The sequence below is a fragment of the Silurus meridionalis genome, chromosome 20, assembly GCF_014805685.1.
Source record: "Silurus meridionalis isolate SWU-2019-XX chromosome 20, ASM1480568v1, whole genome shotgun sequence".
In the NCBI taxonomy this organism is placed as follows: Eukaryota; Metazoa; Chordata; class Actinopteri; order Siluriformes; family Siluridae; genus Silurus; species Silurus meridionalis.
The window spans coordinates 1538933-1677778 of record NC_060903.1 but is presented as its reverse complement, the minus strand read 5'-3'; the positions used below and the strand labels follow the sequence as shown (position 1 = coordinate 1677778).

At 40.8% G+C, this 138846-nt stretch overlaps 13 protein-coding genes and 1 long non-coding RNA gene across 25 annotated transcripts in view; 7 read left to right on the top strand and 7 right to left on the bottom strand.

The window, feature by feature from the left end:
- The window catches only part of LOC124402665, a 1736-nt gene extending 860 nt beyond the window's left edge, over window positions 1-876 (bottom strand). For all 3 annotated transcript variants that reach the window (XR_006928766.1, XR_006928768.1, XR_006928767.1), the window contains exons 1-2: window positions 591-876; window positions 1-143 (exon numbers count right to left, since the gene is read on the bottom strand). The exon at window positions 1-143 is cut by the window's left edge. This is a non-coding gene — a long non-coding RNA (uncharacterized LOC124402665). The remainder of the gene's footprint in view (window positions 144-590) is intronic.
- A 21247-nt stretch (window positions 877-22123) lies between these two features.
- On the bottom strand, window positions 22124-25084 carry tyw3 (tRNA-yW synthesizing protein 3 homolog (S. cerevisiae)). 2 transcript variants are annotated; one of them, XM_046876432.1, is made up of 6 exons: window positions 24962-25084; window positions 24261-24341; window positions 23680-23778; window positions 23518-23589; window positions 23069-23202; window positions 22124-22503 (listed from the first exon to the last, which is right to left on the bottom strand). In XM_046876432.1, the coding sequence occupies exons 1-6, from the start codon at window positions 25004-25006 to the stop codon at window positions 22296-22298; spliced, it is 639 nt and encodes a 212-aa protein (XP_046732388.1). In that variant the 5' UTR covers window positions 25007-25084; the 3' UTR covers window positions 22124-22295. The 2 variants fall into 2 exon arrangements, with proteins under 2 accessions (XP_046732388.1, XP_046732387.1); XM_046876431.1 differs by lacking the exon at window positions 24962-25084 and adding an exon at window positions 24458-24955.
- On the top strand, window positions 25082-29600 carry cryz (crystallin, zeta (quinone reductase)). The gene is made up of 9 exons (XM_046876430.1): window positions 25082-25193; window positions 25597-25710; window positions 26266-26418; window positions 27144-27307; window positions 27384-27435; window positions 28070-28219; window positions 28315-28416; window positions 28509-28604; window positions 29415-29600. The coding sequence occupies exons 2-9, from the start codon at window positions 25606-25608 to the stop codon at window positions 29574-29576; spliced, it is 984 nt and encodes a 327-aa protein (XP_046732386.1). The 5' UTR covers window positions 25082-25193; window positions 25597-25605; the 3' UTR covers window positions 29577-29600.
- An 8-nt stretch (window positions 29601-29608) lies between these two features.
- Window positions 29609-34425, top strand: lrrc53 (leucine rich repeat containing 53). 2 transcript variants are annotated; one of them, XM_046876427.1, is made up of 6 exons: window positions 29609-29904; window positions 30933-31010; window positions 31193-31318; window positions 31648-32466; window positions 32633-33025; window positions 33103-34425. In XM_046876427.1, the coding sequence occupies exons 2-6, from the start codon at window positions 31004-31006 to the stop codon at window positions 34419-34421; spliced, it is 2664 nt and encodes an 887-aa protein (XP_046732383.1). In that variant the 5' UTR covers window positions 29609-29904; window positions 30933-31003; the 3' UTR covers window positions 34422-34425. The 2 variants fall into 2 exon arrangements, with proteins under 2 accessions (XP_046732383.1, XP_046732384.1); XM_046876428.1 differs by having other exon boundaries at window positions 29609-29957.
- A 207-nt stretch (window positions 34426-34632) lies between these two features.
- fam151a (family with sequence similarity 151 member A) lies at window positions 34633-39256 on the top strand. Its single transcript, XM_046876429.1, has 8 exons — window positions 34633-34847; window positions 36369-36518; window positions 36648-36797; window positions 36883-37042; window positions 37204-37428; window positions 37744-37880; window positions 37962-38096; window positions 38202-39256. Exons 1-8 carry the CDS (start codon window positions 34655-34657, stop codon window positions 38825-38827), a joined length of 1776 nt encoding a protein of 591 aa, XP_046732385.1. The 5' UTR covers window positions 34633-34654; the 3' UTR covers window positions 38828-39256.
- Window positions 39257-39593: 337 nt separating this feature from the next.
- On the bottom strand, window positions 39594-52569 carry acot11a (acyl-CoA thioesterase 11a). Of its 4 annotated transcripts, none has more exons than XM_046876423.1 (16): window positions 52466-52569; window positions 50991-51168; window positions 49536-49605; window positions 48431-48491; window positions 47821-47922; window positions 46461-46617; window positions 45272-45428; window positions 42701-42820; window positions 42486-42624; window positions 42337-42392; window positions 41478-41544; window positions 41244-41327; window positions 41024-41157; window positions 40559-40690; window positions 40041-40167; window positions 39594-39941 (listed from the first exon to the last, which is right to left on the bottom strand). In XM_046876423.1, exons 2-16 carry the CDS (start codon window positions 51157-51159, stop codon window positions 39780-39782), a joined length of 1737 nt encoding a protein of 578 aa, XP_046732379.1. In that variant the 5' UTR covers window positions 51160-51168; window positions 52466-52569; the 3' UTR covers window positions 39594-39779. The 4 variants fall into 4 exon arrangements, with proteins under 4 accessions (XP_046732379.1, XP_046732378.1, XP_046732382.1 ...); XM_046876422.1 differs by lacking the exon at window positions 52466-52569 and adding an exon at window positions 51656-51797; XM_046876426.1 differs by lacking the exon at window positions 52466-52569 and adding an exon at window positions 51635-51656.
- Window positions 52570-53693: 1124 nt separating this feature from the next.
- ssbp3a (single stranded DNA binding protein 3a) lies at window positions 53694-81865 on the top strand. 2 transcript variants are annotated; one of them, XM_046876589.1, is made up of 18 exons: window positions 53695-53856; window positions 55110-55182; window positions 55546-55607; window positions 55730-55814; window positions 72963-73052; window positions 74916-74990; window positions 75159-75218; window positions 75332-75386; window positions 76319-76392; window positions 76537-76622; window positions 77130-77178; window positions 77261-77296; window positions 78365-78428; window positions 78650-78720; window positions 78800-78863; window positions 78967-78995; window positions 79124-79225; window positions 80781-81865. In XM_046876589.1, the coding sequence occupies exons 1-18, from the start codon at window positions 53801-53803 to the stop codon at window positions 80808-80810; spliced, it is 1161 nt and encodes a 386-aa protein (XP_046732545.1). In that variant the 5' UTR covers window positions 53695-53800; the 3' UTR covers window positions 80811-81865. The 2 variants fall into 2 exon arrangements, with proteins under 2 accessions (XP_046732546.1, XP_046732545.1); XM_046876590.1 differs by lacking the exon at window positions 74916-74990 and having other exon boundaries at window positions 53694-53856.
- A 2582-nt stretch (window positions 81866-84447) lies between these two features.
- On the bottom strand, window positions 84448-89302 carry mrpl37 (mitochondrial ribosomal protein L37). Its single transcript, XM_046876695.1, has 7 exons — window positions 88802-89302; window positions 88484-88667; window positions 86556-86671; window positions 86151-86336; window positions 85200-85351; window positions 84806-85009; window positions 84448-84617 (listed from the first exon to the last, which is right to left on the bottom strand). The coding sequence occupies exons 1-7, from the start codon at window positions 89139-89141 to the stop codon at window positions 84537-84539; spliced, it is 1263 nt and encodes a 420-aa protein (XP_046732651.1). The 5' UTR covers window positions 89142-89302; the 3' UTR covers window positions 84448-84536.
- Window positions 89303-90609: 1307 nt separating this feature from the next.
- cdcp2 (CUB domain containing protein 2) lies at window positions 90610-94618 on the top strand. The gene is given in 7 exon segments (XM_046877232.1): window positions 90610-90708; window positions 90835-91185; window positions 91260-91427; window positions 91430-91600; window positions 92395-92748; window positions 93863-94041; window positions 94307-94618. Coding segments are annotated over 7 exon segments (1602 nt in total). The 5' UTR covers window positions 90610-90641.
- A 649-nt stretch (window positions 94619-95267) lies between these two features.
- tceanc2 (transcription elongation factor A (SII) N-terminal and central domain containing 2) lies at window positions 95268-97346 on the bottom strand. Of its 2 annotated transcripts, XM_046877237.1 has the most exons (5): window positions 96978-97346; window positions 96643-96813; window positions 96408-96549; window positions 95826-96022; window positions 95268-95664 (listed from the first exon to the last, which is right to left on the bottom strand). In XM_046877237.1, exons 2-5 carry the CDS (start codon window positions 96682-96684, stop codon window positions 95470-95472), a joined length of 576 nt encoding a protein of 191 aa, XP_046733193.1. In that variant the 5' UTR covers window positions 96685-96813; window positions 96978-97346; the 3' UTR covers window positions 95268-95469. The 2 variants fall into 2 exon arrangements, with proteins under 2 accessions (XP_046733193.1, XP_046733192.1); XM_046877236.1 differs by lacking the exon at window positions 96643-96813 and having other exon boundaries at window positions 96978-97343.
- A 20-nt stretch (window positions 97347-97366) lies between these two features.
- Window positions 97367-102335, top strand: cdc7 (cell division cycle 7 homolog (S. cerevisiae)). 3 transcript variants are annotated; one of them, XM_046877234.1, is made up of 12 exons: window positions 97367-97491; window positions 98018-98113; window positions 98224-98310; window positions 99196-99331; window positions 99415-99508; window positions 99586-99728; window positions 99912-100113; window positions 100483-100578; window positions 100692-100873; window positions 101151-101233; window positions 101634-101783; window positions 101858-102335. In XM_046877234.1, exons 2-12 carry the CDS (start codon window positions 98032-98034, stop codon window positions 102175-102177), a joined length of 1575 nt encoding a protein of 524 aa, XP_046733190.1. In that variant the 5' UTR covers window positions 97367-97491; window positions 98018-98031; the 3' UTR covers window positions 102178-102335. The 3 variants fall into 3 exon arrangements, with proteins under 3 accessions (XP_046733190.1, XP_046733189.1, XP_046733191.1); XM_046877233.1 differs by lacking the exon at window positions 97367-97491 and adding an exon at window positions 97529-97634; XM_046877235.1 differs by lacking the exon at window positions 97367-97491 and adding an exon at window positions 97554-97634 and having other exon boundaries at window positions 99912-99975.
- Window positions 102336-102954: 619 nt separating this feature from the next.
- On the bottom strand, window positions 102955-110331 carry glmna (glomulin, FKBP associated protein a). The gene is made up of 20 exons (XM_046876743.1): window positions 110207-110331; window positions 109141-109221; window positions 108987-109060; window positions 108762-108887; window positions 108556-108669; window positions 107900-108008; window positions 107555-107804; window positions 107110-107209; window positions 106768-106949; window positions 106627-106680; window positions 106494-106524; window positions 105372-105461; window positions 105008-105049; window positions 104833-104906; window positions 104665-104749; window positions 104380-104489; window positions 104128-104191; window positions 103854-103986; window positions 103661-103737; window positions 102955-103447 (listed from the first exon to the last, which is right to left on the bottom strand). The coding sequence occupies exons 3-20, from the start codon at window positions 109023-109025 to the stop codon at window positions 103358-103360; spliced, it is 1770 nt and encodes a 589-aa protein (XP_046732699.1). The 5' UTR covers window positions 109026-109060; window positions 109141-109221; window positions 110207-110331; the 3' UTR covers window positions 102955-103357.
- rpap2 (RNA polymerase II associated protein 2) lies at window positions 110252-122370 on the top strand. Its single transcript, XM_046876744.1, has 13 exons — window positions 110252-110441; window positions 111103-111151; window positions 111768-111882; window positions 111954-112052; window positions 112530-112595; window positions 112687-112775; window positions 113255-113290; window positions 113391-113963; window positions 114578-114824; window positions 115615-115706; window positions 115791-115871; window positions 117339-117407; window positions 122043-122370. Exons 1-13 carry the CDS (start codon window positions 110393-110395, stop codon window positions 122227-122229), a joined length of 1752 nt encoding a protein of 583 aa, XP_046732700.1. The 5' UTR covers window positions 110252-110392; the 3' UTR covers window positions 122230-122370.
- Window positions 122371-122898: 528 nt separating this feature from the next.
- Window positions 122899-131067, bottom strand: gfi1aa (growth factor independent 1A transcription repressor a). Its single transcript, XM_046876753.1, has 7 exons — window positions 130947-131067; window positions 126588-126721; window positions 125673-125867; window positions 124741-125135; window positions 124511-124648; window positions 124051-124216; window positions 122899-123584 (listed from the first exon to the last, which is right to left on the bottom strand). The coding sequence occupies exons 2-7, from the start codon at window positions 126697-126699 to the stop codon at window positions 123406-123408; spliced, it is 1185 nt and encodes a 394-aa protein (XP_046732709.1). The 5' UTR covers window positions 126700-126721; window positions 130947-131067; the 3' UTR covers window positions 122899-123405.
- Window positions 131068-138846: the final 7779 nt, after the last annotated feature.

The window sequence follows — 138846 nt, the reverse complement described above, 5'->3', positions numbered from 1 at the left end:
CTGGATTTCTCAGACCTAAAATAATGGGTCCTCTTGCTTCTTTGGGTTTCTATAACCTGTAATAATGGGTTTCTTAAACATGTAATAATGGATTTTCTGGGTTTCTCAAACTTGCAGCAACTAGTTCTCAGCGTTCCTGGGTTCTGGAATGAAAAACAAAACAAAATATTGCAGAAACGTTGTAAGATTTACACAAATTATCTAAAAAATAAGGAATGAAAATAAATGCTGCATTAAATTCATGTTCTTGTCCAAAAGAGGAGGAACCCAGTGTGATCTCCTGCTGATGAAACTCATGCACCTCAAAGCACTTTGGAATTCTGGCCTTTGGGATTGTAATACGTGTGTGGGATTTGAGGAGGCACGACCAGCTTTTCCTTTAAAGTAGGGTTTATTGCGATGACTCTATGATGACTCCTGTGTCAGAGTACGAATTTGAATCTCACGTGTATGAACAGACACACAGACAGACGTCCTACACGGACACGGCTTTGCCTATACAGGCCGCATCGAGACGTAACAACGGTAAGCTCTTTTCCTCCGGTTCCACAAACACAGCAAGCGTCTATGAACTATGAGGAAATATTTACCTCGTTTATCACCAACCGCCATCTGTCAAAATAGTTTTCGGAGTCGACGACATGCCTCAGCCTGAGTCCCGAGCAGCAGCTTCTGATCCCGCTGCTGCCTTTTTTTTTCATTCGTTCTTTCTTTTTTTTTTGTTTTGGCGTGCCATAAAAGTAATCGTTTCTCTCCAACATTTCAACACTTTCTCCTTCACTCTTCAGACATACCAAGTGCATCGATGAAATTCATTTCAACACACCTATTCATGGAATTATACATTTTCTGATATTTCACACAATCAACACAAAAACAAACACTTGAGGCTCCGCCTCCTCATTTGAATAGTAATGAATATAAATGGATTTTTTCAACAATAAAAAATAACAATATTAAAGGACCCACAAACAGCCACATGAGAGAAGTGTTCTGTACTCTGTGCAGATTTTAGATTAAACACACACACACACACACACACACACACACACACACACACACACACACACACATGGCCCATATTTACAGACGGAGCACAGATAGAGCTGCTGAGTCAGGGATTCATCTTGTGTCTGTACCTGCATGTGCAGCTCGTGCTGACAGACACGCCGATAACGGCCTCGTTTCTTCTCCTGGGGTCCGACGTATTTAAAGTTGCAACATTGTGAGATTAAAATGGCGTCTTTTTACACTCCACTGAGCTCCACACACTGGCTCTTTACTGTCAATAAACATCTCCTATCCTTCTATACGGCACTACGGAACCCACATTTCACTTTTTAGTATCTGCTGGAGAAAAATCTAAACTCCATATATGCAATAAAATAAAATTTACTCAACCCCGTGTCTTTAATAAGTTGCTGTCGCTAACAGGTAGGATTATCTTATAGCTGCACCATGAGGACAAAAGCTTGTGAACACCTGACCCTAATAAGATCCTTCACTCTTCTAGGAAGATTCTGGGAAGGGCCAGAGTTCTACAGCAGGGGATTTTCCATACACTTCTATCTCCTGTAAAGCAGAACTTCATGAGCTGGTTTTGTGCACAGGGGCATTGTCATGCTGGAACATATTTGGGTCTCCTAGTTCAAGTGGAGGGAAAAACAGCATTCAAAGACGTCCTGTACAACTGTGTGCCTCCAACTTTGTGGAACAGTTTGTAAAAGAACCTCACATGGCTGTAAAAGTCAGGTGTCCATTCCTTTAAAAAAAACAACGCCCCTTTACCTGATCATGATGTTGTTAATCAAAAAATGCTGCTGTTCTTGGAAATGAATCAACACCATGTGACCAATCAGAATGCAGGATTTGACAGCATTGTGGTGTAAAGAGTTTGAAATGATGAAAGTTTAGAAATGCCATCCAAAAGAAAGTGTGTGTGTAAGGCATGTCAGACACTGTGTGTGTGTGGTGTGTGTGTGTGTGTGTGTGTGTGTGTGTGTGTGTGTGTGTGTGCACTTAGCTTAAAGGGGCTTAGAGATGAAGCCAAGTGTGCCAGTGAAGACAAGATAAACACACACACACACACACACACACACACACACACACACACGCACACACAGAGGAGATACCAAATACAGTATTTCAATGCTTCATAACACTTTACACACATCAGTAGAGTCAGTCAAGTGTGCTGTACACACACACACACACACACACACACACACACACACACAGAATTTCATGGCAAGCTAAATTAGCATTTAATCAACCAGTGATGATCAACACCACGATCCCAAAGCGTGTTATAGGCAGGCTTATGTAGGACATCTATGGACACAGTAGCATCAAAGTTTGCCTTCGCTTGATCTAGAAGACCCAAATCTGTTCCAGCATGACAATGCCCCTGTGCACAAAGCCAGCTCCATGAAGATCTGCTTTCCATAGGTTGGACGTGTGTGGGAGATCTGCTGCTTTCTTTAAGGAAAGAAGAACGAGGAGCCGTGCTCATGCGTGGGTGGGTTTTATTTGAAACAAAAACGCCACTTTGCTCTGAAATGTGCTGCAGAAATGCCTGTAATCAATTCCACTCCACATCACATTCCTGTAATTTATGCAGGTTAAAAGTGCGCTCGGGGGGTTATTTAGAGCTGAATTACATGCTAACTCACTGTTACGCTACTCCTCAACCAAAGTAGCATTTTATAGGCGTTTAGGGCTAGCATGCTAAATCACCATAACTACAATAGCCTTCCTATAGATTCAGGCTTGTTCTATATCCCGATGGGCAGAGAGAAAGAGAGCTGTATAATAAACCCCTGTCCCGGAGCGAAGGAAAGAGTGAGCACAGAGCAGGTTAACATTCACAGCGTGACCCGAGGGAACAAGATTCACGCGTTAGGCGGCTCTAAATTGGGCCTCGTTGTCATTGCGGGAATTGGGCGAGGGTCCGGCCGCTCCTCGCTCAGCATGGGGTCCGTTAGTCTCCCAGTCGCCCCAATCATACAGACGGCTCTTTCACCGGGGTGGCCCCTGCCATCCGGCCCTTTGATTGTCCTGGAACGAAGAGTCATGTCAGGGGGCCTCATCAAACAAATAATAGCTTTAAATTGACAATCAGCGCACGCTTCTCGCAGGTGATTAGGGAGGGGAGAGTGAGACTCGCCGTTCACATCGATCCTCCGCGACTGCACTCGCATTCTGACACCGATGAGGAAAAACCCTGCACGACTTTCACACCACATCAGAATTCAACTTTTTATTGTTATTTTTTTGTTCATCCTTATCAACTTTAGCAGACTGGAAGAATGATTGTGTTTTCTTTCTGGTCATGTGACTGTATTTTGGGTCTTGTTTTGCCTCTGAGGAAACCTTTATAACCTTCTCAGGCCTGGAAAAATCCAGGAAAGTGAAAAACAACAAGAAGAAGAACAGTAACCACCCATCCTTGTTTTTTCCCTCGTTCATCAAACTCATTTCTCGTTTTGGATTATACACCACTTGCCTCACTTGACTGTTACAGTACAAAGCGGTGGCACTGGAGACCCCTACAATGTGACATAAACATCTCTTCATCCATACCGAAAGCTTCACCACCGATTTTTTTACCGAACGAGCTGTTACTATGGAAACCATAACGTGTCAGAGTGAATATAAACCCACCAGAGCCTTAGTTTTTCCTCATTTTTAAATTCCAGATAAAAATGCACCTTGTCACAAGAGAACCTGTTTACAAATTTTTACACAGCAAAATGGCCGAATGGCAGAATATTTAATTCTGTACACAATAAAATGGATTTAGGATTTCATGAGTAAAGTAACAATATCTTAATAAGGTAATTTTTTTTCTATCTGACCTTTGTTTAAGGAAATTTTTGCCTCTTTTTTTCCCTTCCTGCAGTCTAAATGCCTGAGCGTTATAAAGGCGGCCATCTTGCTCTCCTCTAATACGTCTATGTTCATTTGTTGTTTTATTCGCAATTAAAAAACTGAATGTGAATTACGGCGCCTTTGTTCCTTTTTTAATTGTATTCGAATTGAGCGGGAAAAAAAGAGAAAATGAATCATAATTGTTTTGAAGAGAAAATTATTTATTTATTTCTTTTCTTTTTGTTTAATCAGAAAAAGTCTAGTCCTCATTAATCTCTTACAATAACAACCAAAGCTAAACAACAAGCACCATAGTTCAAATCTAACATCCAATCTAACATCCAATTCAAACCTTGAAGTCGAAGGGAATTTCGTTGACGCTCTTTCGTCAGAATGAAAAGTCCACTGTGGAACCTTTTACACAATTGATAAATACTATGATACAAATTAGAACAACATATTCAGAGATCGCAGACAATCTAGTAGAACATGGTGCAGGAGGGGGCGGGGCAGGATGGGGCATCTGGGAATCTAAAGGTTTCGAAGTTTAAATTCCAGCCACACTAAGCTGCCACTCTTGGGCCCCTGAGCAAGGCCCTTAACCCCATAGCTGCTCAGTTGTATGAATGAATGAGAGAAATGTAAGTTGCTATGGATAAGGGCATCTGCCAAATGTCATAAATGTAAAGGTAGTGATCTATATGAACTTGTCAGAGTGAAGCCAGAATGTTGGATGAAGCCATGATGGATTCTGTTCTGATGGCTTTTTAAGATTTAAGTCAAAGTCACAAAATTAGAGAAAGGAACTATTAACGAGGCACATTTCTTTTACATTTTGAGCCCCAAAAAAGTTTTTAAAAATAGTGAAATTAACATTTATTTCACTTTTTAAACAAAAAACCTACACGGAACCAAACAGAATCACTTTTTCTTTTTCAAGTGCAGAAATATTACAACAGGAAACAAAGTTCATTTTGAGGCATCTAATTTCCTCTTATACCACAAGTGAAAGAGTGAGCTGCACTTTTAGTCCACGTGCTCTAGTTTGCACTTATGCTATAGCAGCTATAGAAAATCTATTCAATTTTATTTGTATAGCGTGTAAAGAATGTACAACTTGTTCCTAATAATTGTACATTTGTCCCTAATAAAAAAGCCAATGGCGATTGTGACAAAGAAAAACTCCCTGAGATTTCCTCACAGACCTCTCTCTCTCTTTTTTCTTATAGACAAACGTAACCGAAAGCGTAAACTCCACCCACTTGAAGATCTCGACAAACGTAGACGAAGGTACCTCTGACTGACACTGGAGACTCCTTCTATTAATGTTTAATAAACATCTGTATGAAAAGAAATGTATCACATTACGCTGATTAAACACTTTTTTTTTTTATTGTAAGTTTAGCGTCCGACTGCTGTTACTATGGAAACCATTGCACGTGAAAAAAAATTATAAAAAGTTTTGGTTTTTTTTTACATAAAAAATATGTGCACTTTTAATCATTTTTGTGATTAGCAAAATAATTAGCAAAAATACTTTTTATTTATTACATTTTTTTATTAAAAATGCGAAACACAACATTTTAATTCCACTTATTTTATTTGATTTATTTTTTATTTGATTTATATTTTATAGAAATGTGCAACTTGAAGCTTCTGTCATCAAATCAAATTCCTTGTAAGTAAAAACATACTTTAACAATAAAGATCTTTCTGATTCTTCTATAAGAACAAGATACAAATATAATCCTGGTAAACTGTTCTTATAGAAAACTAATCAATACTTTCTGACCAATCACCAGTCAGCACTGTGGTATGAATGCAAAAAAAATAAATCTGGAATAAAGAAAGCTGCATTAATTACTGACTCGGCAGCACAAATGCCTGACTACAACCAACACTTCCCAAGCTTTGATATCAAGCCCTCCATCATCCCTCCATCCTTTCATCCCTTTACTACCCCCCTACTAACTAAGCCCTTTGTCTTTTGTGTCCAAGTGAAATGTGTGAGGACCCCGGGAAGCTAGTTCTATTATTTTGGTTTGTTTAGGCCATTTAGCATCCTAAAAATAGGCCGTCACTCAGCGCCCGTTATTGACCCATTTCCGCCAATTGCGTGCCTCGAAGGCGTGACCCAACAGCACAAACCGGCCCGTATGTATAACAGGATAAAAAAAAAAACACACACAAAAACAATTAGTTTTTTTGCAGAAACAACTGACCGACCGAAGAGGCGTTAAAAGTGCAGCTGGAGGTTGTGATCTTCACTTCAAAGGCCTGAGTTCCTCTCCGAGTCTGGAGCTGGAAGGAAAACAGTTACAGTCACGCTACTGTATGAAAAAACAAAACAAAAAAAACCCGACTGAGGTGAAGACAGTGACGAATATCGCAAAGCACTTTTCTTCGCCTTTAATGTGTTTGCCTGTCTTTGTCTGTCCTGTCCTGAAATAACAGAACGCGCTTTGAAATCCCAAAAGCCGTCATCACCCTTCAGCAGGAGCAGCACTGGCGAAAACAGAGCCACGTATCAAAGATGTCAGAGTTTTCTTTTTCTTTTTTAGTTACTTCTTTCTGTCTGTATATTTATTTATTTTTCCTGAAGTAGAAAAAGCTACTTGATGGACACTACTGTTTCACATCTGCAGGATATCCATTAACGTTTATTTGTGGCATTTAGCAGACACTCTTATTCAGAGCGACTTAGGGGCCTTGCTCAAGGGCCCAACAGTGGCGGCTTGGTGGTGCTGGGATTTTAACCCTTTCGATCGCAAATATCGTTTACTTTTAGCTACGAGTTTCAGTATGTTTCACATGCTATTTTGCAAAAATAATGTGCACCATATCACGATCATGAGCACAATTTTTTTCTCTCACTATGACCAATGTCTAATTTATTTATTTGTTTTTTTTATTTTAGATTATTCTATAGATCCCACAGGGAAATTGTTGTCATTTCTTCGCATATCCCAGAGATGTTAAGAAGCTGAGGTCAGGATCAGCCATTTTACAGCACCTCTGGAGGGTTAAGGGACTTGCACAGGGGCCCCAAGAGTAGCAGCTTAGCAATACTAGGGCTTAAACCCCCGACCTTCTGGTCGCTTAAATAATAATAAGTATTTAATAACAATAGCATACAAACAGATGATGAAATTACAGTGCACTACAATGGAAGGCTATTGCACTAAAGGTTGTGGGACAACGATGTTGTTTTGGAGCATTTACAGTATTTAGGGTTTTTATAACAAACCCCTAGAGGTAAAAAAAAAATAAAAATTTAGGCGTTAGAAATATTTTCTGAATCTTTATCCTTGGCAACACCACGTTTCAGAGATTTCTTTGAGAGTTTATGATGTAAAAAATACTGAACATTCTGAGCGGTGAAGTGAAGAACACTGATTATCTTCATCATGGCACCTGTTAGTGGGTGGATTTATTTATCAGGCAGCAGGTGAACATTTTGTCCTCAAAGTTGTTGTTAGAAGCAGTTTGAGCGAGTTTCACAAATTGAGACGTCTAGACGGCTGGATCAGAGCGTCTCCAAAACTGCAGCTCTTGTGGGATGTTCCTGGTCTGCAGTGGTCAGTGTCTATTAAAAGGAACAGTGGTGAACCGACGACAGGGTCATTGATGCACGTGAGGAGCGAAGGCTGGTCCGTGTGGTTCCGATCCAACAGACGAGTTCACGACTGTTTTAGCAGCAAAAGTGGACACAATTTTAAGCAGGTGGTCACAATGTTATGGCTGATCAGTATACTCATCATAATTATAATAATCTACCAGAACTGCACACTCCTGTACTATAAAGTCAAACCGGCAAATCGTTTGAAAGAAACATGTGAACGTTCAGCACACAATCATTATTACCTTATAAGGGAATGTTAGAATAGTCCTACTGTATATTCTGCTATAATAAATACTCTACTGAATCACACTAACTCCATGCATTTTCATCCAAACCCACACACATACACTCACCCACAACTTTTGCACACTGCTGACTACACACACACACACACACACACACACACACACAGCACCGGAGTGGAGCAGGGTGGTGTAATGTGTGAGCTGAGGGCTGTTTTGAAAGGCCTGCAGCGACATGAAGGATTTTTCCACGGCGTTTAGTCTCGCTGCAGTCTAAAAAGAGGCCTAGCGTGCCTAGATCTCGCCGAGGCTCGTTCCACCCAATGAAGATGAATGGCCTTTATCGACAGCCTCATCTGAAAACATGGCACTACGCACCGGGACCTTTGATGCAGCTCCTGTGTTGATGCAGTGCCACCGAAAGGTCCAACAACAAGAGAACTGGCCCTCGGTGCAACAACACAGCCACTGTAGCAATGTTTTCACTCTGTATTTATAGGGGCAGACGTGCGGGTAGAAGGTAGGAGGTAGGAGGTTGGATCAGACCCACAGCAGCTGGAGGAACCATCTAGAAATGCCACTTTAAAACGGGACCGTGTTTGTACATTTCTATTCAAAGTGTGTGCTTTGACATATTCATTATTTAATTATTATAAATATTATTGTACTTTATATAAGCACTCGACCACAAGGTTGGTAAGGGCTTCTTTTTGAACGTCCCATTTCACATTGAGTCTCCATCTGCTGTTATAATAAGATCCACTCTTGGGGGGTGGGTGGGGGGTTGGGGGTTGGGTTCCACTAGATTTTTTGGAGATGTGTGAGATTTCATTCAGCCACAAGGGTGTTAGTAAAGTCAAGTACTGATGTAGGTGAGGTGAGGAGGTCTGGGGTGCAGTCAGCGTTTATATTCATCCCTAAAGGGTTGAGGGTCAGAGCTCTAAAGCAGGAGATCTTCCACATACTCCACATATCCGAACCATGTAAAGCAGATCTTCATGGAGTTTGCTTTGTGCACAGTTTGGGTCTCATAATTCAATTAAAGGGGAAATGCAATCCGCCAGCATCCAAAGACGTCCACAAGAATTGTGTGCCTCCAACTTTGTGGTAATAATTTAATGAAGAAGATCATGCGGCTACAAAAATCAGGTGTCCTAATACTTATGGCCAAACAGTGTATTTTGCCTGATGCTTCAACCCACACTCTAAAATCTCCCCCGAAGGAATCCTACAAAGCATTGGGAGGAAAAAAAGCCTCGAAATTATAAAGTTTATTTCATATTTTTGGGTTTGAACTTGTACCTGTGATATTTTAGAGCTTTCAGTGATTCTGAAACTAATCAGCATTTTTTTTTCCTCCTCAGATTTCTCTTTGATAGACAGATCTGAGCTAATCAGTGTTTTTTTTTCACAATGCACAACGAAATCAGATCGCTTATGATGAATACATTAAAAGTACATTAGCAATTTATGAGCTGTGGAAGGCGGCGGTTGTTTGTGCGTACAGTACGGCTCCCTGGGAAGATCTCGCGCCCTGCTCTAATTACACCTGATTGGTTCATGATGCTTTTGTTTCACTGAACGCTATGAGATCGTATAAAAAAGAAAGTGGGGTTTTTTTTCTCTCAAACAAGTACGTAATGCAGAAATGAAGATTAAATAAATTAAAGCTGAGTGAAGCTGAGAGAAGCTGAGTGAAGCTGAGAGAAGCTGAGAGAAGCTGAGAGAAGCTGAGAGAAGCTAAGTGAAGCTGAGAGAAGCTGAGAGAAGTTGAATAAGGCTGAGTGAAGCTGAGTGAATCTGAGAGAAGCTGAGAGAAACTGAGAGAAGCTGAGTGAATCTGAGAGAAGTTGAGAGAAGCTGAGAGAGGCTAAGGGAAGCTGAGTGAAGCTGAGAGAAGTTGAGAGAAGCTGAATGAAGCTGAGTGAAGCTGAGAGAAGCTGAATGAAGCTGAGTGAAGCTGAGAGAAGCTGAATGAAGCTGAGTGAAGCTGAGAGAAGCTGAGTGAAGCTGAGAGAAGCTGAGAAGCTGAGTGAAGCTGAGTGAAGCTGAGAGAAGCTAAGTGAAGCTGAGAGAAACTGAGAGAAGCTGAGAGAAGCTGAGTGAAGCTGAGAGAAGCTGAGAGAAGCTGAATAAGGCTGAGTGAAGCTGAGAGAAACTGGGAGAAACTGAGAGAAGCTGAGAGAAACTGAGAGAAGCTGAGTGAAGCTGAGTGAAGCTGAGTGAAGCTGAATGAAGCTGAGTGAAGCTGAGAGAAGCTGAATGAAGCTGAGTGAAGCTGAGAAAAGCTGAGAGAAGCTGAGAGAAGCTAAGTGAAGCTGAGAGAAACTGAGAGAAGCTAAGTGAAGCTGAGAGAAACTGAGAGAAGCTGAGAGAAGCTGAGTGAAGCTGAGAGAAGCTGAGAGAAGCTGAATAAGGCTGAGTGAAGCTGAGAGAAACTGGGAGAAACTGAGAGAAGCTGAGAGTAGCTGAGTGAAGCTGAGTGAATCTGAGAGAAGCTGAATGAAGCTGAATGAAGCTGAGTGAAGCTGAGAGAAGCTGAGAGAAGCTAAGAGAGGCTAAGAGAAGCTGAGTGAAGCTGAAAGAAGCTGAATAAGGCTGAGTGAAGCTGAGAGAAACTGAGAGAAGCTGAGAGAAGCTGAGTGAAGCTGAGAGAAGCTCAGAGAAGCTGGATGAAGCTGAGTGAAGCTGAAAGAAGTTGAGAGAAGCTGAGTGAAGCTGAGTGAAGCTGAGAGAAGCTGAGTGAAGCTGAGAGAAGCTGAGTGAAGCTGAGAGAAGCTGAGAGAAGCTGAATGAAGCTGAGAGAAACTGAGAGAAACTGAGAGAATTCACTACATGTATATCTTCACTAACGATCACCAGACACCCAAGATACCCCCTCCTAACCACCCCACCAACACCCGCCTTTGCTCCTGACCTCTTCAGGATGCTTTTCCATAATCCCTTTCTCTCTCGAAAGTCTGTCAGGTCAGGTCAGGAGACGAACCTCTACACTACCCCCTTCAACCCCACCACTTTTTCCCCCGTTTAATTCTGCCCTCTTTACTTCCTATGTAATTATTTCCTTTCGGGGGGCCGGTACATGAAGTCGAGTGAGGGCAAACAGGGAAGGGTCATTCAGCCTCTCGCTCCCTCCTTCCACCCCTCGACCACTTCAGAGGGCAAAAGGAAATTACAGGGGATCGGGGCAAATTAGAGCAGCGTGCCAGCCGTCAGCAGGGCCGAGCCGGGGCGTGACCCCGGGTGACCCCCACAGGTACACAACAACGGAGAAAACAGGATCGGCACGAGGGAGGGGTTTACTACAGACTCGGATATCAATCACATCGAGTTCAACTGGGACGGGCTGAAATTGGACAAGACAAGTCAAGAGCGTGAGGAGGAAATATTCTGATCTACTGAGATCCTTCATGGATGTGTAGGACCAGGATGACCGCAGTTCAGACGTTCCTCGTGTTACCACGGAACGCTCGATGCCATGATCCAGTTTCAGGGTCTTTAACTTTATACAGAATCCATGTACAGGTTAAATACAAGTGGGTCTGATTTTCCTTTGATGTAGATTTTAATGTATGTGCAAAAGTTTGTGCACCCTTAAGACAAAATAATGATAATTTCACCATCACGTTGATTTTACATTAACAGCGTTTAGCAGACGTGCGTTTGGTTGTTTGTTTGGTTGTTTGTTTGATTCTTTGGTTAGTTAGTTGTTGGGTTGTTTGTTGGTTCATATTTTTTTACCAAGACATTTATGCTCCTATGTGACAAATTAATTCCAAACATTAACATAATTTTAGCATTTTGAAAAAAGCATTCGCTTTATTTTGAATAAAATAACCATCCAAAGCAACATAAAAAAACTGCTTTGAGTCTCTATTAATGAATAAATCAACATTGATTCACTAAGTTCACCTCAGCCTAAAACTCATGGGGGAGGAATTTGAACATTTTTTCTTTTACATAAAGGCATAAAACAATAAAAGAACAGAACGATGTGTACCTTCCTCTTCCCCTGAGAGAAGGTGGGGCCAGTCGAGCAGTGCTAGAAGATCTGAGAGTGGGTGGTGCAGTGTGAGGAGTGATGAGAGATTGAGAGGGTCCGATTTGCTCGTTCTGCTTGATCGTATTTGTGAAACCAAACACTGTAAATAAAATTCACTTTTTGCATTGAAGGGTGCACAAACTTTTTTAAATTGAAAAGTCAGATCCTTTTTTTTCCACCTGTGCATGAAGGTCAAATATTATGAATGACCCCAAAATTCCAACATGGCGTCATGTACAGAAAAAAACACCTGTCGTCAAAATGATGGAAAACATGCTGAAACTTGAGACTCCTTTCATAAATGTTAAAGCAGTACGAAATTGCAGCGTATTAACAGTTGCATGTTTCAAACCCGTTCATCCACTGTGAACGAGTTGTTACCATGGAAACTATAACATATTAGAACGAAGGTACGGATATATACCAGAGAAAACGAATCACGGCTTTCTGACCAATCACGATCCAGAATTCAAAACGTGCTAACATGACAGAAAATAAACGTCATGTGATAACTTTCTATCGTGTCGACCTTCTAATCTCACGACGTCAAAGTCTGAACCCTCACGATTTTTGGAAGCTAAAACATCCCCAGAGACGCCTCGTATTTAAACTCCAGGCTCAGCTGGAGTGTAAATGATCTGAGAGCCTAAACTTCGATGAGATGCTTTGTTTAAACAGTAGAAAACCTGCACTCATCCCAGCTCTGGGCCTTCAAGTGTATCTGTCGCTGGACCTAATAAACTGCATCCATCACTAGGCGGATTGATTAACACGCTCCAGATGTTCCAGGCTTCATGTTTCAGGAGCTCTCGCGTTCCGAAACCTTTGTTGTGATAATGACACAGTACCCAGAACGCAACTGTTTATTTTTGCTTCCCGTCCAAAAGTACAGTCACGCGCGCTCGGGGATCCCGTGCAAGCCGAGGTTCCTCCGAATGAGTAATCGAGCGCTACAGAAAGGAAGTCAAATTAATCTTTCTGCTCTTTTCGTTCGACTTCAGCCTCCTCCACAAGCCGCTAATTATAAACTGCTGTGTGCCTGGTGTGTATACTGTACACCCAGACCCAGACCTCGACCCAGACCAGACCACCAGCGACCACTCAGGCAGGGTCTTTCTGAACGTCACAACCGTCAGGTAGGAACGAGGAACATACATCCTGCTGGAGATCAGACACAGTGCTTCCTGTCTAAACATCAAAAAAGCAGAGGTGAAGAATAAAAGCCACCAGCACTGAGATCTACGTCATGTTCTCAATAGATCGGATCAGAGATTTCAGATTTTGGGGATGTAGTTAAAAAAAAAGTAGTGGTAATAATTCGGCTGGGGGCGTAGCCATTCTTGTTTTGTTTTTTGTTTTTTTTATGATTAATACAATTTTTTGTTTTTTTTTTTTAACCTAGAAATTAATATTCTTCTATAAGTTACATTAATTAAACAATAAACATTTTTTTTTACATTTTTATAAAAAAAAAAAACGATTATTTATTTGTTTTGTTTTTTTAAATTGAAAATTAAATTTATATTAAATAAATACATTTTAATAACCGAAAGAAAAACATGAATGATGATTGAAAGGATCCTTAAAATAATGAGGAGGTTTTTTTTGTTTTTGTTTCTCTGTGCAGTTTGTTTGTTCGGTTGTTTGGTTGGTTGGTTGTTTGCTTGTTTTTATTTTGTTGGTTGGTTGTTTGTTGACTTGATTGTTTCTTTGGTTGGCTGGATGTTGAGTTGTTTATTGTTTTGTTGTTTGTATGGTTGGTTAGTTGGTTGCTTCCTGGTTTTTTTTTAATTATACATCACACTTTAGCTTTTTATTTTTTTTTTTTTTTTACAAAGAAATTGTTTCTATTTGATTTTTTTTTTATTTAAATAAAACAGGTGGTAGATCAGTGGTTAAGGCATTTGACTTCAGCTATGAAGGTCGTGAGTTCAAATCCCAGCCACACACAGTTGCCACTTCTGGGCCCCTGAGCACGGCCCTTAACCCCATATCTGCTCACTTGTAAGAATGTGATAATCGTGAGTCGCTGTTTTGGTTTGTTTGTCTGATTAACATAATCAATATCTTCTAGCTTCTATACTCTAAGTGATACACAGAGAATAATCATGGCCTGTTGCTCTTTAATAAAATGATTGTAATATTGATTATGGTGTGGTAATGGCAACCCAACAATGGTGTCCCTGTTGCTGATTGGTTCCCTACACCTGGGCCACACACGCAGTGTTTTATTCTTTACTTCCATCGTTATTGTCGTGTTGTGGGTATTTTCACACTTAGTCTCATTATGAGGAAACGATTTCTGCACCACAGAAACAGAATCAGTTGCCACCCCGTGACTAACAACCCGCACATCTCCTGAATCAGCTGAACCGATTTCAGTTTGACCCCTTTGACCTTTCCGGCTGACCTTTCAGTTAACTGTTATTAGCCGCAGCCGCTGTGGGGCAGCAGCATCGCTACAGCTAGCAATTAAAGCTATTAGCTGAACCGCTTCCCATGCGTGAGTGGGGTCCTTTTATAAAAAAGCAGCATGTGTTTAATTAACATCGCTAAAAATGAAGCATTCAACAGGTCTGAAGAAGATTTTTAAAATAACGTTCCTACAACGTTCTGAAAAAACACACACACAAACACACACACACACCTGCTAGTTTAATGAGATTATGTGTGATTTTCTTATTATTGTGCTTCTTTCATTTGATTTTCGGCATGTGTGTGTGTGTGTGTGTGTGTGTGTGTGTGTGTGTGTGTGTGTGTGTGTGTGCTCGCGTGTGCGTGTCCCCATGTGTGTTTCTTCCCCGAACTGTTAGCACAAAGTCAGAGGCTCACAATTGTGTAGGTCGTCTTCGGATGCTGGAGCAGGAAATTTTCCCTTCACTTGAACTAGGAGACTCAAAACCTGTTCCAGCATGATAATACCCCTGTTCACAAAACCAGGTTCATGAAGATCTGCTATCCATTTGTTGGAGGTGTGTTAGATATCTTCTGCTATAGAGTTCCATCCCTATTGAACATGAATGAATATGAACGCTGACTGCACCCCAGGAACCTCCTCCTCCTACATCACTACCTGACTTTACTAACACTCATGTGGCTGAATAAATCTCCAAAGAATCTAGCGGAACATCTTCTCAGAGAAGTGGAGCTGAGTCTAACAGCAACTGGGCACTTAATGTGGAATGGAATGTTCATAAGCACCAAACAAACGTATAGTCAGGTCAGAGGAGGGGTTAGGGTTAGGGTTAGAGTTAGAGTTAGGGTTAGGGTTAGAGTTAGAGTTAGGGTTAGAGTTAGGGTTAGGGTTGAGGTTAAGTTTAAGGTTAAGATTAAGGTTGAGGTTAAGGTTAGAGTTAGGGTTAAGTTTGGGGTTAAGGTTAGCGGTTAGGGTTAGGATTTAGGGTTGGGGTTAAGGTTAGGGTTAAGGTTAGGGTTAGAGTTAGCGGTTAGGGTTAGAGTTGAGGTTAAGGTTAGGGTTAGAGTTAGGGTTAGGTTAGGGTTAGGGTTAGAGTTAGGGTTAAGGTTAGGGTTGAGGTTAAGGTTAGGGTTAGAGTTAGGGTTAGGGTTAAGTTTAGAGTTAGTGTTAGAGTTAGGGTTAAGTTTGGGGTTAAGGTTAGCGGTTAGGGTTAGGATTAGGGTTAGGGTTAGGGTTAGGTTAGGGTTAGGGTTAAGGTTAGGGTTAGGGTTAGGGTTAGAGTTAGGGTTAGGGTTAAGTTTGGGGTTAAGGTTAGCGGTTAGGGTTAGGGTTAATGTTAGGGTTAGGGTTAGGGCAAAATAACTAATCCTGGTGCATAGAAAATGACATGGTCCTCCTACTTGGGTTAGGGTTAGGATTAGGGTTAGGGTTAGGGTTAGGGTTAGGGTTAGGGCCTCCTACTTGTGTATGTCCTGAACGAGCAAAGTCTCTGTCTCAGATATAAAATGCCTCAGTAAGCACGCATTTGACAAACAAGTCCTAGCATTTAAACAAATGCGATTGAATGAAGAATATTGTTAATGCAAATATAAAAGTTCGACCAGTAAACTCAAGCGAATACTTTCCCACCCCAAACTACCCCTTTGACTCCGCCCATAATTGTTGCATGCTCCATTAATTCAACGTGCATCATCCTATTTCAAGAACTTTCTCACAGAGTTGGTAACTACAACCGGACAAAAACAAAACATCCCTACATTAGTATTGGTGTTTTTTTCCTAAACGCTGACTCATTCATTGCACTTAATATTGCATTAATGGAAATAAAAACGAGAGCTACTCCAAAATCTCATCAGCATTACAACCACAAGGTGACCTTCTTCAGGAGGTTTTTCTTTAACAGCGCTGGGGGGGGGGAGTTTAGTGTTTCTTTCGGAGCAGGGGAGGGGAGGGGACAGAAATCAGCCGGGTTGGAGTGACAGTAAGAGGGCGGCTGATTGCACTGAGCATGGAGGACGAAGAGGCCGCAAAGAAGGAAAAAAAAAAAAGCTTCAGCTTCCAGTGGGGGGAAAAGACTCCTAATCAGAGTGCAGAAATGGCCCACTTGACAATCACATGCACCGCAAAAAAAACCCTCCCAATTCAGTGCTGATTGCAGCCATTCCCCTCCTCCTCCTCCTCCTCCTCCTCCATCTCCTCACTCCTATTAAAGCTCCTTCAGCTCCTTCAACCTGCCAATCAGCAGCCCTTTCTCACCCTCTTCACCTCCTTAATACGCAATAATAATTCCACCACCTTTCTAATCACTCCTCACTCCATCAGGTGGCTAATTGCTGTTGTTTTAAGATGATCATCAGAGCCATGGTTACCCCCCCCCCCCTTTTTTTTTTGTCTCAAATGCTCAGAAAATAAAATAGAAATTGCCCTCAGAGGACCTTGTGTTAACTTTCATCAAAGTCCAATTGGAGTTTTACAACACAATGTTCGACAATAAGAATAAAATAAAATGTAACTGATTTTGACTGTTTTTTGGACAATCGGCTGAGCAGATTTCTCATTTTCATAGATGTGATTCCTACATGATTCACAGTCCATTGTACAGTGCATTCAGAAGGAATTCAGACCCCCGACTGTTTGCTATGTTGTTATGTTGCAGACTGATACTACAATTAATCTTCACTCAGTCCCCCATAATAAAAAAGTGAAAAACAGAATCCTAGAAATGTCAAAAAAAAATTATATATATATATATATACAGTGGGTACAGAAAGTATTCAGACCCCCTTAAATTTTTTTTCACTCTTTATTATATTGCAGTGATATTTCAGTTTTTCTTTTTTAATAAATTGCAAAAATGTCAACAATTCTGTGTTTTTCTGTCAGTATGGGGTGCTGTGTTTACATTAATGAGGAAGAAGAATGAACTTAAATGATTTTAGCAAATGGCTGCAATATAACATGCATAAATATTCAGACCATTAACGACGACAAATTTCATTCAGGTGTCTCCCAATTCTCTTGATCATTTCTGAGATGTTTCTACACCGTGACTGAAGTCTACCTGTGGAAAAATGTAATTGATTAGACATTCTTTGGAAAGGCGCACCACCTCAGCCTACAATGAAAATCAAAGCAAAAAAACAAGCCATGAGGTGAAAGGAACCGCCTGCAGAGCTCAGAGACGGGATTGTTGCAAGGCACAGATCTGGGAAAAGCTACAGAAAAATTGCTGGTACATAAAGATTCTCTAGTACACGGTGTCCTCCATCATTCTCGAAATTCTTAAAGCTGGTCCCCCAGAGCAATCAGGGGAGAAGCGTTTTAGTAAGAGAGGTGACCAAGAAATGGATGGTCACTCTGATTGAGCTCTGGAGATCCTGTGTGGAGATGGGATGAAGTGTCAGAAGGACAACCGTCACTGCCACCTTACACCGATCTGGGCTTTATGGCAGTGTGGCTAGACGGAAGCCTGTGCAAAATCCATAGAAGTCTGGTTGGAGTTTGCAATAAAAGCACCTGAAGGACTCTCAGACTGTTTTGAACATGATTCTCTGGTCTGATGAAACTAAGATTGAACTGTTTGACCTTAATTTTAAATGTTATGTTTGGAGGAAACATCTTAACAGTGAAGCATGATGGTGGAGGCATGATGCCGTTAAGGGGGGCGGGGGTTGGGGGGGTGTTAGATGCTGACATCTCTGGAGAGACCTGAAAGTGGCTCCTCATCCAACCTGACCAAGTTTGAGAGGATTTGCCATGAAGAATGGCAGAAAAACCCCCAATTCAGGTGTGCAGAGTTGCTGAGCACTGAGTCTGTATACTTATGTACTTAACATAGTACTTCAAATAATTCAGTTTTTTTTTTTTATTATTGTAATAAATGTACAGACATTTCTAGAATTCTATAATTTCAAGACATCTAAACTTTGAAAGAACACCTATGGAATTATGTAGTAAACAAAAAAACGTGTGAAATATCCCAGAGTATAAAGCATTTAATTTTTTTTTTCTCATGATGTTGTCACCTAGAATAGTATTCTTTATTATCAGGGGTTCCCGGAGGTGCTGAGTGCTTGTTGGCTGCTTTTCCTTTACTCTCCAATCCAAGTCATCCCAAACCATCAAAACTGAATTTAGATGAAGTGATTGTGGAGCCCAGGTCATCTGATGCAGCACACCATCACTCTCCATCTAGAACAAATCATTTTACCACATATATATATATATATATATATATATATATATATATATATTAGAGTGAGTGGAGGGTGAAACATCAAAACGTTAAATATTTTCAGAATTTTGTCTTTTTGCTATTGTCATCGTAAGCTTGAAAAGTTGCAGCGTCATAACTCCGGGACGATCTGACGATGAATTTTTTCACAGGATTCATTTGCCATTTTTTATGTAAAACTGAACTAATTTGTTAAGAAATAAAACTAAAACTTTCTTCTTGAAATTAAAAAAGGCCTTAACATTAACCAGGTCTCAAATGTAGTATGTAGTTAGTAAGGCTAACGTAGCTAGCTTAAAGGACAAAAGGAAAGCTTATAGCTACCAGTTCAACTTGTGCGAAGACTTGTGTGAATTGTTTGGGGCAATACTGTGCATTATTCACCACTATTATTTTCACAACCGGTTTATAGTTTGTCGATCCCCAGGGGATACTGCCAAGTACAAATGATCAAACGCAGGCAAAACTGAAACTCCAGTGGCGAAAAAAATCCACTGCAGAATGAGGAGGAGAATGATCATCATCATCATCATAATCAACATTTACACACTTTAGGAAATCATCTGCAGCATAGTTCATAAACTTTCTCCTTAAAACCTTCAGGCTTTGGAGTCAGATTAGTGTGCAGTAAAAGTGCATGAACGCCCTCTACTGGTGAACTACTGAACTCAATTCACTACCACTTTCAATTCGAATCAATTTGATGTGATTTATTTGGTGATGAACAGTAATTAAATAAATGTTAATCGTTACTGTACTTGAGTAGCTTTTTCGTGTATTTGTATTTTAATTAATTTCAATTTGGGGAGACTTTTACTTCAACTTTATTACATTTCAAAGTCAAATATTTGACTTTTTACTCAACTACATTTTGTGAATTCAGTCGTTTCTTTTTATTTATGAGGATTAAAAACTTGAAATGTGAAACACGCAGCGAGCGACCAATCAGGATCGAGCGCACGCTCTGTTTCACACGTGTACTGATTGGTGGTTGGTGTATCTACTGATCACCAACATACAGTTCAGCATCAGTTCAACATCAAGCAGAACATTTAGAGATTAATAAATGATGATGAAAGTCCAGATTCGAATTCACCACAACACACGTGACCTCATTTGCATAAATAATTGTTTAAATCGTTAAAAAAGAGAAGGTTTTGTGTTCATGATAATTGTAATGGAAATCAGTGTTTGAGTCTTTAATATGATTTTATTAATAGATCAGTGTAGGTAGGTACGGCTCCTGACCCAGACATGTGGAGAACAATAGTTTATTCCATGTGTTCTGTCCTGATTACAAACAGAACAGAAGCTTCTGGACTAGCCTTGGACCCAGTCTAATATAATATACGCGGTGGTATCAAAAGGTTTGGAGACTAGCTTCGTAACACGCCAACAGGTGGCAGCACAAGGCTGCACGCACAGTCACAGGGAGCACCTTCATAAGGCAGTGTGCCAAATGACATCGTCCAGTGTACACCCACCCTACTCGCCAGATATGGCTTTGCGGGTTTCGTTCTCATCCTGAAGATGAAGATTCAGCTCAAAGGCCCCGTTTTGAGACAGTTGCAGAGATCCAGCGTGAATCGCATAAGATGCTTGACATGCTTCGAAAAGAAGACTTCCAGGATACATTCCTGAAGTGGCAGGAACGCTGGGAACGCTGGATTGCTGTGCAATCTGACTATTTTGAAGGTTTTTCTCACTGGGTTTCTTTATGGATAGTCCAGGTTATGATTAATGCTTTAGACTTCCAGTGAGAAGGTTATGAGTTCGAATCCCAGAACTGCCAAGCTGACGCAAATTCTCCTCAAGTCTCTTTGGATAAATGAATGAGGTATTACAATGTCATTGAACTGTACTTCTGGTCTGTCAAGTATGGTCAGATAATACTGTTCCACCACATCCCACCACACCACAGCACGCATGGATCACCAGCTGCTCCTGATCAAATCCACGAACACACCTGCGTATACTTCTAAAACACAATTCAGCACTAACCTCATGTGGTACTGCGAAGGACTCGCTAATGAGCCGAATCCTCCTAATGAGGCATCTCAGGTCCGAGGCTAGAAGAGTAATGATCTCGAATCTGGAGGAAATGGGTTTCCAGACCGCAGCCCAGCTTCAGGAGCGGACAACATGGCCTGCTCACTTTCCACATCTTCTAAAGCTTCCGTCTTGCATCTTCGCCTTTTAGAGTTGTGTTCACTTCTGAAGAAACATCATGATTTGAAACAGATTTAAACGTGCAGTTTACACACGAGAGAGAAGAAGTGTGTTTAATTATAGGACCTCGTTTTAATCAGTACGGATGAAAGCCTCAGTGTTTATGACACGCAACGAGATAAAAGGAAGACGTTAATGTTGCGTCAATTTTGGTTGATTTTGATGACTGAAAAAAAGCAGATACGGCTCTGGATTAAACACGTCCACGCCGAGCTGCGGTTTCATCACCAAGCTACCACATCTCCAAACAGTAGGCCAGAGATAATCCACACCATATCACGTGGAATTTTTTCAGCAATGACATTTCTGTTGTGCCACAAAATCAGTCATGCTCTGGGTTTTTTTTGTCCATTTTTGGGTGCATTTAAAGTTGAGGAGCAAGCTCTCGCTTACCTTAGGAATCACATAAAAACACATGGTGTGCTCCTGCTTCACCTCTGACTGCTACAAAAAGCCGACACTGGAGACTCCTTTTTGAATACATAATGAGTTGTTGAGAAATGAATCAACAAATTCTGACCAATCAGAATACAGAATGTGATTAGATACCGTTTGTGTTGTTTATGTTTGAAACTCCAATGTTACATGGACTGTATGGTCAAAAGTTTGTGGACACCTGAGCATAAGATTGGTATGTGCTCTATGAACATCACATTTAGTGTCTATTTGCTGTTATAAAGAGCTCCACTCTTCTGGGAAGGTGTTCCACTGGATTTTGTGGAGATTTGTGAGAGATATTCAGCTACAAGGGTGTTAGTAAAGTCATGATTTGATGTAGGTGAGAAGATGAGGAGGCCTGAGATGCAGTCAGCGTTCACATTCATTCCAAAGGTGTTTAGTAAGGTCAAGGACAGTGCTCTATAGCAGTCCACTCATTTGTGACATCTAGCTGATGCCCTTATCAACTGAGAAGTTGAAGGTTAAAAGCCTTGCTGAAGGGCCCAGCAGTGGCCTCCTCAAATCTCCTGTGTGACTCCGCAATTTCATGGATCTCCAGGCTGTAGATGTTAAACCATCGCCAGCTGCACAGAGTGGCCTCCAATCGAAGAGAACCACATCCAGAGGCAGGTCAGGACGGAGGGGGGAGGGGGCAGATCCGAGGAAAGGGCAGGAACAGTGATCACTGGTACCCCAGGAACATGTTTAACTCGACCGAATACCACCAATGCCTTAACCATTCATTTCAGCACCTCAACATCTCAACTCAAGGCCACTTAAGGTCTTCCAAACCTCCAACCTAAAGCAGATCTTCATGGAGCTGGCTTTGTGCACAGGAGCATTGTCATGCTGGAACAGGTTTGGATCTCCTGGTTCAAGTAAAGAAAAAATGTCATGCTCCAGCATCCAAAGACCTCTGTTACAATTGTGTGATGAATTTATGGTAAAGGTTTTGGGGCACTATTAGTTGGAAAAGTCGAGTGTCCCAATACTTTTGGTGAGAGTGTGGATAGATAGAAAGGACAGAAAGTAAAACCACAAGCACAGGTTTTATTCTTCTATATTTTACACACTAAACACCTGCATCGTAACGATTTCGTATAAAATTAGGAAAAATGTACAATAAAATAATAATAATCTTAATAAAACGGCTGCTGAAGTGTTTTTACAGACACGCAGCACCGTGTGACGCCGTAACGCCGCTAAGAGAATACAGTGAGTTCACACTCGAGCTCGTCGCTGTGTTCGCCCTCACTCTGCTGTCTGATGTTACAGTCTGATCCTCCACCGTCCCCGTCCCCGTCCCGCTCTCTCCTCCTTCTCCGTCTGTACACAGCCTTCTCATCTGCGTCCTTCACACGCATCGTATCCTCCTGGGGCTCCAGAGCAGATCTCAGACACCCGTAAAACCTGAGACAGACAGATCTTTATAAGACTGATCCAATCCAATCCAATCTAAACCAAAGAAGTTTAAGGGATTATTCAACTTTATTTACTTCCTGAAACACGAAGCAGGAAAAATACAGACAGCTCACAAACATCAAAGGGCTTAATATCAAGATCAAAGTAAAAAAAAAAAAAGCCTTTGTACAAAAAAATTGCTTTTTTTTTTTTTTTTAAGAAGAATTTTGAGTCTTTTATTTATATTTTTATTCTAATGTGACGTCCACCCGACCCTTTCACCGATTCCTCCATTCTGATTGGTCAGAAAGTGCAATCAGGTAATTGTATCCATTTTAAATGTAACTATTTTTTGAATTCTATTTTTTTATTATTATTATTTTTTTTTTTTTTAAATCATTGTTTTTATCATTATTATTTTTTTTATTTTATTTTATTTTATGTAAGGTGTCCTTGAGTCTCATGTTGTACTTTATAGTTTATACTTTTAATACCTTAGAATTTTTTTTACTTTTTTCTATTCACTCCGTATGAATGTGGACGTGACGAATAAAATTTGATTTGAATATAAAACCTTTTGATCCTCTTGAGATTTTCGTCCATTTTATTATTTGCAACTCCGACGAGGAAATCGATATATTCTTCAGAAACCAGGACTTTCCCCTGACGGCCGAGAGGAACCTCGAGACAGTGGGTACTGCGAACAGCCTGCGTTAAAAAAACAGCACAAAATTTGTATATAAAATAAATATCTTCAGAACCAGAAAGAAGCATTTAATTTTTTTTTTAATACGCTTCACCTCTAAATGGGAACGAAAAAAGTTGATCATTAAAGAGGTGGCCATCTTGGAAAATCATCATCCTAAGCGCTACATTTATATAAACTCCACCCACCAAAGCCCCGCCCCTCACAGTTTAAACATGGAGTTCATTATTTTGATTGAAATGATACTCAACAGGAAATTAAACATGTTTAAATATAATTAATTTATGTATAAAAAAACGTATGACGAAAAAGTTCACCATGATGATTTTGCCTTTCTTTCCGACCGTCACTCCAGAGTTCCTGAACCCGGAGTTTATCGCCACAGAGTGCTTTGGGAAAGAAAAAAAATTAACAAAAATAATAATAAATTAAACCAAAATATAATTTTTTGTAACACTTAAACGTTTTTTGCTCGTTACCAGGAGCTGTGCGTCCTCCAGTCGTTTGCATTGCACATGAAGAACACAAGGTTCGAACTTAAATACTGCGTCTCCTGAGGATTTCTCCAAACCAGCCATCTGATCACGTAAAGACATTTAAATAATTAATTCATAAAAAAAGCTTTGAGAATTTTTTTTTTATAGGAAACCACAATACATACAGATCTTTTAACCAGGTCGAATATAATGTAAAGTATAATGTCTTTTATATGGTATTTTTTGGAAGAAATCTCCAGAATCAGTCAGAGATAAAGATCTAGAACTTGGGGAAAGTGTAACCCAAGGTTTTTAAACACTGAATCTGAAATTCTGCGATCTTCTGATCTAATAACAGACACAAAAACAATATAGTAATCTATTTGGGTGTATTCAATTTCTAAATAGAATAAAGTATCATCTCTATGCTCTGGAAAGAGGACATGTTTAATGAGCATCTCTGGAAGGAGTCTCCAGTACCAGTTCTGTGTATCAGCTCGAGAAAAGAGTTAAAACATGCAAACACCAAAAAAAAAACAATAATAATCGTAAAATCAATCTTCATTAAAAATTAAATGAAATACCACTTCGTCTTTCGTACACTTCTTATGCGTGACAAAGAGCCAGGAACAATTCTGCTTTTGCACTTCAGCACAATCCGACACCTGCCACAAACAACAAACAGTGAATGTCTTAATTGATTAATTGTTTAATGAACTCATTAAAGCTGTGGAAGCCTGAACCCTGATACATCTGCTCCTGCAGTGTAGGAACACTTTACCCCATCTATCAGGATGATTCTTCCAGAACACGAGCTTGTGGTGAAATACTGATCAGAGAGGTTTAGGAAGGAGACCACAGTGTTAATGTCCTCATCTACACTACCCTTCTTACTCAGGTCCAGTTTGTTCAGCCCCTGCTGCTTCCACTGGAGAAACATCTTCTCTCCTTCCATCTCGGCTTATTAACATCTAACACTAATCATTCCAATCCTTCACTTCTCCTTCAATTCTTTATTGGAGCGTTTTTAGATTTCTGATTTCACCGTTTGATACAAATGAGCTGCAAAACACACGTTGTTTTATCCGGCGGCTCCTGCGAACCGACTCAGAGCCGAGACCAAAAATGGAATCGATTCGTCGCCAAGCGAGTATTTAAGAAATAGGAGTCGATTCCCAAAAAAAAAATCCTTTTTTTAATCCTTTTTTCACATCCTTCTGTTTTAAATCAAGGAAATATTTTGCAAATTGTTAGACTCTCATGATGCAGAACAAAAAGGTTTTACCACTTCCTGGGTGTTTCGTGGAAACGAGTAACCAAATCGACTCATAGAGTCGATTCAGTACTCGTTCTAGACTCCTTGTCCAATCAGATTGCGAGCGCTATCCAATCGTCAGAAGGTACGGTACGGTAGCCGCGTGGTATCACGTGACATCACACGCGGAAGAATTTACGACATCGAGAAACCCATGTGTCAAAGTCTGATATAATTGCCCCAGTTTGTGTTTTGCAGCTGGGTGAGTTCCTGGACACACTTCAGACATGTTTCATTTATATTTAAAGTTTTATTTATTAATATTAATATTAATGACATATTATACAGTTGTATTTATATCAAAGTTGCCAAAATATTTAAAACAATGACGTCAAAAAGGTCATTTCAATGTTAAAAACAAATCTGTTGCCAAATCTTGTGCCAAAGAACATTGACAAACTAATATGCATGATCAATGAGAACTGTCTGTCCCACACAACCTCCAAAGAACCTTTCCTTCTCTCATAAGTACCGTTGTGTGATGAGAAATGGACACAAGTGCTTAAACAGGGTACCAGGTTCTGGATTCCCACCAGGATGATGTGTAACAAATAAAACAAATCCCCAAAGTGTGAAAAGTGTGCTGACATGTGATCCTTTAACAGGTTGGTGAGATGGCATCGAAACTAATGAAAGCCATCCGTGTGTCCGAGTTTGGAGCTCCATCGGTTCTGAAGTTCTGCTCGGATTTCCCGGTTCCTGCTCCAGGAGCCAAACAGGTACTGATACTTTACATACACTGATCAGGGAAACATTATGACCACCTGCCTAATATTGTGTTGGCCCCCTTTTCGCTGCCAAAACACTCCAGACCTTCAACAGCATAAACTTCTTCAGAAGTTCGTCTGTTGGATCGGAACCACACGGACCAGCCTTCGCTCCTCACGTGCATCAATGAGCCTCGTCCCCCACGACCCTGCCGCCGGTTCACCACTGTTCCACTTTTAATAGATTCTGACCACTGCAGACCAGGAACATCTCACAAGAGCTGCAGTTTTGGAGACGCTCTGACCCAGACGTCTAGACGTCTCAATTTGTCAAACTCGCTCAAATTCTGACGCTCGTCCTTTTTTCCTGCTTGTAACATAAACTTTGAGGACAAAATGTTCACCTGCTGCCTAATAAATAAATCCACCCACTAACAGGTGCCATGATGAAGATCATCAATGTTCTTCACTTCACCACTCAGAATGTTATAATGGTATAATGTTCTACCTGATCGGTGTCCAGATGTATTAAATATGCTGCAAACTTTAGATACGTTTGTAATGCAGGTGCTGATTCGAGTGCACGCGTGCGGAGTGAACCCTGTGGAGACGTACATCCGAGCCGGTGTCTACGCCCGCAAACCCGACCTCCCCTACACTCCTGGATCTGATGTCGCCGGGGTGGTGGAAGCTGTCGGAGATGGAGTCCGCTTTCTGAAGGTTCCATCACCTCGTTTTTCGAAGATTATATAGATTTTTTGAAAGACTTATCAATACTTGTGTTTTAATTTCATAGGCCAAAAAGTTTGTGCACCCCCTGAATCACACCCATGTGATTCTTCCCCTCAAACCTCAATGAAGACAATTGTATAGAATGTTCTCAATGTCTGAACGTAGTGATGTAAAAAAGATTAAATACAACTAGATGTTTTTTTTCCTGTTGTGTGTGCAGGAAGTTACAGCTCTACCTCTGCCATGTTAATCTGTATTCCATGTGACTCTCAGGACACATCTGAACTTCTCGAGAAACATTTAAGCGACGAGAAATCGATCTAAATATCAAATACTGTTTACAGTTGATTGCATCACATTGTTAACTTTTAAAAGTGCTCCAGTGAATTAAAGTTATAATCCCTCGTTTATCGCGGTGATTCCGTTCCAAAACCGCACGTGATAAATAAAAAAAACGCGAAAAACGGACACCATCCCAAAAAGGTTATTTTATGTATGTAGTACTGTATTAACATTCGACTTCATTTTATAATTAATAATTATATTTGTATTAATAAATTTCATTATTTCAACATAAAACTCCATAAAAACAATTCCCTATAAGTGTTTTGGGACAAACTCATTCGTTATGTGGCAATAAACCGTGGCGTGAGATTCGATCCGCAGTAAAGCGGGGGATTTCTGTCTGAAACTAAACCGTGGTCTCGTTCCAGGCAGGAGATCGAGTTTTCACCACCGGCACGGAGACAGGAGGATACGCCGAATACAGCGTCGCTTCAGAGGAGACTGTTCACAAACTGCCCGATTGTCTACATTATAAACAAGGAGCCGCTGTGGGAATCCCGTATTTCACTGCATACAGGGCGATTTTTCACAAGTAAGAAGGGAAAGAATCTTTTCCTTTTTTCCACTTATATGTGTTTGTTGAAGCGTTTATATTTTGTCTTTAAAAGGGCGCATGCTAAAGCAGGAGAGATCGTCCTGATTCACGGAGCCAGCGGAGGGGTGAGAGCGATACTTTAATATTAAAAATCATTTAATTCATCAAATATGATCGAAATCCAATCAATTTCTAGTGATTAGAGAAACTTGCAGTGGACAACACATTCTCATATTCAATAAATAATAAAGGATAGGAATCACTTTAAGATTTTGTTCTATGAACCATAAGCTAGCTTTAAAAACCAACAATAATAATAATAATAATAGAATTTTTATTATTATTATTATTTTATTTTATTTTTTGTTAAAGCTGAGTGAAGATGAGGTTTTTCATGATCTTTTAGACATTTGGGATAAATAAATATATCGTAAATAATAATAAATAGAATAAATATATAAATAACTGACATTTAGGAATGAATATGGTTTTAATTGTGTTAATAAATAACAATAAATATGGTTTTATGCTTATGGTTTTTTTACGGATTACATAATCAGATTTTTTAACCTTTATTGTTTTATGTTTTAGGATGTTTTGATAATGTTATTAAATATAATAATAATAATAAATTCTAATGATAAAAAATACATAGTAGTATTATTATATAATAGTAAGCACTTAAACAATAAAAAATGTGTGTGTGTGTGTGTGTGTGTGTGTGTGTGTGTGTGTGTGTGTGTGTGTGTGTGGTTTTAGGTTGGAGTTGCAGCATGCCAGCTAGCCCGAGCGTACGGGTTTAGGGTTCTGGGTACAGCTGGTACGGCGGAGGGAATGAAGCTCGTGCTCAGTAACGGAGCCCACATGGTTTTTAATCACAGAGAAAATGACTACATGGATAAAATCCAGGTTTGTTCTGTTTCTGCTGTAAATTTCCTGCGTGGAGGAGAATAGTCAGAACATCAGCATCTGTGTGTGTGTGTGTGTGTGTGTGTGTGTTTTAGGACGCGACTGAAGGCCGTGGTGTAAACGTGATCGTCGAGATGCTCTCCAATGTGAACCTGAGTAACGACCTGAAACTGTTGGCACCCGGCGGCAGGGTGATGGTGAGCGGCTCGTATTTCTCCACACACGTCTTTTATACGTGTCTCTGTTCTGCACCTCCTTCCTTACTGACGTCACTGAGATGTGCTTTCAGATTGTCGGATGTAGAGGTTCTGTCGAGATTAACCCGAGAGACACGATGGCGAAAGAGACAAGTATCATCGGCGTGTCTCTGTTCAGTGCCACAAAGGTCCATTTTTTTCCTATTTCTACTGTTTCTACGTTTACTTTATAAAGACACGCCCCCTTTATTTAGATTGATGAATACATAAGCCACGCCCACTTCACTGAGACTGAGAGCTGCATAAGCCACACCTCATTCACTGAGACTGACAGATACCTAAGCCACACCCCCTTCTTTGAGTGACGGATGCATAAGCCACACCTTTATTTGCAACAGACAGATACATAAGCCCCACACACTTTACAGAGACTGACAGGTGTATATATGCCACGCCTACCAATTTAAGTGGCAGATAAACAGGCCACGCCTCCTTTGATGAAACTGGCATTCACATTAACCAAGCCTACTTCTGTGGGACTGACATACATAAGCCACGCCTCCTTTACTAAGACTGTCAGATGAATAAATTAATTAGACAGACAGATAAATAAACAAGCCACGCCTCCTTCAGCTAGACTGCCATTTACATAAGTCACGCCTACTTCTGTGAGACTGATAGACACATAAGCCATGCCTTCTTCACTGAGACTGAAAGATAAATGACACACCCCCTTAATTGAGGCTGACGGATAAATAATCCACACTTCTTTCACTGATACTGAGATACATAAGCCACGCCTTCTTTGCTTAGACTGACATATACATAAGCCACGCCCACTTCACTGAAACATAAATAAGACATGCCCCATTCACTGACACATAGATACGTAAGCCACGCCCACTTCCAGACTTCAAGGATTGTGGTTGATATGCTCACAGACACTTACAATATTGTTTGCTCTGTGTGTGTGTGTGTGTGTGTGTGTGTGCGTGTAGAAGGAGACAGCAGAGACGGCCGCAGCACTGTTTGCTGGAATGGAGGCCGGGTGGCTCAGACCCATCATCGGTTCTGAGTACTCCCTCGATAATGCTGCTCAAGCCCATGAGGAGATCATCAACAGCTCTGGGGCTTCAGGGAAAATGATCCTGATCATGTAAACCATAATAAAAACCTCCCACTGATCTCAGATGTTTCTTTTCTTTACTGCTATAATAATCATCAGATGTTGTTTTGGTGGCTTTAATTCTATTAGTCAGCCTTTGGAGTGTAGGACAGCTGGAGGATCAGGTGGCACTCAGGTAAAAAGCTGTAACACTACACTGCGAGTTTGTATTCAACACTGGTTAAGTGTTACCTGCTACCTCCTACCTCCTACGTGCTACCTGTACACCTTCAGTCTCACCAGAACACACGGATCATCCACCGAACGCAGACTGGGAACCATCAGGATTATGAGAAGCATGTTGATTCATGGTTTCTTGTCAGGTGAGAAGATTTCGCTGCATGGTGATGAATTGGAAAGAACGACTGCTGTAAAGGTAAAGAAAGAGGAGTTTATGGACGTGTAGGCAGAAGAATAATTCAGCTCATATTGTGGGAATGTGGTTCGGAAGATTTCAATTCAAGTATCTGATCAAATAATCTGAAAATTATATCTGAATAACATCATTTAAAAAATATTGTGATTTCCACCATCAACATACGTTGAAAGAAGGTTTTTAAACCCCCAAACAAACTTTTGATTTTCCAAAATTCTATTAATAACTTTGGTGCGACTTTCTTTGATGACGAGAAAAAATTAGTGACGATCGGACAAAATGTGTAGGACAAAATCCAAGATGGTGGAAAATCAAATTCGGGGGAAATTGATGTTACTGGGTGTTTTGAACTCGGCTATAGACCTATTGATTCAGATGGTCTGACTTTTGTTATCTTGGAAACAATTGAAAATCTTGAAAATTGAAATTTGACCTGTTGGTTGTGCACAAGCATTAAGAAAACATGGTCTAAATTTTATCAGAAGGTTCCTCTGATGCTCCTCAATCAGGGTACCAAATTTCACAGCTTTTTACCAGCTATTGTTGTTATTTGCAGTCATAGACCCCCAAGCCAGAAGGAGAAGAAAGTGTGGAATAACGATGAGATGCCTACGTACCGGTGTTGCTTTGAGAAATTTTGCTTATGTCAGCTTTATTTAGTAATAATACAGCTTAGGCCAATATCATCTAGAAGTATTTACTATACGTTTAATCAGCAACATTCCTATAATCTAGATTCCTTTATTTGAATTTAAAATTTTAATAATAGACTAATGACTCAGTCACACCCTTGTATACATTACTGAGGAGAACAGGTTGAGTATCATGCATGTTTTATCACCACTGCTTTGTAACAGGAGCACAAAAGGAGATGAAGTGCTACAAAACAGCGTGAAACCTAAAAGATCTAATGAACATTTTAAACTGGTGAAGTAGCCAATTAGCTTGATTTCAAATCTTGGTTGGAACTTTCAGAAGAAGGTCCAAGATCTTGGGGATGTGAGAGCTGCAACACTGTGTGACCCAGTCAACCAAATGAGAAAACCATGAGAAGTAAGTACAAATAATTAACACTGTAGGTTCTGAATGATGTTTTCCACATACGTAGCTTTCTAGCAGCTTCCTGTAGACCTTAAGCAGATATTTAGTGCTCGTTCATACAGTTCATTCCAAGGACAATGTCAGCCTGTGTTAAGTGTAATTAATCCAAGCTAACAAATGCTGATGCTCCTCAGGTGTCCTCCTGCTACTGATGGTGTCAGTAACGCAAGTTCAGCTTTCCTCTCATTCGCTCTGCCCGGATTCCTGCATTGTGTGTTCGAATGACGCCATCATCTGCAGTAAGATCTCCATGATCATAGGTGACCAAGCTTCTCAATCATTCATTCATGTTCTGTTCATCATGTCAGGCCTTAATATGGCACCGATATGGTAATTTTGAACAAAGAAATATATTAGTTTACATTCCAGACTTGGGCACTGACCTGTGTGCTTCTAGATTAGATACAGTTCAGATACGTGACAAATTAAATGTTTTAGTCAAAATGAAAGTATGGAGAACAGCAATGAGAGTAGATGTTGAGAAAACTGGAGATTGATGTGATATTTGGGGATCTCAGCTGGTATTAAACAGCGAGACAAGAAATTGTGAGTGTTTCAGGTGAACACTTTCATTTTCTTTCATCTCCAGAGGCTCCGGATTCAACCAAAGCCTTGATGCTCACCGACGGATTCATCGACACTGTGGATCACATCGCGATCTCTGATTTATCCAACATGAGTGTTTTGGTACTCAGCAACAACATCATCTCGACCATCGTAGGGAACGCTTTTCAAAACCTAACTGTCCTCAGAACCCTATCTTTGGACCATAACCTTCTCTCCAGCCCCTCCCTCGATAGATTGACCTTCTCCTGGCTTCATAAACTAGAGACCCTTCATTTGGGTCATAATTCTATAAAGGAAATCTGTGGATCCTGGTTTCAATACACCAATTCTCTGAAAACTCTGCTGCTGGAGGGGAACCTTCTGAGCTTTCTTAACTCCAGTACGTTTGCTTCATCTGACCTGAGAAGCTTGGAGACCTTGGATTTGTCGGACAACCTCATCTCCTTCGTGGGCCGAGACAGTTTCCGCAACCTGCCGCGTCTCGGGAGTCTGGATCTCTCACGAAACAGGCTTCAAAATGTGCCCGATGCTTTCTCATATCTCCTAAGGCTCTCGATGCTAAACCTGGACCTGAATCGCTGGAACTGTAGCTGTGAGCTGAGGGAGTTAGCCCGTTTTCTCAACAGCTACATTCAGTCTCCAGACAAAGTCTTGCACAATGGGAAGAGGATGGCGTGCGCTGGTTCAGACAACCCCAAAGTTCAGACAGTGCTGGAGATAAATGAGGCTAACTGTATGCCAGCTAACGGAAACATGATGGCGGACATCAATGCTACGAGTTCCATCACATCTCAGCGCTACACCAGAGACGTTGCCATTGCTGTTGTCTGTTCATGCCTGGGTGAGTATTAACATTTTATGTACATCTCCATTAATAATTAGTAATAAGACAAAATATTTGATCTGTGATGGTTCTGAGTTAAAATCCCAGGCCAAAGTGTTTTTTCCAAACAAAGAAATCTTGAATTTCTCTGGAATTTTCTGACACCAGAACTTTTGAATTTCAGGTGGTGTTGTGATTACGCTTGCAATACTTGCACTTCTACACAGGAAGTTGGGGAAAAGGTTTCGCCCAACGCAGAAGACAAAAGGAGCCGAGGAACCGTCCAGCCAGGCGTGGGACTTCACTGAAGGCAAAGTGGCTCTCTCGATGTCTTATGCTCTCCAAAACAGCAACAACCGTGATCATCTACAATGGGACAAAGAGGACACTTCATCTGGGAGCAGACCCGACACAATGAGAAACTATTTCATTTGCCAAAACTGTGGTTTGACATCCAGGAGAAAAGCTTTGAATCAAAGAACTAACAGAGGAATTCGACCGAATGTGGAAGAAGAATGGTCAACCTATTTGGACAGATGGAAAGACACCGATTTCTGTCCAAAAATCAAAGATGAAGGTATTAAAATATGTATTATTCTGAGAATATTTTCTTCTTCAGATCACACATAAACCGTATTCTTGTTTAAATCCCAGATGGAAGCCTTCAAAGACATAAGGTAAAAAGTGCCAGTGGGTTAAACACTGATCATCCCAGACAACGATCTCCACGAGAAGACACATCGACACTGAGAATGCAGCAGATAGCTCTGAGGAGACACATGTCAATTGCCCAAAGACAAACATTCACCCCAGAAGAGGAACCAAATGCCAAAATCTCAACTCACAAGAATCATTCCTTCTTCAAGCACCAACATCGAGGAGGATATGGTGTTCTACCAGTTCAGCACCATCCTCAGACTTACATGGATGACATCCAGGACAATATGCCTAGAAATCAAGAGGAGCATATGCTCCCCAGAAGCTCTAAGGTCATTCTGTACAAAGATACATTAAATTACAACCAGTCCAACATGGAGCACCAGGATGGAACCCAAGCTAGAATCCAGAGAAGCGTAACCTTTGATTTGTCCATGGAACGTGCCTTGTATGTATCTAGAAAGGAAGGTCCATACAAAATCAGCAGGACAAAAATGTCTGAAGCACTGCAGCCAAAAAGCAAATCAAGTCCAGGCAAAGAATCTAAACAAAGAAAAGGGAACGCACAATCGAGGAATTCAAAAACTCTTAAACCTAGATCTCAAAGACATAGTAAGCTGAAGGTCAAATTAAATCTGAACCCTCTCAAAAAAAGTCAGGTTTCTCCAAAGTCTGGTTCTGACTCTGAGGCTAAAGATGTGAAAAGAACACCAAAAAAGATCAAGAAAGACAAATCGCAGAAGAGTGAGGCAAAAAAGGAAAGTGAAGGACAAAAGTCTGGTTCTGACGCTGAGGCTAGAGATGTGAAAAGAACACCAAAAAAGATAAAGAAAGACAAACCTCAGAAGAGTGAGATGAAAAAGCAGAGTGAAGGACAAAAGACTGAAGAAAAATACACAAATTCTGAGAAATCGCAATGTGAGGAAAGTTCAATCGATCCCTTAGAAACTCCGAGTTCTGAAAAGAATCCAGTGGAATCCAGTCCACCCGTGCAGACTTCCAATCTTTCAGCTGAAACCACGGAACAACTTGGTACAAAAAACATTACACACCACAGTCAAATCCCATCCCTGGACCTTAGCCTGGCACTGGGTGCACCAGAAGATGGTAAAGAAAGTCTTCAGAAAGAGTTTCAAACACCACAAGATAGAGAAGTACTTCCTGATGACTCTTTGACCCCAGGGTCCTCAACGGTCTCTGTTGTCCAGGAGTACCTGTCCTCGGGTGATGGCTCACCGAAGAGAAAAATTCGCCTGATTGTACCTGAGAAAAGCTCCAACAGGCCTAAGACTGCACTGGAGAAGAAGATCAGATAAATGTCCACCATGTCTTGTGAGATATTTGTCTGAAGTGCCTTTTTTTCATGCTGCTCCTTCACTGAAAATGTTCACACCATCTTCAAGGACCAAGAGTCATTTTTTTAAGTCAGATAACAGCCGAACAAAGTTCTGTCTCTCCAGAATCATTTTTCTTTATGATCTATTGATAAGATAAAACTTGAAACGCCTGAACTGCAGAACAGCAGAACTCAGGAGACGGAACTACAAGGATGGACGAGAGAAGGAAGAATGGTAACGAAAGACGACAAGACGAGATAGAAGATGAAGAAAAAATACCGAAGACCATACTGGGGATTTGTACCAGACAGCAGTTCAATATGTTGTGTGTGGCTGTTGGGCTCGTTGTGCTGCTGATCATCATAACAGTAACTTCCGTGGTCCTCACCATGAACTCGGGTTCAGGTAAATTTATTATTGTTTGAAATATTACAAACCCTGTGGTGTAGAACTTTTGCTTGAATTATTTTTTTTTTTTAGCCAAAAATCTACATCCAGATTGCTGTAAAGATGTGTTCTTTCAAAGATCTTAAGCCGAAAATCTGCACATAATAAAAAAGACCATAGACCACTAATTTATTACTTTTATACGTTTTATTATAAGTAGCTACTATAAGATTAGACATACGAACCATATGTGCTTTTTGAACATCCCATTCCACATTTATTATTAAAATAAGCTCCTCTCTTCTCTTGGAAGATGTTCTACTAGATTTTGTGGAGATTTGTGTGAGCTTCATTCAGTTACATAAGTGTTAGTAAAATGATGGAAATGATGGGAAATTTCATGTGTCAGCGTCCAAAAGACACCTGATACAATTGTGTGCCTCCATGTTTGTGCTAACAATGTGGTGAAGAACCACATATGGCTGGGAAAAGTTGTACATTGCGAGCTGCTAAGATTCCATAATCGATATCATTTTTGTTCTTTTTTTTTGTTTGGAAATCGTTAAGATGTAGTTAATAGAACAATTGTTTCAGTTTCTGGAAATAGCTAGCGAGCTAGTTAGCGCTAGTGATCACGTGCTAATCAAGAGAACTTATTTTGATATATAACATGTATATATCTACAATATAACTATAATTAAATGGATCAGGCAAGAACCATGATAAAAACTGCCGTGTATGTTGATCTTGTTTCCATCACTGGAAAGAGCTTTAGCATAAATGCTGTTATTCTCCAGACTGGATCAACGCTGAGGCTGTAGACAAAATATTAAACTCTTCTAGACAAAATTAGTTTGAGTAAAAAATGTTAAAGCTACATACAGTATTTTCTCCTTATATACAGACAGTAATAAAGTAAAAAATCTGTAATTTACAATCTGTATTTCCATTTGGGGAGACGTTTATTTGAACTTCACTACAGTTTAACGTCAAATATCTCCCATTTTACTCAACTTGATTTTGCGAAATCAGTCGTTCCTTTTAATTTATGAGCGAACAAATTTGCCGCTTGGATCATGAACATACAGTTCAGCGTCAGTTCAACGGCAAGCAGAACATTTAGAAACATCCAAGAAACTCAACTCAAAACAACACACGTGACCTCATTTACACAATTTTCTTTTAAGTGGTTAAAAATACGTTTTTGGTTCATGATCATTGTTACAGAAATCAATCAGTGTTTGAGTCATTAATATCATTCTATTAATAGATCAGTGTGCTGAGAGTCACATTCGAGTCTTTACACATAAACTGAGGTGATAAAGTAAAGAGTCTTGTGATAAAAATGATAACAGGAACATTAGAGTTATAATAAATCACTACTTTGGATACTTAAGTACATTTGAAGGCAAAATATTTTGTACTTTTACTCAAGTGAAAGTTTAAAGGGACACTTTTACTGTTACTGAGTGTCTCTATTTTAACTTGTGTACTTCATCCACCACTGATTATAAATACACTTGTGTTGTGTTTCTTCAGGACCATTAGAGACCATGGTCCCATCCCCTACAGATGGAGACATGCTGGAATTTCTTCTTCAAAATGAGGAGATTGAAGAGAAAGACGGACTTTACGCTACTTGGTATCACGCTGCCAACAGCAAAGCCGAAACCAAAAAAGCCCTGGAGAGTAAATACGGAATCCTTTCCTCATGAGTTGTATTATTTTCTGGCCGGAGTTTCACGATTATGTAACGAGTGATGAATCTAGATTGATATCTGTACGAGATAACAAGCACTGTGACGATCCGTTCCTCAGGTGACGTTATGATTCTGGAGGCTGACGTCAATGTTCAAGGTCATAACACGGTCAACGAGACCAACATTCCCATCATGGCCCATCCGCCAGATGTCTACAGTGATAACACTTTGGAAGAGTGGCTCGATGCGGTTATTAAATCTAAGAAAGGTGAAGAATCAGTAATGGAAGAAGATTGGAGAACTTTGCATTAGATGTATTTCTTCTAAAATGCGTGTTTTTCCCCTTTAATTAGGAATAAAACTGGATTTTAAAAGTCTTCAAGCGGTGGAGCATTCACTTGATCTTCTCAGGCTCAAGAATCAAACGGGAATCAACCGTCCCGTATGGTTGAACGCCGATATCCTTCACGGTCCGAACGTTCCAACTTTCTGGCCCGTGGTCAATGGTACTCGGTGAGAGCAGAACATTTAAGTAGGAAAAATACTTCTTGTAGGAAAATATTCCACTTGGGTGTCTTTTGTCATGCTCCTTACTCCAAATGTGTAGAGAAATTCTTCTACAGCTTGTGGAACAGCCTTGGTTTAACATCTCACCATATTTTTAAACCTACCAGATTCTTAGAACTTATCCAGACAAAGTTCCCAGATGTAACCATCTCACCAGGCTGGAAGGTTCTTTACCTGCCCATCTTCCCCAATGTCACGTACACGCAGTCTATGGTGACGAAGATGTACGACTCCGTCAAACACCTTCCTCAAAGAATCACGTTTCCTGTTCTGGCAGTTATGGTAAAGAATGGATGGCCTCACCTAAGCTGGCTTCTCAGCCAGTCCTCCAGGTATTTCACCCAAAACAAAACAGTCAGGCCTGTCCATCTCCTCTGATTTTAGCACAGGATGGAGTCCAACCTGAGCCAGTTCCGCTTATTTGATCAGAGGATGAAGTCATACCTGATCCATCTTCTCTTATTTGACCAGAGGGTGGAGTTAGACCTGATCCATCTTCTCTTATTTGACCAGAGGATGGAGTCAGACCTGATTCAGTTACTCTTACTATCTCCTTTTACCAACCCAGTAGCAGGATCTGCATCATGTACCATCACAAAGATGAAGCTTTTCATTTTAAAAACACACCTACTCTCTGTATGATCCAGGTTCAGTTTGACCTTGTGGCAAGGTGAGGAGAACCCCACCGTCAATGACCTGCTCTTCATTAGAGACAACAGCAACCCTCAGCGCATCTACTACGACATCTACGAGCCGGTGCTGTCCCAGTTTAAAGAAGCTGCAAGTGGGTTCCTCGCCCCTTTAGAACATTTCTATAATTATATTTAATATTTATATTTGACATTTCTGTATCTTTGTGTATTAGAGCAGAGGAACAGACCAAGAAGGTTCTACACAGGTGGAGACATAGTGGATTATTTCAAGCCTGCAAACGGTGAAGGACTTAACATCCTGTGGGAGGAGGTGCATGACCGTGCTTCTCTTCTAGCTTTACTCAAAGGTATGGCAAGCAATAATGTGATGGTGAGGTGTCTACAAACCTTTAGCTCTTCAGTGTAACTGAGGTGGTACCATCACACTACCCAATGATTTGTTGTGTTTCCAGAAAACCCAAGTGGAATGCTGGTGATTCCTGTAACATCTGGAACAGGAGATTTGATAACTCCAGTTGTTGAAGGCTCACTGCCAGAGCTGCCTCTTCAGGATTGTCTAGATTTAATCCTCACTTCAAAGAACCCATGGGGCATCTACATCAGGGTGAAGTCTCCGATGCATCTAGCTACGTCACTTCATCTGCTTCGACAGGTGTACGCTGGAGACCTTCTCCACCATCCAGTCTGGATCAACATGGACGTCGCACATGGAGTTTTCAATGTCGAGGGCTACATCTCAGGCCTGGAGTACGTGAGGACCATTAACGAGATTTTTCCATACGTCACCATGGCTCCTAGCTGGCCTCGGGAGGTTCTGGATCAGGGTTACACACCGCACGTGGTCGAGGACATGATGGATCTCTTTCAAGAGGTTTGGCAGGATGTCTCCTTGCAGCTGTTGGATATCTACCTAGAGAGATCGGAGGCTGGAATTAGGATTCTTCGACAAAACCAGGCACGGTTTTCTCTCATGGTGGAAGACAGGACCAGGAATGGAGGACTCGCGATGGGGAGGTCGATGTTTTACCTTCGTAACAGGACCTTTTACAATCGTCCCACTGAATTTACAGAGGTTTAAATCGAGTATAAATACAAGCATGTAAAATAAAGACGTTTTCTGTAATGAAACAATTGGACGCAAATTTACTTCAACTGCATCCTTTATCTTTATTATCATGATGTTCTTAGATGTTAATTCACATATACACCAAAACTACTGACCGGCATCTAACAGGACAACAAAAACAACTGATCCATCTTAGTACAATATAGAACATTATCCTGAGGGAGAAGTTCCAACCAATCAGATGCTAGAATTTTTTCTGGCCATTATAATCAACAAATCACAGCTTCATAAGAAATCGTATTTTAGTATTTTGTGCTTTTATATATTTCCACTACATGACTAAAGGTTTGTGGACACCTGACCATACGGTGTTGAACATTCCATTCCACATTTAGTGTCCATTTGCTGTTATTATGAACTCCACTCTTCTGGGAAGATGTTCCACTAGATTTTGTGGGGATTGTGTGAGATTTCATTCCAGCCACAAGGGTGTGAGTAAAGTCAGGTTCCTGATTTAGGTGAGAAGGTAAGGACGCCTGGGGTGCAGTCAGCGTTCACATTCATCCCAAAGATGTTCAATGAGGCTTGAGCTCTTTAGCAGACCACCAGAGACCTTCCATCCCATGTAAAGATTGATTTTAGCCTACCGTATCCGAAGACGTCCTTGACACACAATAAGATCCTATCCTAAAGCACATATGGCTGGAAATTCAGATGTCTATATACTACATTATAGCCAAATGCCAAGTGTAAAACCGAATCCATAACAATGCACATGTTACAACCTGATACAGCGTTTAATAACTGATCAAAAAAATATCTAACTGCTCCATCATAATCGTCCAAACTGCAATGACCATAAAACTACAGAATTAAAACAAAAATAACAAACTTATAACTAGTGTTTTCAGTGTAGACGTTAGAGACTGGTTTAGAACGACTGAACAGCCGATAACAGGGGGCGCTAGAGAGGCGTGGTCGAGACGGCAGCAGGTTCGACTTGTCCGTTGTCCATCAGGTACTGTCTGCAGGAGACAAACACGGAACAGAAGCTGGACGAGAGTCCGGCGATGTCCATGGAGATGTACGGCAGCACGCCCGGATTGGTCTGGTTGTAGTAGCACATCTGAGGAGAAAAAAACATGACACAATATATATATATATACACACGTCCATAAAACCAACTGTGATGAAGTTGTTTTTTGACGTGAACATAAGCGCTCACCTTTGATACGTTTTCAGACACAGGGTAGATGATGAACCCTGCACAAAGCATCTCCCCCCTGTTCATGTCCTCCGTTGGAGGGTGTGTGGGAAGACTCACGGAACGTATTGCAATAATATATGGATCTCTGCATGCATATAAAATACACCGGTTTCAATAAAAGAATGAAGGACGCTTCATGTTTATGCTACAGCGATCTTCTGAAGGCAGTAAGAAGTCTGGGGTTAACGTGGATGAGACAGAGGGAGTCAGTGATAAGAACATGACTGAGAACAGAGACGTTCCTGATCACATGATTATCATCTTTTCTCTGCTTGTGTTCTATATGGTGGATCTTCAGACTGAATACATTCATTAGGTAACAAAATGTAAAATTGGTTTTGTATTAATATATTAATATGACGTGAGGTTCAGTTTCCAGCGTGACACTTAAAACTTTAGTGAAAAGTTAGAGCTTCAACGTTTACCAGACCATGAGTATCTGAGCGTTACAGGTTTTCCTTCAGCACCTCACTCACCCGGTGTCACACGGCAGCCTCCTGGAGGCCAGAAGGATGAAATCCTGGTTTTTGCCTCCTTCGGTCACAGATGGAGCGAGGACGTGGTAGATCATGTCATCGGCATCGACCTGGACGATGGGATTGCACTGTCTGTACACAACAGAAGCTGGAGGTTATACAGTGCAGATGTTCAGTAGACGAATCGAGCTTTGTTTTTAGCGTCTCCTGGCGTTGTTTAAATATAAGTTCATATTCATTTTATATATATAGTGATAAGATGATGTTCTTACATCAAGTGCTATTTTATAAGCTGCAGTATAGTGTGTGTATGGAGGCCAATTTTGTAAATGTTATAATTACTTGGATCATCACCATTTAGATGTTTAACTCTTTTTTTTTAATTATTATTACATTTCTTTTACAACAGCCAATCACTGAGCTCCTTCTCGGTTCTGATGTAAAACACGGGCAACAATGACCTACTTGTAGTGCTTATCCCATTTGGGCCTGTGGCTGAGGTCCGAGAGCAGGGCGTAAGCTCTCTCTGCCGAAACGTTCATCTCCGATTCAACCTTCACACAAAGGCTCTGATTCACCTCCTGAGTGAACAGGAACACCTGCAAAAACCCAGACGACACCGCTCTCAATAGTACAGCGCAGGTTCAACGCTCCGGGGGACTTTTAAAAAGACAAGCGTACTCACGTTCTTCTTCTTAGAGGTGAGAACCCAGCCTTTCCTAGCCGCTAACATCTTCAGAGCAAACACATTGTTGTAGCTCAGATACACCTGCGGGTGTTTGGGGGACATTTTAGAACATTGATAGCGAGATTATCAGAACCGATAAGATGTCGTTATGCCAGATTGTGGTCTTTTAATTGTCCCTGCATCTTATCTTTTATCGTTTTTTTCTCGGGGTTATAATGTGGGAGTGGATACCTGGTTGCTGGGGTCCCAGGGGACGGACAAGGGCACTTCAGTATGCTTACAGGAGATGATGTACTTTCTGGATTGGATAAAGAAATCGTTATTATTTTTTACGCAAAAACAGGACATGATTTAAAAAATAAATAAATAATAATTCCGATTTCAAACCAGAGCCTCACCTCACCTCAGCATGACCTTCACCTGACTTTATAACCAGTGCACAGTCGAATTCTGATTGGTCAGAAGAGCTGACTCATTTTCTAAAGCACTCCAGCTTTTATTCCAGGTACTACTTTTAATAGATTTTCCTCGTTCTGCAACCATCAATTCATCTGTGCATCAAAACTTATTTATATCTAATTATTAGTAGATGCGCTATGTTTTTATTATTCAGAAAGTGACCAATCATTTACATTTATGCCAGATGCCCTTATACAGAGCGACTTACACCTGAGCAGGGGAGGGTTAAGGGCCTTGCTCAAGGGCCCAGCAGTGGCAGTGGTGATGGGATTTAAACCTATGACCTTCCAATCCAAAGTCCAATGCCTTCACCACTGAGCTCCCACCTCATTTATGACCAATATTTAATCTGTAGTTTGATTTCTCCTCATTTCTCGAGTGCGTTCTCTGAGCACCGCTGCTGCTACGTGAACATGATGAATCACAACACTACTATCACATCTATGTGCTATTCGTTGAGGAGAGATGTTTCTCCAGAGGAAGATACACCGACGCACCAGTACTTCAACCGGTGATGCTACAACATTATGCTCGTTTTTTTTTACGTGTCGCTAAAATGCCATCGTTGTGGTACTTCATCCTGGTTTGAACTGATATTCATTTTCCTAACAGATGATTTGGAGTTCAGTACCTGTCGAGTCGAATCTTCTTCCTGGCAGTCGCCTCCTGGTATCTCCTCTTTCCATCCTGTTAATGTAGATGATTAAAAAAAAACAATGCTTGATATTAAGATCAACACAGGAAGTCTGAACAGGAAGTAAGTCTCGGTCATGGCCTTACCAGCGGTTCAGGTTGTATTGGGGGTAGTGGGCGTGGCTTGCCCTCATCATCCAGGACCTCATAAGTCATAAACGCACTGTTAATGTGTCTCAGAGACTCCTCCCCCTGATACGCCTCTGCGCACACGCCCACCTCCATACTGCCAAAACGAAGCAAAGTGGTGAAAAAAATGTCTGTAACACCGATGTCACTTCCTGTCTATATCGAATTCTCACCTGTTCTCAAAAGTGTTGTTGACGATTGCTTTGAGGATCACGCGGTCTCCGACTTGAGATGGTCCTCTAAAGTGGAACATGTCTATAGTCCTCAGGGTCGGGTGGGCGTGGCATAACCGGCTGAGAACAAACAACAATCGTGTGGAGTTACTGTTGCCCGTAACAACCAACGTTGACTAGTTTCAGCAATTTGCCAATGCTGGAAAAGTTTCTAAATGAAAGTCCTTTTTTATCTGTTTATAGTTACATTGCATGTCGTTTTTTTTTACTCTTTTGAAGCTCTGACACTGGAGACACTTTACAGGAAACATCGTGATTACATTTGATCTTTTTTCCTCATTAAATAATAAATAAAAATGTCGTACAAAATTAACGAGAGCATTATTCAAAGTTATTTGGAGCTACACTATTGTCAGAGCTCATAGAAAATGACACTTTCTGACCAATCAGAATGCAGAATTCATCAGTGCAGTGGTAAGTTCCACAGCTGGAAACATCTGGAGGTTGTATTTATTTATTCAGTAACTCGTTAATCACAAAACAGCTAAATAAATGTAAATAATACATACACACATATATATATAGAACCCTCTGCCCTGCAAAACATCAACAATTCTTTTATGTTATACTTGTTTATGAAGGAACTTAACAGGTCGGTTGTTCCAAACCTTCTTGAAAACTAATGATGTAGGCTCCCCAAGTCTTCTGTCTCTTCATGTAATCCCAGTCAGACCAGAAGAATTTGAGATCAGGGCTCTGTGAGGGCCAAAACTATCACCTCCAGTACCCCTGGTTCTTCTCTACACTAATGGCTGTGTGTTTGGAGTCGTTGTCCTGCTGCAGAATAGGTTCATTCAGATGCCTCCCTGAAGGTACTGCATGATGGGGAATTATCAGTCTGTATTTTTCAGCATTGAGGACACCATTAATCCTGACAACATCTCCAGCTCCATTTGCAGAAATGTAGCACCAGACTTGCATCAAACCTCTGGAAACACCTGCTTCACTGTTGCCTACAGACACACATTATTGTAGCGCTGTCCAGCACTTCAGCAAACAACTTGCCCTCTGTTATAAACAAATATTTTAGATTTTGTCTCATCAGTCCAGAGCACCTGCTGCCATTGTTCTGCCACCAGTTCCTTTTGGATTTCTCACCATTATTCTTCAATGAAAACTATTTCTGCCCAGACAGTACATGGGTGTGCCTGGGTCTCACTGGTTTCTGCCAGTTCTTTGCTGATGAAACTACTGGACATCTGATATTGAAGGGAATTATTCATGATGTGTCTTTTATCTGCTGTATTAAGTTCCTCAGCATCGCCCATTTCTTTCTGCGTCTTCAAACTAGCTTGAAGAGCATATCTTGACACCCAGGTCTGCTCTGAGATCTTTACCTGGGAGAGACTGATGCAGTAGAACTTCCTGTGCTCAATCTCGCCATGGTGTAGGACCTGGGACATGAAACTATCTTCCACACCCTTACCTTAGTAGCACCTGTAGAATTGGTTAATCATACACCTGACTCTGATCCTACAAAATCCATGAGTTTGTGCAAGTGTTCAAAGTGTAAGAATGGATATTCTGCTGATTGATTAAAATTTTAAACTTAAAATAAATTTTTTAAAGCATCATTTCTTCACGTCTGCACAGTACTGCATACAAATTTTATTTTTTTATAAAGGAAGGGAACGATTGCATAAGGTGTTATTCCTGTGTTTTGTTCTTCACTAGTAAAGTTCAAACCTTGAACTCTTGATCAGCCGAATGACTTCAAAGCTCCAAAGAGGGAGTCAATTATTAACAGCTGATTTTAAAATGCTACACTTAAAAAATACAACTCTGATAAATTCCTGGAATAGATTCACCATTACCGAGCAAAACAATAACACCAGAGTGACCTTTACATGCAAATATCCATAAAATCAGCGCGTTAGGAAAACGCTACAGCTTTACTCTTTAGATTTTTATTGGTATAAACAACAATTTAATGCTTGAAACATTGAAGTGGTAAATTGAAATCGTTATAAAAGTAATAGTTTGTCTCTGCATGTCTATCACAGGATTAGTCAAAACACTGTTGGGTTTCTGTGTGTAGATCATGACTGTGTATGGAAAAATCGAAAGGATGCGACCAAATTCTATTTTTGGCTTCTGACAGACAAAAAAAAAAAGAAGACATTTTCAGAAGCAGCTCTGGCAGTGAAATCACAGGTAATTCACTGGTTGTAATATGTTTTTCGTTTCTATAGTAACAGCTCATTTCGAGGAACTTGCATTATATTTAATTATTGATAATGCAATAACATTTTCTTCAAGCTGTTTTCAACATTTATAGGAGTTTCCAGTGTCAGCGCTTTGGTAAAGCTGTAACTTTGAGATTGTATGTTTTTTTGGGGGTTTTTTTGTGTGGTTTGTCTTTAACTACCACAGACTCCAAATAACTCCCAAAAAAAGTGAGATTGAATGAAAGAATGCATGTCCTTGTGCAAATTGCTGTGGTGTAAGTAATAAAACACTTCGGGATGTGATAAGCAATAAAGAGAAGATAAAGGGTTAGTGTGCTGTTACCTGGCAGCAATGGTGGCTATGTTTTCCATCCACGCCATGATCTGGCCTCCGAACGTGCTCACCTGGTGGTTGGCATGTGTGGGCAGAACCAGCTCTACGCTCTCTACTCGGGTTTGCTCAGTCGGAACTTTTTCCTCCGTGTCTTGGCTTTCTGCACCTAACACACACACACAGACACACACATATATGTACACAGGACACTATCACTATTTATGCATACTTCATGAATTTGAAGAAATGCTCTTTCTCTTACTATTATTGTCAGCAAAAAGGTGTGGGGGTGCCAATAATTTAGAAACCAACAATTTATAGTTCTTTTAAACCATTTTCCATTTCTGAAGCCAAATTAAGGTAACACTAACAGGACAAAAATTACGTTAAAAGTAGGAAACAAAACCAGGAATGCTTGTGACATTTCGAAGGAACGAGTCGTCTCTAAGAGTGATTCGTTCATATAAAACGAGTCTTTAATGCGAATCAGTAGAATGAGTCGTCTGAAAGAGTGATTCGTTCATTTTCTTCTGCATGCGCATGAGCAAAACATAACAAAAATCTCTATCGGTTATGTACAGGAAACAGAATAGTGTAGAGTTCGTCTCTTTATTCTTCTAGTCCGAGTCGTTACTTCTTTTATCACGTGACTCCTATAGGTGCTATGCAAAGCAATACACAGGAAACAGAATCGAGTAGTTCATGAGTCCTCTGGTACGAGTCGTTCCTTCTTTTGTCACGTGACTCCATAAGACGCTACACAATGCAATTTTTTTTTTTGTCTGAATCGAGACATTATTGTTACAATAATAACAATAATAATTTGGGAGTCACGTGACAAAAGGACTAAAAACACGACCCAGAAGATATGAGAGGTGAAGCGAATCATTCTGTTTATCAGCATTTAGCCTTAACTGCATTGTCAGATTTTCATTATTCGAACTGCAGTCAAAAGTTGGTGTATGAAGACGTGTTTGTGGATCTGCTTATTAAAACTGGAACATTTGATTTCTGATCAAAGGAACGAAATGAACGAAATGACTCAAAAAAAGATTCGTTCATTTTATTAAACGAGTTTCAAAGAACTGAGTCACTAAAATGATCCGATCCTCTCATCACTAACAAATAAGTCAACAGATCCCGTGTGTGTGTGTGTGTGTGTGTGTGTGTGTTTCCAGGAAATGCAAATTCTTCTTACCAAACATTCCTTCGCTAATGCTTGTCCGGTGAATGTTTTTGCTCAGCAGATCTTTCATGATGTCAACATGCAGAAGCCTCATCCTCCTTCTCTCGGCCGCGATGCTGTACTCCACCTTCTCCAGTTCTGTGTTAGGGATCAGCGGCTTCAGATGGCCCTTTACACACACACACACACACACACACACACACACACACACACACACACACACACACACACACACACACACACACCATCAATTATCATCTGCTTTACTATTTTACTATCATCTGCAAAACACACATGTTCACACTTGTTACCTCATGTAAGAGTGAAACCTTCACTGTGCAGCATTAAATATGAATATAAAATGTGCAAAATGTTATAATGTCATAATTGTGTATTTTGGCAAGCAATTTCCAAATACAACATAAATATGTCACGTCTGTTAAAGTATGAATAAAAACTCATGCAAATGTTCTAATAATACCCTGTCACTAAGCCGTCACTAAACGTCACTGGAAATGAAACAAAAGTACAGAAAATATCAACATTTTCTCAGATATGTTGGTAGTTTATGAAAGAAAAGACTCAGAAGGGCTGAAATCACACTCGGATTAACCTTAGCATCAACCGCTATATGAACTGCCCTCCATATTAAAAAACTACAGCATCCTGGTACATCTGAAGAAGTTTAATGTTGTTATTTCCAAACACTGATGCTAGCATAAAGCTAATCTCTAGCTCTAGTACATTTTCAGTTCAAGTACATTACAGGTCACCGTAGTTAATTTTCTCTTACTTGCTATAAAATATTTAAAAAATGTTTAATAAAACTTGAACGTATCAGATTTTGCTATATTCGCTGTTATTACACGTCAATTTTTCCTCACAATTTTGTTAGCCAGAGTAACAAACTACTAGAAAGTGATTTTAATTGATCGTAGTGGTCATGTAAGCTAGTCATTTTTTTAGCATGTTAACAACAAGCAACACTTCATTTCTTTCATTTCATTTAGTTTTTTTACTTCTAACTTCACGGAAAGCTGCGTTAGCGATCGGACGTGTAAATACAGTGTCGTTCGTGTTGTACCGACCCTTTTCTCGCTAATTTTCCAACATATCTGAGGAAAATATTGACGTTCCTCGTAGCTTAGTCTCATTTCCGCCATCACTCGACCTTTACAAAAATTGTGAGGTAAATTTTCGGCCTCTGTGATTAGCAAGCGGATGATTCTCCTACGTTTTTTTCCGTTGCTTAGCGATGATGTGTTCCTGTTATTTTTATTTAAATAAAATGGACCCATTGTTGTATTGCGGCTAAAACATTTGCATTAGCAAATATATCTGCACCGATGATCCTCTTTTCACTCGGGCTCACCTTGACGTTAACTGTAGGCCGAGTTACGAAGGTGGCAAAAGCTTCACAGACTTTCCAGTGGCAATTCCTGTACAGGTCCTCACAGTTCACCACTATCCCCACCTTACACACACACACAAACACACACACACACATATTCTGAATAATTTGGCACAAGAATCACTTTGGCGGTACAACGTGTTTGAGTCACGGGATCGTTAGCATAAACTAACATGACCTTTTGTACACTTATCTGAGTTTTATGTACCATAATAATACGAGATTTTCAATATGAATTTAATGCTATGAGAGTGTAAAGCTCTGAAATTATCTGCTGAATGAGTTTTACCTCATGTAGCCCAATAAGTGTTATAATATAATATAATAAAATAGTTTAAATCTGGTTTCTCTCAAGATTTTTCTCCTCAGGAAGTCTTGAGAAGTTTTTTCTCTCGTCATCATTACCTCAGGGTGAGTCATTAGAGATAAACTTATAGTAATTATGCTAAGTGATGCTATATTCAGAATTTATTTATTTCTGTAAAGCTGTTTTAGGACGATGTTTAAGTTCCATTCAAATAAAATACAATGAAAACGAATAATACTGAATTTAACCCTTTTTTTTTTTTACCTCCATGCTTGAGGTGAAAGCCCTGTTGACTTTAGCCTGGATGTTAACTACTTGTCCAACACTGGAAAAAAAAAGAAAAAATTATATTTAGATCAATATTTAAGATTCAAAACATGTCACGTGAGCTGCCGAAATCTACAACATAAACGTACGGTATATTTTATGCTCTTATTCTAGATAAAAATAGAAATAAATGATGATATAGAAATACAACAAGTTCAGGAACACTAGAAACTAGATTTTCACTGATGAGAATATTTTCTCGATTTAATGACAAGATGTTGACAGGATCGACCGAGAGAGAGATATTTTATGTAATTTTATTATTTAATATTTTATTGATGAAATTATGAATCTGAACATGCTCAGCATTCGAGTCATTATTGTGTTGCTAGGCTACTGTGAAGTATCACTCCACCACCGCTGAGTCTAAACATCTGACAAACTAATCAATATAAACATCTGGTGTCACAGGAAATGAGATAAAACTACAGGAAATATCAACATTTCATACACATAGCATCGTGATTTTCCACGTTTTCTGAGAGAGCAAAACAAACAATCCTCAATATTTTGCGATTACAACATAAACTCACTGTTCAAGTGCTGTTAGGCAACTGTGAAGTACAGCTCACTAACTCAACTCTAGTGCTCTATGCCGTATTGAAAAGCGTTAAGATTGTGTAATGAAATGTTTTGCAAGATAACAGAGAAAATTTCTTTTTTCCTCTCGTACGCTGTACACTACATTTTTGCTGTTGGTGTTGGGAAGCTGGGGGTCAGAGTGCACTGTACGCCATGATGGCGTGGGGATTGAACCCTTGACCTTCTTGAGTCACCGCTGAAATTCTCTTCCAAAGAGGATCTTTGTTGTGTTTGGTCAAAAATAAGAACATGCTATATCTCCAGACCGGTTTTATCTCAGGAAAGCAAACTCCACCCGGCTCACAAGACTGTTAACGACACAGAAATCTACCGTACACTAGACCCAAATCTATCGAACTCTGTGTCGAGTAGGAAACATCGTGTCCATGTACTGGCTCTGAGCAGCAAGTCATAAAGACTCTAATATCTGTTTATAATGAGATATAAGAGGTTCCTTTACCTGATGGTGTGCTCAAAGTGAATGTCATCCATGGAGGCTGTGACACAGGGACATCCGGCGTGTCTTTCCGCTGGAACGAGATGAAGACAGAAAGACAGTGACAATGTATTTACAGTGAATAGTGACAATGTGTATATTTATACTGAATGGAATAGTAGGGAGATGGATGGACGGACGGACGGACGGACGGACAGACAGATAGACAGATAGAAAATTAGACACAGACTGAGACAGACAGACAGATAATCAGACACAGACAGACAGACAGACAGACAGACAGACAGACAGATAGAAAATTAGACACAGACTGAGACAGACAGACAGACAAACAGACAGACAGACAGACAGACAGACAGACAGACAGACAGACAGACAGACAGAAAGATAGATAGATAATCAGACACAGACAGACAGACAATCAGACACAGACAGACAGACAGACAGACAGACAGACAGACAGACAGACAGACAGACAGATAGATAGATAGATAGATAAGGCATAATTAAATAATGCCATCTACATTTAAATAAAGAAAAAAAGAAGGAAAGAAATGTACAAACAAACAAACAAACAAAATATGAATAACCATAAACTTTCCATAAAAAGGGTATAATTGAATTATGTCCTATTTTTTTTATTGTGTATATCTATCTATCTATCTATCTATCTATCTATCTATCTATCTATCTATCTATCTATCTATCTATCTATCTATCTATATTTTTGATTGTATTTCTATTTTTACTGACCAAAATGTGTATATATTTTTTTATGCACTATTCTTTTACTTATCTATGTATCTATTTATCTATTTATTTATTTATTTATTTATTTATTTATTTATTTATTTATTTATGTATTCATTCGTTCGCTGTATTTAGTCCAGTTCAGATCAATGGCTCTATTAAGAGGACTTTATGACAGGAATCTAGCCTTCTCTCTCTCTCTCTCTCTCTCTCTCTCTCTCTCTCTCTCTCTCTGTCAAACACAATCCACAGCTCCACAACTCAAACCTGAAGCACCTGTTCTGAGCCAATATGGCGAACGCTGAACCGCTACTGCACCAAGTCTCTGTATGGTCCGTAAACAATATCGAATTTCTACTCATACTGAAAATGCTGATCAGTTTTCTATAAAAGCGGATGGGACACTGGTGCACCTGCAGACGTTATCATTATTCACTCGTTGTAATCGGTTATCGTTTCTATAGTAACTGCTCGTTCAGAAGGGTGAGGAGAGCTGCAAAGAGAGCTGCTGTAACGTAAAGGATAACACAAACCTTGTATATATACCTCTAAATGCATAAAAAGTATAAAACCTTGTTGTTGTTTCATTCAGGATGTGCTGCTGTTACATGGGGAAAATGCAGTTCATTTGGTAGAACTGACATTTATATTATTACAAGTGTATTTCTATTGCAAATGTATCTCAAGATCGATGTATTTGGTCCTCACCTGAGAGGCATGCGGTGGAGTCCATCCACTTGAGCAGCTGCCCTATGCTCAGCTCCTCACGATGGTTGGCATGGCAGGGAAGTATAATCTGGCTCATCTTCACCTCCGTGCGGTTGCGTTTGACTCTCGCGCCCCACACGCTCATGTCCTTCACGTCAGTCTCCTCCATCCTGGTGATCTGAGAATGGAAGAACATGGTCCATGAGCTGGGGATTGAAGATCTTGTCAGGTTATGTGGGAGGAGTTTTAATACAGGTTTTTTTTTTAGCTTTGGATTTGGTGGGACTGACCCCAGTAAAGAGTTTTGAGAAGAAAGTTTGGAAATTGTTTGGAAAGTTTGGAAACACTGTTTATAAGTACATGTGGCAGCATGCACTGCTATACTGGTTTGAGATTTCACGCTCTCTTTCTCACACACACACACACACACACACACACACACACACACACACACACACACTGTTACATTGTGTTAGACCTTTTGGAAGCCACACCTCTATGAGACACACATGCATTCATAGCTTAATCACAGCATAACACACCACACACACTCTTAATAAATAGACCACGAGTAAAAGATGTCAGTGACGTCATGCGCGCATACATGTACGCGTGCATTTGTGCACCGAACTTAAAAGACTCACTAACTCACGCGCTCAACTCACCGACAGATATCACTATCACCTTAGAGCAGAACTTCTGAGCACCTCTGAGTCTCGCGAGACTCTGATCCGCGTTCGAGCGTGTTTACCGCGAGCCGGTGACACGCGCGAGGACACGCCCACTTTTTCTTTTTTTAAGTCTTCTTGAATGATCGCGCGCTCTTCAAAGCGTAATGGTGAAGTGTATGGAGAAGAAAAAAAAGCGCGTGTATAAATATATAAGCGCACTTTAGACCTTGTTGCCAGGTAGATGTTTATCCATCATTGAGTTTTTTTTTCAATCCTACCTTCAAGTTGACCTTTTTTTTTGTCTTTTTTGTCCATGCATTATATATTTTTTCTTTCTATATCTATATATATTCTGCCACAAATGGTTATGGTTGTTATCCATAACCATTTGTGGCACAAAATTAAGAAGAAAGAAAAAAAAGCAATAATTCATGGCATCTTAGGACTTCCTTCAGGTTTACTTTTTAGTCGTTGTATTTCTATTAAAATGAATAATAATCTATATTTTTACCAAAAATCATTTTAATCATAACCTTAATAGAAAATACATTCCAAGGGTTGCCAGGTCATATAACTCCAGGGATGTGCACAATAATAACGGCGCTATAATGAAAATTTCGATGGAGTCATTTCTAAAGCATGAAGCTGTCAAAACAAAAATAACTAACAAGTACTTTTATTTAATTTTAGCTAAAAACAGAACTATTTATAAAAGCTAAAAAAAATGGACGATCACGTGGTATTACCGTGTCCCTTAAATCAGACATTGAGGCACAACTTTTCATTCAGAACATTAATGTTTACCTGAAGCACTGTATCACGTGTGTGTTCTTATCTGGTGGAGACACGAGAGAAGCGGTAAAGACTCGTCCGAAACTAGACGCCGACGATTACAAAAAACATTATAAAAATTATTTAAAAAAAATCTCTGTTTGGGTCGTTGCTATGGTAACCGGGGAGGCAATTAGTGCGCACATTGCGGGTCATTCTTAATGCGCTAAACGTACATTTTGTTTGTTTGTTTTTCGGAAATCCATGCATTTTAATTTCAGGATTAGTTCCTGGTCGAAAAGAGTTTGAACAACATGGTCCCAGTTTTAATTCTTACAGTTTTAATCACAAGAATAAATCATAAAACTATTCTTTAAGTAATGTGACATAAACGTCTCCTTACAGAAAACTCACTGACTGTTGAAACAATGGAGCATTTACGCATGCGCATTAATGTAAACGTGCAGCTTTAATGCTTGGAAGAGCTGCTGATGTAGAGAATTAATCAACACCTTCATTTCCTGACCAATCAGGATATGATTTATATAAATGTATTTAATAACAATACTAAGAAGAAGAAGAAGAAGAAGAAGAAGATGAAGGAAACGGAGAAGAAGAAGAAAAGCAGTATAATAAAAATGGAATAATGTTGATTTTCCATTTTCCAGAAGAGGAAGAAAGAAGGAAGCGAGATAAAAGAAGAAGAAAAGACAAAGAAGAAGAACACGTATGAGAAAAAAATAATAATAAAAAAGAAGGATTATAAATTGAAGTCTAATCCTGTATGTGGTGAAGTGGTGATGCTTCAAATGTGAAGGCAGGTGGCACTGTGTGACAGAAAATGCTTCTTACACACACACACACACACACACACACACACACACACACACACACACAGAGTAAAAAAATAAACACAATAGCATGAGAACTGTACTACACACATTGCACACACGCACACACACATTATTATTATTGTTAATTAGAATAATAAATGACGTCATTCAAACCTGTGAAAGGCCACATGTTATGGCTTTTTTTACATGCAACATTTCCAAATGTTTAATAATAATAATTATTATTATAATAATAATAATAACAATAATAATAATAATATCAGAAATCTGTTTTCTCGGTGTTCTGGTCATAAGATCACGCATTACATTAAACTGATTATTATCTTAATTACAATTCTTTTGCTGCACGACGTGTAAAATGTGTTCGTTTTTTTTTTTTTTTTGCATAACAGATCGGTATCGCACGCTGATTCGTCAATCCGTTTGTCAGTCACGTGTTGGCCGGTAAGGCTCCTCCCCCCCCGCTCGCGCTCTGACTCGCAGCCGTTGCCTAGGAGCGCCGGAGAGCGCAGTCATGTTCCCCAAAGGGAAAAGCGCGGTGGCGCCGTCGGACGCTCAGGCTCGGGAAAAGTAAGCGATAAAACTCTTTCTTTTTCTCTTCTTTACTCGGGGGTAAGAAGAACAGGTCTGTGTGATCGCGGTGGGTCACTGTGACCGGCTGGTTAGAGCTTCTCAGAGTGGGAAAGTGGAGATAAACGGGGGGTCTGGTGCTGGAGGTTTGGGTAGGAGCTTCTACATGAACTCAGCTTTCTGGCCTCCTGATTACTAACGTACTACAGAGTATAGAGGAAAGTAGTACACATTCTCAACTACTGTCTACTAACTAGGAGTGTAGTGTACATATACAGCGCTTTTTACTTCTGTTCTCTCTCTCTCTCTCTCTCTCTCTCTCTCTCTCTCTCTCTCTCTCTCTTAAAATATATCTCAAATATAATATAATTTGTTCTTTTTACTTGTGTACAGAATCTAAAATTATTAAAATTATAAGATTAAATAGCATAATATTGTATGCATTCTTATATATAAAAGTTGTTTGTTTATTAAAATATATATTTTACCTGCACTTATGTACAGAATCTGAAATTATTTCAATGATTAAATGATATATTCATTGATTCATTATTCCTAATGTCAATTTTTAGGTTTAATTGATTTTATTCATTTTGTTTTAATTTATTTAACAGCTTTAAAAACAAACATATAATATATTATATAATTTTTGCTTATAAGCATATTTATTTTTTGTTTGTTTTATATACATATATATATATATATATATATATATATATATATATTTATTTATTTTATTTTTTGTTTTTTTTAATTAAAAATTATTTGTTTATGAAAATATTTTAGATTTGAATAAGCAAATAAATTATATATATATATAATTTTAATTTGTTTATTAAAATATATATTTTACCTGTGACTATGTAGAGAATCTACAATTATTTCAATTATTAATTTATTAGGGTTTTTTTTTTTAATTAAATTCTTCATTATTTTTAAGATAATTTTTTAGGTTATGAATGATGATAATTACTTGTACATATTCAACCTGTGGCTATGTACAGAATCCACAATTATATGTGAATGAATAATTTATTCATTTATTCATTATTTCTATGATATTTGTCAGGTTCAAATAATGTAAATTTTTCTTTCTTTCTTTTCCATCAAATATACTGATAGTTTTATTCTCCTAACATGTTTTGTTTCTTTAAAAAGAAATCGGTATAAAAATGTTTGTTGAAATGCCTATAGAAATGTCTAGCATGATCGAGGTTTACGCCACGGGTATGATGTTCGAACTCTTTTCCCAGGTTGGCATTATATGTTTACGAATACCTGTTACACATCGGAGCTCAGAAATCAGCACAGACCTTCTTATCAGAGGTAAAATAACAATATCAATTCAATAAAAAATAAAATTGCAATTCTAAAGAGCAGGTGTTTTATTAAAAATGTTATTAAAATGTACACTGAGTATAATCAGATGTGATTTGGAGCTAAATTATGTTGTACATTTACAGTCAGGTCTGATTCTAAAAAAAAAAAAGATTGTGGGAGGAGCATCAACATACAGTTTGGGGGTGTGGCTTATTGATTAATTGATTAATTGATTGTTTGATTGATTGATTGATTGATTGAGTACAAAAAGTGGTAAAAATGACAACAACCACACAGGCATCTGGAGTCACTTCAGACTTGAAACTAGGTTTGGAATGATAGTCGACTCTGGTGTCTTCTTTTCTTCAGATCAGATGGGAAAAGAACATAACATTGGGGGAACCTCCAGGTTTTCTCCACTCGTGGTGGTGGTATGTCAAACCCGTTTTATTTCTCAGTATATATTTGTGATTTTTTCTATGGGTTGATTGAAATGATAAGAAGATACCTTGATGTTCACTGTATTGTTATTTGCTCTTCTGTTTGGTTTTAGTGTCTTCTGGGACCTCTATTGTGCTGCGCCAGAAAGAAGGGACAACTGCGAACACTCGAGTGAAGCCAAGGCTTTCCATGACTATGTGAGTGTGAGATTACCTTCCACGAGTTCTCTGATGATTTCCTACCCAACCTTCAGAGGTTAAATCTCCACTCTGATTGGTCGGAACCTTCAGAGGTTAAATCTCAGCTCTGATTGGTCAGAAGGTGTTAATTAGTCATTAATATCAGCAGCTCTGACAGTAGTGCCAGTCGTGCATGTTAGCCGCAGCATGGATAAATCCTTCTCTAAACCGCATTTAACAACCAAAACACACTGCCATGACACACACATGGTGTGTGTGTGAGTGCTGAAATCGGTTCTATCAAAGGAAATTAAAAACAGCATGCAAACTCTGTGTAACCATCTTTTGCATACAACAACTGAAAAGAAGAAACAACACAGAGTTGATTTGCATGAGAATTCAAATACAGTGATCCAGCTTCAATCCAGTTTCAATCCTAATTCAATACGGTTTTGATATGGTGTCAATCTGGTTTCAATACAGCTTCAATGAGTCTTTAATCCAGTTTCATTATGGCTTTGATGTGACTTTGATCAGGTTTCAATTCGGCTTCAATCTGGTTTTAAACCTGCTTCAGTATTTCTTTAATCCAGTTCTATTTCAATCCTTTATCAATATGACATTGATCAGGTTTCAGTGTAGTATCAATCCTGCCTTAATCATGCCACAATATTGCTTAGATCTGGTTTCAATCCGGGTTCAATTCTGCTTTAATCCTATTTCAATATGGCTTGGATCCGGTTTCATTCCTGTTTTATTATGTCTTTAAGACAGTTACAGTAAAGCTTTAGTCTAATTTTAATCTGGTTTCAATCCTGCTTTAATTCTGCTTCAATCCAGTTTTAATCCTGCTTTAATATGACTTTTAATATGACTTTCAATCTTCAATCTATTTTCTATTCTGCTTTAATCTTCTTTTACAATATGGCTTGGATGCAGTTTAATGACGGCTTCAATCCGGTTTCAGATTAGTTTCGAATCTGATTTAATCCTGTTGCAATATGGCTTGGATCTAGTTTCAGTCCTGCTTCAATATAACTTCAGTCCAGTTTCGATCTGGAAAACTGGAGATGCATTAGCTTTATAATTACACTTTCAACAGGATTGAAATGAACTGAAACGACAACACACAAGACACATTTAAAGAATAATATTTAATATAAATTGGACCTGAAGGCGGAGACGGGAGCAAAACCCAAAATCAGTTATAAATTCGTAATTCCTCAGTAAACGCTGGGAGGATTTGGATGAAGCAGAGCAAGTTCATGTGATGGTAGAGCAGAGGCTTGACAGATCCGCAGCAGCTGACTTTCTATCAGGGTGTATAAGTGTGTATAAAGCGGCATACAGAATTAAAACGTTTTAGGAGTGTGTGTGTATGAGGAATGAACGTATTTTTTCATAAGTGTATGTGTTTCAGGAGTGTGTACGTGTTTCAGGAGTGTGTGTGGGGTTTAGGAGTGTGTACGTGTTTCAGGAGTGTGTGTGGGGTTTAGGAGTGTGTACGTGTTTCAGGAGTGTGCGTGTTTCAGGAGTGTGCGTGTTTCAGGAGTGTGTGCGTGTTTCAGGAGTGTGTGCGTGTTTCAGGGGTGTACATGTTTCAGGGGTGTACGTGTTTCAGGAGTGTGTGCGTGTTTCAGGAGTGTGTGCGTGTTTCAGGGGTGTACGTGTTTCAGGGGTGTCGTGTTTCAGGGGTGTCGTGTTTCAGGAGTGTGCGTGTTTCAGGGGTGTCGTGTTTCAGGGGTGTCGTGTTTCAGGGTGTGTCGTGTTTCAGGGTGTGCGTGTTTCAGGGTGTGTGCGTGTTTTAGGAGTGTGTGCGTGTTTTAGGACTGCGTGTCGTGTTTTAGGACTGCGTGTCGTGTTTCAGGAGTGTGTGCGTGTGTTTCAGGAGTGTACGTGTGTTTCAGGAGTGTGAACGTGTGTTTCAGGAGTGTGTGCATGTGTTTCAGGAGTGTGTGCATGTGTTTCAGGAGTGTGAACGTGTGTTTCAGGAGTGTGTGCATGTGTTTCAGGAGTGTGTGCATGTGTTTCAGGAGTGTGAGCGTGTGTTTCAGGAGTGTGTGCATGTGTTTCAGGAGTGTGTACGTGTGTTTCAGGAGTGTGTACGTGTGTTTCAGGAGTGTGTGTGTTTCAGGAGTGTGTACGTGTTTCAGGAGTGTGTGTGTGTGTGTGTGTGTGTGTGTTTCAGGAGTGTTTATGTGTTTCAGGAGTGTGTGTTTCAGGAGTGTGTGTGTGTGTGTGTGTGTGTGTGTTTCAGGAGTGTTTATGTGTTTCAGGAGTGTGTGTGTGTGTGTGTGTGTGTGTGTGTGTGTGTGTGTGTGTGTGTGTGTGTTCAGGAGTGTGTGTTTCAGGAGTGTGTGTGTTTTAGGAGTGTGTGTGTGTGTGTGTTTCAGTGTGTGTGTGTGTTCAGGAGTGTGTGTGTTTCAGGAGTGTGTGTGTGTGTGTGTTTGTTTCAGGAGTGTGTGTTTCAGGAGTGAGTGTGTGTGTGTGTTTCAGGAGTGAGTGTGTGTGTGTGTGTTTCAGGAGAGTGTGTGTGTGTGTGTGTGTGTGTGTGTGTGTGTGTGTGTGTGTTTCAGTGTGTGTGTGTGTGTGTGTGTGTGTGTGTGTGTGTGTGAGTGTGTGTTTCAGGAGTGTGTGTGTGTGTGTGTGTGTTTCAGGAGTGTGTGAGTGTGTGTTTCAGGAGTGTGTGTGTGTGTTCAGGAGTGTGTGTGTGTGTGTGTGTGTGTGTGTTTTAGGAGTGTAAGTACAGTAATATAAGTACAGAAAATATTTTTCGATCCACTCAGGCTACAGAACATCACTATTCTTCATTTCTTTTCTTTTCTGACAGGGTTCTCCTATCGGCAACAACATAGAAATCAAATGTAAATGGCTGAATAGACAAATGCAGAAATAAACAAATAAATAAATAAATAAACAAATAAATCTTTGGTCATAATGGGCATAATTCAATAATTGCCTTAAATTTATTTCTACACATTGACTTTAATCTGACTTTTTCTGCAGTTTCAAATGTTTTTCTTTCTTTCTTTCTTTCTTTCTTCTTTGCATTTCTACTTTATTAATTGTGAATTCTTATATTTTCTTATTTGTTTGTTTACATACTTATTTATTTGCTTATTTATTCCCACATTTATTGATGTGTGCATTTACTTATTTTGTGTTTAATTATTTTTGTTTGTTTATAAAAAATTTTCACATTTACAGTTTTTGCTTTTTTTTTTATGAATTTCCACATGGACTCAGTATTTTATTTTTTTTTTTTTGCCCCGCATTTATTCATTTGTGTAGTTTTAGGTTCACTTATATATTCATTTATTTATCTGTTTATTTATTTATTTTTATTAGATATACTTAAGTCATGATTAGTCCGGCGTATTCTCCAGGTTCCTGCAAACAAACTCGTTTCTCTGTTAACGTTAACTGCGTTTTTATTTCCCCACAGTTTCGATATTTCACATTTTCTGAAACCTTTACGCTCAGAAACGCGAATAACTTTAGTGCATCAAGTCACCGCGGAATAAAACCATCCTACAACGCGTAAAGCCTGCGAAGGAGCTGTTGCCATGGAAACGATAGCGTATTAGAGAGCGTCCGGATGCTGTGAGATATATGTTGCTGTTGTGGAGGAAAATTAATCCACACCTTCTGGCCAATCAGAATCCAGACAGAGAGAGAGAGAGAGAGAGAGAGAGAGATCTTTCCTGGAATGAAACCCTGTGTGAGAAGGCAATGGAGGCACCTTGGCGTCTCAGTAGCATTATTTAATAAAGTCGGTGATTTTTTTTTTTCTCAGGCTGCCGTGGCCCTTTAAGCCAGAAATAGCTGTTGGAGTGTTGGATGGGGAATCGCGTGGGGGAGGGGAACCGCAAGGCCTGATAATGGCGAGGTTAGCTCGAGCGTTTTAGCTTTTTAACCCTGACGCAGCAGGAAAGGAGGGGCATCAAGACCCCCTGCTACAGCCTCGTCTCATTTCCAGCAGTAAATTTGGGTGCAGGGATCAGACGCCTAAAGCACTACGGGGGGGGCATTTTATTGGCTACTTATTTAAATAGTTCATTCACACCTTTAATAGAAAGACTGTTCAATGCCTGCGTGCTTGTTGTGCTTCCCTTCAGCGTCCACATCATCAGCTATTGTCCGGCGAATGTTTCAGGTCCCGGATAACGCCAGGCCGCGGTGTGGAGTGTGTGTGTGTGTGTGTGTGTGTGTGTGTGTGTTCGAGGTCTGTGTAAACACGCGTCAACAGCGCCGATCGATCAAAGTTGTGCGTGAGGCGACACACAGGAAGTCCGCGTGTGAGGTCTCGAGAGATGCATCACACTATTTTTATCTGTGTTTGTGAGGTGACATCAGAGATACACCACTGATATGAGAGGCTTAACCCTTAACGAGCTTCTGTTTGTGTGTGTGTGTGTTTGGGGGGTGTATTTGTCTGTCCTGCTGTGTGTGCATCTATCTCTCTTTCTCTCCAAGACAATACGCTTCATTTAATCAGGGGGATGGTGCCGATAAAGACGCACACAGTGTGTGTAGGAGAAGCAGCACAATCACAACGTGCATATCTAAACAGCAACGTATCGAACAGGAAGGAAAATAAAGCAGTGATCTGTAGATATTTTACCATTTTGTAGATTTATACTATGTGAGTTTTTATTATGTTGTACGAAAAACACAAGGGTTTCACACAAGGTTCTGAGTAAAAAGATACTTGCTGCTAGCTGTTTCTTTGGTCATTTATGACGTGTCCGGTATTTTTTTTGGCGTGTACCAACTGTCCCTGGGGTTAATTGTGGGCGTGTATCAACAGTTAGTGTTGTAAATTGTGGGCGTGTATGAACTGTTTCTGCGGTTTATTGTGGGCGTGTACTACCGAGCAAATTATCACGTTCCTTTCAGGCTTTACTTTTCTTTTTAATATACATACACTATACAGACATTAGTTCTGGGAGGCCACAATGTCATGTTAATCTGTAGTCTATGTGACTCTCAGGACACGCCTACGCAGTGTTGCGATGCGTCAGTTTCACGTAGCAGCGGCGGTGCCGAGAGGCCGCGTTCGAAAAAGAACGAGGAGAAATCGATCGACATAGAAAATACCGTTCACAAATTATTGTCACTTTCCGTCCCTGACATAATATATATTTTTCATTAGATATCTTTCGAGCCACTCGTCTGAATCTGTGGCTCCATTTGACGAACGGTTTCCTCCCACCTCTCAAACAAACATACGTGTGAAATAATACATCTAAAAAACGGTTTCGGTTCATTTGTTCGGAACAACAGAAATACGAGCGAGTCTGGGAAAGAGAAAAAAGAGGTGTAGCACGTGTAAACAGGAACGTCTCCGAAAGCCAGAGTCGGTCTCATAGGTTGTGCGCAGGTTTGCTCTGGTCTGCCAGTAGAGCCTGGGGATTAGTGAGGGAATGGAGAGAAGAGGAAGGAAGTGAGTCGAGAGAGAGAGAGTGAGAGAGTGTTACTGGAGGGCAGAGAGCAGAAGAGAGGACGATGGGGGAAGGGTTGCTCAGACGAGCACTTTTCTTTTGCTTTTTTTTTTTTCACGCTGCGAATAAACAAAACAATACGCAACGTGATGTGCTGCTTCTTTTTCAAATGCAAGATCAGGGAAGTGCATGTACATGTTTGGGGCGCTGTGTGTGTGTGTGTGTGTGTGTGTGTGTGTGTGTGTGTGTGTGTGTGTGTGAAGGGTTGGGTTAATTATCTCACTCGCTGATAAGGGCACTCTTGGCTCGACATGCCAATTGTGTGACTGCGCAGTCAGTCGTCTGTGCCTTACTCTTAAGTATTCCAGGAATTTTCTTTACTCTTTTCTTTCTCTCTCTCTCTCTCTCTCTCTCTCTCTCTCTCTCTCTCTCTCTCTTTAAATGAACAGCTCGACTGTTGTTTTCCAGGCCGAGGTAGAGGTGGAGGTAGAGGTGGGGGGTGTGTTTGTGTACGTGTGTACGTGAGCGACGGAGGGAGTGTGGGGGGGTTAGAAAGAGAGAGAGAGAGAGAGAGAGGAGTCTGTAGGGGGTTGGAATGCTGTACTGCACTCCCGAGGCCAGGCCGAGGATTAGAGAGCCGACGATTTGCCCAAATTCCTCATGATATTGTGGATCTTCGGGTGGAAACGTCTGGACCATCATTCTGTCCTTCCAGAGCGTCTTCATGACGGATTAGTTCAGTTTATATTCCCGTGATTTAAAGCCCACTGTTGTATTCCTGGTTCTGGTTCCGGCTGTTTCTCAGGTACCAGGACGTTAAAAGGGTTAATAGGAGGTGATCAGGAACAAGTTGTTATAACAGCATTCCAAATGAGAAGTGTTCAGGTTCTATCCGGACTCTGAACCCGAGGTCACTCTCTAACCATCCCATGAGCTACAGACAAAAGAATTTCGTCCCCCATTGTCTCACCTGAGTGTGATATGGTTGCTGTGGTAACGCTGTAATTCTGGGATGTGCTCTGTGTGCTCTGTGTTGGAAGTGTGTGCTGTATGTGTGAGAGCATGCTCCTGTAAAAGCACTGGACTGGATTGGACTGGACTAGACTGGATTGGTCTGGTTTCTGAACTGTGAACTGGTTTTCTGGCTGAATTAAACTAGATTTTTCTGGACTGGTTTTGGGACTTGACTCATCTGGACAAGTTTCAGGACTGGACTGGTTTTAGGACTGGACATATCTGGACTGGTATTAGGACTGGATTTATTTGGACTGGTTTAAGGAGTAGACTAACCTGGACCTGTTTCAGGACTGTATTGATCTGGACAAGTTTCCGGACTTGACTATCTTCTGGACTGGTTTTGGTACAGGACTAATCTGGACAAGTTTCAAGACTGAATTCATCCGGACTGGTTTCAGGACTGGATTCATCTGGACTGGTTTCAGGACTGAACTGTCTTCTGTAATGATTTCAAAATTGGGCTAATCTGGACTGGTTTCAGAACTGGATTGATCGGAACAAAGTTTCAGGACTATACTGTCTTTGGAATGGTTTTATCACTGGACTAATCTAGACTGGTTTTAGAACTGGATTGTTTTAGACTGGATTCAGGATTGGATTAATCAGGACTGGATTATTCGGAAATGGTTTCAGGACTAGACTGTCTTCTGGAATGGTTTTAAGGCTGGACTAATCTAGACTGGTTTCAGGGTCAGATTAATCCGGACTGGTTTTGGGGCTGGATTAATCTGGACTGGTTTCAGGACTGGACTGTCTTCTGGAATGGTTTTAGGGCTGGACTAATCTAGACTGGTTTCAGAACTGGATTGATTTAGACTGATTTCAGGACTGAATTCAGTTTCAGGAGTAGAGTGACCTGGACTGGCTTCTGGACCAGACTGGACTGGTTTAGTTTTTAAACTGGATTGGATTGGAATGAACTGGTTCTGAAGTATTTTGGATTGGATTCTGGAGTGGTCTGGTTTCCAAAGTAGTTTGGTTCGGTTTTTGGCTTGAACTGGTCTCTTGTGTACTGGGTTTTGTACAGATTTGTACAGATTTGGACTGGACTTGGACCTATTTTTGATTTTGCTTTCTTATTTGAAAAACAACAAGCTACCATGTAACAGATTTCAACTCATGTCTTCTGGATAAGTTTGATATCATCAACTTCCAAAGTGTCAACATTTTTTTAGAGAAGCGTTCCGTGTATGGACGACTACGCCGTGTAATCCTGACAACAGTCTGCACATTGAATATGTCAGGGACTACAGTGAAGAAGAAAAAAATGCAGACCACGAGCCGGGCTTGGCTTAAAAAAAACAATAAATCAGCTGACATCAGCAACTCCAGCGATGTCCATCACTGGGAGATGGACACATTCTAGTGGAGATTTCCTCATAGCAGTATGGAGAGATTCTAATAAATATTTTAGCACGGTTCTCTGTAACGATGATCAAACCAGATTTACAAAGTTATACATGTGAGATAACGAGATGAGGAAATACTCTGAAAAGAGTGCCAGTGAAGAAATGAATGCGATGTAAGCTCTGCCTCCTCTCAGTTTTCATTGGTTAGTTCAGTGTTAACTGTCAATCATTTTTCTTCCCTAAAGCTATTCAATAATCCATTTCCTGTTCACGTCATCGTATCCACAAAAACGGTAAAAGGTTAGGCGTCCCGCGACCTCTGCGTCTCAGCCGCTCGGCTCGAGGACCCTCGTTTTGCATTTTGCGGTTTAATTGCAGCTAATGGCGCTTTTATCAGGAAGGTCAATTGGAAGGGCGGGTGAGCACACGCACAGCCTCCGCTCCCTCACGAGCTAATCGCTAGGGCCACTCGGGCCATCGTCAAACCCTTAAGAGTCTCCTCTTCATACACACAAGAGTTTCTGAAAATAGAAAATTCCATTCAGATGCATGTCCTGAACCTCATTTCATTTTGAATTATTTATGGGGAATGAGAAACACGCGAACGTGCCGAACGCAAAGCATCGACAGATCGAGCACGCTCGGAAATGACGCGGGAGAACGTGACATTTTCACGAGTGTTCACAGGTGGATCATTCACTTCACAACGAGGGGTTTACGGTTCGGTACGTACGTGAAGTCATGCTTCAATTCAGTTTCGGTGCATTTCAAAAAATTCTGAAGTAAACTTTTTTTTATTATTAACTCAGTTTACTCTTATTAACATTTGTGGACATCAACAGTTTACATTTTTAAAACAATTTTAAATAAAATAATAAAAACATTTAAAATAATATTTATATTATTTTATACAAAATTGTTTATATAAAAAAATTTTATAAATCAAATTAATGCACTTTTTTATTGTATTGATTAAATTTAGTGATCGGTTAAATTGGCACAAATTAAATGTATTAAATTTAATTAAGTAAATGGAAAAATTGTTTACATTTGTTAGACCCCATTTGGGTCATACAGAACGCGCTACAAATCGTATTTTGAGGTGCGGTGAAAGACAGCGTGACATCTCCAGGCTTTAGGACCTGAAAATGAAATGTTTTTTTATTTCCTGGATTCTGGAGAATCAGGGGAGCTTCTCCGTCAGACGCTTTCCTCCTTTGGCACGTTTCTCACGAACACACATGAGATGAGTCACAGTTCTGAAGAAGCGAAAACCCGAGATGACGGACAGCCCTTTCAGCTGGAGGGATAGAGAGATGGAGAGAAAGAAGGAGGGATGAGATGAGATGGAGTGCTGAGGAAATAGCAGGGCAAGCCAGCGGAGGAGGCAGCAGATGGAGAGAAAGCTTCTTGTTTGAAGTTTTTTTTTTCCCCTCCCTCTCTCGCTCTGTTTTTCTCTCCCTCGCTCTCTCTATCCCTCGCTCTGCTCCTCCTTCGTCTCTCAGGACCAGCTGTCAGGAGCCATTACGCTTACAGCAGATCACTTTACAGCAAAACAATGGAATAATCGAACTGTTGACACTAATGCTTTTCAGGTTCTTGTTCACCAATCTGTTCCATGATTGGAGTGGCGTATGTTTGTGTGTGTGTGTGTGTGTCTGTGTGTGTGTGTGTGTGTGTGTGTGTGTGTGTGACTGTGTTTGAAACTACACCAAAGTGTCAATCCTCAGTACGTGTCGACATCAACACTACGCCAACAACAGGCTCATTATCAGCCCCGTTATTATAGTCGTCGATCTCAATGATACTCTTCAGATCTGTTCTAAAGCGCAGGACTTGTCAGGTCCTGACCCCTGACCCCGGGACCACCTGACCTCCTGACCTTCACTCACCCTCCCCTTTTATATGACTCTCAGATTTCCATCTCTGGCCGCTTTTTCCTGTCAATCATTAACGAAACGCCACAGAAACTCCTTCAGCCTCGTCTGTTTTAAAAGCCTGAAAGCAAGAGGGACCACACAGAGACCTGTTTTTATACCACACACACACACACACACACACACACACACACACACACACACACACAGTTTGTCAATTGTATTCAAGCTACTTTATTGGCTTGACAAACAGCTGCAAATTTGTATTGGCCAAACACACACACACACACACACACACACACACACACACACACACACACACACACACACACCGTTCTATTCCATCTCTGGCTCTTTCACTCACATTTCCACCTTATTATATCTCTGTCCAGCAACTCAACTCATACACCCCCTCTCATCCCTCCATCTTTTTTTTTTTTTATCTCTTTCTCGTCTTACTCTTTCCATGTGTCCATCACTCTCTCATGCTTTACCCCCCGGACTTTCATCCTCGCCTGATGCCACACATCATGGAGACGGCGTCAGGAGCCGGACTTTGTTACCAGGCAGATGGCACTCATCCGCAAGCTCCATGGAGATGGACGAGTGTTATCCCTCACTCCACTTTTGGCACCCCCCCCCACCATGTGCAAAGTAAACGTGTAAATAAGCAAACCAATAACACCTGTCCCCTGAGGGAGAGACGGTGGAGACACAGCAGGCCTATTCTGGCTGCTAAATGAGAGCTCTCTCAGTAAAGCTCGCGCTCGGAGTCATCAGCAGAAACGATACAGAGAGCCTTAACGAGACAACGGGGTGCACTTTGTTTTGTTTTTTTCTTTTTCCACGCCATGTTTCAAGAGCCGCTGAAGCTCGGTCGTCAATTTACATTGCTCTGTTGTTTGGGAATCAGTCCTCAGGAGACGCGTACAGGAGACACAGGTGTTTCAGTGCGACAGGAAATACAGTAATGTAATGTTGTGCAGACGGGAAAGAAAGCAGGAGGCCACGTCTACTTTACTGTCACCGATGGACAGAAAGGTCACGCCTCCTTTAGGAAGACTGAAGGACACAGAAGCCATGATCTAGGGTTGTCATGCCGTGACAGAGGGACATGTATACCATGCCTCTTTCAGTGAGAGCCACACTTTCAGTTCTGTGATTGAGAAACAGATAAGCCACGCCTCCTTTTAGTGAGAATGATGGACACAGGCCACACCTTCAATATTGTGATAGAGGTATAGGTAGGCCACACCCACTTTTTTGTGAGACTGCTGGATACATGCCTTTAGTACTGTGGGAGAGGGAAAGAAAGGCCACACCCCCCTTAGTGAGATTGATGAACACATAGGACACTGATGGACATGTAGGCCATGCCTCCTTTTTAATAACTGATGAAGAACACACACATTCGAGAAAGAGGCCACACCTCTTTTACTGTGACAAATAGATCAAAACGCTACATCTCCTAAATTGTCACTGATGGACACAGAGGCCACACCCCCTTTTGTGTGACTGATGCCTATGCCTCCATCACCAAGACAATGTCTTAGGTTTGTTCTTTGCGACTGATGGTCTTAAAGGCCACGCCCCCTTGTGTGTGACCAATGGGCACAGAGCCCATGACCCTTTGGTGTCACATGCTTCGCCTCCTTTATTATAAGTTTCTTTATTATCACACTTTTTTCCGCCCCCAGATAATTCTGTACTCCAGCGTACACCTGCCCAGAATCATGGATGAAATGAATATATTTTGTCGCTCGCATCAGGCGCATAGTTTCGTATTTGCGTTGTTTATTTTTTTGAGGCCAGAGTTCGTACACAATCCTCATTTAATCACTTCTGTAGGTGAAGTGGGCTTTGCTCTCAGTGTCTCCAGCAGCATTCACCGTCTGCAGCTGGATCTCATCAGGAAGTAGGCAGATGAGCGTCCAGCTCTCTTTCTTTATATATCTCTGGCATTCTTCATTTCCTTCTCTCCGTCTCTCTCTGTCTGTCTCGTCTGTCCTCAGTGCCTATTTTCTGCCCCATTTCCATTTCCTGACCTCAAAACTTGCAACACGTATTTCACTTTATTTGAAACCTCTCTAATGCCACAGGAACACGTACAAGATCATCAGTAACGCAAAAGAGTCAGGCAGATAAAACAGGACCTTTCGGCCAGCAGTAAGACCAGAGACGTCTCATTTGAGCTGGTAAACCATAGACCATGGGCACGGCCCAAGCAGGAAGCGGAGACAGCCTGCCATGTTTAGACTGTTTCTGGTGGTGCCGAGTGGCCCTGGGCAACGAGCTCGCTCTTCCTCACTCCATAGGGGTTTGTGATGGTCTGATAAGAGTGATTGATTCAGGAAGCAAGAGAGAGAGTGTCGTGTTTTTTCCCCTCCCAAGAAGGGTGGAGGCTTTGTTCTCCTGCTGTTTCTCTCAGAGACTTTACAAGCTGATAACACCAGACTTCTGTTTTGCGTGAGACGGAGGTTCTCAGGGGGGGTTTTGTGAGGAGACGCTCTGTATTCTCATGCAGATACAACGCTTCATCTCACTCGCCTTTTCTTTTTTTTTTTTATTCAGATGTAGAACAAATTTATAAAAAGGAAGTGAGATAAGAAGCCTTCGTGACACGCTCCCCCGTCTCGTTTAAAGGCGTCGAAATGAGTTTCTTTTTGCCATCAGCGATAATCGTGTAACTGTTACTATGGTAATAAACATTTGTGAGGAGTCTCCATTTTCAGTGGTAAAATTATATATTTTTTTGTTTGTTTTTGAAGGAGTACAATTTGTGGTTTCTATGTCTTATTCATTTTAAGAAAGAAAGCTGGTGTAACTAGAAAGGGATAAAAAAAGTACAAGATCTTGTATTAAGATTTGGAAATGACTGTCGAATAAGAGGAATAAAACACCTCAGAGCTCCACTTTATCACTCCGTTCTATCACTGATTATTTTATTACACAGCACAATGCAGTGTGTTTTATTCTTTACTTAAGTGATCCACAGGAAAAAAAAAGGATAATGTAGGCTTTAGGAAGAAGGGAAAAAAGTGTTGATGCATTAAGGTGCGTAAAGAACATCGCATCACATCCTGGCACTTTGTATGGGAAATAAACGAAATAAAATTCCTTCACAGTCAATAGTGGGGTTTTTTTACGTGCAAACAGAAGGTCGCTGAAGAGTTGTTCTGATTGTTAAGCAGATGTTCCTCCTTATTTAGGAAGATGTTTGCCTACAGATGGATTGAGCGTAGTCAGCCTCGGGTCATTCCCCCAAACCTGCAATCCTCCAAGATGTCCTTTTCTTATGAAAATGGCCATTCATTCCTCCTCCTGCTTTTTAACTTCCCCCAGCAGGTCATTAGTGTATATCAGGGAACCCAAACTGATCATCTTCTCATCCTCGCTCTTGTCCAGCATGGTCCTCACTGTCTTTATGCTCCTTACTTTCCTCACTGCATTCACTTTTCTCTTGGTCCTCCCTTTCCTCGCAGTCCTCATGGTCCTCGCTTTCCTCACTATCCTCACTTTCATCACAGTCCTCATGGTCCTCACTTTCCTCACTGTCATCACGGTCCTTACAGTCCGTATTTAAACACTTTTATTTTAACATACAGACATAGTACAAATTTATAAAAGGAAGTGAGATAAGAAGCCTTTGAGACACGCTCCTCCATCTTGTTTAAGGGAGTTAAAATAAGGTTTTGCTCTTGGCATCTACAATAATTGTGTAATTTTTGATATGGTAAATAAAAATTTGTATGGAGTCTTCATTGTGAGAGTTAAAAAAAAGCAAAAGTTTTTAGCTGCAGGAAAAGTACAACACAATTTGTAGTTTTTGAAAAAAGAAAGCTGATAAGTAAATAACTAGAGAATGATAAAAAGAACAACATGGACTTTGGTTTTGTTTCGGAAATTGCTGTCACTTTTACGGTCCTCACTTTCCTCACGGTCTTCACTGTCCGCACAGTCCTCATGCCCCTCAGTTTCCTTGTGGTCCTCACTTTTCTCACTGTCCTCAGTTTCCTCATTGTCCTCATAGTGCTCACAGTCCTCATAGTCTGTATTCAAACACTTTCAGCTCCCAAACAGTTCAGTGTGATGTTGTGTTCTGTTTCCTCGCAGCATTGAAGGGGTTTATTCGGCTGACTGTTGACTTGTTCAGCCCACTCTTCCAGAACAAACTAATCTCACTCTGATTCTCTTGTTTATGCCACTCTGACACAAAGACGATTAAACACTGGCCTCAAAAACGTGTCCATCTGCCCTCATTCAACACCATGGGAGGATTAAACTCCACTAGATGAGTGTTTAGAGATGTTATTCTTTATCTGTTTTTTCTTCATCTACAAACAGCAACATCTTGTACTTAAGAAGGTGTTTGTGAGGTCACTTTTACACCCACCCCCCCTGCAGGAAGTAGTACTTAACTATAAATACATCAGAAGTATTAGGACACCTGACCTTTCCACCCACATGGATCTTGGTTCTTCTCCAAACTTGTTGGAGGCACACATCCAATATACACAGAATTGTATATTGGATGCTAAAGCATGAAATATTTGCCTTTACTTGAACTAGAAGACAAAAACCTGTTCCAGCATGACAATGCCCCTGTGCACAAAGCCAGAAAATCTCCATGAAGACATCCTTTCCATAGGTTGAAAGTGTGTGGGAGATCTCCTGCTATCGTGCTCTGACCCTGAACCCTATAGGACAATGAATAAATATAAATGCTGAATGCACCCCAGGCCTCCACGCTTCCTCACCTACATCAGTATCTGACTTTACTAACACACTTGAAATCTCACACAATCTCCACAACATCTAGTGGAACATCTTCCTAGAAGAGTGGAGGTAATCATAACAGGAAATGGGGACAAAATGTGGAATGGGATCTTCAGAAAGCACATAACCAAGCTAATTGTCAGGTGTCCACAAACCTTGCCATGTAATGTATTTATCTGAAGCTTGTGGCTAGCACTGTATCAAAACCGTTGTATCTCATCTAAAGGCTCAAAACATTTAACTCCACCTCAAGTCTGAAGCCATGCCTCTGAAATATAAAACCTGGCAGAGTGACAACAGTAAGCTTCCTTGACTTGTTAGCTTCATAGATTTTCTCTGTGTATCACCCTCAGTCTTCCGATAAGAGGCAGCTCTAACGAGATGAAGCTCTTACAGGGATTTGAGTTGAAGATGCTGCTCTACCTGCTATAAGCCCCTCAAATCCTGACCTTTGTTCTAATCAGATTTTATACCCGGGGTGCTGGATTGAGCTCGACCTTGAGCCAGCATGGGAGATTAAAACTCTCGGATGCACCAAATAACCTTCTGAGACCTGCTTTGTTTTCTCCTTATAAACAGAACCGGAGCATAGCATCAGTTTTGAATGTACTTGCCACACGTGTATGATTATATGCACTGTAAATTACCGCATTGTTCCTTTAAGACACGCCCACAGACCGATTCACCAATCGCCATAAAAGCAAACGATGTGATCCATCGATTTAAAAAGGTGCATCGGAAGTTGGCATTCGTAAAAACCAGGCATCGTTTTTCCATATTTGCGTCGGTAAAAATCTATTTATTTATATATCATTATGAGAAGATGCGCTTGTTGTTGACTGATTTCTCCTCGTCTGTCGAGCGCGTTCTCTCAACACCGCCGCTGCTACGTGAATACGACGCATTGCAACACTACAGAGACCGTGGCGTGTAGTGAGAGACACATAGAATACAGATTTACATGGCAGAGGTAGAGCTGTAACTTCCTGCAGACACAACAGGAAAAGGACGTCTGGGTTGATTTCATGTGTTAGAAGTCAGAAGGCACTTAAGCAAATTGATGATTTGCTGTTTGTCTGAGCGAAAGAAACAAAAGTGAACTCTGTGTGTACCATATTGAATTGCATTACATCATATTTTTTTCATTAAATCGTATCGATTTGGATCGAATGGAAATCGGATCGTATCGTAATTAGGGGGCAATCTTATCACATTCGTAGCTGCTTCAATTGTATCTTTACTGTATCGTATCATTGGCTACGTTTAGAGATGCGAGTCTCATCAGCCTCAGGTCCTGAGATGCACATCCCTAATGTATATTTTTAAAAATGGCATAAATCATGAAACGTTAACAGTTTGGAGTCGATCGATGGAGGTTCACTTTAGTGATTCTTCTTATATGGCAGCAAACAAACCACCGTCTCTTCGTATAAATTTTATTGGTATTAAATCGGATACATTTTTCCGTATCCAGTGAGATAAACGAGAACTCGAGATAATAAGAGAGGTGTTTTGAGTGTAAAGAAACAAAAAAACAGATCTGTAGCTGTGCATCCTCACCGATTAATGTGCACAGAGTAAGTGGAACACAAAAACACACACATACTACATACACACACACCCGGACGCAATCGGAGCACCGAGGGATTTCTGCGCTGACGTTAAAGTGCTTTGTTAGATCCACAGGGATGATAAGAAAAGAAGCCGTGAGCAGCTCCGGATCTTCTGCACGACTCAGACGCTCTCTACTGTACTCCTGCTCTTTCTGTTGTTTCTGATGGTGGCGTGTTGCAACACAATATAAAATATAATTAAAAAAACTAAAGTAAAGCACAGGACCGGCGGATGTTAGATCCGACGCAAAGCTTCTTGAATTCCACGGCAGACACTTTAATAGAATCATAAAGCGATCATGGGGCGTCTGAAACGCTGGCCTTGCAAGAAAACATCCAGCTCCGTCAGAAAAGCCGCCCGTAATCCTAAGCGACGTTCACCGTAATTGACTTTGATTGATTAGACTCCCGACTTGTCTAAAAAAATCTCAGCTCGTTAAGAAGACGAGAGATCTCGGATGAGGCACATTTCCGCTATTGATTTTGCTGATGCTTCCATTTTTACCGCGCGCAGAATATTCAGACAACAAGAGGGGTTGGAAAACAAGCCAACGACGTCACGCTGTACCGCATCCCTCTTATACGTGAGGGAACTCAACGTGAGACCAGACCAGTGGTCACAATAGAAGACGTAGTAACGCACGTGGTCAGAAAAACACCAGTCGCACGGCTCCTGATAGACAGGATGACGATGTCTTTCGGCACACTGACTTACGAAGGTCGGTGCTCCATGCGACTGCGCGAGCAACCTTGTGCTGCCATCTGTTGGCGTGTTGCATAAATTAGTCCCGAAGCGTTTTAATACCAGCTCGGTAAACACTGTGACACTGGTTACTCGATACAGTTAAGACACATCAAACAATTAACAACAACAAATTATAAACACAACACAACAAATCAGAAGTATGTATATGCTATCACTGATATTCCTGCCTAAAAAGACACATTTCCAAAATAGGGTCGAAGAATAATAATACATTTAATAATCCTGACGTGTCTACGATAAAAAAGGAACATTTCCAAAACGTCGATGTATCACGTTTGCTCACGGTGTAAAACAGTATTTTTAAAGTCCGCCGTCTCTCCACAGAGTGCAGCAGCAGCTCCGAGCCCTGTCCTGGGCAACCTGCCACCCGGAGATGGCATGCCAGGAGGCCCGATGCCCCCCGGATTCTTTCAGGTAAGCTTTTGTCCTGCACCTTTAATAACCGGCGTCCATCAGCCTCCCGTTTCAGCGAGAGTACAGCAGGCTATTATCAATACCTCCCCTCCCTTCTGGATCCTCCTAAACACACACATATGCACACACACGTGCCATCCGTTTCCAGCCGACACACACACACACACACACACACACACACAGAGGGGCCATTATTGCCTCCGCCTCTGGTTATCCGCCAAGCCCCCGGCGTCCTCCGGGAGTCAGTTTGATTACGACCATTAGGCGCTAATGGCAGCCACCGTTGGAGCACTCTCGCTTCGCAAAGTAGGGTTACTATTACCACACTGCCCGTAAGAGGCGAGCGGAGTCGCGCAGCACAATCGCACAAATGCGTTTGTGTCAACTAGCAGCATCATATAACTTCCTGTTTCCTGCCTCATAGAGACGATTAGGTGTTAAACAAGGCAGAGGACTTGTTTTGTTGTTCGAGAAAAGCACAGCTGAAGTGTTGGAATAGAAAAAGGCTTCTGTCAAGAAGGAGACGGCACCGTAGCCTGATAATAGAATCACAAACACGTATCCCATGCTGTATGTTCCATCCAAGCAAGGTCCATTATCTTAGCGTGGATCCATGCATCAGTGGACACGCCATGAAACACGAAACAAGGCCAGTTAAAGATCCAAAGCACAATGAAACACCGCTACTGCCCTCTAGTGCTTACATCCGGAACTGCTTCAATGGTTTTTTTTTTCAAGATGGTATATTTAGCATTCTTTTGAACGTTTGCATAATTCCCATTTAGTTAGTTATATATATTCAGCAATTCGGCTATGCATCAAGATGCGAATCTCATCAGCTTCAGGTCCTGAGATGCACATCCCTAATGTATATTTAAAAAAAATGGCATAAATCATGAAATGTTTACAGTTTAAAGTCGATCGATCGTATTGCAGAGCATCATATTTTCCCCATTGAATCGCATTAGTGTTTTGGTGGATCGCACTGCACCGTAACGGGGGGGAATCGCAACGCATCAGTAGCGTCTTCATATGTATCTTTTAACGTACTGAATCGCATCCGCGTCAGAAAGTTATAGAGATGCACAGCGCATAAATAATAAATAAAATATATAAGAAAAAACTTCAGGAAACTGCATTATCATCAGAAACGGATTATTGATGCACAAAGCAAAACTAATTCTCGTGCATTATTTACTTGCCAGTTTTTTCAAGTTTATAAATAGAATTTAACTTTTTTTATATCTGAGAAAGTCAACTTTCTTTACAACTTGAGAACTACCACTGTCCTGTGACTCATTATAAGATCAATGATGAAACAAATCACGTCATGATGAAATAAGTATTCACTCCTCTTAAACCTGTCTCATATTTAGTCAGAACTGGAACTGAAATACACTCGTATGTCAAAGTTTTTCGTTTGAGCAGATTTATAAAAGAAATGTATTTGCGATTTTCTCCGAAAGCATTTGATTCTAAACAGTTTGTTAGAGACCCTGTGAGAACAAACCGGTTTTACAGCAACGGGGGACAAATACTTATGCAACTTTTCCATCTTTTTTTTTTATTTGTGTATAGTGTATGAGCTCAGTTTGGCTTTAATTCATTTCAGTTGCAAGTGTAAAAACAAATGTGAAACGTTAAATTAACCAATTTTCATGATTATATTTAAAACCCTGTATAAATACTTGGATTTGGATCAGTTACTGTAAAACTAACCACTGAGTCTCGCTGCTTCTCACGTCTCAAACCTGCATCACGACACGTCGCTTCGGGTTTTGCTTCACGCTGCTGCCAGCATGATTTCTGTTATAACTTCCTGCATCTTTTCATCCTCATCCTCTTAATCTTCTGGCGCTGCAGGGTCCGACCGGCTCCCAGGCTTCTCCTCACTCACAGCCTCCACCTAACGCTAACATGATGGGAGCTCACGGCCAGGTAAACATCTGTCCTCTTTTTTGCTTACTGAATCTTTTTTTCTTTATCCTCAGCTTCATGTATTCATCTGCTTTATCGCATGCGTACTTTCTGGAAAAATATATTCCATATTTCATTGCTGTGAGAAAGGGTTCAATTATTCCCTTTTTTTCTCTCCGTTCCCTGCAGGCGTTCATGTCCCCGCGTTACGCAGGAGGTCCTCGGCCGCCCATCCGGATGAGTAACCAGGTCGGTTCGGGTCTGAGACCGATTTCTTTTTTTAATTAACTGATTTCTAATATAGAGAATGAATAAAAAATATTCCTCCTGCTCATGCGATCTTCTCCTCCTCTCTCCACCAGCCTCCAGGAGGACAACCTTTACCTCCGAATATAATAGACCCCACACGGCCTCCAGGTAGCGCAAGCTCCACTATTTAGGAATAAATTAACCAGTCACATTTAATCATTTTTTTCTTTTCCCGACCAATCCAATCGTTTGCAGGAAAGGACAACACAGGGCACAGGGTCGTTGTGGGAAAAATGCTCTTGTTGGAATGATTCTTATATTTATATATATAATATCATATATCAATAATAGAAAAGAATAGAATAGAATGTGTATATTATGGATCCACAATAGGGGTGTCCTCAACTAAGGATTTATATAGTCGAATCAGAATATTTTTAAATCTGATTTATTCACGCACGTTACAAATATTTACTAGTAGCTTCTTGCTTATTAACTCGTTAACTTATTAGGAGAATTCCGGTAGTTCTATGTGAAATCAGACATTGAGCACCCCCATGTATCCAAAATGGTATGATCCTCGTTTCTTTACACCGATTCGAGAGTGAGATTGGTAGTCGAATCAGACTCCTCCTATCGAAGCTTCGAATCTTCCACTATTTTGGGGTCGACCCTTAAAAAAGCCTAAAATCTACAAATCGAACGTTGTGTCCTTTAAAAGTCTTAAATAATTTAAAGCGGTTGTTAATTTTGCGATTTCCATGTAACGCCCATTAAAATGTTCCAGAATGTTGTTCTTGTTTGTTTGTTTTTGTAGTGGTGTCGTTTGATTTAAGGCTCTTTTAAGGGCAGTTGCGTATTTGTGTGTGTTTTTGATGTCGTGATGTCTTTAAAAGTGTCTTAAGAAGTTTTAAAATTGACTGTTAAACCTGCAGAAGCCCAGTATATAAAGTAGGAATATAAAAATATCATATGTTTATAAATACGCTGTTTTTTCAACTTGCTGAACATCGCATGCCTTCTTTATAAACGTCCAACACGTGAATCGTATCGTCAACCCGGGAAACACACGTTACCTCTGTGTGCTTGTTGATTTTCAGGCCATCCGAATCTGGGACCCATGCAGAGGATGAACATGCCTCGGGGGATGTCACCCATGGGGCCCGGACCACAGGTTTGTCCATAAAGATCTTTCACATGCAAAGCATTTGCACAGATATGAAACATTATAACATAATTATGGGATATTATAATCTCCATTATGTTTTTTACTTTGACTAACATTTTGTTTTCCCCCCCTCCCTCTTTCTCTCGTTAGTCTGATCCATGGTTATCATTGCAGACTTACGGTGGTGGGATGAGACCTCCAAACTCTATGGGCCCCAACATGCCAGGAGTTAACATGTAAGTTCTCCACGCAACCTCCTCACCTTCTCACCTACATCAGTATCTGACTTTAAGTTAAATGAATCTCCACATATCTCCAGTGGAACATCTTCCCAGAAGAGTGGAAGTTATTATAATAATAAATAGGGACTAAATGCAGAATGGGATGTTCAAAAGGAAGCACATATCAATCCTATGCTCAGGTGTCCATACATTTTTGTCCGTATTTACTTTCAAATAATTAATAATTATCTTTTGAATTAGAGTGAATTTTATACGTCCACCAAATGATCCAATGTTCAGGAGTATATTGAGTTCAAGGAAGAAAATCCTTGGAATCGGCTAAAAACACCTTGTGGCAAAGTTCTGAAACTGGAGACTTTTTCCTTTACAGTTGAAGCAGCATCTCCTTAACCTGCTCTACTGAATAAGTGGTTACGATTAAAAAAAAAAAACAGAATAGAAAATTAAATCTAGAAAAATCAACAATTGAGTTTTTAGATTTATTGTTATTTTGTCACTCAGGGGACCAGGAACCGGACGACCATGGCCTAATCCTAATAACACCAACACGGTAAGCTTGAGAATATTTCTCAGATAAAAATCTTGTCTACACTCTAAAGTCTGGTTCATTAAAAGAGTTTGATGTTTTGCAGATCCAGTATTCTTCATCGTCTCCCGGCACATACGTGGTGAGATATTTCGTCTCCGTCTTGAAACTTGCTGACAAAATAAACGAAGTTCTTGGCAAAGCAGTAAAGGGCACAGACAGGAAGAGGAACATTTAGTTCACTTCGGCCGAGGAAACGATTCTAAGCTACGAATGAATAGAATCTGATAAAACATCAAAGAAAGTTCAAAGGAACAGGAAATAAGAGGGTCGTAAATGCGAATTGGGCTCACACCCGAACCGTGGAGGCCAGGAGTTATAAAGTTATAAAGTTCTTTCAGCTATTGTAAGATGCTGGATGCTTTGCGACGCCGTTTTAAATAAATGAGCATCGCAATACGCATCAGCCTCCGAGAGTCCATGAGGAACTCGAATTCCTTGAATGAGTTCTCATGCACGACAGATTCCTGAATCCGGTTTAACATCAATCAGATCAAAATGCGAACGCGATGCTTCTGAGAAATTATTTGTCACGACAAGCCTAAAGAGTATATAGATTTATAGGAAGCATTAGGGATGCGCATCTCCGTAACTGAGGCCGAAGCGATTCTCATCTCATTGCGTAGACAACGACACGTTACGTTAAACACACAAATGGAACCGATTCCCCCGTTACGATGCAGCACTATGGTGCTGTTTACTTTTATTTTATTGGTTCAGACAGACAGCAAATCATCAATTTACTTTAAGTGCTTTTTGACTTCTAACACGTGACCCCTTTTCACACACACACCTTTGTAGTGTGCAGGATGTTACAGCTCTACCTCTGCCATGTTAATCTGTATTCTATGTGACTCTCAGCACACGTATTCACGTAGCAGCGGCGGTGCTGAGAGAAAGCGCTCGACAGACGAGGAGAAATCAGTCGACATAGAAAATATTGGTCACTTTGTAAATAATAAAAGTATAGCGCATCTACTGTTGAAGATATTTAAATAAATTGTTTTTTACCGACGCAAATATGTAAAAAAAACTAAAACAAACAGAAAGCGTGTCTTGGTCAGGGGAACACTGTCTGTACTTGATATTTGACCAAACCGTTCATCAGTGATGCTCCTGATGTGAATCCTGATTTGTTGTTTTGGCTCAGGGGCCACCAGGAGGCGGAGGAGGAGGCTGTCCACCAGGAACTCCCATCATGCCCAGTCCAGCAGGTAAACCTGACCACTACACTGACTGTGATTACTCTAAACGTCACGTTGCAGAATTCTGCTGCATGCTGCGTACTTCAGAAACGGGAAGCTTGGAGTTAACGTGTATTCAGCGTAATCGATTAAAGGTTTATTAACGATGCTCTGAGCATTTTAATTCAATGTCACACCTGAACCTCCAGCCAATCACAATCCAGTGATTTTTTTTTTCTCCCATTTATCAGATTCGACTAATTCTGGTGAGAATCTGTACACGATGATAAACTCAGTGCCACCAGGAGGAAACAGGTCCAATGTGAGTCACGTTTTATATCCCACCTTTTTCTGTGTACAGGAACATGTTTCTCCGTCATTTACCACTTTATTTACTTCAGTTCCCGTTAGGTCCTGATGGCCCCATGGGAGGGATGGAGCCTCACCACATGAACGGCTCGTTAGGTAAAAAATTAATTAATTAATTAAAAATTAATAAAATCCTGAATTCAATCATATTTATACAAAATAAGACAAAATAAAGAGCATTTTGATGTTTTTTTCACAGGCTCAGGTGATATTGACAGCCTTGCTAAGGTAAATACAACCGTGTCACGCACTTATAGGAAAATAATCAACAACAGCACCGGCATTTTATTATAACAGCTTGTCATGATGTGTTTGATTGTTTGTGAAACCCCTCCCCCTCCTCCCCATCGATGTAGAATTCTCCCAATAACCTGAGCAGTCTGAGTAATCCGCCCGGCACGCCGAGAGACGACGGCGATTTGGGAGGGAACTTCCTGCACACTTTCCAGAACGAGAACGTGAGTCACGCCGATAAAGTAGATCGGCTTTAACAGAAGTTTACGTTTCCCTGTAAATACAAGCACAAGATACGAACCTCCATTTTTAAACGTAAGGATTTGAGCGTGTTTGACAAATTGAGACGTCTAGACGTCTGGGTTAGAGCGTCTCCAAAACTGCAGCTCTTGTAAGATGTTCCTGGTCTGCAGTGGTCAGAATCTTATCAAAAGTGCTCCAAGGAAGAAACAGTGGTGAACCGGTCCGAACTGTGGTTCCGTTACAACAGACGAGCAACTGTAGCTCAAACTGCTGAAGATCAGTGTGTGTGTGTGTGTGTGTGTGTGTATATACAGTATATATATAAATATATTATAGTGGTAGTGGAAGTGGTAACTCAGTGGATAATATCGGACCTCTGATTGCAGGGTCAAGGGTTTAAATCCCAGCACCAATGTTGGGCCCTTGAGCAAGGCCCTTAACCCTCAGTTGCTCAGGATCAGGGCGTTTCCCAAATGCCATAAATGTAAATACATTATATATTTATTATTAAACTCTTGTCAGTGTATAATATTTGTTCCCATCCAGAGCTGCAGAAATTTTTCACCAAGATCTTGTATTGTTGATGGGAGAGTCGGACTGCTGTGCAAACTCTTCTCCAGCACATCATAAAGATTCTCAATGGGGTGAAGGTCTGGACTCTGTGGCGGCCAAATCCATGTGTGAAAATGATCTCATGCTCCCTGAACCGCTCTTTCACAATTTGAGCTCAATGAATCCTGGCATCGAATATGCTCTGGGAAGAAAAAAATCCATTGATGGAGTAACTGTTCATTCAGTATATTCAGGTGGTCAGCTGACCTCGTTCTTTGGGCACATAACGTTTCTGAACCGAGACTTCGAGCAACTGCAGCATCCCCAGATCACAGCACTGCCCCCACAGGCTTGTAGGCACTATGCATGATCAGTCCTCTCTTCTTACCCTGATGCACCCATCACTCTGGAACAGGACCACAGGACCTTCTTCTATTGCTCCAGTCCAATCTTTATGCTCCCTCGCAAATTAAAGCCTTTTTTTTCAATTAGCCTCAATGATAAATGTTCTTACTTTCACTATTAAACACAGTTGTGAGTTCTACTGTTGCCGATCACCATCACTCCAGATTTTTTTTCCGACCACATTTCCTCCTCGAAGATGACGGTTTCCCACAATCCTTCCCGTTTTTTAAAATGTGTTGGACATTTCTTAACCCAATTTGAGTATTTTCAGCACATCTCTTTAGATGTTTTCTTTCCTTGATGCACGTCAATAATTTGACCCTTCTGAAACATCTTCCACGATCACAGGACGCGTCTTCAAGAAGCTTCTCACTGCATCAGTTTGGGTTTAATAACTTGTTGCCAGCTGAAACATAATCCCCCATGCAGTAATTATCTAATAGGAGGCTCTGATCTATTTGCGTAGTTAAATCCAGGTGGTGATTTCTGCAGCAGAGCGACTTGTATTTTTTTAAGCCGTATATAAATACAGCAGTGATCCGATTTATTTATTTGTTTGTTTGTTTGTTTTGTTTTCAGTATTCCCCAACAATGACCATGAGCGTGTGATCCGCGTCAGAGCGTCGGCGCTCGCCGAGTAAAACCTGCACACAACCAGAGAGTGACTTCAGTCTCACCCCTGGTGAGACGCCCATCACATAACACGTCGCGGACGTCCAGCGCGGCACGTCCGAACCCACGTCTTTTTTTACGACCGGCTCGTCTCAGCCGAGCGTTTCTCTTCTCTACACTCTTGCTTTCGCCTTCAGTTTTTTGTTTTTTTATTATTGTTATTATTATTATTTTTAATATTATTTTTCCATCTTTTATTTGGAAAGTCAGAAGATGTGTTCTTCGTGGTGCTGGATCTTTCTGGATGCCATCCTAGGACCAGCGTAATGGACAAACATATATATATACACACACACACAAACACACATATACACAAGAAAAAACTGAACTGAAATAAGAAGCGTCTACACTCACACGCTTTCCCAAAAATAAACCTGATTATTTTACACACAGGAAACGGAGAGAAGGATTACGAAATGCTTTCCTTCCCCAGTATTTGCCCCTTTTTTTTTTTTGCCAATTTTACCAAAAAAAAAAAAAACACAGTCACACACTTCCTGTCTTTACACGTTTTGCGTTTCAGATGTTTAAAGCGAACCTTTTTTGACTTTTGTAGAATTTTCCTATTCAGTATTTATTTTGCAGACAATCTCTCGAAAGCGAATTACGGATCGACGATTTTCTTTCTTTCTTTTTTTCCCTGGTGCTTGCTAACATGTTTTTCTGATCCTCACGTGGGGGTAATAAAATCACACGTGATTAGATCTCGTCTCGTCTTTATCAGATTTAAATAATATAAAAGCACAAATTATCTGTAGTCCAGTTTCATCCATACAGTCAGACTGTTAACTCTTTTTTCTACTTTAACTCTTTCCTGCCACTGCGATACAAACAAAATCTGATCTAGTCAGACGTCCAGACGTCTGCGTGGAGACGCTGCGCTGCAGGAAACCGAGGCGACGTCAGCATCCGTCTTCATGTATAAATACGTAATGCTCCTCTCAAGTGTAAAAACTCAAGACTTTCAAATAAAACGTTCTGTAAACATCTTATTTATTAAAAAGTCATGCGTGAATATAAGAGACAGGAATTCAGTGCTTTAACCAACACAGACAAAACCTTGTGGACACCTGACCAGATGTGCTTCTTTTTAAACATCCCAATCCACATTTAGTCTCAATTCCCTCTTATAATAAGCTCCAGTCTTCTAGGAAGATGTTTCACTAGATTTTGTGGTGATTTGAGGAGCTAAAGGGTGTTAGTAAAGTCAGGTACTGATGTAGGTGAGGAGGCCTGGGGTCAGGAGCTCTATAGCAGGAGATCTTCCACACACTTTCATCCCATGTGAAGCAGATCTTCATGGAGCTGGCTTTGTGCATTGTCATAACAGTTTGAGGAAGAACCACACATGGCTGGAAAAGTCGGGTGTCCCAATACTTTTGGCCGATTAATGCGACTTTAATGTGAATTCGAATGAGCAAAAAAACTCAAATCAATAAATCTCTTATTCTAATTTCGTTTTTTTTTTTTTTTTTTTAAGAAGAATTTGTTTGAAATGTAAACAAAATGGTGTAAAACCTCATTTATATAATTATTATAACAATCTAATAATAATCATCACATGCAGCTTCTTTCAGCATTTCCTGTGTGTGTGTGATATATGTGTGATATGGACAAGGGTTTTTTTGTTGTTGTTTTTGGTGGGGGTGGGGTGAGGGGGGTATTTAATTGATTGATTCATTGGTTAATTATTGAGATAGTTCATTAGTTATTTGATTAATTTGCTTAATTTAATTTGCTTTAATCGCTGCTGAACGTCGGAGCGAATAGAAACATTCCAGCAACTCCTTCTAAAAAGTCTCACGTTTATTATTAAAAGCCGTTACTATGGAAACGATAATGAAAGAAAACCAATTACTATCAGTCTCCTCAGGCAGGAAAGCGGTTTAAAGTTCGACTTTTATCTCTTCTCTTCTCTCTCTCTTTCTCTCAATTATTCTCATTCTCTCTCTCTCATTTATTCTCACGCTCTCTCTTTCATTCTCATTCTCTCTCTCTCATTCTCTCTCTCTCTCTCTCATTCTCTCGCGCTCTCTCTCTCATTTATTCTCATTCTCTCTCTCTCATTCTCATTTCTCTCTCTCTCTCTCTCATTTATTCTCACTCTCATTCATTCTCATTCTCTCTCTCTCATTTATTCTCATTCTCTCTCATTTATTCTCACTCATTCATTCTCATTCTCTCTCTCATTTATTCTCATTCTCTCTCTCTCTCTCTCTCTCTCTCTCTCTCTCTCTCACACACACCAATCTCTGTTTCTCTGTAAAAAAAACACAAAGTGATGACGTGTTTAAAATCGATCTATTTTCATAACTTTTTCTGAAACTTCCGTTTTACTGCTGAACGCCTCAAATATTCACTCACATACACTGGACACACACACACACACACACACACACACACACACACACACACACACACACGTGTTTTGCTGCATTAATGTGTATTGTTTGCGTTCTGTTCCTCAAAAAGAGAAACTTTGCAGAAATACTGATTAAATTATTTTACTGTTCATGAAACCGATCACGAAACAAAACTCCTTTTCTTCCTCTTCTCGAAATAAACGTGTAAACAGACGCAGACGTTTCCTTTCTCTCTCCACTCACGAGGAAATCCAACACTCAGCGCCCACACACACTGTCTGGCCAAAAGTATTGGGACACCTGACTTTCCCACCCGTGTGTGTGTGTGTGTGTGTGTGTGTGTGTGTGTGTGTGTGTGCGCGCACAAAGCCAACTCCATGAAGATCTGCTTCTCATGGGTTAGAGGTGTGTGGAAAATCTCCTGTTGTAGAGCTTCATTTCTATTGAACATGAATGAACATGAACACTGAAGGACCCCAGGCCTCCTCACCTCCATCAGTACCAGACTTTTATTTAACTACAAGGGTGTTACTAATCTCCATTCTTCTCCACAAAATCCAGTGGAACATCTGCCCAGAAGATAACAAGAGAAAATGGAGACCAAATGTGGAACTGGATGTTCAAATTCCTCATGTATATATTTATATTGAGGAACTACAGGGGAATAAAGTTGATCAGTCACACCATGAAGTTCTGGGAAAGAGTAGTGGAAGCCAGGCTGAGAGAAGAGGTGACTATCTGTGAGCATCAGTATGGTTTCATGCCGAGGAAGAGCACCACAGACGCATTATTTGCTTTGAGAATGTTGATGGAGATGAATAGAGAAGGTCAGAAGAAGTTGCATTGTGTGTGTGTGGATTTGGAGAAAGCGTACGACAGGGTGAAGAGAGGAGTTGTATTGTATGAGGAAGTCTGTGTGTCAGAGAAGAATGTGACGGTGGTGCAGGACGTGTATGAGGACAGTGTGACACAGCCATGTAGGACGTTTTGGAGACAAGGTGAGGTGAGATGGTTTGGACATGTTTAGAGGAGGGACATGGGGTATATCAGTAGGAGAATGCTGAGGATGGAGCCACCAGGAAGGAGGAAAAGAGGAAGACCAAGGAGGAGGTTTAGACATGCAGGTAGTTGGTTTGAAAGATGATGTAGAGAAGAAGAAGAAATTATTAAGTTATATAAATTATTAAGTTATTAAATGAAAACAATTTTGATTTCGGTTTATTTTTTTAATTTATTTTACATTGTGGTGAAATATTAAAGAAACACGGCACAGAGGGGAAAAAAAAAAAGTTCGGAGGTTTCAGTTTGTGGCCCCATGAAGGTAAAGTGCCAGGAATTTCTTGAAGGTTTCTGGACGATATCCAGACAAACCGGCAGGAACCTGAGGACCGAGAGGGAAATTTTTACATTTTTGAATTAACATTAAAAATAATCTTAGTTTTATCTTCCAGCCAATCAGCAACGAGTATTTTAACGTATAAATTAAATCCCAATTCCTTCCACAGCTTTTTCTTTAACTCTCTAATAAATCCCAGTGTGTGTGTATCACGTGATAAACGCTTCACGAACCTTCACCACCTTCTTCTTGATGAAAGGCCGGACCTTGGCGAAGTCATAGAGCTGCTGATCGGCATCGACCCAAACCTGGTTCTTCACTCCGCTGTCAGAATCCAGGTCCGTGGTGTTTAGCTGGAAAACTATGAACTGAAACAGACGCCCGTTGGTAGCGACGCTCTGCACGACGACGGGCTTCTCCAGAACCCTGGACTCGTTCTGCAGGAAACAAGAGAAGAACATCTTACAGCTGATTAAATACGTGTGTGTACGTCAGGTGCATGCGTGTATACAAAATATTTGTAGCTATAAAAACATATAAATATAAAAGCCCACGTTATTTTTGCCCCAAATCCCAGTTTTAAGGGTGCACATATTTATGCACGGGCGTATGAAGGTGGAAACTCACTCCGTAAAGAGCGCGGGCGCGAGCCAGAGCGTTCCCAAACGCAAACATCACCAGTTTCGCTCGCAACTGCTCGGGTTTCAGTTTAGGTGCATCTCCAGCCTCGGTCACGAAGAGTGTGTGAGCGAAAGGGTACGGGTAATCCTCCCTGAAACCTACACACACACACACACACACACACACACACACACACACGAGTGCCTCAGGTCAATTAACAAAACCTACTGGCTCTTTCTTGTAATAAAATGATATAGTGATGTAATATAACAATAGAAAAACAGACAGGATATGAGACAGACAGACAGGATGGGAGACAGACAGACTGGATGGGAGACAGACAGACTGGATGGGAGACAGACAGACTGGATGGGAGACAGACAGACTGGATGGGAGACAGACAGACTGGATGGGAGACAGACAGACAGGATGGGAGACATACAGACAGGATGGGAGACAGATAGGATGGGAGACAGACAGATCGGATGTGAGACAGACATGCAGGATGTGAGACAGACAGAAAGGATGTGAGACAGACAGACAGGATAGGAGACAGACAGATCGGATGTGAGACAGACATGCAGGATGGGAGACAGACAGAAAGGATGGGAGACAGACAGAAAGGATGTGAGACAGACAGACAGGATAGGAGACAGACAGATCGGATGTGAGACAGACATGCAGGATGTGAGACAGGCAGACACAGACAGGAGGGGGAGACAGACAGATAGACAGAGATAGAAGGTGAGACAGACAGAAGGTATGACAGACAGACAGGAGGGGAGACAGACAGACAGAGTAAAGCAGGCAGACAAACAAAATGATTGAATAACACACAGGACAGAAATAGATATTATGAGACGTCTACTATTTAATGACAGACAGACAGACAGACAGACAGACAGACAGACAGAATGTGATAAAAGGGGCAGTTCCCGGTTAAGAGGTAAGCCTGACCGGTGTGGTTTCGGAGCTCGTAGACGTTGGCACACTGCAGGTCGATGGTGGGGGAGATGGGGTAAAAGGTCTCCAGGACGTAATCGGACGTGGCACGGATCTCCTCGTCTCCAGCCACAGCAGGAAGTGAAGTCGTGCTGTTTAACAGGATGCCGTTCTGCCCTCGCACCTGGAACCGATCCCCACCTGAGACACGAGACAACACGCTGAACAGTGGCCTGTGAGGGGCTTGTGTGTGTGTGTGTGTGTGTGTGTGTGTGTGTGTGTGTGTGTGTGAGAATATGATACATCAGGATTATAATTGGTTACACACAATTCCATGACGAAACGCTCTGTAATGACACCACCTGCCACATGCAGAACAGAAGTTAACGATTTGAGTCGCGTCCCCGGGCGTGTTCTCACCTCTGGTCCAGGTGGCTGACAGGATGTATTTCTGAGCCAGAATCCTGTGAGCGAGGGCCGGATGAGAGACCTGCTGACCTCGGCACAGGTGGAGCAGGTTGTGTAACAGAGACGGACTGAGGACGAGCCAGAAAAAAAAAAAAAAGAGGATTAGCATGAGAACAAAGAGAGCTAGCAAACCGCGCCGGCGTTCCGAATAAGAACACTGACGCAGGCGAGATGAACACGATACCGACACGTCGCTCTGCACTCAGGGTATGAATATGAAGTACGGTGCGACGTTACAGACTGAAGGTTAATATTAAAAAAAAATTCTAGAAAAAATTCTAGACTTTAATTGTCTTTCAGGTCACAAGATTCTGATCACAATTTCACAAAAAGCTGGGGAAAAAAATTATTATAATAATAAATAAATGTAAAAAAAAAAAACATTTATTTAATGCAAAATTTTTTTTAAATGCAATTGCTAAAAATTTGAAAAAATGCAAATAAAAAAAAAAGCAGAATATGCAAAAAAAAATACTTTTTTAATGCAAAAAAAGGTACAAAAAAATACATTTGACAAAAAAAAAATGCAAAAGAAAAAGATTTGCATACAAAAGATTTAAAAAATAAAATTGCAAAAAATAAATAAATAAATAAATAATTGCAAAATAAATTCAAATAAAAAGCAAAAAAATTTAATTTATAAAAAATTAAAACAACCTCGTTTCCCCATGTCCTTTCCCCTTCGGTGTTGTCTGCTGAATATTACCTGCATTTGGTTTTAATATTACTGCTGCCGTAGCTGCATATATAGAGCACTTTATATAAGCATTTAAATCGCCATAGCAACAGCCCAATATCAGTAAAAGCTATGCGTAAATTTTTGGTTTTCCGTTTTCGATTTACAAACAATCACAACTCTATCGTATGTATTAGAAATTGTTCACGTTGCCTGGGAAACGGAATGATGGGATGGATGCAGGTCTGCTAACAAACTCTGTGTTAATACTCTGATACATTATTTACTTTAATGATCCCAAATAAAACTTTCTTCATCGAGTGTCACGTCATGAACCAGTGTGTGTGTGTGTGTGTGTGTGTGTGTGTGTGTGTGTGTGTGTGAAATGTCAGTTTAAGTCATGGCCTTTCTGTATTTGCTCGTTGCCGGACCATAAGGAAGATGAAAAGCCCCCAAAGGCCAGTGTTCAGGAGGAGGACGTGGAGTATCAAAGCCCCGCTGAACACGTGGCCCTGAACAGCCGACCCCCTGCAGACACGCCTCATTAATAAAGGCTTAGTGTGCTGCCCCCTGCCTGTCAGGCACGCTGCGCTGCGTTTAATGCCAGTCATTAAATTCCGCACGCCGTCGGAGCGCCGCTCAGCCAAATGCCACTCGCAAGGCCGAAGAACAGGAGCCAATTACGGAGAGCCGGGCAGGAGGACGACAACCAGACAGGGACATTACATCACCGCGCCTCAGAGGACACACACCAACATCATCCAAATCATCACGTTGTGCTTAATAACGCCACCTATCTCCTACAAACGATAACACAGCAGCATCACGCTCGCGTTTCCTAAAATAGAACCTTCTAGATTTTGATACTTTGTTGAATCCTGGATTCTGATTGGTCAGGAGGTGACAGTCGAGCAGCTGCGAATCAATGCAAATTAAAGTCATATTAAGAAATAAACATATGCAGTGACACCAAACGTCCTAGGCCCCGCCCCCCTCGCAAAACAACGTGAAACATAGACGTGTGACGTATCGAACCGTTCGTCTTTCCGAGGACATTGTGCGTTTCTATAGCAACGGTGTGGGAATGTGGACATGGTTGTGTTTAGGTGTGTTTCTTCAGCATGTCTTTAGGACACAGAGGTTTTTTTCATATTCTGCAGTGGTGTAAGAAGAAGATATTATCAGTTTGAGTTTTGTTCCTCACCAGTATCTCTGTTGAGGAGGACGAGATTCGTTCGTGTCCCAGAAGCGAGCGTGTCTGATGGCGTTCTGCACGCGCTCGTCCTGGTCCTCCAGCTGATTGGCTGGATTCTCTGCTAACGCCAGGATCTGAGCAGGAAACCCTGTGATGACTTTAGACTTCGTAAGCCATGACGCCTGTTTCACACCTTGAGAGAGAGAGCGAGAGAGAGAGAGAGAGACAGACAGACAGACAGACACGGAGATAAACAGACAGATAGAAAGACACAAAAAGACAGTTATTAATATTGTAAATGAATCCTACACACACACACACACACACCCTCCAGAGCGTTGGTTCTCTGGGTGTAGATGTAACACGGCTGCTCCTTGTACAGCTCCATGCTCTCGGCTGCAGGAGCTCGGTATCGGCCCGGGTCGTGCCAGTCCTTCTCCCAGTCCGGGAACACGGGCCTCGCCAAGCCGGGAACATAGTGCTTCCTCTCTGCGTAGGTGACGCGCTCCAGTCCCCTGATTTCCGGCACTTCCCGGGGCTTTTTCCGTGGCAGAACCTTCCCACAGGCGCAGGAGCTCCGTGACAGGCAGCGGTGCAGGAGTTCACCTTGCGCTGAGAGTTTCCTTCTCCCCGGGAGCGCGAATCTCCTCACCGCCACGCTGAACATCTCCCCGCGATTATTATATTATACACACCTGCTCAAAGGAATACAACTAATACTAATACAAATAATACAAGTTTATAAACTACACGCAGCTGCTTCTGACATTTTCTCTCGCGTTTCTTCAGGAGGCAGCCATGTTTCCCTGTCACGTGGGTTGATTTTGTTCTACGCTTTTATAACATTTGTACTGATTTCTATTACCGCCATCTACTGGACAAATACGATATAACCTCCAATTTAATATCTACACAATTACACAAATAAAATCGTGCAAAATGTATAATCATGTCAAAGAGCCCACTAAAAGTACTGACTCAAAGAGCAGATTTAAAGTACTGACTAAAAGAGCAGATTTAAAGTACTGACTAAAAAAGCAGACTCAAAGTACTGACTTAAAGAGCAGACTCAAAGTACTGACTCAAAGAGCAGGCTCAAAGTACTGACTCAAAGAGCAGACTCAAAGTACTGACTCAAAGAGCAGACTCAAAGTACTGACTTAAAAAGCTGACTCAAAGTACTGACTTAAAGTACTGACTCAAAGAGCAGGCTCAAAGTACTGACTCAAAGAGCAGACTCAACGTACTGACTTAAAAAGCAGACTCAAAGAGCAGACTCAAAGTACTGACTTAAAAAGCAGATTTAAAGTACTGACTCAAAGAGCAGACTCAAAATACTGACTTAAAAAGCAGACTCGAAGAGCAGACTCAAAGTACTGACTTAAAAAGCAGACTCAAAGTACTGACTTAAAAAGCAGACTCGAAGAGCAGACTCAAAGTACTGACTTAAAGAGCAGATTTAAAGTACTGACTCAACGAGCAGACTCAAAGTACTGACTCAAAGAGTAGACTCAAAGTACTGACTCAACGAGCAGACTCAAAGTACTGACTTAAAGTACTGACTCAAAGAGCAGACTCAAAGTACTGACTCAAAGAGCAGACTCAAAGTACTGACTCAAAAAGCTGACTCAATGTACTGACTTAAAGAGCAGACTCAAAGTACTGACTTGAAGTACTGACTCAAAGAGCAGACTCAAAGTACTGACTTAAAGAGCAGACTCAAAGAGCAGACTCAAAGAGCAGACTCAAAGTACTGACTTAAAGAGCAGACTCAACGACTGACTCAAAGAACAATCTCAAAGTACTGACTCAACGAGATGACTGAATTACTGACTTAAAGAGTCATCTTAAAGTACAATTTAAACTACTCAAGTAAGACTCAAGTAACTGACTCAAAGGATTGCTAGAACATAATTTATCTCAGTTCTGTACTAGTACTAGTGCACATTATCCGGTTAGTTTCGAGTTCTCGTGAGATCTCTCTGTGCCACACATTAACATTTAATGCAGACTCTCGGAGCAGCTGCCTGTGTTTACTCGATATTGCTCATTAAAATTTAGTACAGAAGGTGAACCCCTGAACTGATCACGTTCCACTTCCACGTCGGCCGTCTGCGTCTCTCTTTTCTCTTACAATGTTTTCCCAAACCATCAGAAGTCCTACAGCATGGGTTTGAGGATTGCTCTTTACTTTCATCTGCTGTGTGTCTTCAGCAAAGCTGCTTCCAAAAAAGGTAGGCTTTACTGTGTATCCTGAACTATAAACTGGAGATCTGGACTGGATTCAGTCCAGAAAATCTATTTTTGTTATAAATCACAATTGTAGCCGGAGACAGAAACCTAAGACCTTCTCCACATAGGTGTAAAATGTGGAGGAATCCTCGCTCCGTCCTCCAGCGGCAACATCTCCAGCCCTAATTTCCCAGGTCTTTACCCGTACAATGTGGACTGCTCCTGGCTGATCGTGGTGTCTGAGGGTTCGTCCGTGCTGCTGACGTTCTACCACTTCGAGCTTGAGTACCACCAGGACTGCACCTACGACTACGTCAAGATCTACAATGGCGTCTCGGAGGATGAGGGCAACCTCCTGGGGAAGTTCTGTGGAGACTCCTCACCTCCTCAGTTCAGCTCATCCTGGAACATCATGTCCATCATCTTCCACTCCGACCGCCACGTGGCTCATTCGGGCTTCCTGGTGGGGTACAGGAAAGGTAATGGAAAACCGATAACGTGCATCACGTGTATGACTCGTGTGCATAATACTGACGTGTCTGTGTCGATACAGATTCGTGTGGCGGAGTGTTGACGGGACTCTCAGGGGTCTTCTTCAGCCCAGGATACCCGCACGAGTACAGTAACAACGCAGAGTGCTCGTGGACCATCCAGGTGTCCAACCGTAGCGTCGTCACGCTCGTATTCCTCGACTTCCAGCTGGAGAACAACGAAGGCTGTAACTTGACTACATCGCACTGTTCGACGGCCCGACACTCCAACACCGGCACATCGGGAATTACTGCGGGAACAAGCAACCACCTAACATCATCTCCACGTCCAATCAGCTGCTGATCGTGTTTAAATCAGACTTTAATATTGGAGGAAGAGGATTTAAGGCGCATTATTACTCAGGTAGGTCTTTTCCAATTTCCTGGAAGTTTAGGTGTGAATGCTGGATTGTGATTGGCTGAAAGTTCAGGCGTGAATAGGGGATTGTGATTGGCTGGAAATTAAATATGTTTGTCAGGTGAATCTAAATGAACGCGCTGCTTATAAACACATATAAAGTGTTAGTGAGACTGCAATTGTACACATTTCCTAATGACCTCACTGAGCTCCATGGAGGAATTCTGCATCTTGTGGAACTCGGTGAATACGGTGAGTTTAATAAACGGCTTGAGGAACAAGACGAATTTGACGAACTGAAAAAGAAAACGTTCAAATAAGAAATAGAACGAAAAACAGCACTAGTAGTTACTCCAACAGTGACCATGCTATAAGGTCATAAGTCACAGCTAGGTGTGAGGCCTTGCACTATTTTAATGCTCTCCAGGACGTTCTTCACCTCCACATTGTGCACTTACATCCTGTGAAAGACTTCCCTGGATTATTGCTTAGATATTAACTCCAACAGCTCTGTTGTTAAGCTGCAAATACACACTGAATACACAAAGACCAGTGTTAACCACATTTATTAACATCATCAACTATGCAAAGCAAAAAAAAGTGTGTGCAGAACCCGGCTCTGAATACCAGCAACTTCTAAACTTACGTCTTAGGTTATGAAGGAAAAAAACGATTCTGAAGGAACATCTGCATTTTAGAGCGTTATTGTTCTAATCAGTATTGATATTGTGCAAATGTTTCTAATTGTTATGTAAAAGACACTAAGCGTAAAATGTTTCAAAATCTTTGTGTCTTTTCAGGTGAGTGCCAGCAGGTGCTGAAAACTATCAGCGGGAACTTCACCAGCCCCAGTTACCCCAACATCTATCCCAACAACATGAACTGCCACTGGCTCGTGGCTCTGCCCCCAGGCTACAGGATCAAACTCTTCTTCCCGTTAATGGCGCTCGAGGATCAGAACAGTCTGAGCGACTCCTGCGATTTCGACTCCGTAGCCGTGTATGATGGCAGCAGTGAGACGGAAGTCCTGCTGGGACGCTGGTGTGGGGCAGAACAACCTCCGCCTCTGACGTCCAGGACAAACAAACTGCTGGTGGTCCTCAACACCGACCGGAATGTCGCGTTCAAGGGTTTCACTGCTACCTATATGGGAGGTGAGAGTCCACTAGGGGGCGTGATGAGGACATCAACACTTAATAGACACCATAGAGTTAAAATCCTCTGTCGAAATTTTAACAATTCTCTTTTTTCTTTCAAAAGATTACACAGGTTGTAGCGACATCTAGATTTCTAAATAATACATAAAAATCATACACAAATTCGAATCATGAAGTGATGAATTCTTTGTTTGTTTTCTAAACTTCACATCATTTTTGTGTGCTACAAGACTCAGACTCTTGTCTGACAAGACAAGTTTTTTTTACTCCTGCACACATTATTCCTGTAAATGAAAAAGTCTCTAGCTGTGGAGCTTCTTATTTTAGCTCCTCCCTCTTTAGCTGACTCAAATATTCTGATGTGTGAACCCCAACCCCAAAACCAGATCATTTTATTAAATGTAAATTGTTACACAGTGTTAAGTTTGTAAATCTGTGACTCAAAGTACTGACTCAATTAGCTGACTCAAATAATTGTCTCAGGGTACTCACTCAGAGAGCTGCCCTCACATACTGACTCAAAGAGTTGACTCACAGAATTAATTTGAAGAGCTGACTCAATGTACTGACTCAAATTAAGGACTCAAAGAGTCAACTCAGCTAACTCAATTAACTTAATCAGAGCTGACATAATGTACTGAAATTTGTAACTTAAAGAGCCAACTCAAAAAATTAACTTAAGGTACTCAATTAGAGCTCACCAGAGCTACTGCCTTAATATACTGACTCTAAGAGCTGACTCACAGAAACGACTCAAATTACTGACTCAAATGTTCTGATTCAAAGTGCTGATTTAAAACAAAGAGTCAACTCAAATGATTAACTCAAGGTACAGAGTAAAAGAGCTGACTCAAAGAGCCAGTTCAAATGACTGAAACAAGGTACTGACTCAATGTACTGACTTAGAAACTAACTCAGAGAGGCAATTCAAATTACTGATTCAAAGAGCTGACTCTAAACTTTCCAGTGGTTCCATTAATGTTTATATTAATACAAATAAAAAGCCTTGCCATAGATAAATAATGGAAATGGAAAACGTTTTCATAAAATCCCTCTGACGTGGATTGGTCCTGTGCGGTGTTGTTGTGTTTTTCTTTTTTTTCCGTCTCAGTGGTGCCGATGAACGTGAGCTGCACCAGAACCGAGTTTCAGATTCAGATTTCCCAGCGGGCTTTGCCCCAGCTGGACCGCGAGAGCGTGTTCCTCGGAACCCCGTCCTGTTCGGCCCAGATGACTGCGACGAGCTACAAGATTCTGGCTCGCTTCATCAGCTGTGGAACTGCTGGTCAGGTAGAACTTAATGCGTGTTTTAATGAAATGCAACAGTTCTGGATTCTGATTGGTCAGAAAGTGTTGGTTCATTTTGTGTAACAGCCAATCAGATGTTGAGTAACACTGCGCTTGTTCTAATAAAATATCATTGTATTTATGTTGTTCAAAGAGTTTCATCAGCAACTCCGCTCGACCACACCGACCCGTTGTTGATTTTTTTCCTGTAACAGCACGACCTGTAGTGTTTTTCATTTCTCACTTTGTCTCGTGGAACCTTCCACAGAAACGGCAGAACATCACCATGCTGGTGAACACGCTCTACATCGACTTCTCTGACGGAAAACAGCAGAGCGTGCAGGAATACGAGGTGCAGTGCGACGCCCAGAGGAAGGTGGCGTCGGTCAGCATCATCTCGCCCGAGGACCGGATCCGGATGAACGAGCTCGCTCGACTCGCCGAGGAGTCCAAGAGCCTGGAGAGCGTTCAGAGAGCCGAGCCTGAAGCTCATGAGACCAGTGACATCGTCTTCATCAGCGTCTGCGTGCTGGCCGTCATCCTCATGCTCATCGCCATCGTGTGGCTCGTGCTCCTCTAGAGATTCGTCCAGACATCTTTTTTCAGATCTTTCTGTCTTTATGGTTTGCGTCCTTCAAATCAGACACGACATGGTCCATCATGGACTTCTGATCAGTCAGAGGCTCAGACAGCAGAGGCGGTTTAAACAAATAAACGTTTTATTAGGTTATGGTTTCCATAGCAACAGCTCGTTCAGAAGTAAAAGTTCTAATGCATTACGGTTTCCATAGCAACAGAGAGTCGTTGTATAATTTTAATGAGTGACAGTTTCCATAGCAACAGCTCATTCGCGAATAAACGTTGTAATATGTTACAGTTTCCATAGCGATATCGCGTTGAGAAATAAACGTTTTAATAGTCGCGGTTTCCCTAGCAACAGCTCGTTCAGAAGTAAAAGTTTTAATGCATTACTGTTTCCATAGCAACAGCACGTTGCCGGATAAATGTTTTAAAATGGTACGGTTTCCATAGCAACAGCTCATTCGTGAATAAACGTTGTAATATGTTACAGTTTCCATAGCGGTAGCGCGTTGATGAATGAAGGTTTTAATACGTTCGTTTCCAGGGCAACAGCTCGTTCGGTATCAGTCAGAGGGAAAAGCGTAACGTCTTTGTGGTTTCATGAAAAAAAATCCCATGCTGTGAGAGAAAAACACTGCACCGTAACACACTTTCAGATTTCTTTATTTTAAAAAGCTGTAAAAGCAGTTCATTTACAAACGTTCAACATTTTACTAATAATCAAATTATTCTTAAAAAAAACTGTAATAAAGTACAGTCTAATGCAGCACCACTGCTCTGACGTGTGTGTGTGTGTGTGTGTGTGTGTGTGTGTGTGTGTGTGTGTGTGTGTGGTCCTTCATCTCAATGTCATGATTTCTTCTTGTGGTTTCTGACGAGGTCGTTAACGGAGGTCGTGCCGTCCTTCACCTGACCTCTGAGGTCGTGTTTGTGTTTGAGAGCGAAAACCAGCGCCCTCACGCTCCTCCTGTACGCTCCGCTGATCAGCCGAGAGCACTGATGGAACACCTCCCTCTCCACGTTGTCCACCAGGGCAGCATCAGCCTGAAAAAAACACCACCATCAACATCACAATCATCCCCACAACCACCACAACCAGCATCAACACCACCACCATCCCTACCAGTATCATCATCATAATCACCATCATCGTGTGTGTGTGTGTGTGTGTGTGTGTGTGTGTGTGTGTGTGTGTGTATAGTCACCTCTAACCCCATGCTGTCAGCGAGGAGTTTTCTGGCGTTGCTCCTCAGTTCCTCGGTCTGTTTATCACAGCGAACCTCGATAGACGGTTTATTAGAGTTCTCCTCGATGAAGGTCCTCCAGTGTGTGTAAACCTGACGAGCCAAAGCCTTTACCTCAGTGTCCGGATGTTTCTTACGCAGCATGTTCACCGTGTGACCTGAGAGGGCAAAACACACACACACACACACACACACACACTATAAACTGTTGCTTTATTAGAAAAAAAAAAGAAGTGTATATAAATAATGTAAAGTTTATAAAAGTAAAAAGAAAATATAGAAATATAGATTTATTAGATCATATGATTTAGTTCTGAGGCAGATAAAGGTGTTTCATTCTGAAAAAAAAAACCCTGATGGTGATTTCTTAAAAAAAACCTGTTTATGTGCTGAATACAAGTCGACTCCTTATTCTGATTCACCACAAAGAGTCGACTCATTTAGTAAAATAGTTCTCGACTCTTTTCGTGTGCATGGAGGAGCATCGTTCTACATCGTGGGGCCGTGTTTTTGATCTGGTTGATGATGGAGATGATTTCTCACCGATCCTGGTGGACTTGAGCACTTCTCTGGACGGGACTTTTTTGTCCAGCTCTGTCAGAGCGTTTAAGATGTTCTCTTTGGTCTGTCTGGGCAACTCGAGGATGGACTTAAACCTTTCGATGTCCTCAATCACCACCACTCTCTGTTCAGCAGAAAATAAAAAAAATAATTAAAATATACAGATAGATAGATAGAAAGATAGATAGCTTGTTTGTTGGATCAGAACTATACGGACCAGCACTTTTGATAGATTCTGACCACTGCAGACCAGGAACATCTACCAAGAGCTGTAGTTTTGGAGACGCTCTGACCCAGACGTCTAGACGTCTCAATTTGTCAAACTCGATCAAAGCCTTACGCTCGTCCATTTTTCATCAACTTTGAGGACAAAATGTTTACCTGCTGCCTGATAAATAAATCCACCCATTAACAGGTGCCATGATGAAGATCAGCAATGTTCTTCAATTCACCACTCAGAATGTTATAATGTTATTATAATGTTATACCTGATTAGTGTATATAAAGTTTATATGGTTTTATAAACAATAAACGTGATTATATTGCATTTACCTTTAAGGATTCCAGTGTTGCTTGTTTGTAAACTTTCTCTTCATGTTTTCGTCCTTGTCTTGTCGAAACATCTTTTGGAACACGGACCACAAATGTGTCCATTTCTCAGAATTCTGATTTCTGATTCTGATTTCAATCCTCGTCTGTTTATCCCTCACTGCTGACTGAGCTAATAAACCCGGAAGTAGCTCATAATAACTTCTTTTCTACTCGACTTATCTACATTTATTTCATTTTTAAAACATTTTATCAACCACCCAAAACATGCACTTTCCAACCTTTCGTTTAACATAATAACTTATTATTGCATGATACAAAAAAAAAGAAAATAAACACAGCTTGCTAGCTCCGGATATACCAGAAGGGCGCCATGATTATTCTACCAAAGCGGAAGTTGCAAAATAAAAGTCTTTTCGTAACAGGTTAACACACCAGTTTGTATTAGCAGGGTATAAATGAACACCTTTTTTCAAACAAAATACACAATATAATAAATACAAATTTAAAACACAACGTAAGTTAGAAATACATTGAATGTAATATTCTAACCAATGGCTTTTGTTTGTGCCGTCTAAGTCACGTGACCAGAACAGGGTTTTTCGCGCGAGTTTTTAGACATTAGCCGGCTAGTTAGCGACGCTGCTTTCCTCCAGGACCGTAAGTTTTACGAGTTGTTTCTCGATATTTAACGACTTATTTATACATTTCCGCAACAAGAAAAAAAACTTAGATTGCAAATTGAGTTTGTTTTCCATGTTGAAATTTGTATTTCAGTGAATTCTAAACTCTTTAACGCGGTTTGTGTGTGGGTGTAGTTTCATTTGCTTAATACCTCCCTTTAAGTGCGCACTAGCTAGGGAGCGAAATAGTTGAATTGAATATTGAATGCACACTAGGTAGGGAGGGAATATAGTGTACCGATTAGGTATTTGGGATACAGCGCTGCTGTATGGACGCGTATACAGGGATGAGCAAAAATTTTGGCACCTTTCTATTGAACATAAAGAGTATAAATTCTTTGTTTTATTTCTTTATTTTAGAGACCTTTTTCGCCATGGAGACGCTTCAGGGTCTTTCAGACATTGGTGAGGATGTTAAACCGTGCGAAAAGGAGACAAATAAACGGAAAGTCCCCAGTAAGTGCATGTGAAACTGTATTATATTTAATACTGAGTTTATTATTGAGTGTATTCATTGTGTGTGTGTGTGTGTGTGTGTGTGTGTGTGTGTGTTGTGTGTGTTCCAGGAGATGTTGAGATGGACATTCAGTATCTGTATGAAGTTGTCCCACAGCTCTCCAAAGTTTTCCGGATTACAGACAAAATTGGAGAAGGTTTAACATGATTTATACACACAATTTTTAATTGAAATAAAAATCCAATAAGAAATTTCACTGATTTAAAACTGGCACATTTTAGACGCGTCCTGACGTGTGTCTATGTTCAATATTTACAATTTACAATATCTGTGATGGGTCAGATAAGTGTATTTAACAAATATTACTAATAATATTACATTTATATCTGACATTTTATACATTTAAAATCCAATTGTTTGGTTTTCTGTGAAAAATCAGTAAAAGTATTTATTTTGTTTAAATGATAATCACGCAATAAAATATCTGACGGAACAAAAAAAAACGAACAGTAACTAATTAGAATATTTAATAAATATAGAATAAATTGGTCATCATTAAATACAAAAATATATCCAAATTTAACTAGTAACAGGAGGAGATTTATTTTTATATATATCGTATATATTTTATATAATCGTAGCGTAATTTGTTGGAAATATTGACATAGAAAGAGACCTGGGTATTTATTTTATTTTATTCGGGATAGATTTTTTTGTTTACATTTTAAATGATAAAATGTAACGAATTGGTTGTTTATTGAAGAGTTTAACTGTGAACTGATTGGTGGAAGAAAATGAAATAAAAAGAAAATCTTGCAAATCGATAATTTCATTTATTTTTTTAGAACAAGAGAGGGGAGAAAGAAAAGGGAAAACAAATGAAAATAAAATAAAAAGAATAATAATAATAAAATAAAATCACATGCCAAAAGTCATATTACTTAAAATACACCGATATATTGTTTTTCATTTTTAAATATTGGCTTTATTATTGTTTAATCATATTATTGTTTCGTATTTGTATTATTTTATTCACCATGGTTTAAAAGTGTTTTCTAATAAACGTCTCGTCCTGCATTAGGTACCTTCAGCTCCGTGTATCTGGGAGAAGCTCAGATGAGCGACGGGACGAGAGAGAGGTTTGCTCTGAAGCATCTGATCCCGACGAGTCACCCGGTGCGGATCGCTGCGGAGCTCCAGTGTTTAACGGTGGCAGGGTGAGAGACGTTGCCAGGCGGTGTTTAACGTGAGGGGAGGTTTCATGAGAGAAACGCTGATGTGGGATTTTTTTTTGTCGCAGGGGCAAAGAGAACGTGATGGGAGTGACCTACTGCTTCAGGAAGGACCACCACGTGGTGATTGTCATGCCCTACCTGGAGCACCAGGCTTTTGTGGTAAATAAATACGATCTCTGTTGTTGTGAGTATCTGTGGAAGGGAACGAGGTTTAACTGGAACGTCTTTGTGTGTAGGACGTGGTGGAGATGCTGAGTTTCGAGGAGGTGCTTCAGTACATGTATCATTTACTCAAAGCCCTGAAGCACATCCACGAGTTCGGGATCATCCACCGCGACATCAAGCCCACCAACTTCCTGTACAACCGGCGTGAAAAAAAGTACGCGCACCCATTTAACAACATCCTACGACATCTTTATCCATTTAGGGTTGCATTTGATTTTACAGGAAGCTGTTATAGAAAATGAATGGACACCTGCTGACCAATCAGAATGCAGAATTGTAGCATTACAGCATTATATAGAACATGACCACTGATAAATGTGTGTGTGTGTGTCCTCAGATATGCCCTGGTAGACTTTGGCCTGGCTCAGGGAACCCCAGACACTCAGATAGAGCTGTTGAAGGTGGTAAAGTCTCAGAAAGCTCATAACGAATCACACGGGAAACAGGCACCGGTTCCTTTCCCACCGAACACGAGGGTCCTCACGGCGCACGCTTCCACGAAAACGCCATGTCCGAACTCGCGCACAAAACACACCAAGGTTTCCGTCTGGGACACACGGGGTGGAAGCACACCGGCTCTGATTTATCGCCGTTGCGTGACACGTTTTTTCTAAATACGCCCTCGATAAGTGGGCGGTCGCTATAGCAATGGCGGCGCGTTAATTTCGATAAACCTCCGATTTGCAGCCGCACTTCTTTCAGAGCTGCTACTACAGTCGAATTCCTCCTGATCATCAGTGCTGCATAAATCATGATTATTCGTTATTATTCATTATTATTTAAATGCCAATTCATTCATTTGTTCTACGAAAGCTCGATCAATCAGAGCCGTCATGTGGCACACATTTATTTGATCTTATCTCTGTCTAATCTCCAACCCCTTAATGACGTGCTTTTTCGTTTCCCAGGAGCTCATGGGGCTTTGCAAAACGCCACGTTCTGTATTCGGGGAGAGAAACCTCAACAGCTCAAACCCCACCAAAGCGCCTGCGGATAAAACCGAAGTGAGGATCGAGTTACAAGTTTTTGTTGTTTTTTTTTCTTTCGAATTACGTGTGAAGCGCTATTTATTTTTTGTTTGTTATTATTACCGAAACGTGCAATGTTACCGTTTTAGGGACACATGATACCTACCAAGACGGACAACGTCTTTGCCTGTAAGATACTCTCCACGAAACGCCGTCCTCCCCCCACACGGACTCTTGCTGCCAATTCAAAGACCAAACCCGTGACCCTGAACCCGTCTCTTACCTGTACCTGCTACATGACCGACCGCATCTGCAACGTCTGCCTGTCTAGGTACACTGTTCCATCCAGAAAGAATAATAAAAAAAAGACCCTTCAAATAAAAAGCATGTGGCATCAGTGATTCGCCTTTAGAGGCCGCTCTCGTACTGTATAACGCAACCCGGAAAAACTATCAGCATGGATTTTTGGCGAAAGTTCAGGCAAATCAACTATCAATGTTGTTTCTGATGGATACCCCATGCCACCAGTCAATCCTGTTAACCTAAATGTCATATGTTTGGTGCTTAAGCATTGGAATGCCTATTAAACAAACTTTTCTGCTCTTCAGGAAGCAGCAGGTGGCTCCAAGAGCAGGAACTCCAGGATTCAGGGCTCCTGAAGTTTTGACCAAGTGCCCTGACCAAGGAACGGGTAAAGGCTTCATTTATATCATCATGCTTTGTAGTACAAGATTTTACTCATATAATCTTATGCTATATGAAGCTAAAAGCTAAAAAATATATATATTTATTCGAACCGTTCCAAAAATTGTTTTGGGTATAAGGGAAAAAAAAAAGAAAAGAACGACTTGTAATAGAAAGAGTTTGTAGAGGCAGCAGTTGCCATGACAGTACAGCGCCCCCTACCGTGCAACTAAACACATTAAAAGCATCATTATTTCAGATGTTAATTATGGTCTCAAGAATCTTTCTGAAAGTCTGCATAATTGAAAATACGGACATTTTTAAATGAAAAAAATGTGTAGGAACCCTGTTATTGATGTGTAGAAATTATATATGCAAAACCGACCAAATTGTATTTTTCCACACAGCTATCGACATGTGGTCTACCGGCGTGATCCTGCTCTCACTCCTGAGCGGCAGGTATCCGTTTTTCAAAGCCAACGACGACCTCATGGCCTTGACTCAGATCATGACGATCCGAGGCTCGAGAGAAACCATTCAGGCCGCTAAGAAATTCGGTACGTGCGCCGGCTTTTATACACGTTTTCGCCCCTGACGTTTCGTGCTGAGCGTCTGATCTTTTGCGTCGCAGGCAAGGCGGTGGTGTGCAGCCGCGAGCTTCCCCGACTCGACCTGAGGATCCTGTGCGAGGCGCTCCGAGGGGTACGACCTTGCGGGGACGAGTCGCTTCCGGCGGCGTTCCGGGCCTCACGTCATCCCACGGACCACGGCCGAGCGGAGAAACGGAGCGCCATGGGGAACGCGGAGGAGTCAGACGCCAGGGGGTGGGACAGAGTTCCAGATGATGTGTATGACCTGCTGGACAAACTTTTGGATTTGAATCCGGAGACGAGAATCAGTGCAGCTTCGGCGCTGCAGCATCCGGCGTTTAAATATCTCACGGATTATTAATTATTGATTGGACAGGATTTTATCCTCGGGGTAAATCCCAATCAACAAGTGTGTTACTTTTGTAATATAGTGTTCTGTACGTACTCTTTATTTATTTGTTCAGTGTGATGAGTTCGGGATGATAATTAGAATAAATTACAATATTTTAATAAACTGTACAATTGTGTCCATATCAGGATCTTTAAATATTATAAAATAGCTCATGAATAATCCATTAGCATAATAATTTGCATAGTATATTTTTTTTTTTGTAATTATTACATATATAACTGTAATGAACGGACATGATGAGGATCATGTTTTTCTGGTTCCTCTCAAGGGTTCTTTCTTTTTCCTTCAGCACAGTCGCCACTGATTCGCTCATTTGGGGTACAATTTCTAAGGAACAAACTGGTAGGCGCTAAACTTATACATTCGTTTCTACAACTTTATACCTGCTTTATCTCCTTTAATCTTCAAAGCGTTCGGAACATATTTCTCACAATAGTCGCAGCGTTCGTTTCAGTTTTTAATAAATCTAATTTTAATAGTAACAGTAGTAAGAGTCTTTGTCACAGCGCAGTGGAATTCTTTCTCTGCATATCCCCAGTCTTAATACAGCACATCTGGATTAGATTGGGTTAAGGGCCTTGCTCAAGGGCCCAACACAGGCAGCACTTCTACAGGCACGGTGTGACCCGTTATTTTCTGGGTAAATAATTTCTCGATTTAATTCAACACAATTCAGAATGGTTTGGCTGTGATACAGAAACTGCTTGAAAAATCAGTCAAAATGAGTCTTTTATGAAAATGCAGTTTTATTAAATGTCCAGGAATAAAATCCTTTATTTAATATTTACAGGCAAATCTTCAGCTCAGCGAATCTCAAAAATATATTCGGCTCATTCGTTCAGCACAAAAGTCATTCGCACGTCAGTTCCGTCACGTGTACTTTTTTTTTTACTCGTTTGAGGTCATCATTAAACACACAAACATAACGGTCTCATGATCCGAGCGGCTCCTGGATGATTCTAGTAACAATGTGAGATTTATGGTACAGCTGCTGCTACTACACGTGAGCGAGCGTCAAGAGCCACGTCATGAGCGCGTTTTCTCTCGCTATGCTGCTGCGGTTTAAACGACTGTTTGTTTTAAAGCTCCAGTGCAGGCGACTGGTGGATCGGCGTCTAGCCGTACACGTCTACGTCTGTCCTTTGGCTGCGGAGATCTCCTCGATTCGGGCCAGGACGCTCTCCATCAGGTCGAACATGTAGAGCGCGGACTGCAGAACCTGTAGAGAAGAGGAACGTTAGATAGCGTGCTGTGGATAGAACAGGGACACGTGCAGAGACTGTGGTGCTTCTCCAGAATCGTAAAACTGGTTCCATTGGTTAAAATCATGCATGTGGTTACATAATAGGTCACCATCCATCCATCCATCCATCCCTCCCTCCATTTAACAACTCAAAGAGACAAACATATAGAACGTGAAGAAAATCAAGACCTGGAGCTGCATTTCTGGGGTCATATCGGGTAACGTGTTGTTGCCGACGGTAACCGTGCAGGCCGGCGCTTTGGAGTCTACAGATACAGACACAAAAAAAGAACTTAATTGCGCTTGAACAAAAGAAACGTAGCAGCTATTTTCGTTTCATGTATCTGGTTCGGGAGAACTCGCGATACGAGACGTCTCAGACCTGCTGTGGTGTTGTTCTTCCCCTTGGTGCTCTTCAGCTCGGCCTCATAATGCGCCCGGGACATGTTCAAACCTGTGCGTAGGGGCTTCAGGTAATTCTCCTCGATCGCACACAACTCGCTCCATATTCCTGTCTGAAGAACACACACACACACACACACACACACACACACACACACACACACACACACACACACACACACACACACACACACATGAACCTGCTGGGAAATACAGCAGACTTCTGCAGAGGAGACAATGGGTTAATGTCTTACCTCATTACTCCATTCTTTATCTCTGATCAGCAGATAACGCAGCAGATTCAGAGATTCCATAATCCTGCATCACACACACACACACACACGACAGATTCAATATAAAACTCTTACCGCGGAAAAGTCAGGCGTCCCAATACTTTTGGCCCTACAGTGTGTTAGTCGTCACGCAGCAGAGCGCTGTATTGATGAAATATATAATCTGATATGATCAGTAACGTGAGCATCGATACGTTTGGTGATTGTTGTTACCTGTCGAGATTGTGGAGCAGGTCGGTCTCTGGTCCCTGAGGAAGACTCAGGACTTGACGCAGTAAAGGCAGGAGATGTTTCCCCAGGAACCAGTCGTTCTCATGACCCGGCTGTGTGTGAGAGAAACATGGCGTGTGAACATTTAACATCTACAACAACTTCAGCGTTTCCTCGATATGGTTTAGTCGAAATAATAAACCGATTCTGACGTCGCATTTGGGCAGTGGGCGGAGCATTGTGGGGTCATTTGCATAACATTCGGATCAGCGCTCTGGAACATCGTACCTTTAACGCGAGATCGATCTGGTTCTTGATGTTCTTGATGATGAATCCTTCCACTCCGGCATGATCGCTGGTTTTCAGCATGCACCTAAACAAAATATTTACATTTACAAAAATATTATACACTCATTTTTTCTTTTTGTTTTTTGACGTTTTGAACAAAACACTCGCCTGAAAAACTTGTACTTGGCCTCGGTGTTATATTTGTCGATGCTCAGCTGGAAAACCGAGAGTCCTTTCGTCCTCTGTGAACACACACACTTCAGTTTCTAGCTTCCTTACAGTAATGAGTAATGACCATTAACACAGGTACACTTTGGTGCCGAAAGTATTGGGACACCCATACCACATCCTGAGCAGGACACAACGTCATCACCCGAACCAAGTCCTGTGGAAAAAAACAACCAAAATATAGATCAGTATACTGGCTCATATATTGGCTCATGTGATCTGAAAGTTTTTGTTTTGAGTTTAACTACATTTAAATAATGTCCCAATATTTCTGGAATTCGGGTTATATAATATTGGTCTGCCTTTTTTTAATTTCTTTTTCATATTTATGCAGAAAAGTCGAACTAGAGGCTTCACAAGCTTTGAAGCTCCACTGTAGAATGATGCGTAGGAGGTTAAAGTGTTTTCATCTTCATGTGTCTGTAACAAAATGAAAATCCCAATAAGGAATCATGAAGGACGGAGTAACGCTGCTCTACCTGTGGAACATCCAGGAAAGATTTTAAATCCAGAAGGTCACAGGGCAGGCTGCTGTCCTCCACTCGCACCAGCGTCTTCTCATACAGCTCCTGTACAGAGATCTTACCAGCGTTACACAGGGAGTAGACCACTACACGCCTATTCAATTATATTATTATATAATACTGTACTATCAGTACCATTACAGTACTATCAGTACCTGTAGTGCTATTAGTACTGTTATTGCTACAATCAGTAGTATCAGTACCTGGAGTGCTAGATATAGTATCAGTACCTGGAGTACGATCAGTACCTGGAGTGCTATTGGTAACTATTAGTACCTGGAGTACTATTAGTATCTGTAGTGCTATACATGTAGTGCTATCAGTAACAATTAGTACCTGGAGCACTATCAGTACTATCAGTACCTGGAGCACTATCAGTACTATCAGTACCTGGAGCACTATCAGTAACTATTAGTACTAACAGTACCTGTAGTGCTATTAGTACTGTTATTGCTACAATCAGTAGTATCAGTACCCGGAGCACTATCAGTAACTATTTGTACTATCAGTACCTGTAGTGCTAACATTACTATCAGTACCTGTAGTACGATCACTACCTGTAGTGCTAACAGTACTATCGGTACCTGTAGTACTAACAGTACTATTACCACCTGTAGTGCTTAACGTAACTATTAGTACTATCAGTACCTGTAGTGCTAACAGTAACTATTAGTACCATCAGTACCTGGAGCACTATCAGTAACTATAAGTACTATCAGTACCTGGAGTACGATCAGTACCTGTGGTGCTAAACGTTACTATTAGTACTATCAGTACCTGGAGTACCATCAGTAACTATTAGTACTATCATTATCTGTAGTGCTAACAGTACTATCAGTACCTTTAATACTAGTTCTATCAGTGCCTGAAATGCTATCAGTATCACCTGTACTATCAGTACTATAAGTACTCTCAGTACCATAGTCTAGTTCTAAGCTCCACCCACAAAGAACCTCTACAACAAAAACACACAAATTCAGCTTGATGGTGGAAACAGCAACGCTGTGAAGGATTGTGGGTAATTTATGGAGGCGAGGCGTACGGTACGATGAATAAAAGTGTGGATTTGAGTCGTACCAGTCCCTTCTTTAACCGGAGTTCTTCATTTCTGTTATGGGAAACACACACACACACACACACACACACACACGTCAGAAGAAGGAGAAAAGATACAAAATCCCTGAGTACCAGTACCTGAGGTGCTGCTTACCTGCTGAGTAACAGCCCCACATGCTCCATGTTACACTGCAGGGCAAACACTGGGCTGGAGAAAGAAAACAAATACAACACGATGATGATGATGATGATGATGATGAAGATGAAGTTCTAAAAGATCTGGAACGTTGTGTACCTGAGGACGGCAGGAAACAGGTCCACGGCGATGTGGTGCACAAACAGTAAATGAGCCAAGCTGGCCAGAGACTCCTTCGGATATCGGACTTCCTCCTCTAGGAGCCCGGGAATGTTGCGCTTCCGCAAAAGATTGTGAGACAACAAGTCCAGAAGAGACTCACCGATACTACTCACAGTGACCTACAGGGGAGAGAGAGAGAGAGAGAGAGAGAGAGAGTGAGATGTGGGGAGAAAAATGAAAGAAAGACAAAGAGGAGAGGAGAGAGGGATGATGTCATTATTAATATTATTCATAAGCCGTGAGCTGATTTGAGCCCAGACAGGAAGCAGTGTTTCTCACAAGGATGTCTGTGGCGAAGTCTCTCAGAGGAGATGTCTCCATCGTGTCTGGATCCTTCAGCTGGACGTCCAGCAGAGGCTCGTTCAAACTCTTCATACAGCTGGAACCACAAGAGCACGAGCAGGTCTGTTAGCGTAGCACTAATCATCTCTTTTCTTCAAAAGTGCATTTTTTATCTAGACTGCAGACCATTTTAAAGATGAAAAATCATTTCTCCATGTGATGGTCATCATTTAAAGCTTGCGTTAACATTTTTCTGGCCCTGAAATAAGCCACGCCCCCTTTATGATTATTAATTGATTTGCCTGCTGTCATCATGTTTCCATGCATTGATTTCATTAGATTTATTATAATGAGTGTTTTTCGTATTTTCCGGCCCTGAAATAAGCCCCGCCCCCAGCTAAAAGTAACCCGAGTCAGAATACATGGTTTGGTCCAAACCTACAATTTTAGGACCTCCACACGGAGCTCATCGTCCCTGGAGATGGTGCAATGCTTCTTAATGTTTTCCTTGATCTCCTCCACGAAGGGTCGGATGAAGTGTGACAGAGCCGTGAGGCAGCGACACAAACCGAACACGTCGTCTTCCTCCTGCTCTCGGCTCTTAGGAACAGGAAGTTTGGCCACCTGACTGAGCAGGGTGTTGAGAGCCATGCCCAGAGTCGAGGCTTTCCTCTTCCCCAGCTTCAGCAGCACTACAGACAACGAGAGGAGTGAGAGGAACTAAAGAAGCAAAAGGAGCAACAGGGAGCGAGAGGAGACAGCGCTTTCCAGAAAGACGGTTCCTCACCTGTCTGTAACGGTGAGAGCAGCAGAGTGATGATTTCAGTCACAGCGTCAGAATCCACTTCCTCCACCTGCTCCAGCAGACCAATCACCAGCTCTTTAGGACTGCACACCTGAAACCACACACACATCTCACAAACCTCAAGTCACACAACACACACGCCATCTCACACACACACACACACACCCACACACACACACACTGCTCACACACACACGTGCCGTCTCACACACACACGCCATCACACACGCTGCCTCTCTCACACACGCTGCCTCTCTCACACACACGCTGCCTCTCTCACACACGCCACTCTCTCACACACGCTGTCTCTCTCACACACACGCTGCTCTCTCACACACGCTGCTCTCTCACACACGCTGCCTCTCTCACACACACGCCTCTCTCTCACACACACACACACGCGCCGTCTCACACACACGCTCTCTCACACACGCCGTCTCTCTTTACACACACACACGCGACGTCTCACACACCGTCTCACACACACACACACACACACACACACACACACACACACACACACACACGCCGTCTCTTACACACGTACAAGCTGTCTGTCTCTCTCTCTCTCTCTCTCTCTCTCTCACACACACACACACACACACACACACACACTGACGTGAGGAGAACTCACACACCTGCAGTAAGTGAGAGAAGATGGCCTGACAGTGCTGCAGGTTCTTCTCTTCCTTTTTCAGCAGAACTTTGACTAACGGCTCCAGAAGGTTCCACCCCATACAGCGCACGACGCTCTGTAACACACGCAAAATAAACGCGGAACAAATAAAACACGAGGATTTACGTCACGTCTCAGTGTCATGTGTGGTTCCGTCTCCCGGCTCACTTTGTTTTTCTCGTCGATGACGACGCTCAGGACGTGAGCGCCGTGTCCCTGCTCGATGCAGCTCGTCCCTGCCGCACGGAACACGTCGAAGTCGGCAGGAGAGAAGTTCTCATCCTCCACGTGTTGCTGCAGGGAGAAGGAAAGGATCAGACGAGGAGAAATCGCACAAACAAACAAACAAACAAACAAACAAACAAACAAACAGCTGGACTCGTGTGCTCTTACACATCTCTGTACCACATCACTGAACTGTTCCAGCGCCATCTTACTGCATCTCTGTGCTCTCAGACCCAGATCACCTGCACAAACAAACACTTTACACTCTCTGTGTGTGTGTGTGTGTGTGTGTGTGTGTGTGTGTGTGTGTGTAACAGCTCACCTGCAGTGTCTTCGAGTTTCAGTCCCAATTTACAGACAGAGCATCACTTTTCTCTGAAATGGCAATAATTATCTTTTTTTCCTAAATTTGAAAAAGAAAAAAAAAAAATTGTAAATAGCAAGAATTGAAATTATTTTTATTGTATATTTTTTGCCATTTTTAGTAGCATAAAAAAAGATTTTATTTCTATTATATGTACATTTAAATATATTTATTTAGTTTTCTTAATGAGTTTTTTGTTTAATTTAATGTAATTATTGTTCATTTAAATATCGTGTCTTTATTAAATTTTTATTCAGGATTTTTTACACACCAAAAGTATTTTATTATGTAGCGCATAATGATTTTTTGAGCCACTTAAAAAAAATAAATAATAATAATTATATTTTATGCTTATTTTATTTACCTCTTTATTTGCTATATTTTCAATAAATAAATGCATTTAAAAATGTGCTTATGGGGTTACATTTATTATTGAATTATTATTATTATTTATTAATAAAAAAAGAAATACTTAGCAATTTCTTTTTTGGTGTTAAATGTTACATAAAAAAAAAATCTAAAACATTTTTGTAAATGTACATTATTATTATTATTGTATTAATTATTGCAACAAAAGAAACTAATACTATTTTTATTTATTTATTTTTCAGAATTATTTCAGAATTTTTAAAAGAGGTTAATTTAATATATTCTCACTGTTACATATTTTAATTATTATTTATAATTAATTTTTTATTTCTTCTGCTTGTTATCCTCTCCAAAGCTTCACAGCTAAAAAAATATATATTATTATTATTATAATTATAAAAACAGGTTTGATAAGAGTTTTTACACCTCGTACAATGTGTAATTTCTGTGTAAAAAATATAAATAAATGATATTAAAATGTAAATCAGATCTGATCTGAATGTGGATGTGAATTTCAGCCTCCTGCTAATCCACAGCTAGCAAACAATCCAGCAGGTTGCAGTCTGGTGCACAGAAAACCAGTCGATATCTCCAAAAAATAATCCACCCACAAACATGACGAGAGCATCAGTATATAAACATTAATATAACCTACATTAAGAGAAGAAAGCTGCTCTGGAAGCCGGACGCTGTGTCACTGTGGTCCTGAGCACCACTGACGGTTAGCTACACACTCACGCATCTCGCAACGGGGTGTTTTTGTCCCTCTGGCGCTTGCCGTAGACACGTGATGAACCCGGAAGTAAGAGGCGGATTGTTGTTTTGATGGAGGAAAGAAAGCATGGACGCCGGTGGAAGAAGACGAGCTCGCGTGTCCAGAGCTAAAACAGGTCAGCTCGGAGGGAGTGTAGACAGCTTTAACCTTTAACCTTTAACCTTTATTAAAATAAAGCGTATAACTGTATACGCCGGTACATTTTTGGATACTTTTTTCTTTCAGTGGTTTTCCTTTATTTTTTATTATTTCCAACATTGTTCATTAATACTGAAGAATCCAAACCACGTCTGGAATTATGTAGAAAAAAAAAACCTGTTAAACAATCCAGAATGTGTTCGATATTTTTAGTCCAAAGTGCACACTCCTGGTATTCTCCCACTGGATGCATGATGATGTTCTGGAAAAGTTCAAGACATCTCCTTCCTTCTTAATGTGCTATAGAGCATCAGATGTCTTGTGTAGAGGAAAGAATGACTACAGAGTCAGAAGCCCTATTAGTGCTACTGCAACCAATGTACAAATCCATATTATAGCAAAAAAACACTCAGTTAAGGAAAAAGATCCATCATTACTTATTTATTACTGATACTAAATTATCATTTAATTCCAGTTGACTGGAATGAGATAATGAAAAGAGTGTGCAAAGTCTTCCAAAAAAGAAAGAAAGAAAGAAAAACCACTGAAGTAGAAGATGTGTCCAAACCTTTGACTGGTACTGTGTAAATATGTGTGTATATATATCAAATCCAATTGAACCCTTGTGATTACTCCAGATGGAAAAGCAGCTCAGGTGAGGAGGTCTGCTGAAGAGGAGGCCAGAAGGTAATGAATATTTCCCACATCATATACTGTATATATACAGGACACAGATTCCTAATCCTTATCCTCTATATATACACATATATAAGTTTTTCCCTGTTTTAACACGCATCATCCAGCCTTTATTTATCACCTATACCCACCAGCACAGGAAAATCCCTTTTCCACATATCCCCTTTGTCCACCAGAGCAACGCGCATTAGGGGCCTTGCTCCAGGGCCCAGCAGTGGCAGCACTGGGGCTTGAACTCCTGACCAGATCAGAAACCCAGAGTGTTACCAGTAGAGCCAGCGCTGTAACTGTTCACATATCCCAGTCTGCCTGGAGCAGGAATCAGAGCACAGGGGCAGATAGGCGGCACCTCTGGAGCAGATCGGGTTAAATACCTTGCTCAAGGGCCACATAGTAGCAACCTGGCAATGATGGGACTTGAACCACTAACCTTATGATTAGTAATCCATAAAAACATCCCGTTCTGGTACACTGGATACTGATAAAAGGAATGAAGAGAGAGAAAATATTGTAGGTAGGTAGATAGATAGGTAGGAGGTAAATAGGTAGTGATTGGATAGGATTTGTTAATGGTTTGAAGATGTAAATTCCACTTCCTTCTGGTCAGGAAGGAGATTTTGAAGGAGAGTCTGAGGGAGAGGCTTGAGTTGGAGAGGAGAGCTCTTCAGGTGGTGGAGAGGCTCCTGGACGACAGCGTGACTGAGGATTTCCTGGTCGACTGTGTAAGTAGCTGACTGCGATTTCTGTTTCTGGCATGATGATGATGATGATGGTGATGATACGTGCTCTCCAGGCAAGACTGATCACGCCAGCAAACTACAGAGATGCAGTAGAGGAACGTTCCATCGCCAAAATGTGTGGGTACCCAGTCTGCTCCAACAAACTTGTTAACGTAAGTAGAAACCTCTCTTGGTTTCATGTTTGGCCAAAAGTTTGTGGACACCTAAAGATATGTTTCCTGTGCTCTTTTTGAACATTAACATTTAATCCCTATTTGCTGTTATAATAATGTCCAGTCTTCCGGGAAGATGATCCATGATGTTCTTGTGGAGTCATGGTACTGATGTAGGTGAGAAGGTTAGGAGGCCTAGGGGGTGCAGTCAGCGTTTATATTCATCCCAAAGGTTTTTCAGTAGACCTCTATATCAGGAGATCTTCCACACACTTCCCATTCATGGAGCTGGCTTTATGCACAGGGGCTTTGTCCTGCTGGAACAGGTTTTGGTCTCTAAAGCCTTTAAGGAAGAACCACGTTATGGCTGGAAAAGTCTGGTGTCCCAATACTTTTGTCCACATTGTTTGTGTGTGAATATATATTTCTATAATCCATTTATCTCCTGTGGTATTTACATTTCTGTATAAATTCCAGGTTCCGAGGCAACGGTTTAAAATTTCCACCAAGACCAACAAGGTGTATGAAATCACAGAGCGCAAGGTGAAGAACGTTTACAGGAACGCAATGAAATATCTATAGATACATTTATTTTTATACATTTTATCATTAAAATATTTTCCCGATGTTTCAGTGCTTCTGTTGCAATTTCTGCTACAAAGCTTCGAAATATCTGGAGGTCCAGATTTCCAAATCACCGCTGTGGCTGAGGAAGGAGGAGAGGTAGAGTGATTTACATGCACATTGTTTATGATCTTCTCACAGTCAAGATGTGACCCTGAAACCCAAAGAGTGGTTAAGGACGATATGTGTATATATAAATATATATATATATAGAAAGTTCTCCTGGTACTGGATGGTTTAGTCAGAATTGCTATGAGAAAGCAGATCATTTCCATAAAAAAACTTCGGTTTGGTCAGAAGTCCTCCTAGAAAGGGTGATCAGAACTTCCGTCCTCGAGAGCAGACAGGATCTCTCTAGAGAGAGGAAAGGATCGGTCGGGTAGGGGTCGTTTGGTTGAGGTTGGTCTGCAGGGGTTGTGTTGGAATTCGTTGAGGAGATGATGATCTTGGTGAGAATTCCTCCAGGAGCAATTGGGATTGGTTAGCATTCCTGTAAGAGTGTGTGGGATTATTTCGAAGGGTGTGAGTGGAAGAGCGATCCATCACTTCTCTCTTTCTTCTCTTTCTCTCTCATCCAGACCTTCTGAGGTGAAGTTGTTGAAGAAAGGAGATGGGTACGTGCACCTCATTTTATTTCCACCTTTCTGTAAAATCTGTACGTATACGGGCTGCAGTGCTCATGCTGCTCTCTCTCCTTCTCTTCTCTTCTCTCAGAGGTACTTCAGGTCTGGAGGTGAAGCTATCAGACAGACATGTGACCACATCAGACATCGAGAATCCGATCCCAGAAAGCACCGGTTCTCACAGAGGCATCGGTGATGGTGAGGAGAGTGGTGATGGTGGTGATGATGAGGAAGAGGAGGAGCAGGGCTTCGTGTCCAGTGTGGTGTCCAGACCACAGCAGCAACACAGGAGACATGTTCACTGGGGTGATCTGCCCAGACAGGGCGGAGACAAACAACAAACATGTGAAGGTGACCCTCAAACATCAGGAGCGAGGAGCGAGAGAGAAACGCGCAGCGATGGTGCTCAGGTCTCTCAAGCAATCAGTGACTCCTTATCAGTGGAGGAAACCAGCAATGTTCTAGATCAGGTCGCTCTTTCAGACTCGGATGGAACGAGCCTCAACATCTCCCGAGTGGGGATGAGTAAACAAACCGCCGCCGGACTCCGGAATCTGCTGAAGAGCTCCGGGAGAACGAGAGCCGAAGCTCCAGTGGTCACGCTCAGCCTAATGGAATGTCTCACACGCACGCTGATGGAGTGGAGAACCGAGGAGACCGCGAGGTACGTTTCCTACAAGTTCAGCTAGAAATGTGCATCTATATGTGAACAGTTAAAACAAAAAAAATAAAAAGTTAATAAATTCCCTGTTTTATTCAAAAAAATATTATTGTATACAAATAGTCTTATTAATGCAATACTTTTTATTAAATTAATTAAATTGATTAACAGATTAAATTGGTACAAATTACATTTATTCAATAATAAATAAATGGAAAAAATCATTAAAATATTTACCTGATTGATCGATGATCATTATATACAGCTGCATTTTAATAAATTAGAATATCATTAAAAGTTTATTTATTTTAGTAATTTGATATAAAAAGTGAAACTGGTACATTTATATAGATTCATCACACACACACTGATATATTTCAAGTGTTTATTTCTTTTACTTGTGATGAACAAAAACCCACTCAAAAATCTCAAAAAATCAGAACTTCATAAAACCAATAAAAAAAAACATTTGGAGGGTTTTTGTTAAATGTGAGCCAAAATCATCACAATGAAAGAACCAAAGACTAAAACTACTTCAGTTTGTGTGTTGAATCATAGCCCTGCCCCGAGCTTTCATTTTTACGTGTAAAATCTCAACTCGGGTTTGTACCTGTAAGGTTCCTGTGTGGACCAGGTTCCACCTCCTACGCTGAGGCCGAGCCGCAGAGCGACGGCGATGAGGAGGAACTGGATGAAGACGACCTGGAGGACGTAGAGAAGGTGAAGTGTTCAGGAGATGCAGCTTCTGCCGCAGCACCCGATTACGAGACTCTGAGGAGAGAGACGCAGATGCTGGAGCTTCAAGTGCACGAGTTTTACAGAGGAGAGTGTGTCCTGCCTGAGAAGGTGCAAACGCACACTGAGGTGAGCAAACACAACACACTGCCTGGGAGATTTAGCTTAGATCTGCTGTTACTGACAGAGTCCACACGAGGGCGCTATGCAAGAGTGTGTGAGGATTTCCTTAACTTTAATGCCAATCCTGGAAACCAGAAATGTGTGAATGTTGCAGAGAAAGAGAGTGAGAGAGTGAGTGGGGTTACTGCAGGTCAGACAGTAATGATGTAGAATGGACATGTTATTGGAGAGCAGGATGTTAAATATAATTTTATTTAAAAATAGGAGTTTTTTTGTCCATGAACTCGAGTGGCCTTGTCCTTATTACCCTGAACACTAGATGGCGCTTATTTAATACCTGGGGATCTACAGCAAAGGTGATGGCTTGGATTTATCTGAGATTTCTGTGAAAAAAAACTCAATACATTTTTTTTTATATTTATTTATATATACACAAAGTGGTATATTATATATAATATATTAAAACAAAAATTATTCTTATTTTATATTAAAACCTTTTTTAATTTAAATATTTTTTTTATGTTATTTATTTTCCCTTTCCAAAATTTTTTCTTTGTAATTATAAATAGAGGAAAAGTTTAAGAGACCGGTGACATCGATAAGGTGTTTTTTGTTTGTTTGTTTGTTTATACATATAACATTAATCTCTGACCAAAAGTATTTGGACACCCGATATGTGCTTCTTTACAAACTGTTGGAGGCACAGCACCACTGTGCACCTACAGTGTGTATCATCTCATGCCTGAATGGTGTGTGTGTGTGTGTGTGTGTGTGTGTTTTGTTTGCGATCTTTTAGGACCGCGAGAACGTCCCGCCGTTGCCGCTGGTCGACTCTCGCGCTCAGCGAGCGATCCAGAGAAGCATCGTTGTGAAGAAGCTGTGCAGAAGGTCTGAAATCATCAGTTTATCTTCTCTTCTTCATATTAATGAGTATAACACGTCTGAACATCAACGTCCTGCTGTGTGTTCCAGTCTCGAAGACATCATCGGGCCTCTGGGTGTCACCATGAGCGAGATCATCAACGATATTAACTCCGTCCTCCGGACCTTCAGGTGGGTGAAGCTCTTCGAAATGAGCAGAGGCTTCTGCAAGTTTCTCACATCTCCACATATCTCCATCTCTGGAGCTCCTAAAGCTCATGCAACTTTTCAGACTTTATGGTTTTCAGCTTCTGAAGTTCATTAAATTGCTCAAGGCCCCCAAAAGGGGCAGCTTGGCGGTACAGGGGCTTGAACTTCCGACATTCCGATCAGTAGCCCAGAGCCCGCAATTATCCCTTTTCCAGGGACATGTGATTATTTCATAAACTGTTCATGAAGAACTGCTTGCCATGGGATGGAAGATCTTGAGCGACCTGCTGTAGAGCTCTGACCTCAACCCGTTTGGGATGAATGTGAACGCTGACTGCACCCCAGGCCTCCTCACCTCACCTCACCTACATCAGAACCCCTGACTTTACAAATCATCCCAATCACAGAACCCAGAATCTAGTTGAAGGTCTTCCCAGAAGAACGGAGATTATTATAACAGCAAATCTTTGTGGCGAAATTCCGAGCTTTTGCGAGACGCCCGAGCTGCTGTCAACAGGAAGTTGCGTCTCGCTCTCAGGAGCTGATTTACGGTGCCCCTGAAGGGCCACTTCACCGAGGCGTTTCCTGGAATTCTGCTCCTCCTGTGAAGGGCCACTAAATCTGAGCCGTGCACACAAAGACTTCACACCAATCAGAGGTGCTGAAACGGAGCGGCTCAGCGAACCCACGCCGCCTCGGACGCTTTTCTCATTCTGCTGGAACCAAACGTCCTGAAGGGATACGATCAAAAAGACTGGAGCGCTTTTTCATGCCTCGATTTTACAATTAATAATAATGTTTCAATCAATTAATTAAAATAGAAGGAAGAACTACTCCAGATTTTTTGTTTGTTATGGGGTGTACAAACTTTTGCACTCAACCGTAATATATTCTGTCTTATATATATATATTTTTTTTTATATTTAGTTTTATATCAGTATGTTCAGAATTTGGGAGCTTATTTTTGATTTATATTTTATTGACTACTAAAAAGTTAAAATTAAGAATAATAATTAGAAAAATTAAGAATATTACACGAAAATAAAAAAATATTATTGGTATAGTTTTATTTTATAATATGTAGTAATAATAATAATAATAATAATTATTATTATTATTATTATTATTATAATATAAGGTGTGTTTGGTATTTCTTTAAATTTGTTTAATTTCACTTTGATTTGTTTGTAAACCTGTCAATCAATACTAAGGGGGGTTGGACCCGTTCACTGATTGGTTTAATAATTTTTTTTTAATTAGTGAATAGCTATAAATCCGTTCTGTCAGTTTTTGCCAACAAATAAAAGATGGACTTCTTCTATAATTTTCCATTTCTGGAAGTTTGAATATGGGAAGCAGGATGCTGGCAACAGAAACGATGATGATGATAATGATGATGATGATTAAACAGCAATGTCTTTTATTTTTTTGTTTGTTTGTTTTTTCCAGATTTACAAACGTTAACATCATCCACAAGCCTCCTGAATGGACTTTGATTGCCGTCGTTCTGCTTACAGTGTAAGTCCTCTGGATTTTTATCAGAAATACCGAATTCCTTGTGTTTGTTCACAGCATTTAGTACTTTTCCTTTGACCTGAGTTTGAAAGGTGAACGTTTTTTTTTAATTGATCGTGCACCGTGAACATGTTATTGCATCATTAACGATAGGAGCCAATCAGGTTCGGTTATGCAAATGAGGAAGGTAAGTGGATAATTTTTTTATGAATAATTTATTTTGTGGCCTTTTATTTTATAGAAATAAATAATCACAGTGCATTAGGCTTTAGTTTGCATTGTGGAGTACGAAGGTTTTTAAAATAAATAAAAGTTATGTTATTATATAAATTATATTATATTATTATATTAATCACATTTTACACTTAAATTCTTTTATTTATTTATTTTTATTTTATTAAAATTACATTTTGTTCTTGTTTTTGGGGTTCGTTTTATATATATATATATACATATAAAATATCTTTTTTTTGTTACTTTTTAAAATGTTTTATCTTTCTTTTTCTTTATTTTCTCTTTAATCTTTTCATTGATGGGTTTTTTTTGTATTTTTTATTTTTTTTAACTTTTTGTGTGTATATAATGTTTGTAAAAATTTTTATAGTTTGCAAAAATTCTATAGCCGTGTGTGTATTAATAATAATAATAATTAATATTATTATAATTAATAACATTGAGTAGGGAGAGAACGAGCAGGCCATGGCCACTTAACTGCCACCTGATTATTCCCTCGGATCCGACCGACCCGGTCCGTACACGAGTTCTGGAATTTTATTTTCAAATGAACTTGTTTGTGCACCGTGTGATTATGGAACTGGCCGTGACATTTGGGTTTTTCTTTATCTGGTGAAAAGGTTTATTGGCTGATTAGAGTTTATGGCCACTTGTGTGTGTGTGTGTGTGTGTGTGTGTGTGTGTGTGTGTGTGTGTGTGTGTGAGAGCTAGCTTGAGCAGCAGCTGGAGTGCGGGACTATAAGGAAAACTGGCCGAGGAAATCAGGGAGCATTGTTTTCTCTGCAGGAACACCCACTCAGTAAAGCCATTACACCAGAGTGTGTGTGTGTGTGTGTGTGGGAGAGAGCGCAGGCTTGTCTTCTTGATTTTAATCACAGTGATAAAGATGTGTACACATGCATACGAGGTATTATGAATGAAACTTTACAATCCTGTTTTTACGATCAGAGCTTTATTGGAATTTTCATCTCGGCACACGGACGATCCGCTCGTTCCTTTCAGGAGAAAAAGGAAGGAATGTGTAAAAATGTCGTATAAAACATCAAAAAGGTATAAATGTGCATGCTTTTGTAGGGCAAAGCGACGTTCTTTCCTGATTTACAAACTCATGTTCCCATGTTGGAAAACATGCCGCAGCACAGCTGGTATGGATTTAGCCACGCCCACTAACGACCATGAAAGGCAAAGCTCACATAGGACCAAAATGTCCAAAACTGAGGCGATTCTTTGATTGGCAGATGATCAGTCAAATCTCTGTATACACTGTATCGCCAAAAGTTTGCGGACACCTGGTCATAAGTTCAGTATGCGCTTTTTGTGCCTCACGTTCCACATTTAGTCCGAATTTGCTCTTATAATTCCATCGACTCTTCTGGGAAGATGTTCCACTAGATTTTTGAGTGTGCCTGTGGACATTTGTGTTCATCAGTCACATGGGTGTCAGTAAAGTCAGGTAGTGATGTAGGTGAGAAGGTGAGGAGGTCTGGGGTGCAGTCAGTGTTCACATTCATCCCAAAGGTGTTCAGTAGGAATGAGATCAGAGCTCTATAGCAGGAGACTCAAGAACTTCCTCTTCAAACCATGTAAACCAGATCTTCATGGAGCTGGATTTGTACACAGTGGCATCTTCAGGCTGGAACAGGTTTTGGGTTTCCAAGTTCAAGTGAATGCAAAATTTTATTACACTGCATCCAAGTACAATTGAGTGCCTGCAGCTTTGTGGTAACAGTTTGGAGAAGAACCACATATGGCAGGAAAGATCAGGTGTCCCAATACTTTTGAAATTATACATTTTCATTTATGCACCAAACTTTGCACATTATTTATATATATATATATATATATATATATATATATATATATATATATATATATATATATATATATATATATATAATTTCCATAGAAATGTAGCCATAAACAGGTAAAAATTAAAAAGGGGGCAGTGGTCTTTTTTATAATGAATGAGGAAAAAAATCTCGCGTATGTTGTACAAGACGAGTAAATCACTTCGGGATGGAGAAGAAATCCGCTTCAGCACAGACACCGTTTTATTCTTTAGCAATAAAAGTGAACTGTTTGCTAATGGAGTCGGGATTTGAAGTGGTGTTGCGGTTTTATAGTCTCTCGTTCGTTGATTATTTTTCAGTGTGATACGGAGTTTTATTCCTTATATGGTGTTCGGGAAAAATCATATGTAATGACGAATGTAGGATTTTTGCTTCTGTGTGCAAAATGGATAAAAATGCAGTGATGGCAGTGAAACATAGGAAGGTGTGTGTGTGTGTGTGTGTGTGTGTGTGTGTGTGTGTGTGTGTGTGTGTGTGTCAGGGTCATTGCGGGCTCCAGGAGGCTGTTTGCACTGTGACAGATGGTATGTACGGCTTCCCCGTGTTTTTAAGGCCCGGACGAGGCCTAGAGTTCCGTGCTGCTCCCGTCTGAGTCAACAGAGACTCCTGTAATATATATATATTTTTTTTTTTTTATCTCGCCACGATTACAGCGAATCTGTGATATAGAAGCAGCAGGGCAGCATGGGAAACATTCCACCTGAGCAACGCCAACGTCCTCCAACCTCCCTCCTTCCCCATTCCCTCCTCAGGAACCCGCCCTAATAACAAAACTCTGATTTAGCATTTACCGAGGGCTGAGTCTCAGAACGCTCCGGCTTTCAGATCACTCGCATACTCAGGTATTTCCCCAGACATACATTTTCAAAAGTTTGTGGACACCTGACTATAAGTGCTTTTTGAACATCGTATTCCACATTCAGTTTCCATTTTGCTGTTATAATCAGCTCCATTCTTCTCTGAAGATGTTCCACTAGATTTTGTGGAGATTCATTCAGCCACAAGGGTTTTAGTAAAGTCGGCTAATGATGTAGGTGCGGTGAGGAGACCCGGGGTGAGGGAGAAAACGATCTTCCACACACTTCCGACCAGCTGGTTTTGTGCACGGCTCAAGTTCAACACTGGAGCCTCCTTCCATGAGCGTTAAATAGACACCTTCTTACGGAAAACCTCGCCAATCCGACCATAAAAACGATATCGCGTTAGAACGAGGGAACGTTCTGGAACATGAATTGCCTTCCCACCAATCAGATTCGAGCGTGTCGTGATGCACCATTGCTACGCTAATTTGTCAACCGGCTTCCAAAAGTTGCACGTCCACACCGAAACGTCTGAAACCGCTCACGTCGCTGTGCTGCGCGTGAGCAAATCGCAGGACGCCTCGACCCGCGTCATTTATACGCCTCACGTTTAGTAAATAAACAATGTACAATGTTGTAGGTTTGAATCCCACGACTAAAGTCAAGCCCCGCCCTTCCTGACCCAATGCTGTGCAAACAAAGTAACACACCCGAAGTTGCGAATTTGATCAGGTCTTCATTCTCTTGATCAGGTCCATTCATTTTTTCCGCTCATGAATGATTCAGACGCGTCTCTCTTTACCTGATGATGCGCTCGCAGTCGGCTCTTGCGCTTTTGTTCTGAGAGACTGAATAATGCATGAAGATGCTGAAACATGAGAACAGGTGGAAACCAATCCGAAAGAAAGAAAGAGAGAGCGGAGGACGGGATGAGTCTGGATGAGGAAATGTTCCTTACTGCCGCTTTAATAATTCCCCCAGCCGTGTAGACAACATGAGGTCTAATCCCGACAGCTTCTATTAGTTTCCTGGACGTGGGCGTGTCCTCATGATATACACAACCATGCCGCTAATTATTATTTAATTTTTTTTTACTACACCTCATTTTAATGTGAACTTTTTGTTTCAATCTGTAGGAGTGTTTGTTAAAAGGGGTGTGGCCTAAACAAACGCTCATAACCCCAAGATTTACATTACAAGCGATGAACAGGATCTGAGCAAAGTAAAAGCATAACGTTGTACTTTTTATCCGCTTATTGTTACATATATGCAAAAGGTCGGACCTTGAAATGTTAGGAGTTTGTCATCTTGTGCCATTTTCCATACAAGAACCAATCAGGTTCCAGTATGCAATTCTAATGAAAAAGGAAAACGGCAATGTTCATCATTAAAAGGGCCGGGTTTAAAGTATTGGAGACGTTTCTAATCAGCATATTTATGAAATAAGTTTGTGCCATCTTCCGTATAAGAACCAATCAGGTTTCAGTATGCAAATGTTGGTGGGGAAAAAAAAAAAGGCCATCATAAAAAGGGGTTGGGTTTAAAGGGTTTTGAGGTGTATCTATTTTGCATATTCATTAAACAATTGCCATCTTCCATATACTGTAAGAACCAATCAGGTTCTAGTATTCAAATGAGGCTGAAATGAGCACCATTTTGAAACAATCCCGTTTGAATAGGGCTTTAAAGGTTTTTTTTGTGTTCTCAGACTTTTCATTGACCTCTGATTGACCTCTATTTGATTTGTCCTGCAGTTTGGCTGAGGTGTCTCCGTCTCTGAGGGAATCGATGACAAGGACTTGTTCAGTCGACTACATCAGCTCTCTCATGAAGGAGCTCGGGCTGAAAGACGAGGACCTGCAGAGTCTCGTGAAGCTCCTCAGACCTCCCAGGAACGCGTGTGCTACAGTCTCGGCTACAGAGTGCAGAGTCGACTCATGAGCAGCTCTTTACATCCACACTTCATTAAAACACTGTAATCCAGAGCTGATGTTAGTCCTGTAGAATTTGGTGCAATTAATAAAAATGTTGGGATGTATTCAATGTCTGATGTTCAAATGAGTAAAAATGAGCTGGATTGATTGTGGGTGTGCTCTAATATTCAAATGAACACTGATTGACAGCACTCGCTTAGGTGCTGCCCCTGAGGCAAAAATTCACCATGGCATAAGAATCAGGGATTTTGTGTACCAACCTCCCAGTTACAGTGTTACACACTTCCTACTATAGAATTTACTAGCTGGATTGACTAGCTAGTACTTGCTAGGCTAGTTTTTATTGACTGCTAGGCTAGTTTTTAGATTTACGCAAAGTGCACATTCTGTGTGTGAAAACCGCTGAAATTTTGAAACACCTTATGCATTTAAAATATAAAAGCTAATCAGGTGGAGATTGTCAAAAAATCTGTCTGTGCATCTTCTATATAAGAGCCAATCAGGTCCGTGTTTGCAGATGAACCCGAAAGTTGACAAGAACACCGGTTGTGCTGGGAAAAGGGGCGGAGCTTGAAATGTTCTTCAAATAAATGTTTTTTTTTCCATCTTCCAAATCTATTTCGAGCCACTAAATAATAGGCAGAAGGTAAATTCTGGAAGGAAAATTCTGTGACAATTTTTCATTTGAAACTTTAATTTTAATCAAACAACGAGACATGAACAACAACCAAAAAAAGCCGATCGTGAGCGATCAGGAAACGAGTAAATCTGTTCGGCGTGATTATTAACCCGTTGCTCTCACAGCTCTCGGATAAATGTGTCGCGTGTGAAAGTTTGCTTTATAAGCAGCTGTGAGATGTTCGAGGTTCCTCTGACCTGCTTATAAACACGTAAAGCCCAGTGTTCCACCAACACCACACTTTATTCTGTCCCGCTTCAACAGAACAACCTACACGAACGGTGTGAACAGAAAACAACAGGAACCCGGGAAGGAACTTTTATTTATCCAAAAAAAAAAAAAAAGTGTGGCTTCACCTAAACGTCTAAACACAAGAATTTTATAAATAAAGTTTTAATAAACACATAAAAGTTAATAAACAAAGCTTTTCTTTAGTATTAACAGTCTAAATGTGCTCTTTAGTGTTTTCAGTACAAAGAACATGGAATGAAACGGAAGCGTGGTTTATTTCAGGCCGTGCTGCGTTTCTCTGTGTCTCCTCAGGTCCACTTTGCGCTGGAAACCTTTTCCGCACGAGTCGCAGCCGAACGGTTTGAAGCCGGTGTGTTTGCGGCTGTGCGTGATGAGGTTCGAGCTCTGGCTAAACGCTTTCCCGCACACCTGACACTTGTGCGGCTTTTCACCTGAAAAACATAAACGGTACATGAGTTAAACGCTAATGCGCTAATCAAGAAAATTGAGCATGCTATGGGATAAAACACAGCGGGTCGTTTAGGAAGTTTTTTCCCTTTTTTCCATTATTAGTGTTTTATTTATTTTACACCTCGGTGTATTAGCTTTAATTGGCTAATATAGCTGTCAATTGCTAGGTTGCTAGCACAAAGTTGTGGATGCGGCAACATTAAATTTTCCCTTCGCTTGAACTAGGAGACTCAAAACCTGTTTCCAGCATGAAGATGCCCCCTGAAGATCTGCTTTACATGGGTTGAAAGTGTGTAAAAGATCTCCTGCTACAGAGCTCCAACCCTACTGAACACCTCTGGAATGAATGTGAACGTTGACTAGGCCTCCTCCTCAAACTTTTGACCTTATTATTTAATCTCAGCTTGTATGAGAGTCTTATAAAACTGTAGTGTAACATGAGTTTACCCGTGTGGATGAAGGTGTGTTTCTTCATGTCGGATTTCTGGTGGAATCTCTTGCCGCAGTACTGGCAGGGGTACGGCCGCGTGTCCGAATGGATCAGCAGGTGTGTGGACAGAGTGGACGATCTCTTGAAGCTTTTCCCGCAGATCTTACAGCTGAAAATCCTCTCCTGTTAGCAAAAACAGTGTATGACATATTACTCCATGTGTTCAGCTGAATTTTAGGCCATTTAGCATTCAGACCTGAACTTCCAGCCAATCACAATCCACTATTCACAACTGAATTTCCAGCCAATCACAATCCACTATTCACAACTGAATTTCCAGCCAATCACAATCCACTATTCACAACTAAAATTCCAGCCAATCACAATCCACTATTCACAACTAAAATTCCAGCCAATCACAATCCACTATTCCCACTGACCAGAGGGAAATGATTCTATAATGTATATATTTCATACTTGCGAGTGGACGACTTTGTGCTGTTCAAGACTGACGGCGTGACCGAACGTCTTCCCGCACAGCTCACACGCGAAAGGCCTCGTGCCGCTGTGCGAGCGCCGGGCGTGGACCTCTAACCCGTGAGGCGTAGAAAACACCTGGATCAGATTGAAACAAAAATCTGATTTGCTGCTAAACCAAAATAATAAATAAACATTCGACACGATTGTCTTCGGAAAAAGATTCGTACCTTAGTGCATTTGACACACTTGTAAGAGCCGCTGACCTGCAGCCGCGTGCACAAGACGTCAGAACGAGGTTTGATCTCTCCGTCCACGGGTCTCACGGCCTTGAAATCGGTGTAGTATCCTCGTGTACGGCTTTTCAACAGATCTGAAGCCAGTGAGCTGTACTCCTCCTGAGTAAACCCTCGGAACATGGAGCGGTTGGAGAAGAAGGCCTCGGCGATCCTCTCTGTGGAGCCGTAAACTTCGATGGGCGGAGTCTCGCCTGCCACATGACTCCGCTGGAACGGTCTAACGAGGCGCCTGAGCTCGGAATGGGTGTGAGTCCAGGGGCAGGGGCGGAAAGTCAGGTCGAAGGGTTGGATATCGTCTGGGGACGGCAGCGCAAATTCGTCCACATCTGTTCAGACCACAAATTATTATTATTATTATTATTATTATTATATACATACTGTATAAATGCTTTTGCCGTTTTTATGTTAACGCTATTGACGTTTTGATCATTTAAAGTCTCCAGTTTCAGTAATCAGTCAGAGGTAAAGCCATAACATCATCACATCATTACACGCTGCATATTTTTTAAGAAATCAAATTGAGGCTGGTGAAGGAACAACCATTTATAGCTGCTATAACATATTAAATATACATAAAATGCGAGTATAAAAGGATACGAAGTATAACATGCTCTTTAATAAGTCACAAATGAATAGAAAAGTAGCTAAAATATAAGAGAAATAAAACCCCTACAGTGTAACAGTAACTCCACACGAAGCCCAGGGTTGCCAGGTTGAACCGAAATCAGATAAACGTGATCTATTTGTGATCTCTATGAGCTTGTAGATTAGAAAAGAACTAAATAATAAGTTTGTACGTGTTAGCAAGAATTAGATAAAGGTGTATTGCGGATCTCGCGGTGTAGGACACAAGGTTTGGGTACCTGGAGAAGAAGACGGGGACGCTGGTCTCCATACGGGGTCCTCGAATCCCGTCGGCGGATCGCACACACTTCCCTCGCAGCTGAGCGCCGAGTGCTGAGCTTTATGTTCGGCCGTACACACAGCGCTGCCTTCAGGCGAGCATCGACCTACACGTTTACTCACGTCCTCGCAGCAGTCCGGCTCGGCCTGGATCTCTGCGCAATAACCGTGAGAAGAAACGAGGTTTTTGACATTCTTGCTTTTAAATCTACTAACTTAGTTCATCTGTAAATTAGATAATGTTGTAAATTTGCTTATGTTAGCTAGCTAGCTATTATTAAGCTTGCTAACTAGCAAGTTTACTTGTTAAATTAGTCAGCGAGCTAGGATTTGTAAAGTCGCTGGCTAGTTTTATTTGTTGCTATGTGATTTAGCATTCTTCCAATCAGGGTTTGAAAACATTAGCTAGCCAGCAAGTGGAATGCCAAATGTTTTTTTCCCATTAGGGATTTAGCATAAATTTTTGGTTAGCTAATTAGCTAGCTAGGGGCTTACAATATAAACCATAAAAATCTGAAACTTTCACTCTTAAATACTAGAGAAAGTTTTTACTTTCGGGTACTTTTTCCACATTCCCATTCTAAAGTATGGGTTCCTAACTGTGGTACCGCATGTAGGGTCTGGGAACAATTTGTGAAAAATGTAATACCCCAAAAATACCCCTGTTGACCCAAATGTATCTAATCACCTAGTGCTATATGTGCTGGGGCAAAGCTTTGTTTCTGAAGCATAGCTACCAGTCTAACATTTTTACACCCACACAACTAAAACTTTAAAATCGTCTCACGTTGTTTGAGTCTCAAACAGACTGGCTGATGGGATATCTAATGGTGTGGTACAACTTTACGTGTCATGACTAATTGTAAAGAGCATACCTGTGTAGGTGTGCATCAGCAGAGCGTCGAGACGGATGTAGTCGTCCTCCAGGCTGCGAGGTTGGTGGTAACTGTGAGCACGCTTGCTCTTCACTAAAAAGGACCTCGGCATCTTTGCTGTCAGGGTCGAGGGTCTGAGTAGATTAGAAAAAACAAAAAATTTTTAAAAAAGAGTTACAAATATAGCAGCAAACAGCGATGGCTTGGGTCCAAGCACTTTTCCAGTCAAAACCATAACATCTCAGCTGAAACGTCAACATCATAACCTGAAACCTTTATCCGAGTGTCTGAGTTTCAGGTGAAATTTTATCACCTGCACATCAATGATGCAGACAAACACCGGCGGCATGACACACAACAGACTGTTAACGAGGACGCAGGTACTCCGTTACACTCTGGGTATAATACTCTCATTTATAATTAATACGTCATTGAAGGCTAGTGCTCATAATGAAAAGCTTCACGAGATGTACGCAAGCCTGATACAAACCTGACATAAACCGGACACGAACCTACATAAACCTGACCCAAACCTGACATAAACCGGACACGAACCTACATAAACCTGACCCAAACCTGACATAAACCGGACACGAACCTACATAAACCTGACATAAATCTGACCCAAACCTGACATAAACCGGACACGAACCTACATAAACCTGACATAAACCTGACCCAAACCTGACATAAACCGGACACGAACCTACATAAACCTGACCCAAACCTGACATAAACCGGACACGAACCTACATAAACCTGACATAAACCTGACCCAAACCTGACATAAACCGGACACGAACCTACATAAACCTGACCCAAACCTGACATAAACCGGACATAAACTGGACACAAACCTACATAAACCTGACCCAAACCTGACATAAACCGGACACAGACCTACATAAACCTGACATAATCCTTACCCAAACCTGACATAAACCTGACCCAAACCTGACATAAACCGGACACAAACCTACATAAACCTGACCCAAACCTGACATAAACCGGACATGAACCGGACACAAACCTATATAAACCTGACATAATCCTTACCCAAACCTGACATAAACCGGACACAAACCTACATAAACCTGACCCAAACCTGACAGAAACTGGACACAAACCTACATAAACCGGACACAAATCTACATAAACCTACATAAATCTGACATAAACCAAACACAAACCTACATAAACCTGAAATACACCTGAATAATCCAAACACAAGCCTGACATAAACCTGACATACACTTGACACAAACTTGACATAAACCAGACATAAACCAAACACAAACCTGAAATAAACCTGCCATAAATCTGACACAACCCTAACATAAGCCTATATAAACCTGACATAAACCAAACACAAGCCTGAGATAAACCATCAGAGATAAAGACACATCATTCACCTTTAATTTTCAAATTCTGTAAAGCTGCTTTGAGACAATGTCAATTGTAAAGAGCGCTATAGAAAAAAACTTGACTTGACATAAACCTGACATACACCTGACATAAACCTGCATTGATCTGACATAAACCAAACGCAAACCTGACATTGTCATTGGTATTTAGTAAAAATAATGTCAACTTGAATATAAATACAATTTCAAATAAAAATAAAAATAGATATTAATAGTTAGAGTTTTGTGTACATGTATATACTTTTATTTATTTTATTTATTTATTGTATTTGACACTAAAAGCAGCAGAAGGTCTCAGAACAGATTTTTGCTTCGTCACATCATGGCTTGGTCATGTATTATTCACAGACATATCTAACCCTCTACACACACACACACAAACACACACACCTGCACACACACTCACGCACACAGATATGTCTATCATTTTTTTTAATATCACATCCAAAATAAAGAAACAGCTGCTTTATTGGAGCTGTGTTTCAGCAAATTGGCCTCCATAAAATCATCGCTCCTGTTTCCCCGAGCTCAAGGTCTGACGCCGAGATAGAGTGGATTTCAGTAAATGTGAGAAAAACTTTTAGTGTAGCAGCTGGAATGGGGGGACGTGTACCTACACACACACACACACACACACACAAAGCCAGCACAGTATCACACATTTCATGTAAAAATCTTGGAATAATTTTTTCAGATCACGTGATGAGATCACATGCTTCGAAAACTGTACCTTTTTAATATTAAACACTAAAAGACTGAACACTACATTAATAAAATGTACATTAACTGACATAAAGCTGCAAAAACATGTCATTAACATACACAGGATTTAAACCTACATAAAACCACTACGAGCTGCATAAACCCGTCATAAACGTACGCAAATCGCATTCAAACGTACTGAAATAACCCGTTAACCTACGTTCATCCGATTCAAACCTACATAAAACGAACATTGGCGTACATTAATCAAATTCAAATGTACATAAGCCTACATAAAACTGACATAAGATTACATAAACCGTATTCAAACATTGGAAATTTGCATAAGCCTACATAGAACTGACATAAACCTACATAAAACTTACATATACATTTATTACATAAATCATATTCAAACATATATAAAACTGACATAAGCCTACATAAAACTGACATAAGCCTACATAAAACTGACATAAGCCTACATAAATTGACATAAGCCATTATAAAACTGACATAAGCTTGCAAAAATCGTAGTCAAACACATTGATTCAAATCAACATGAATCTTGCATAAGCCTACATAAATCGTATTTAAACGTTCATAAAATTGACATAAGCCTACATAAATCGGACATAAACCATAAATCAACATAAATCTGATTAAAATCTACAAAAAACTGAGATAAATCTTACATAAAGTGACATAAACCAACATAAATCAGACATAAACCTATATGTCAAATAAAACCCCAATAGAAACCTACATAAACCTGACATAAACAGGAACACCTGAACGCTCGCTCGTGCCGATGTGAAGATGCTGGATTATGGTGATGTCGGATCGCGACCCTGAACACAAATTGCTCTGAAATAAACGAAAAACTTCCACTGAGCATCGGTGATGAGTTCAGAACTGAACGAAAATAAAGGTTCTTAAACGGTTCTTCCTACCTTCTATGGTTCTGTGAAGAACCTTAAACATCTGAGGAACCTTCGAATTTTTGGAAAAAACATTCGTGGACTAAAGGAATGTTCTTTACACTCAATAATCGGATCATATACACTATAGCGACAAAAGTATTGGGACACCTGACTTTTTTCCAGCCAAATGTGGTTCTTCATCAAACTGTTACCACAAAGTTGGAGGCACACAATTGTATCGGACGTCTTTGGATGCTGAAATTTTTCCTTTGCATCACCAAGTGGGCGACCCAAACCTGTTCCAGCATGACCGTGCACAAAGCCAGCTCCATGAAGATATGCTTTACATGGGTGTGAAGTGTGTGGAAGTTCTTGAGTTTCTGCTTGAGATCTTTTAAACCCTAGTGAACACTTTTGGGATGCTGACTGCACTCCTGGCCTCCTCACCTTCTCACCTATATCAAAACCCGACTTTACTAAGTGACTAAATGAATCTCCACAAATCTCCACAATATCTAGTGGAACTTCTGCCCAGAAGACTGGAGCTTATTATAAGAGCTTTAAGAGTACGGTTCTGGTACGTCATCGCTGCGAGAACTTTCTTTATTTCTAAGACAGGTTTGACTACAGTTTATAAACCTGCTGCATTGAAAAGCATCTCGAAACATCTCGAGCTTTGAGGTGGACCACGTCTGTTTGTCTAAAACAGGAATCTGAGGCTTGAGTGGACGCAGAGTGACAAACTGGACATACAGATGAAGAGTTTTCTTTCTGTTTCTACATCCAAACATCTGCTACATGCACTGAGGCACAGGACAGCCACTTCCTGGATTCTTCTTCATGATACAGATATACACAGTTATTTTAATGATCAAATCCATACACCGAAAAAACTCACTGGTACCTGCAACTTAGGGTGATAATGCAAAAAAAAAACAACATCTGGACTCCTGAGGACATCATTAGATTGCCTTATAACGACTTTATTAAGTGCAGAAAGAGTTCTTCAGCTGTTTGCTGTTCAGAAATAACTTGTTACCTGATCCTAATATCCAAACCGATATCCAAAAGCCCTTTTTTACATCATGCATCCTGCATCAAGGCAAATCCACGCTGATTAAAACCTAGATTGGTGCGCATGCACGCGCGAGCGCGCAGAGAGTTTGATCCGATCTGCATTATAGCGTTGATAAGTAGCTTTATGAACTTTATGTTATCGTATGCATATAAGTGTGTAGAAATGTTGTAACCCTCTAAAATTGTGTGTGTGTGTGTGTGTGTGTGTGTGTGTGTGCGTGCGTGCGTCCCACCTGTTGCCTCTGCGCGCGCGATGTCCCGTTCTAAAAGTGTTGCTGCTGCTGCTGCTGCGCGCGATTTAAATACCGCTGCTGAACTTCCTGAAGGAGGAGGAGGAGGAGGCCCAGAACTGCAGATCTGCAGGTACACACACACACACACACACACACACACAAACACAGTCATGCATGGACCAGTGGGTGAGGATCAGGATGCTATAAACTGCACGCGCTGTCCCGTTATAGATGCATGTGATTATAATGGAAACGCCTCGTCCTGAATCACATCAAGATTTTTTTTAAGGTTCTGCACAGGAAGATTTTCATATTTGGATTGCTCGTAAGATTCCATAATTGCAGTTGTTCCAACACACACACACACACACACACACACACACACACACAAAGAAAGAGAGAAAGAAAGAGAGTGAATGATGTTTTTTGGTTTTTTTGGAGAGAGCAAGAATCATTTAGATGTACCATAAAGGTTCCTTTTAAGGTTCTTGGTTTGTGTGAAGAGAGAGTTCTGTATAAATGAAGGTGTATAAGATCTAACACCCTGTAGGAACTCTTAATGGTTTTTCATGGAACACTAAAATTATGTGGTTTATTTTTCCTTTTCTTTTCTTTCTTTTTTTTTTTTAATAAAACCTTTGTCTTTTAATTAAACAATCTAATTAATTAATTGATATTACAGGCTTCCATGCACAGGGTGGAACCCTGTATCAATTAATTCATTCGATTTATTTTTAAAAGTAAAATTATGGATTTTACTTTTAAAAGTAAAAGTACAGAAATCTAGAATCTTGTTTTCTATTTTTTTTTTTTATATTTATGGGTTCCATTAACCTCGCTAAATGCTTCCTGACTTCTGGTTCTTCCCTTTCGGAAAAAAGAACAATAAAAGGTTCCATATATAGTACCGTTTTGAGCACTCTATGGGAACCGTGAATAGTTCTCTATGGAGTGATCCACACAGAACACCAAAGCTAGAGTTCTCCATATTTTCCTTTTGAAGTGTACAAAAACGTTTATATAATGCTGTCGTGGGTGAGGTAGATCTTTGGATTAGCCAATAAAAGTTTCTATTCTGTTTTTGAAAAGCTGGAACATTATTGTATGGACTACATAGAGCCATGCAAAGACCCTAAAAACCTAGAACCATACGATTCCTGTTTCGGTATGGACTTTCAGTACACAATCCACACACGTGTTCGGCTTAGAGGCTTTTTATTAATTAGAAAAGGAAAAAGAAAAGCTAGAACCCTTTTAAAATGCATAACATTTGGACAGGATGGAGAAAGAAGTCATCTAGCGCTCGGGGGACCCTTACAACATCTGGGTGTACAAAAAAAGGGTTGTTTTTTTTAACAAGAGTTCCACATAGAACACCATTGGAAAGCTAGAACCATATTATTTTAATGTAGCATCTGAGGAGAACCCTTCATATTTCCATTTCAGGCCCAAAAAAAATGCTTTCACAAGGACCACTCAGTAAAAAAAAAATCACGGTTCTACGCAGCACCCAAAACGGTTCTCGACTTTTGGGTTTTCCTTCTGTGGGAGCCAATAATAAGGTTCCACACAGACCACCTTTAGAAAGCTGGAACCTATTGATGAATCAAATAGATTTGGACACTAGTGACCATCTAATGACCTATTTGTCCCAAGTTCTCTGTATCTCCAACATCTCTGTGAGCTTTTAATAAGAAGTTGTTCCACAAAAGACACATTTTGCAAACTAGATCCATTTATAACCGAAATGAGGTGAAGGTTTTCTATAAAATGTTTATGGCCAGAAGTTTTTGGACACCTGACTGTAAGGTTCATGTTTTTTTTACACATTGAGACTCTGCTTCCTGTTATATCAACCTCCGTTCTTCTGGGGAGATGTTCCACTAGATTTTGTGGAGATTTGCGCTCGTTCAGCTCTGAGTGTTAGTAAAGTCAGGTGCTGACTCAAGATCCTCCACACACTTCCAACCTATGAAAAGCATATCTCTGTGCACAGGGGTATCGTCACGCTGGAACAGGTTTGGGTCTGAAAATTTCATGCTCCAGCATCCAAATACGTCCTACACAATTCTGTGCCTCCAACTTTGTGCCAACAATTTGGTGAAGAACCACATGAAAGTTCAGGTGTCCCAATACTTTTGCCTGTACCGTGTATTTGGAATGTGTACCACATTTGGACGTATTTTATACACTGTGGTTTTACTGCAACCCATGTTTTTTATTCTCATCTTATCTTTAAGAAAGGAATGATGTAGGGTGAGGGGACGGGCGTTTAGAGCTGCTATAATGCAGGTGAGAACAGGAACTGGGTCTTTGCTAACATGAAACGCATCTATAAAGTGTGAAATTGTTATCGTAGGTGAATTCCTGTGGTATCTATTAGGGATGGTAAGAGTCACGTATCCGCATCGGCGAATCCGTATAAAAGTTAGCGATGTGCATCGGATACAAGTTGGCGCTTTTATCGTATTTATATCGTACATATTTGCGTCGGTAAAAAGCGATTTATTTTTATACCATTATGAGTATTATAATTTGTGATCAATATTTTCTATGTAGATCGTGATTTCTCTTCGTTTTTTTCTCTCAGCACCGCCGAAGTCGCATCCTCAGAGTCACATAGGCTACAGATTAACATGGCAGAGGTAGAGCTGTAACTTCCTGCACACACAACAGGAAAAGAACGTCTGGTTTTTATTTCATTTTATTTCGGTTTTTTTCGCACTACAAAGCCGTGTGTGTGAAAAGGCCATGCGTTCGAAAGTCAGAAGGCGCTTAAGTAAGTTGATCTTACTTGCTGTGTGTCTGAAGCGAAGAAATAAAAGTGAACTATCTGTTTTTTTTTTGTAATGGGGGAATCGTGTCACATCGCACCGGTAGCTGCTTCATGCGTATTTCGGATGTATCGTATCGTTGGCAATGCGTCGAGATGCGAATCTCATCGTCCTCCGTTATGGAGGTCTGAGGTGGCAAAAGTGAGATTGTGACATCACACCACACTGATTTAGATCAGCATGACAGAGCTCATGTGTGCGGGCGAAATGAAACAAGAATTTTAACAAATAATTAAATGCAGCCGAAACGATAAAGCGCTCAAGATGAATGTATTTATCAGGAGTCTTTTCTGATTAGGAATAAACAGATTTTTTTCTGCCCATAATCCGTAAGACGGTGAAACCAGTTTATAGAACAGAAGGTTTGAATGAAAACTCATCGCTGGTGCAATCTCTGCGTCGAAGCCTTGCGTGGTGCAGAGAATGTGAACGTGACGATCGAGCGCTCTCATCAGTCAGAACAGGAAACCAAAGCCCCAGTGAACAGACACTATCACTGCAGCGAGAGGTCAGGCTTCGCTCTGAGTACTTATAAAGCAGCGTTCTTTCTCTTTCACTCACACACACACACACACACACACAAAGGGTTGATGGTAACTCTTTACCGCTTTAGAGAATACGTGATTGAAATAGCAGCACAGAGTAGCTGTGATAGGGCCTTGAGGTTTCTGCGTGCTACTCTTAGACGGATGGACAGACAGCGTGAGAAAAGTGCAGCGAGTCAAAAGTTATTTCTGCAGTTCACCTCGAAGCTCTGTAGCAGCTAAATAAGAACGCAGACGTGCTTGAAGTTTAACACCACACACGTGTGAATTAAACAGTGCTGTATTAGACGTGCGTGCGTGTGTGTGTGTGTGTGTGTGTGTGTGTGTATGCTCTCTGAATCCTCATGCAGACATGCAAGTCTGAAGATGTAGATTGTTTGTGTTGTAAAGCAGTGGATTGTAAAGCAGTGCATGTGTGTGTGTGTGTGTGTGTGTGTGTGTGTGTGTGTGTGTGTGTGTCTGTTTGTGTGTGTGTGTGAGATCAAGAGATGGATAAAAAGTACACTTAGAGTCTTGCATTTACAGGAAATCAAGGATGTGATGTGTCACAAGCCATTGGATGTTACTTCCTACTCACTATTTCGCAACCGCAAAGCCAACAATTTCACACACACACACCTCACACACCTCACACACCTCACACACACACTCATCATTCTGCAGTCTGGATAAAGGTATCGACAGAGGATCCGGACCCTCGAGGCCAAGCTGTGTATCGGTTTTATTTAGCCCATCAGACTTCTAAATGCAAACACACACACACACACACACACACACACACACACACACACACACACACACACTTGAACGAACACCTTTATTTTTGTTGTGTAGTTCATGATATATGTCATTTTGATACGTGGGTTTTATTAAGTCAGGTTTTTTTTGTTATCCTGTGTTACGGAGCAACTCGGTCCTGCAGGAACGTTGTTTAAACGTTTCAGTGTACTGTATTGTATGGTGGCGATGGACAGTAAGGAAGTAAATGTAATTTGTTACTGTTATTAAGTCGTTTTGTTCGTGTTTCCATTTGGGAGACTTTTTACTTCAAATTCTCTAACTTTTAACGTCAAATATTTTACGTTTTACTCAACTACATTTTCAAAATCAGTTGTTTGCACCAATCAGGATCGAGCGCACGCTCTGTTTTACACGTGTTCTGATCGGCGCTTGGTGTATCTACTGATCACCTACATACAGTTCAGCATCAGTTCAACATCAAGCAGAACATTTAGAGAGGAATAAATGATGAAGAAACACCAGACTCGAACTCACCACAACACACGTGACCTCATTTACGTGATTTACATTGAAAAGAAGGTTTTGGGTTCATGATGATTGTTACAGAAATCAATCAGTGTTTGAGTCATTAATATCATTCTATTAATAGATCAGTGTGGTGAGAGTCACATTCGAGTCTTTACACAGAAACTGGGGTGATGAAGTAAAGAGTCTTGTGATAAAAATGATCATAGGAACATTATAGTTATAATAAATCAGTATTTTGGATACTTAAGTACATTTAAATGCAAAAACTTTTGTACTTTTACTCAAGTGAAAGTTTAAAGGGACACTTTTACTGGAGTCACATTTTACAGAGTGGATTTTTACTTTAACTCGACTACATGGTTTGTGTACTTCATCCACCGCTGCCTGTATGGCTGTGAGATGACAATTAATTATTTTCCTACAAAAATAAAACACACCTCCAAGTGCTTCATGCAACCGCAAACAGATAAAAAAAAAAAGCGAAATAAAAGATTATTGAGGTGTAAGAATTAACGGAGCGGAACATTATAGCTGCTATAACATTAGTTCCTGTTCTCACTTACCTTATAGCAGCTATAAACGCCCGTTCCTTCCTCGGCATCTTCTTTCCTCTCTCTTGAAGTGAATTAGACCCCTATCAAAAAAATCATCTAAAGTTTCAACTCTTCCGTAAACATCTCCTTAGAAAAACGTAAGGCGTCAATTTGCGTGTTTAATCGCGCAAAACGTACGCCGGAATACGTTTCCGTCGACAAGCGGTTGCTATAGAAACGCCGTTACAGTCAGCAGATTAATATAAAGAGCTGCTGACTGTAGAAATGTACGTTCACATGTACGTTCACATTCCACAGTACACTCCACTGATTTCTGTTTGCTAGTAGAAAACCATGGAAGGATCTATATTCCGTGATTTTTGATCCGATTTTTTAAAAAGCTTTAAAAATCTGAAAGAACCAAAACAGGAATTTATTCACCACAGAAACTCCTGACAGTCAGATATTAAGAATGCAATAAATAATGAATTTGGATGTGGGATGGGGGCTGTAGGGGGACTGGAGGGTGGGTTGGCGGTCTTTTGCGGGTTTCTTTATGGATTTATTGGACAATTAAGAGGTCAAGATAGAAATCTTTCAGAAAGGAAAACACTTACAGGCGCTTCCTTCAAAGAGTTTATAGTTTTTAAAGAACTCTAGCAAACATCACCAGAACTTTTTTTAGATACCAATACTCACAATACGATTGTTTTTTTCAACTAGCTAGTCATGTTATATTGTTTAAATGGAGGTTTCTATGCAATAACACACGGTAATGTGACAGTAATTGAGTGGATGAAAGTTCTGCGGAGTTCTCCCTCACCCCCACACTCACACATAGAGGTGGAGGTTTAATGGTTTGGGGTTGTTTTGGAGCAGAGAACATTGGAGACTTATTCTGGGTGAAAGGAACCAACATGGCAACCATTCTGCACTTCAGCGCCGTGCAGTTCCGTCTGGACTGCGGTTCATTGGAACCGATTTCACCAAACAATCGATGAGCTGAAGTGTACATCTAAGATCTGTAAGTGTTATTTAGAAAGGAAACAGACGTCTGGAGTGATATCTATCATGGAACGACCTTCCCAGACACCACACCTAAATCCTGTTAAACTGCTCTGGGATGAACAAGAAAATCTCCATCTAGTGAAGAACATCTATGGCGAGTTTTATAAGAGACACGGTGAAGTATTTCAGCTGAACGTTTGGAGAAACGAAGTGTGCGGATGCTGAGAGTGTGTGAAGCTGTTCTACATGCTAAGGGAGGATTTTTCAAAGAGAATAAAGTGGAACATCTGGACGTTTATAGATTTGTTTGTTTAAAGGAATTGTATTTGTATTACTTTACAATAGAGACAATTCTAAACCTTTGAAAAGCACGTAATGATCCACATGAACTTCTCAGAGCGAAGACAGAAAGTTGGATGAAGCCACTGATGGATAATGAGACGATAGCTGATCAGATATTTTCCACTTGGGTTGTTCCAGAGTACAAAGTCCAAAAATAAATTTTTTTTATCTGTGTTTTATTCAGAAGAATAGTTTCGAGATGAAGAATCAGATATTAGATGTTGTGCAGAACTTTGCTCTATGTGGAGCACAGGTATAGATTTTGTTGTTATTATGATATTTGTAAAATATAAAATGACCACAAAAAGACTCAAATCATAATGAATGTATCACTAATGATGGGAAAGTGAAAAAAATCTACTGTTTATTTTAGACGAAACGTATCGCGATTCGCAACTGATCGAAACATCGTCATATTCCGACTCTCCATCTCCAGGTCCAGCGATGTGACTCCACGTTATTATTCTGACAGAGAAACACAGAGAGTCGTTCAGGTGCAAAAACAGTCCGATGTTGCAGTGAGTTTATCAGCTCCAGAACGTTGGAGCCTGAGGTCAGCGTCTCTGAGGGAACCCCAGTGCTCGGGCGAGATAGGGAACGATTTACGGCACAGGAATCTGAAACCGCAGGACCGTTCACTTTCTCTCTCTCTCTCTCTCCCTCCCTTTTTCTTCCTTTCTCTCTCTCTCTCTGGTCATCTGCACACTGCAAAACACACTCCAGTAAATCACTGGGGGTTAAAGGGAGGGAGAAAACGGTGTCGAAGGAAAGTTTTAGTCAGAAGCTCCTGAGAAGTTTAAGTGAAATACACATAATAAATAAAATTATGGAGTCATTTTTAAAAGGGAGGGGGGGGGGCACAAACTTTTGCACTTGACTGTACAGTGAAGCGGGCCAAAATGATAACACCGAGCAGGTTGAACTGATGTTCAGTGTGTGTGTGTGTGTGTGTGTGTGTGTGTGTGTGTGTGTGTGTGTGTGTTAACAATGAATCAATTACTAATAATCATCGTTGTGTCAAAATATTGAAGTATTGAATAATTTATCGATTTTTCTACTATTAAAAGTCTGTAAATAAATGACTGAGTGAACCTGAGGACTGTAAATGCGATATTTTATTAACATTAATATTTTATTTCCATTTTTTTCTATTGATGTGTTTAAAACAATGTTTATTACATTTTTAAGCAGAACAAAAAAAATTCAAAATTCAAAAAAGAAAACAAAAAATCAACTTGATATTCAAATATTCTTAATAAAATATATAAAAAAAGAAAGATATATATATATATATAAACACACACACACACACACACACACACACACTCTATACATCTATAGAGTTATATATATCTATAGATTATAAACC

What these genes read in the sequence shown, in the direction of transcription:
- tyw3 (XM_046876431.1), bottom strand. Translation starts at nt 24,631, where the DNA reads ATGGAAGGAGAGAAGATGTTTCTCCAGTGGAAGCAGCAGGGGCTGAAC. An exon ending in GAATCATCCTGATAGATGGG is followed by an intron (nt 24,342 to 24,457) that starts GTAAAGTGTTCC and finishes TGTTTGTGGCAG; the next exon opens with GTGTCGGATTGTGCTGAAGT. An exon ending in AGTGTACGAAAGACGAAGTG is followed by an intron (nt 23,779 to 24,260) that starts GTATTTCATTTA and finishes TTACGTGATCAG; the next exon opens with ATGGCTGGTTTGGAGAAATC.
- cryz (XM_046876430.1), top strand. Translation starts at nt 25,606, where the DNA reads ATGGCATCGAAACTAATGAAAGCCATCCGTGTGTCCGAGTTTGGAGCT. An exon ending in CTGCTCCAGGAGCCAAACAG is followed by an intron (nt 25,711 to 26,265) that starts GTACTGATACTT and finishes TTTGTAATGCAG; the next exon opens with GTGCTGATTCGAGTGCACGC. An exon ending in TTCACGGAGCCAGCGGAGGG is followed by an intron (nt 27,436 to 28,069) that starts GTGAGAGCGATA and finishes GTGTGGTTTTAG; the next exon opens with GTTGGAGTTGCAGCATGCCA.
- lrrc53 (XM_046876427.1), top strand. An exon ending in TGTTGTCTGTTCATGCCTGG is followed by an intron (nt 32,467 to 32,632) that starts GTGAGTATTAAC and finishes TTTGAATTTCAG; the next exon opens with GTGGTGTTGTGATTACGCTT. An exon ending in TCCAAAAATCAAAGATGAAG is followed by an intron (nt 33,026 to 33,102) that starts GTATTAAAATAT and finishes TTTAAATCCCAG; the next exon opens with ATGGAAGCCTTCAAAGACAT.
- fam151a (XM_046876429.1), top strand. Translation starts at nt 34,655, where the DNA reads ATGGACGAGAGAAGGAAGAATGGTAACGAAAGACGACAAGACGAGATA. An exon ending in CACCATGAACTCGGGTTCAG is followed by an intron (nt 34,848 to 36,368) that starts GTAAATTTATTA and finishes GTGTTTCTTCAG; the next exon opens with GACCATTAGAGACCATGGTC. An exon ending in TCTTCTAGCTTTACTCAAAG is followed by an intron (nt 38,097 to 38,201) that starts GTATGGCAAGCA and finishes TTGTGTTTCCAG; the next exon opens with AAAACCCAAGTGGAATGCTG.
- acot11a (XM_046876423.1), bottom strand. Translation starts at nt 51,159, where the DNA reads ATGGAGGAGACTGACGTGAAGGACATGAGCGTGTGGGGCGCGAGAGTC. An exon ending in CACTTTGAGCACACCATCAG is followed by an intron (nt 48,492 to 49,535) that starts GTAAAGGAACCT and finishes TTTTTTTTCCAG; the next exon opens with TGTTGGACAAGTAGTTAACA. An exon ending in TCACCTCTAAGAAGAAGAAC is followed by an intron (nt 41,158 to 41,243) that starts GTGAGTACGCTT and finishes GGGTTTTTGCAG; the next exon opens with GTGTTCCTGTTCACTCAGGA.
- ssbp3a (XM_046876589.1), top strand. Translation starts at nt 53,801, where the DNA reads ATGTTCCCCAAAGGGAAAAGCGCGGTGGCGCCGTCGGACGCTCAGGCT. An exon ending in CACAGACCTTCTTATCAGAG is followed by an intron (nt 55,183 to 55,545) that starts GTAAAATAACAA and finishes TCTTTTCTTCAG; the next exon opens with ATCAGATGGGAAAAGAACAT. An exon ending in CAGGAGGAAACAGGTCCAAT is followed by an intron (nt 78,721 to 78,799) that starts GTGAGTCACGTT and finishes TATTTACTTCAG; the next exon opens with TTCCCGTTAGGTCCTGATGG.
- mrpl37 (XM_046876695.1), bottom strand. Translation starts at nt 89,141, where the DNA reads ATGTTCAGCGTGGCGGTGAGGAGATTCGCGCTCCCGGGGAGAAGGAAA. An exon ending in GTCAGCCACCTGGACCAGAG is followed by an intron (nt 86,337 to 86,555) that starts GTGAGAACACGC and finishes CTCGTGTCTCAG; the next exon opens with GTGGGGATCGGTTCCAGGTG. An exon ending in CGAGCTCCGAAACCACACCG is followed by an intron (nt 85,352 to 86,150) that starts GTCAGGCTTACC and finishes GTGTGTGTGTAG; the next exon opens with GTTTCAGGGAGGATTACCCG.
- tceanc2 (XM_046877236.1), bottom strand. Translation starts at nt 97,079, where the DNA reads ATGGACACATTTGTGGTCCGTGTTCCAAAAGATGTTTCGACAAGACAA. An exon ending in GCTCAAGTCCACCAGGATCG is followed by an intron (nt 96,023 to 96,407) that starts GTGAGAAATCAT and finishes TTGCCCTCTCAG; the next exon opens with GTCACACGGTGAACATGCTG. An exon ending in CTGACAGCATGGGGTTAGAG is followed by an intron (nt 95,665 to 95,825) that starts GTGACTATACAC and finishes TGTTTTTTTCAG; the next exon opens with GCTGATGCTGCCCTGGTGGA.
- cdc7 (XM_046877234.1), top strand. Translation starts at nt 98,032, where the DNA reads ATGGAGACGCTTCAGGGTCTTTCAGACATTGGTGAGGATGTTAAACCG. An exon ending in TACAGACAAAATTGGAGAAG is followed by an intron (nt 98,311 to 99,195) that starts GTTTAACATGAT and finishes GTCCTGCATTAG; the next exon opens with GTACCTTCAGCTCCGTGTAT. An exon ending in CAGTGTTTAACGGTGGCAGG is followed by an intron (nt 99,332 to 99,414) that starts GTGAGAGACGTT and finishes TTTTTGTCGCAG; the next exon opens with GGGCAAAGAGAACGTGATGG.
- glmna (XM_046876743.1), bottom strand. Translation starts at nt 109,025, where the DNA reads ATGGCGCTGGAACAGTTCAGTGATGTGGTACAGAGATGT. An exon ending in TCCGGTTAAAGAAGGGACTG is followed by an intron (nt 105,462 to 106,493) that starts GTACGACTCAAA and finishes ATCTCTGTACAG; the next exon opens with GAGCTGTATGAGAAGACGCT. An exon ending in ATAAAGAATGGAGTAATGAG is followed by an intron (nt 103,987 to 104,127) that starts GTAAGACATTAA and finishes TGTGTTCTTCAG; the next exon opens with ACAGGAATATGGAGCGAGTT.
- rpap2 (XM_046876744.1), top strand. Translation starts at nt 110,393, where the DNA reads ATGGACGCCGGTGGAAGAAGACGAGCTCGCGTGTCCAGAGCTAAAACA. An exon ending in AGGTGCAAACGCACACTGAG is followed by an intron (nt 114,825 to 115,614) that starts GTGAGCAAACAC and finishes GCGATCTTTTAG; the next exon opens with GACCGCGAGAACGTCCCGCC. An exon ending in GTGAAGAAGCTGTGCAGAAG is followed by an intron (nt 115,707 to 115,790) that starts GTCTGAAATCAT and finishes TGTGTGTTCCAG; the next exon opens with TCTCGAAGACATCATCGGGC.
- gfi1aa (XM_046876753.1), bottom strand. Translation starts at nt 126,699, where the DNA reads ATGCCGAGGTCCTTTTTAGTGAAGAGCAAGCGTGCTCACAGTTACCAC. An exon ending in AGTGTGTCAAATGCACTAAG is followed by an intron (nt 124,649 to 124,740) that starts GTACGAATCTTT and finishes AATCTGATCCAG; the next exon opens with GTGTTTTCTACGCCTCACGG. An exon ending in ACAAAGTCGTCCACTCGCAA is followed by an intron (nt 124,217 to 124,510) that starts GTATGAAATATA and finishes TTTTGCTAACAG; the next exon opens with GAGAGGATTTTCAGCTGTAA.